Source organism: Furipterus horrens, unplaced genomic scaffold, assembly GCF_987537825.1.
Source record: "Furipterus horrens unplaced genomic scaffold, mFurHor1.1.pri manual_scaffold_10, whole genome shotgun sequence".
In the NCBI taxonomy this organism is placed as follows: domain Eukaryota; kingdom Metazoa; phylum Chordata; class Mammalia; order Chiroptera; family Furipteridae; genus Furipterus; species Furipterus horrens.
Window position 1 is genome coordinate 61,138,262 of NW_028327180.1, and position 144,179 is coordinate 61,282,440.

Below are 144,179 nucleotides of genomic sequence, written 5' to 3' on the forward strand. Positions count from 1 at the left end.
GCCTGCTGCCTGAAGCCCACCCTTTCTGACCTCTGGGATTTAAAGCAGTGGTCCTCACTGGGGACAGCAAGTCCTCCGTGAGGGAAATGTACCCTCTCAGCTATTCAGACCATGGTGCTAGTAGATTTCAGTTTCTGGTTCAGGTGAGGAGGTTTTGCTGTGGGAAAGGTGAGGGGAAGATGGAGGAGCCAATAAAGGGGAGGACGACAAGAAAGGGGGTCTTGGGCTGGAACTAACGTTGCTGGTGGGTACATTCTCCCTGCTCTCCAGGGAGCCTCTGGCAGGTCCCTCCTGGAGACTGATGAGGAGTAAGGGTCAGGCACCCTGGTGCCGAAGCAATGCTGCCACCCTGCACCTGGGGAAGCCTATTTTCTCCTCATCTCCCTTCTCATTGATGCTCTGGCCCCACTCCAACCCCCTCCAGTTCTCTCCTCCTGCACCTCCAACTCTTAAAACACACCCAATGTTCTCTTTATCACCAGTCTCTCTGTACATGAGCATCTCTGTACAGGTCACTTGCTTTTGCTACCTGGGTGAGCTTGGGCTGTGCAGCAGCAGTGTCCCACTCTCAGGGCCCTGAGCTGTGAGCCCCAGGGTGGGGTTTCCCACTCTTGCACCTTTTACCCCTCCAGTACCTGCTCAGTGCGAGGCCTGTCACAGGCTGGCACCAGTTGCTCACTGGCTGGCTTTGACTTGATTTCAATAGGCCCGCTAGAGGGTTTCTGCCCCTAGTCTCTAAAGGAGATGAACCTCCTCAAGAAGGGACCCTCGGTGAGGCTGAAGGAAAAATGGGACCCATTAGATTCCTGCCTCCTCAGGTGGAACTGCCTGGTCAGGCTGTTATAGTCACCAGAGAATTAGAAAATTAAGGGACCCCAGACCCATAAGAATGTACTTCCTTATTGTAAAGTTAACCTTTGTGAGAGACTCTTGTTTTTGCAGAAACCAGCTCTCTGGGGACTAGCTAGCTTACACAGTTTCCTGAGTTCCCTGTATTCCAGGCCAGCTACCCTGAAGCTGCTTTCTTTTGGCCAACTGAGAACCCAATATCTTGTTGCAACTGTTCTCGCAAGATGTCCTAGCTGATTATAGCAACTGCTGCCTCTCCAACTGCCACTGCCTGTTGCAACTGATTACTGCAACTTTAGTCCTACTGCACCCCACCCCCCCAACCACCATCAAGAAGCTGCCTATATAAACCCTGCCCTAACCCCATTCGGGTTCAGTGCCTTGTTAGAGACTCTGGTCTCGGCCTGGTCCCCCGGCAGTAAACCTCTTGCTTACTCTATTCATTGCCTCAGAGTTGTAAATCTTGCCTCTGTAGCCATAACAAGGCACCTCCTGTGGCCACACCAAACACCCCTCCCTGCAGCCAGGCCCCGCTGGGAAGACAGGGCCCACCCATCTGCACTGTCTCCAAAGCCATTGTTTTCTGCTTTCCATTTCTGAAAGATGGAGGTTGAGGATGAGCCACGTACCTGGCAGGTGGCAGCAGAGTCCAAATGGCAGCTGAGTCCTGGCGATCCAAGCTCTGTGGCAAAGGAAACAATTGTCATCAAGAGTCTGGTCCCAGCTGAGGGTGCCAGCTTGTGTGACAGAATTTCCCACCCACCTTCCACCTTAAGACACATGCCGCTTGCTCTTCCCTTTGCTATAAAAACCAATAAAGATAGACAAAAGGAGGAAGTCCCTGTCATATCCTGGCCCTGTGAGGCAAATTATGAATTGAATTTCCAAGGAAAATGTCCCTCCAAGGTCTTAAAAATGGGGGAAAGGTACCTGGGAGTTTTGTAGAGACTGCAAACTGCAGATGCTCATAGAGGCAGGGTGTGGGGAGGGAATGCTCAGCTGGCTGCCTGGGTTTAGGGCTCCAGGGAGACAGGATGGACACCCCTAGCTGGCCCATCGCTCCTCACCATAACTGCAAAAGATACAGACTGGACTGAAATGTCACTAACTAAGGGTTAGGAATGATCTGGTGCCCAACTCTTAACAAGCTCTCCCCTCCTCTGCAGGGTGTGGGCATAGAGAGGCTGGGGTCATTGCCATAAGTAAAACTGCAAGAGCTGCTCACACACAATTTGGCAGTTAAGTGGGGCACTGTATTGGGATTTCTCCAGTTGCATGGAACTCAGAAAAGAAACAGCAGCCATAACCCTACTACTCTACCCTGTTGTGCCATAAGCCAGTGCACAACTTCGGTCTTAGTCAGGCAGAAGTGCAGTGTATCAAGGTGCCAGCCACCAGCAGCACCCAACACTGACATCCTCCTTAGGGGACAGGTCAGAGCAGTGGCAGTGTAGCATCTGCAGGAAACACAGCCCCAGAAACTACAGAAGTGCCTGCTGTTTGGGGAGGGGCCTGGGTAGGTGCTGGGCTCTTGGTGAGAGGTACAATAGGTGGCCCTTCCTGTCCTGGCGCCAGTGCAGACATCTTGGGCTTATGCATGCACAAGGACATCCTAGAACAGCAGAGGAGGCTGTGTGGTGGGTGCTGGTCCCTGAAGCTGGGAGACACAGGAGGACTTGGGCACAGGTCAAACTGAAAATAGACACTAATCAAAGAGCAGGGCCAGGGAAGCATTGAGGGTGCCAGGAGGGAAGAGCCCTTCTCAACAGAGGGAGGCGGTTAGCCTGCATGGGGTAGGGAAAGGCCAGGGGCTCGCTGGGAGAGTTTAGGAGCATCACCTGTGGAAGAGGAGGCTGGACAAGGACGGATAGGACCAAACTGCAAAGGTCTTTTCATGCCATGCAGGGAAGAAAAATATTGCTCTACAAACAACCAAGAGCCCTTGGCAAGTTTGAAAGACCTGAAGTAATTCAGGCTAAAGAAGATAGTGGCAGCTGAATGGAGGGGTTATTTGGAAATGTGAACCCTGGCCTCTCATTGCCCTTCCCCTTGGCTCCTCCAGGACACCTGGGAGAGGTGAGACTGTCGCAGCAGAAACGCAAAGGCAGCAGGCAGAGTCCACTCCTGTGGCCCCAGGCACAATCCTGCTGGGATGTGGGAGACACCACCTGCCAGCGTCTGCATGTCCAGGCACCTCTACTGCAAGGCCTCCAGAAATACATAGAGGCCCATGTCCAATAGGAATTGACTCCTGGGGGCTCTAAGTGGGAAGGGAAGGACCCTTGCCTGCCTTTTGGACAGTGGAAAACCCACCTATGACAGCTTCTTCACTGAGTCACAAAGGCAGATTCCAGTTGGCATCCACCAGTCCCCATCATGAAGCTACCTAAGGGAACTTGGGGGCAGCACAGAGGCATCCCCACCCTCGGCACAAGGCACCACGGGAGATGGAAAAGAAGTGATGCCAAAGCCACAGGCAGAGGACTTTGTCCATCTCTCTGTCAAAAGAGATGGATGGTGAGAGCAGCTTAGGATAAACTTGTGAGCACAGAGAGGGGCTGGGGGGAGTAAACAGCCAGCTCACCTGAGTTAGAAAATAAATGTCTTCCATCCTGTTCAGACCCAGCCAGGAAGTTGTGTTACTGCTCTCCCCACCTCTCAGCTCTCATCCCAGCTTTTACTGCCTTCTCTCCTTTTCTCTCAGCTGCTGATCATCACCAGCCAAACACATACAGCTGGCGCTTCCACCCCATGGTTTTGTGTGTGGCATCCTATCTGCCTCTTCTCTTCGCGAGCCCATGCTCTCTGTCCCCAAGATCCTGCTCAGAATTCCTTCTCTAATGTTGTCCTGGGTGAACTCCACCTCTCTGTGCAGACACCTCTTTCTCTTTTCAAGTTGCCCAATAGAGTTGGAACTTGTATAAAGGTCTCAGGGTCATGTTTGCAAGTGTTCTTATGTGATTTTTTTTTCATCTACAATTCTGGCTCTTGGAGTTCGGGGCCCACTCTCTTTGGCCCTCGGTGCATTCTCCAGGCAGCAGGAGAGAGGCTCTTCCTCACCAAGAATGCCAGACAGTCACATGGGTTGACACATAAAAGAGAAGGCTGTCATTAAGGGGCAGTGGTAGATTTTCACAGTTCAGGGACAGAAAGAACAGATCTGCTGATTTCTCAACATCTCCCCATACCAGCCCAAAGCGTGGACTGTGAGCCTCCCTTGTTACATTTCATCTTTTATTTTTCTCCAAGGAAGTCAGACCAATAGTCTTGTGCCAGTCAGTGGACACAGTGTCCATCATCAGGCTTTAAAAATTTTTTTCATTTCTGTATGTGCATTTTTAATTTCCCCCTTTTTCCCATTATGCATTCCCAACCCCAAGAAACCACTGATCTGATTGCTGTTATGTCACTATACATTAGTCTGCATTTTTCTAGTTATTTATAACTTGAATTATACAATATGCACTCATTTTTAATCTTGCTTTTTTCACTCAATAATTATCTTGATTCATATAAGTTATTGGGTGTGTAAATAGTTCATTCCTTTATATTGCTGAATAATATTCACTTCTTGCCCTGGCTGGTTTAGCTCAGTGGATTGAGCGTCGGCCTGCGAGCTAAGTGTCGCTGGTTCGATCTTCCAGTCAGGGTACATCAGAGAAGGAAAACTCTGACTCCAAAAAACCTCCGCTGCCTTGCGGCATACCTCTTCAGGGGAAAGGCTAAGGGAGTAAACCCCGACAGAAAATCCGGAGCCGGAGTCCCTAAGGCGGTTTGACGTTGTAGTCAACACCGGCAACTCCTGCGGCGCACCTGAACCCAAGCTGTATCGACTCCGTCTTTCCCTTGGACCCTTCAGCTGCGAAGAGAGGGGGGGTCTGCTGCATGGGCAACAGCAGACCCTCCATATTACCCTGCCCAGGCTCTGTAGTTTCAGCGTCATCGCAAGATGTCGATTCAACACGGGAGGAGACAGATACCATGTCACTCCCGAGTCGGACTGCACAGCCATTCTTGGCGGTGCAGATAGACTCTGAAGAAGCTACACCATCGTCTCTCGAGACGGACGGCTGCCGCCGCCGACGACGACGACGAATATTCACTTCTATGATTGTATGATAATATGTTTATATATTTACCCGTTGATGGACACTTGCGTTGTTTCCAAGTTTCATCTATTACAAATAAAACTTTTATGGACTTTTATTTACAAGTCTTTGAATTCACATAAGTCTTCACTTTTCCCTAACTGACATGCTAAATATTTCTCCTAGATCCTTGAAAATATCTCGCTTAGTCGCAATAAATGTTTTTTTGTATGTTTTATTGATTATGCTGTTACAGTTATCTCAATTTCTTTTCCCTTTGCTCCCCTCCACCCAGCAACCCCCTCCTCCAGCGGTCCACCCCCCCCACTTAGTCCATGTCTATAGGTCATGCATAAAGCTCTTCTCAACATCCCCCTGTCCATTCCCCACCCTTCTACTATGCTTCTTAATTTCTGCACCATTTTCATCCCTCTCCCCTCTTCCCCCTTCCAGCTGACTTCCCTCCATATGCTTCCTATACCTATGATTCTGTTCCCACTCTGCTTGTCTGCTTAGTTTGTCTTTGTTTCCATTCCCTAGCTTCTGTTGTTGATAGTTGTGATACTGTTTTCACTGTAATGTTCATAGTTTTGATCTTCTTTTTCTTAAATAAGTCACTTTAACATTTCATATAATAATGACTTGGTGATAATGAACTCCTTCAGCTTTACCTTGTCTGGGAAACACTTTATCTGCCCTTCCATTCTGAATGATAGGTTTTCTGGATAGAGTAATTGTGGTTGTAGGTCCTTGTTTTTCATCACTTTGGATATTTCCTTCCAGTCCCTTCTTGCCTGCAAAGTTTCTTTTGAGAAATTGGCTGACAGTCTTATAGGTACCCCTTTGTAGGTAATTCTTCTCTTCTCTCTTGCTGCTTTTAAGATGCTCTCTTTATTCTTAACCTTTGGCATTTTGATTGTGATGTGTCTTGGTGTGGTTCTCCCTGGGTCTAGTTTGTTTGGGACTCTCTGTGCTTCTGTACTTGTATGTCCATTTCCTTCCCCCAATTAGGGAAGTTTTCCTTCATTATTTTTCCACATAATTTTTCAACTTCTTGCTCTCCCTCTTCACCTTCTGGCAACCCAATGATTCGCATGTTGGCACGTTTAAAGCTATCCCAGGGGTTCTTAAGCCTCTCCTCATTTTTTTCAATTCTTGTTTCCTCCTTCTGTACTAGTTGACTGTTTGTTTCTTCCTTGTGTTCCAATTTGTTGATTTGAACCTTGGTTTCCTTTCCTTCACCACGTGTTTCATGTGGCTTTTCTTTCATTTCAGCCAGGAAACCCTTCATTCTTTGCCCATCCTGTTTAACTTTTTCTGTCAAGTCTGTGAGCATATGTATCACCAATGCCTTAAAGTGTGCCTCTGTTATGTTCTCTATCTTCTTGTCTGTTAGGTGCAGTATCGGCTTGTTGCTTGGTAGTGTCACTGGGACCTTGATCTGTCCCCCTTTCTGGGCCATACTTCTCTGTCTCCTCATCTTGACAGCTTTCAATGTTTGTCTCTGTTATTTGGGTAGGGCTGTTGGACCTCTTACATTATAGGGGACAGAGCCTTAGGTATTCGTTAGTGCTGGGACCTGTTTCACTGCATTTTGGGGGAGAGGTCTGAGAGGGAACAATGATGGTTGCTGCTGCTTTTCCAGGCACTTCTCCCACTTCCTGTACTAGGCAAGCTGTCTCCTTTTAGAAATTGGTAGCTTCTTCCTCTGTTCTAAATGATCGCTTTGCTGGATAGTGTAATCATGGTTGTAGGTCCCTGCTCTTTATCACTTTGCATTCTTCTTGCCAGTCCCTTCTGGTCTGCAAAGTTTCTTTTGAGAAATCAGCTGACAGTCTTATGGAAACTCCTTTGTAGGCAACTCTGCTTTTCTCTTGGTACTTTTAAGATTCTCTCTTTATTTTGAACCTTTGGCATTTTAATTGATGTGTCTTGGTGTGGTCCTCTTTGTGTCCAACTTGTCTGGGACCCTCTGTACTTCCTGAACTTGTATATCTATTTCCTTCACCAAATTAGAAAAGTTTTCCTTCATTATATTTTCTTTTTCTTTTTTAAAAATATGCTTTATTGATTATGATATTACAGCTGTCCCAATTTCTTCTCCCTTTGTTCCCCTCGACCCAGTGACACCCCTCTCTCCAGTTGTCCCCTGCTTAGTCCATGCCAATTGTTGTGCATATAGTTCCTCTCAACATCTTCCTATCTACTCCACTTCCTCCTACTATGCTCCTTAATTCCTGTACCATCTACCTCCCTCTCCCCCACCCCCTCCCCACTGACCTCCCCCCAAAATGTTCCCCATACCTATAATTCTTTTCCCACTCTTGTTGCCTACTTAGTTTGCCTTTGTTTTAATTCCTTAGCTTCTGTTGTTGGTTGTTGTGATATAGTTTTCATTTTAATGTTCATAGTTTGGATCCTCTTTATCCTAAACAAGTCCCTTTAACATTTCATATAACAGTGGTTTGGATCTGATGAACTCCTTCAGTTTTACTTTGTCTTGGAAGCACTTTCTCTGCCCTTCTATTCTGAATGACATCTTCGCTGGATAGAGTATTCGTGGTTGTAGGTTTTTGCTTTTCATTACTTTGAATATTTCTTGCCAGTCCCTTCTTGCCTGCAGAGTTTCTTTTGTGAAATCGGCTGATAGTCTTATTGGGACACCTTTGTATGTAATTCTCTTCTTATCTCTTGCTGCTTTTTAAATTGTCTCTTTATTCTTATTTTTTTACATTTTGATTATAATGTGTCTTGGTGTGGTTCTCTCTGAGTCCAGTTTTTTTTTTTAACTCTCTGTGCTTCCTGGACCTGTAAGTCTATTTCCTTCCTCAAGTTAGGGAAGTTCTGCTTCATTATTTTTTCATAGGTTTTCAATTTACAGTTCTTCTTCTTCACCTCTGGCAACCCTATGATTTGGATGCTGGCCCGCTTATGGCTGTCCCATGCGTTTCTGAGCCTTTCCTCATTTTCCTCTCTTTTCGTTTCCCCTTTCTGCACTGGTTGATTGCTCCTTCTCTATGTTCCAATTTGTTGATTTGATCCCTGGTTTTCTTTCCCTCATCACTAGTTTCATATGTGTTTTCATTCATTTCAGCTAGGCTAGCCTTCATTTTTTCCCTGGCTTCTTTCCCTTAATTATTGTTATAACCAAAGCTCCGAACTGTGCCTCAGAAAGATTTCCTATCTGCTGTGCCGTTAGAGTAGATATTTGCTGGCTGGTCAGCTGTGTCACCAGGATCTCTATCATGATCTGTGCCATTCTGACTTTTGTGTTTACCTTTGCTTCATGGGTGGGGTTCTCACACCTCCTATGCTATAGGGGGCGGAGCCCCGTGCACTCGTCACTACTGAGCGACCCTTCTCACCACACTGTGGTGCTTTGTGTGGGGGCAGGGGTCCAAGATGGATTCTTGTTGCTTACTCTCCACTGAGAGACTGAGAACCTCCTCCTCTGTCCCCATGCCCTCCGGCCTTCCCCATGCAGCCGGGGGTGCTCCCCAGGCACTTCTTGCCTCCCCTTAAATATGGGTGTCTGTGCTTACTGCTGTCCCGCCACCGTCACCACAGCTGCCGCTGCCAGCAGAGCTTGACCTCTCCACCCTGACTTTGCCCCTCCCACCACCCAGATGAGCACTACTTCTTTATAACTTCATACGTTGGACTTCCATGTCACTTTATTTTTTGGAACTTCTGGTTATTTTCGGTTTTGCAGTAGTTGTATTCCTTCTTTGTTGTGGAGGGAGATGGAGCATGTGAGTCTAGGCCTCCTTCTTGGCCGGAAGTCTTTCCTTCATTAGTTTTAAAGTAAGTTTTCAATGTCTTGCTATTTCTCTTCTCCCTCCAGCATCCCTGTGATTCAGATATTGGCACTTTTGGAGATGTCCCAGAGTCTTCTTAGTCTCTTCTTGTTTTTTAGAATTTTTGTTTCTTTATTCTATCCTGGTTGACTGTTTATTTCTTCATGTTTCAATTATTCAGTGATTTGAACCCTGGCTTCTTTCCCTTAATTATTGGTTCTCTGTGAATTTTTCTTTATTTCACTTAGTGTAGACTTCATTTCTTCCCTGATGTGCTTGCTGTACTCAATGAGTTTTCTGAGCATCTGTAACACCAGTGTTTTAAACTCTGCATCTGATAGGTTGGCTATCTCCATTTTGCTTAGTTCCTTTTCTGGAGTTTTGATCTGTTCTTTCATTTTCACCATATTCTTTGTCTCTTCAGTTTGAGAGCCTCCCTATGTTTGTTTCTGTGTATTAGGTAGAGCTGTCGCACCCATTATGTTGTAAGGGGTGGAGCCTGAGGTATTTGTCATTGTGGGTGATGTGTTTTATCACTTTGTGACACTGTATGTGGGAGAGGAGTCAGAGAGGGAATAATGCCTCTTGCTCAGCACTTGTCCCACTTCCAGTCACTTTACCTACTTTCTGCATGCAACTGGTGACCCTTTAGTTGCTGCCCTGATGGTGGTTTTCAGAGTTGGTGGGTTTGTGGACATTCTAGGATGGTTGGGGCCCTCTAAATGAACTCTCCTGAGAGACAGGGAGTTTTTTCTGCCTCCCCAACACCCAACTGGTTTTCACAGCCAAAAGTTATGAGGCTTCATTTTCCTGGTGTTGGAATCCCAGGCTGTGGAGTCTGGCCTGGGGCTAGGATCACTCTGCAGGTGTCCCTCTAGACTTTTATCTGCTACACATGAATGTGGGACCACCTGTTCTGCTGCCTTGCCACCGCCACTCTGCATCCTCTCCATATTTCTCTGGCTTTGCTCATTCTACCTGTCTGGATGAATATGGCTGCTTTAAATCCTTGGTTGTGCTTCCATACAGTTTGATTTTCTGGCAGTTCTGGTTGTTTTTTGTTTTGAGATTAGTTGTGATCCTTCTTATGGTTGTGTGGCCAGAAGTCCCACCGTCAGGATTTTGTCACACAGGTAGTGAAGGTCACACATGCTTCAAGGGAGAGGAAGAAGCTCACCAACTGTTCTCTCAGCCACAAGTGCTCACCCCAACTGAGTCCTGAGGAGTGTAAGGGGAGGAAAGAGTGGCACTAACCTTTTCACTGCACAACCAGCATGGACTCTCCAAGGTCAGCGGGTGTTTCCCACCTTAGAGCAATTCCTTTGCATTAAAGAATTAACCAGCATCCTCTCTTAACCTGCACAAGTGGCTGGAACAGGAAACTCAGGGTCCATGCCTTATGCCATGTAGAATAAGGCGCCACCAGCCGAATGCAGGCTCTGTGGGAACAGGGCTCTCAAGAGCCCTGTCCATTTGGAGGGGCCGTGGGCAGGCTTTGGAGGATGAACCTTGATGATGCTTTTTCAAAGAACCAGCCCAAACTCAGTTTGCTAGAGACTGAGTTACTTATAGAGGTTGTAATGGGGAAGAAAGAATCAGTTCATTTCTTAAAGACAGTGCTTCATACCCAAGGATGTCAAGCCTCCCCCAGCACAAGGAAGGCTGCTCTGTGCCAGCCACACTTACTCCTGGCTCCTTTGACAAACAAATAGCACCTGTATGTTCTGTCAGAGAGAAATCACTTTAAGAAAAATTATTTAAAATGTCTAAGTAAGGTAAAAAGGTGGGCCACACATGCTTTCTACATTGTATGGGGACACTGGCACAGCCAAGGATTATTTATTGATTGCAGTGGACTTTTTTGACCACTCTACCAGTACTTGAAGGTTCCAGGTTTCATGCATTTGCATATCTAACTTGAAAATTTTTGTCCAGTAGAACTGCAAACAATTTCTGTCTAATAGAAAAAAATAGCCCCAACTGTATTGCCCTGTGGGGCATCAACGACCTCTGTAATAAGTCAGCAATCTTATCCCAACATTTCTGTATTAAGCTGCTTCTAAATATTCAATCCCTCAAGTGCTGTCTGAGCCAGTCTTTACCATATTATTGATTCCTTCATAAATTAATGGGTTGAATAAAATCTTTGATGCATTTATTTTATACTTGAGTGACTTATGTTGTAATTAAAAAAATACTTTGACAAATCGTTTTAGCCTAGAAACAGCCTTTCAGGATAGGGACTTGACCCTGACCCTAAGAAGAACTGTCCCCATCATGCTGGCCCTCAGTACCAGCCCTCAACACAGCCTTGAGCCCAGTCCATTCTGGGTGGAGCCGGGATAGAATGGGGTCATCGAGGAAATGTCGCCAGAAAAATTGGGCTTCGAACAAAAGAATTTTTTTTTTAAATGGGCTGCTTCTTTCTCCCAGAGGAATTTCTTCTTTCTCTCGGGGTCTTATGTAGGAGACCCTTCTGTTTTCCTCTTTGTTCTTTCAGAATTAGCTCTCTAAACATCTAAGTGAGTTTCACAGTGTCACTATAAAGACTTTTTAAGAAGACTATACACAGCTTGTGTCAGTCACTTCAATATACTCTGCACTTAAATTACTGGGCCCAGGATTCGGTAAGTGTGCAAATTCCCAGCTAAAGCTGAGCAGGTATGTTCCCTTCATAAGGCCCAAGAAGGAAATTGTAGCCCCTTCCCAAGTTTGAGAAAAACATTGAACTGTTGTAAGTAACTGCCTCCAGAAAAAAACAAAAGGAGAACATAATCCAGATTTGACCTTTTCTGGTGATGACTAAAACGTTTGCCCACCATTGAGTTGGGGATGGGGAGGGGCTCCTGGGAGGTGGGAAAGACTGCAGCGGATGTGAGTGGTCATCCAGGACCCTTTCCTCTGCTCGTGGGCTGAGGAAACATGTGGTCCTGGTCCTCAACCACAGCTGAGGCAGCACACCTTTTCTTGAGCAAACGCCAGGAGGGAAAATGAAGGTGAGAGGAAGAGAATAGAAGGAGAGGTTAGTTCCTCATAGAATGTAGGAGGCAGGAAAACCAAGCCTCTCACTACACAACCCAGAACCCTAATCTGCCATGCCTGAGACCACAGGTCTAATAGGGAGGCAGAGCTTCCAGGTGACTACACACCTAGAGAGGTGCATACCCGATGCCTGGGTGCAATTCTGAACCTGCTCCAGGGAGGGGCAGCAAGGCCTAGTCATGCACACAGTGTCCCTGTTTAGACTTGGCTCTGAAGCCTGGAAAGGTCACTCCACATTGTGCCATTCCTATTGCCTGGTGCCCTGTTTCTGTCTTCTCCATCTTGGTTTCTGATATGCAGAAATCCATTGTTACAAAAAACACTGCAGTGAATGTGTTCTGTGCATTTGTATATTTATTTTCTTGGAACACATGGGGCTTGCTGGATAACAGAGAACATGCATGCAAGGTTCTGATGACTACCCTCCCAAAATATGGTACCTACTTGTACTTCTAGTAGCAGGGTTTAATGGTGCCCATCTCTGTAAAAACTTTTAATAAATACTGATGTGATGTCTTCATTTATTTTAGTGTGCCTTTTCCTATCTCTAGTAAAGTTGAGTATCTTATCATGTTTATAGTCTATTTGTATTTCAGGCTTGTGTGTTGTCTGTTCTACCTCATGCTTATATTCATATTGGATTGTTTACTTTTTCTTATCATGTTGTAGTCATTCTTTAGATATTTTGGATATTGATTAGAATTATTGTCTATCGTCTGTAATAATTGAGGCAGATATTTTACCCATTGTTTGTGTTTTAACTTTATTTATGGTATCTTTCATCTTAGAAAGATGTAATATCTTTATGTATATAAATATACCAATAATTTGTTTTATAGCTTCTGGAATCTATTTTATGTCTAGAATAAAATATTATTTAAATGATAAGCATATTATACAAATACTCCTAGTCTCTCTTTCTAATAAACTATAGACTTTGTTTTATTTATATTAATCAGGAGTGTGTGTGTGATGTGTGTATGTGTGTGTTAGGGGAATATAGAGTTTCCTATGGTGGAGGTGCCTCACACACCCTAGGCTCGGTTGGAAGTTTCTCTGTCCAGCGGAGGCTTCGTGACCATGGTGGAACAAACTTTTACCCAGGACATTTCATTATGTCTGGGGGAAGGAAGGTGGCCGCCTCTCCAGTGGAGAACAGGCATTTAGACCTTCTTCTCTCATGCCTTTTATTGAGGAGGATACACATGAGAGGCAAGGTCAAGATTCATAAATCATCAATAGTTTGGAGGCGTTAGGATTACAGTTGACAGTAACAGATTACATGTACTAGTACAGAGGGTACAGGGACTAGTTTGTGTCAGGGTCTATCAAACATCTTGATGCCACACTGGCAGTAGGTGCAAGGTTTCATACATTTCTTGCTAGAGATTGTTTATGTTACATTAATGATAAAGAAAGCAGAGCAAGTTCTAAAGCATAATGAACATTCTTTAAATCCAATTCCCACAGAAACCCTTTGAGTGGCTTTTGGTTATGTTTCACACACAGCCTTATGTTGAGACTTAAAGACAAGCATGGCCGGGATGCTGGTGGCAGTCATGCTCAGGCCAGGGCTATCAGTCCTTATACCATGAAGAGCGGTTCCCTATGGTTTCCAATGGAAAGCAAGTGTCATATCACTGTTTAGAAAAAAGCACCAGTTTTCCCCAACTGAAGTGGCATCTTTATTACTTACTATATTTCCATACAACATTGGGTCTGCCTCTATTGTGTACTATTGATCTACTTATCTATTCCCACATCAGTAACACACTGTCTTAGTAACATTTTGATATATGAAGGGCACCTCACTTCTGACTGTGCTTCCTTTTCTGAAGTTTCTGAGCTATACAGTCTTGTGCCACATAATAAAGTTTTCATCAATGAGGAATCACAAATACCACAGTAATCCCATACGATTAGAATGGAGGTGACAAATTCCTATTGCCTAGTGACTTAGTGGCCCATTGCAATGTTACAGTAAGTATTACTCCCGTGTTTGTGGTGATGCTGCTGTGAACAAGCCTACTGCTTGCCAGCTATGTACAGGACATAGTACTTGATAATGATAATAAATGACCATGTTATTGCTTTATGTATATACCAGTTTTTATCAATAATTTAGGAGAGGGGAAGATGGTGGTGGAGTAAGGGCAGTGTTCTCAGCTCGCTCCTGTTAAGGAGAGACTCCAGGAACGAATGCGGAGAGGAGTGACTGAGTGAGTGTGGATCTCCGATAGCGTGAACAGGGAGGAGAGTGTGGGAACAGCATGGAGGAGGGTGGAGGGGTTTACCACGCACTGCAGGCTGAGTCATTCCGGGACCGGTGCATCTGCAGTACCAAGCCAGAGAGCTCATTAGCCGAGAGCTGCTTGGAGGCTCCCCTTGCTGGGGCGCACTGATAAGTGAATTCTTGTAGGGAGTTAGGGAGAGGATTCGGCTGAAAAAGCCAGAGGAGTGAGAGAACAGTGAACAACCAGGACTGGGAGAAACTGTGTGATCTGAGTCTAGAGGGAAACCTCCTCAGCTGCAACCTCCGACTGAAAGCTTGGCATTCCTGGCATGCGCAGCACTTGCGGTAGGGCCCTACCGAACAAAGGGACAGTTTTGGGGCAAGGAGATGGGCCACACAGAAAAGCTGCTGCGGAACTCCGGACCGGGGGAGAGCTCCTGAGCAAGAGAGTAGTGCATGCCCCTGGCGCTTTGAGCAATTGTGCTAGAATCCCACAGAACAAAGGGAGGGTTTGGGGCTAGGAGAGAAATAGGGCACACAGGGTGTGTAAGCAGGGAAGAGAGCGGAGGCTGTGGTTCTGGAGTGAAGACAGTTTTAGGGAGTGGAGAAGGGCCTGCGGGGAAAGGCCGCTGTGGAGCTCCAGACTGGTGGAGAGCTCCTGGGTAGGAGAGTGCCATGCTGACTGACCACACTAGAGTCCTGCAGAACAAAGGGATGGTGTTGGGGTGGGGAGAGAGATAGAGCGCGCAGGCCTATAGACAGGGAAGCCAGCGGAAGCTGTAGCTCGAAATAGAGACAGTTTTGGGGCAAGGAGAAGAGCACACGCAGGAAAGCCGCTGCAGAGCTCCAGACTAGGGGAGAGGTCCTGGACAGGAGAGCGCCATTGGGCCCGGCGCTTTGACCGACTGTGCCAGAGTCCTGCAGAACAAAGGGGCGGTCTTGGGACAGGGAGAGAGGTAGCCCGCGCAGGCATATAGACCGGGAAGCGAGCAGAAGCCATAGCCCAGGAATAGAGACACGACTGGGGGCAGGACAGGGATTGCTGGCAGGCACAGGCTGGTCCAATGGTGGAAAGGCGTAGCTGGACAAGCCTGAGGAGGGCTGAGGGTGCCACAGGAGAGGACAACTAAACGCAGCTCACAGCAGAGCGGCAGTAGGATCATGAATAAAAGACTAGCAACCCCAGAATCAAGCAGGACCTTCCCACAGCCAGCCAACCAACCAGAAAAGATTTGAAACCCATGGAATTTTGAATAGGGGTGGACCCAGGAAGGAAGGAAGGAAAAACAAAAAACAAACACCAAAAATACCCAGAGACTGTGCCTAAAAGTTGAATTGAGTTAAAATCCTCTCATTCTTTTATTTCTCACTCTCTAACTCCCCCTCCCATGCTTTCTTATTCTCTCTCCTTTTCTCCCCTCCTCTTCCCTCCCTTCTCTCCCCTTAGCATGTCTCCCCTTCATCCTATTCTTTGTTAATTTTTAAATTTTAAGTTCTCTCCCTTTCCTTCCTATTCCCTTCTTCTACTCCCCTTCCCTCCCCCTTATCTTCGTCCTCCCTCCGTTTCCTTTCTCTGCTCTAAGCACTTTCAATTTTATTAAATTTATTTCTTTATTTTGTCCCCCTTCAGTCTCCATTTGTTTTTCTTTCTCCCCTTTCCCTTATTTCCCTTCTCTCCCTATATGTATTCTCTCATTCTTTCTTTCTTTCTCCCTATTTCACTTTATATTCTAATCTTTTAATATTTAAATTTTAATTATAATCTATTCCTCTCCCCCTTCACCCTCCCCTTCTTACCCCTTCTCTCTTTCCTCCCCATCCCCTCTCTCCTTTCTCTCCATATTGTATTTCTCTCCTTCATCCTATCTTTTGTCAACTCTTCAATTTCAATTTTCCCTCCCTAATATCTCCTCTTCCTCTCGATTTCCTTCCCTCCCCCATGTTCTTTCCCTCCTTCATCCTCTTCTTTCTTCCCTTCTTTCTTTCTAAGTACTTTTAATTTTATTAATATTTTTCTTTATTCTGCCCCCCGCTCCCTCTCCATTCAATTATTCTTGCTTCCCTTTCCCATCTCTTATTCCTCACTCTATATATTCTCTCTTTTTCTCTATCATGCTATTTTATATCATGTTTTAATCTTCTCATTTTTTTTACAGTATATATATTTTTAAATTTTAATCCAGTCCCCCCCTTCTCCCTCCCCTTCTTCTTTCGTTCTCTTTCCTACCCTTCTCTTCTCTACTTTCTCTCTCCCTTCCTGTCTTGCTATTTTCTACTCTGTATTTTTATTCTTGAAAAATTCTTTCTCAATCTGTTTCCTACCTTCTAACCCCCTCAGCCCTCTGCTTCAATTTTTGGCTGTCTGCCTGCCTGGATGTCTATTGTGTCTATCCTCCCTTCCAGACTAAACATATAGCATGTACCTATTATATAATCCTAATACTATACACTTCCACTTTCTCACTACACACTGCAACCCTCTCCTCCTTTTCAAACATACAGTGTAAATGTTAATTACTGTCTTACATAGCCTTGATCCCAATTGTTAATATTATTACTCTATCAACTTCCCTCTCAAAAATTACCCTTCCTTCATTTAAAACAACTCCTATCTCTTTCTCCTATGAAATAAGAGTCCCAGTATCTCCACAAGTATATCATTATGGGCTCATTTGCAACCTATAGTGAGATTGTAGTTGGGGGAGATATTGGAGGGTGTGGGTTTCTTGCCTGGGTTGTGTGATTTTGTTTTAGCAGCACCTCCACAAAAGATCTCAAGACAAGGTGGGCAGAGTGACTCTCAATCAACTAACCAGAGGAAAAGACCCACCAAAGAGTAGCTGAAATACAACCAGACAGATTAAACAAATAACATCAAGAACAACACAGACGGAGATCCAAGATGGTGGAGGAGTAAGTGGAAGCTACACTAACCTCCTCCTAGGATCAGCCAGTGCTGACTCAACCCCAGTACAGCAGACAGACCATTCCCCTCCAAGTGGCATCAGCCTAAGGGGAAATAAAAGCCCTGCCTACAGGAATTAAGCTGACACACCCACGGTCCTTAACCCTGATGGCTACTCACAGATTGAGTAGATTAACAACTAAAGAAGGCAGACAAAGGCAGTAGATCCCTGGAAGTCTCCAACAGGCTGCCTAGAGCCAGTCTGGTACATGATCTGACGCTACCAGAGGCAGATCCAGGAAGTGCAGATCATTCAAAGGAGCACCAACAAACAATAGGAGTCACAAAAATGGGGAGACAGAGAAACAACCCCCCATCAAAAGGAAAGGTAGAATCCCCAGAAAGAGTGCTAAATGAAATAGAGGGGAGCCAACTATCAGATATGGAATTGAAAGCATGGATTATGGAGAAGCTCAATGAGCTCAGCAGAAACTACAAAGAACTCCAGGGAAACTATAAGGAACTCCAGAAAAACTACAATGAACTTACTGAGAATTACACGAGCATGAAAAAGGACAAAGAAGCTATCAATAAGAGCCAGGAGGAAATGAAGAATATGATCTCTGAATTGAAGAACACAGTAGAAGGAATTAAAAGCAGGCTAGGGGAAGCAGAAGATTGGATCAGCGAGCTGGAGGACAACGTAGACAAAAACTCCCAGACCGTACAACAAAATGAAAAAAGACTGAACAAGACTGAAGAGGCTCTAAGACAGCTGCAGGAGAACATGAAACATAATAATATCCATATCATAGGAATTCCAGAAGGAGAAGGAGAAGAGCAAGGGATAGAAAACCTGTTTGAAAATCTAATGACAGAAAACTTCTCTCACATGAGGAGAGAAAGAGTCACGCAAGTCCAGGAAGCACACAGGGTCCCAATGAAGATGAACCCCAACAAGCCCACTTTACAACACATTATAATTGAAATGGCAACATTCAAAGACAAAGAGAGAATCCTAAAAGCAGCAAGAGAGAAACAGCTAATAACATACAAGGGAGTTCCAATAAGGCTATCCTCAGATTTCTCAGCAGAAACGCTACAAGCCAGAAGGGAATGGCAAAAAATATTCCAAGCAATGAAAAACAAAGGCCTACAACCTAGAATACTCTACCCAGCAAGGCTCTCATTCAAAATGGAGGGTGAAATAAGGAGCTTCCAAGACAAAAGAAGGTTAAAAGAATACATCTCCACCAAACCAGCATTGCAAGAGATGCTAAAGGGTCTGGTTTAAGAAGATAAAGAAACAGAGAGAGACAGAGAAGAACACGAGTACAAAGGGAAAAAATGACAATGAATAAGTACTTATCGGTAATAACCTTAAATGTAAATGTATTAAACGCTCCAATTAAAAGACATAGGGTAGCTGAATGGATTAGAAAGAATGACCCACATATATGCTGTCTACAAGAGACCCACCTTAGAACAAAAAATCTACACAGACTGAAAGTAAAGGGATGGAAAAAAGTATTTCAAGCAAATGGACAAGAAAAAAAAAGCTGGGGTAGCAATTCTTATATCAGACAAAACAGATTTCACAGCAAAGTCCATAAAAAGAGACAAAGAAGGGCATTTCATAATACTTAAGGGAAAAATCCATCAAGAAGATATAACCCTTATAAATATATATGCACCCAACTTAGGAGCACCCAAATATATAAGGGAAATTTTGAAAGACTCCAAGAAAAATATAGACAGCAACACACTCATAGTAGGGGATTTTAACACCCCATTTTCAACAATGGACAGATCTTCGAAGCAAAGAAACACCAAAGATATTGAGGCACTGAACAACACTCTAGATCAAATGGACTTAGTCAATATATATAGAAGTTTTCACCCCAAAGAAGCAAAACATACATTCTTCTCAGGTGCACATGGAAAATTTTCAAAGATAGACGACATGATAGGACACAAAACAACCCTAAACCAATTCAAGAAAATTGAAATTATATCAAGCATCTTCTCAGACCACAATGGCTTAAAATTTGAAATCAACCTCAAGGAAAAAACTCAAAAACATTCAAACTCATGGAGAATGAATAACATGCTATAAAATAATGAATGGGTTAACAATGACATCAAGGAAGAAATGAGAAAGTTTCTGGAAACCAATGATAATGAACACACAACAACCCAAAACCTATGGGATACAGTGAAAGCAGTCCTGAGAGGAAAGTTCATAGCAATACAGGCCTACCTAAAAAAGCTAGAAGAATCTCTAATAAAAAATTTAACCCTATGGCTACAAGAACTAGAGGAAGAACAACAAGCAAAGCTCAGATCAAGTAGAAGGAAGGAAATCATCAAGATCAGAGCACAATTAAATGACATAGAGATTAAACTAACAATTCAAAAGATCAACAAAAGTAGGAGTTGGTTCGTTGAAAAAATAAACAAAATTGACAAGCCTTTAACCAGGCTCATCAAGAAAAAAAGAGAGAGAACCCTAATAAATAAAATAAGAAATGAAAGAGGAGAAATCACAACCGATAGCACAGAAATACAAAGGATTGTAAGAAATTATTATGAACAACTGTATGGCAAGAAATTTGACAACCTAGAGGAAATGGACAAATTCCTGGAAACCTATAGTCTTCCCAAACTGAATCAAGAAGAAGCAGAAAGTCTGAATAGACCAATAAGCGCTAGTGAAATTGAAGCAGTAATCAAAGAACTCACAGCATACAAAAGCCCTGGACCGGATGGCTTCACAAGTGAATTCTACAAAACATTTAGGAAAGAACTAACTCCTATCCTCCTCAGACTATTCCAAAAGATTCAAGAAGAGGGAAGACTCCCAAACTTGTTCTATGAAGCCAGTATAACCCTAACTCCAATACCAGGTCAAGACACAACAAAGAAAGAAAACTACAAGCCAATATCACTGATGAACATAGATGCTAAAATCCTCAACAAAATATTGGCAAACCGGATCCAGCAACACATTAGAAAGATCATACACCACGATCAAGTGGGATTCATCCCAGGGATGCAAGGATGGTTTCATAGTCGCAAATCAATAAACATAATACACCACATAAACAAAATGAAAAACAGAAATCACATGATGATATCAATAGATGCTGAAAAAGCATTTGATAAAGTACAACACCCGTTTATAATAAAAACACTCAGCAAAATGGGACTAGAGGAAGCAAACCTCAACATAATAAAAGCCATATATGAGAAACCTGAAGCCAACATCATACTCAATGGACAAAAACTGAAAGTATTCCCCCTGAGATCAGGAACAAGACAAGGATGTCCACTCTCTCCACTCCTATTCAACATAGTGTTGGAAGTTCTAGCCACAGCAATCAGACAAGAAAAAGAAAAACAAGGCATCCAAATTGGAAAAGAAGAAGTAAAATTGTCATTATTAGCAGATGACATGATAGTGTACATAAAAAAACTCTATAGATTCCACAAAAAAACTACTCAACCTAATAAATGAATCTAGCAAAATAGCAGGGTACGAAATCAATATTCAGAAACCAAAGACATTTCTGTACATGAACAATAAAATAGAAACTAGGAAAAAAATCCCATTTACTATAGCAAAAAGAAAAATAAAGTACCTAAGAATAAACTTAACCTTAGAGATGAAAAACCTGTATTTGGAAACTACATAACAGTGTAGAAAGAAATTAAGGAAGATACAAATAAATGGAAACATATACCATGTTCATGGATGGGAAGAATCAACATCATTAAAATGTCCATACCACCCAAAACAATTTATAGATTCAATGTAATCCCTATTAAAATACCAGTGACATATTTCACAGACTTAGAATAAATACTTCAAAAATTTATATGGAACCAAAAAATACCCCAAATAGCCACAGCAATCTTGAGACAGAAGAACACAGTAGGAGGAATCACAATACCTGAGATCAAGCTATACTACAAAGCCACTGTAATCAAAACAGTCTGGTACTGGCATAAGAACAGACATATAGATCAATGGAACAGAATAGAGAGCCCAGAAATAAACCCAGTTCTCTGTGGTCAACTAATATTCGACAAAGGGGGAACCAACATAAAATGGAATGAGAAGAGCCTCTTCAACAAATGGTGCTGGGAGAACTGGACAGGGACGTGCAAAAAAATGAAACTAGACCGCCAACTTACACCACACCAGAATAAACTCAAGATGGATCAAAGACTTAAATGTAAGCCATGACACCATAAAAGTCCTTGAGGAAAACAGAGGCAGGAAAATTTCAGATATCCCACGTAACAATATTTTTACCAATACATTTCCTAAGGCAAGGGAAATAAAGGAAAGAATAAACAAATGGAACTACATCAAACTAAAGAGTTTCTGCTCAGCAAAAGAAAACATCAGCAAGATGAAAAGGAAACCAACCATATGGGAAAACATATTTGCCAATGATACCTCAGACAAGGGATTGATCTCCAAAGTATATAAAGAACTTACCTGTCTCAACACCAAGAAGACAGACAGCCCAGTTAAAAAATAGGCAAAGGACCTGAACAAACACTTCTCCAAGGAGTATATACAGAGGGTCCATAGACATATGAAAGAATGCTCAATATCACTAGCCATCAGAGAGATGCAAATAAAAACCACAATGATATACCATTTTACACCAGTCAGAGTAGCCATCATCAACAAATCAACAAACAATTGCTGATGAGGATGTGGAGAAATGGGAACCCTAGTGCACTGTTGGTGGGAATGCAGACTGGTGCAGCCACTGTAGAAAACAGTATGGAATTTCCTCAGAAAACTAAAAATGGAACTGCCTTTGAACCAGCAAATTCCACTGCTAGGATTAAATCCAAGGAATCCTCAAACCCCAATTCAAAAGAACTTATGCACCCCTATGTTCATAGCAGCACTATTTACAATATCCAAGTGCTGGAAACAGTCTAAGTGCCCATCTTAGATGAGTGGATCAAAAAATTGTGGTACATTTACACAGTGGAGTACTATGTAGCAGAAAGAAATAAGGAACTTCAACCATTTGCAACAACATGGATGGAACTAGAGAGAATTATACTTAGCAAAATAAACCAGGCAATGAAAGAAAAATACCATATGATATCACTTAATACAGGAGACTAATGAACAACACAAACAATTGAACAAAATTGAACCAGAGACATGTAAACAAGGAACAAAGTAACAGTTATCAGGGGGAAGGGAGGAGAGAGAGAAGGGGGTAAGTAGGGGAAGGGTCTATTAAAGGAACTAGTATAAATAATCTATAGATATGGACAACGGAGTGGGGATTGACTGTGGGAGAAGGGGTGGGATGAGTGACGGGGAGCAAAGGGGGAAAAAGTGGGACAACTGTAATAGAAAAACAATAAAAATAACTTTAAAAAAAAGGAGCACAAGAATTAGTCAAGAGTAAAGAGTCAAAATGTGTGTAAAATGAGTAAGTTAGCCAGGGTCCATCTAATCATTGATGTTTGTCAATGGCCAAAGAGTCATTATACAGATAAGTGAATCATGGTTGTTTTGTTAATTATAGCCTTGTGTCCCTATTAGGAAATTTTCATCTCATTTAAAAATTCTTCGGGAATGAAAATAAAAATGAGTGGATTATTTATCAACCTGCCTAAAATTTAAAATCAGAGACTACTCCTTCTTCTTTAATAGAGTCAACTAATCAAAGGGTAATTCTCCAATACACTGTGAACAGAGCTACAGGCACAAGTTCACTTTTGATTTTTACTAATATTTGAACAAAGTCATTCTATTTACCATTGAAAGAAAGACAGTGGGCAACTAAGCCTGATGCATTTCTTGGTCTTTTTAAATTAATGGCAAACCCAGCTTCTTTTCTCAGAAAAAAATCCAGTACCGATCACCATCAATTCTTGAAACATTGCCACACATAAAATCTCAAATACATAGAAAAGGCAAAACTGGAGTAAATACCAGGCTAGCAAAGAATCTTATCACTGGTTTTAAGAGTTTAAAAGTTTATTGAGTACTTTACACATCAAAATAAAATACATAATTAGGAATAAAAATACTGGCATTTGAAATTTAGAGAGAGTGGCAGGAATCGAATGTTTTGGGTCATATATTGGTGGGTGCTTATTGTCCTAGGAGGGCTTCCCACCACCTCCATATCGTCAAACCTTACAAACAAAAAGAGGCACAACATTTCATACCATCATGTCAACATACATGGCTTCATACAAACCACTGCAGTGCCATGTTTAAAAGCTTCCCAAGGCAACATAGTAAAAAGATATCATTTCTAACCCCTGGCCAGAAATGAATGTCCTGTGAGCTGCTCTGTACTGTCTCTGTTCCTGGGAGATAAAGAGCTATGGGTGTCTACTGGGGCAGCACCAGTTCATAATCATGCTCAGGGGTGCAGGAAGGACGCCTGGGGATGCAGGTGGTCCTCAGGAGGGCATATTCAGTTTCTGACCCTTCTTTTGGTGACCTCACTTTCTTTGTGACAGAGGCAATGTTCTCATAACCATGGTCACTGGAGCTCAAGGAGGGCCTATTGGAGGTGCTGTGGCAGATGACAGTGTAGCACACTTCTTCAGAACCACAGCCATGCTGAGTTTCCTGCCAAACACAAAGAAGAAATGAATCAAGGATCCAGAACCATCCATCAAATTGGAACTCAGTGCCCCCTCTTCTTCTCTGATGGCAATCAATCTTGCACATCAGGCCCTGATACCTCAGGGACTTCATCTTAGCAATGCATACTGGTGGGGGGGGGGGCAAAAGTAGGTTTACAGTTGCAAGAATGAGAAACAGGGTTTATTCTTGTATTATTATTAATTATGGTATTATTTTCCATACAAAAAACTAACTACTTTTGCCGCACCCTGTATGCACTAAGTTATACTCACTTTGCTTTTATTTTACTTCATATAATAAAACAGGAAAGAAGGACACTGTTATCCCTCTGAATAAGAAAAGCAGTTGTATATGAAGATACTTTAGGTTTGGACTGGGCTCAGTAAAGAATTAATCAAGTTACATAACTAAATATTTATTAGATAAAATACAATTAATAAGATTTAGAGTTTAAATACTTTTTTTTCATATTCCGCTTGGTTCTTTTAATTGGCAGTTGAGACTACAGCAAGTAGGGACACCCCATAGTGACTGGAACTGTCACTAGATGCCTTTTGAAACCCCAACCTTCTATGACCCGCCAAACATACTTTGTGGCTTCAGCAATTTATAAAGGGGGAGGGAAACAATATTGGAAAGGGCCACTATTTAGTGGTGATAGAATGAAGCTGTAGAGGTCCTAATCAGCTTAAAACCAAAAAAAGAAAATGAACAATCAGCACAGAGCAAGCAAGCATCTGACTGCAGAGAGCGAGGCACCCAGGCGCCAACCCTGGTGAGAGCTCAGACCAAGCACAGCCAGGCTGCTGTAGTGAATTGCATGCAGATACACACATACAAATGGGCACCACCCACCCTCAAAGAGAGAGATTTCTACTGGATTATATACCGCTGATATTAAATTTTGCTATTCCTACAGGTTTGTGTTAGGCTGAACCAGATTCAGCTCCGCCTTTTGGGTGTGGGGTGATGGGGCCCAACAGCTGCTACTCTGCTGGTCTTGCTTCAAGGCTGCATCTTACACCCAGGATCCCAAGTGCATGACAAAAGAGCCAGTCTGGCTTCTGACACATTCTGTTGCATCTGTGGAACTAAGTGACCTTCCTTCCCAATGGCTGTGCCCTGCTGGGCTGACTCCCCAAGGGGAGTACTGTTCTTTATTCTGTTGGGCACTGAACTGTTCCCCCACTGAGTCTTCTGCTGGCTCCACCTAGCACCAAGGCAGGGAGCTTTTCCAGAAGCAAACTACTCTTAAGTTCCTCCCAAGTTCTACAATAGATTCTTTCTTACTGATTCCCAGCTTTTGCTGGAGATTGGAAGGGGAGAGAAAGGAGAAAAGAATTGAGAAAACCCTATACAGGATAAATTCCATGTTCTCAAACATGAGTTTAGGATGTCCAGCACTGAAGGCCTTGATGTTGAGTTCTAAAACCCACAATCCCCAGGACATGACGATTACCTGAGGCTTGGATGACAGTAAGTAACCTAAGACTCCAGCGCTATTTGGGTGGTTTGCCTGTGAACAAGAACAGAGTTCTATGAACCAGTACCTTCCTGTCCAGTCTCCCTGACACCACAACAGAGTCCATCTAAGCCATGAGCAATCTTTCTTTTACTTCTAGCAGCTATTCAAAGCTTCAAAGTTTCTACTAGACTCCCTGGTAATAACATGCAATTCCCTTTTAAAACTTCCCACCACACTATCCCTTAACAATGGGGTTCATGGACCAGTGATAACTCCATGGTAGGCATCGGGTCCTGCTTTAAAGAAGTTCTACTGGCCTTTATGTCCAAGAGGGCCAATGTGTCTGTCACAGTGAGGCTCATCACACTGTGGTCCAGAGGTAGACTTCTCTTCCTAATCCCAAGGAGGCATCCTTCCAACTGAGGAAGATGACCTCAGCAGGCGCCTGGATGAAGCAGACTCCTCTGTGGCTGGTTCCACACCAGGGGCGATGATGCCCGGAAAGTCAGCTTTTATTCCCAGGGTGAAGAAGGGGAGTTGGGGCAGTGATTGTAGTAGAGGGAAATTTCCAACAAAGTTATGGAAAACTCTCACCTCCTGCAGTCATGGAAAAGTCACCACAAAACTGAACTGGACATCAGGAAGTGATCAGATCAGGCCCTGCCCTGACATCTCCACTGTCTGTCTGCCCGCAGAGCTGGCTCTCCCAAGCAGGTGGCCGCACTCCTTAGAGAGGTTCATCAGCTTAGAAAACAAGCTGCTCTCTCAAAGGACACTTCAACTAGAGCCTCGATCGGACACCCTGTCTGCCACTCACATGCTGCTGCACAGGCCCTCCCCCTACCTCCCAACTCCCAAAGGCTCTGAATGGTCATGTGATCACAGGGCTGGGGCTGCGCTATCCCCCCCACCGGGTCCAAGGTATGTCAGACTTCAGAAGGCACCTTGGTGCACCGAGGTTCTGTGCATTCTGGAGCTCTTCTCACACTGGCGCCAACAGCCTGCAAGGGTAGCCTGTGGGTGTGGAGGCCCTGGCTCAGGGACCCAGTCCCTGGCTACTGGTAGGTGTCACAGTGCACCCACTTCACTGCAGCCTCTGCCGAACATGGAAATCCCAGCGGTGTAAGACCCGTGGAAGTGAATGACAGCACCAGCAACCACAAAGACATGCAACAGCTGAGCAGAGTGAAACCAGCTGTCACACTGGCCAGGAGAGAGGCATTCAGGGATGCAGGCAGCATGTGGGCAGTACCTGTGATATAGAGGCTGACTATCTGCATCAGTGCATCTGATGGTGGCAGCCTTCAGGAGCCCCTCTGAGATGACACAGTAAAAGGCAGAGATGACTCACTCAGGCCTGAGCCCCCAAACATGCTGACCTGACTCCTCAGTACTGATGGGTGTCCAATGTGTCCCACTGGGAGACTATAATGGCTGTGATGCCATTAGATAAAGTGAGGCTGTGCACTATAGTAGAAAGAATAATAAAGCCAAGGAACAGAACTTCCCATAAGCAAAAGAGCAATACGTACCAGAGTAATCCAGTTTAGAGGAGAGTCCGGAGACCCCCTTCTCCATGGCAGTAGACTTGTGTGGGAGAGCCATGAAAAAGAAAGGCAGAGATGGCTCCCAGGAAGAAGCCAAAGACCACTGTCTCTTGCAGAGGTGCCACAATGGAGATGTTTGAGCAAAACATACAAAGATCCCAGGCACAGGAAGAATACACACCCTAAGAGATGTGTCTAGATGTTGCCTGTCTGTGTGTATTCTGAAAATGCTCTTAAAACAGGCCAGAAAGAAAGGCACAGGGGCCCCTGCCCAGATTGCTTGTTGGTTAGAGTGTCATCCCGATACACCAAGGTTGGGGGTTTGATCCCTGGTCATGACACATACAAGAATCAACCAATGCACGCATCAGTAAATGGAACAACAAATCAATGTTTCTCTCTCCTTTCCTTTCTCTAGAAATCAATCAATCAATCAATCAATCAATCAATCAAGAAGGCATAGAGGGCTGGTGTCCATGTAAAAGGAAGTCATTATCCTTGAGCCAATCCGGGAGCATGTCATGAGAGATTACTCACCATGAACCTTCCCACACCTTACAAACTCTCCCATTCTTCCTATAGCATGATGGGTTTGTCAGAAAGGGTACATGCCCAGGAACCCTCCACTTCCTGAGAAGTCTCATGACTGCACTCCTGTTCCTCAGGGCTTTTTTCATGAAGAGAAGAAGGAACAGATTCCTCTAAAGCAGGCTCCAGTCCTGGCCAGGTGGCTCAGTTGGTTGGAGCGTCATCATGCACCAAATGGTTGAAGGTTTGATCCCCAGTCAGGGCACATGTCTAGGTTGTAGGTTCCATCTTAGGTCAGGGTGCTTAGGGGAGACAGCCGATTGATGTCTCTCTCTCATCAGTGTTTCCCTCTCTCTAAACTCAATGGAAATATCCTTGAGTGAAGATAAAAATAATAATAAACAAGGCTCCAAATCTCCTTGGTGGTCGTCATTATCACCTCTCCTTGTACCATCAAGTTGGTACCCTTTTCTGAGCTGTATTCCTGACTCTGGAGTCCTGCTGTACTCCAGTCGGTCTTCTGCTGTCTCATTCGTGTGATAAAAAAGACTTTCTTACAAAGTGGCTTATTTTCTCTTCCTTCTTCTAGGAAGGATGGACTTTCAGGATAGTGAGTTGACCCCAGAGCTTGTAGTGCTTTACCACAAGTCTGCACTCCCCAGGAACTGCAACTGAGGGGGAGAAGGGGAGGAACAAGCCTGACCCTGTGTAGCTGCCTCAGAGCTGTCTGAGAACATGAGTGGGCCGCTGCAAGGCTGCTGCCCTGTCTACCTGCCTACATAAATTTCCAATTGCATACACCAGTGATTTCAACCTTAAAAAAAAAAAATCTTTACTGTATTTATTCCATTACCATTTAGTCCCCTTATACCCCACTCCTTCCAACAATCACCACACTGTTGTCCATGTCCATAAGTCCTTTTTCCTTTTTGCTCAATCCCTCCACCCCCTAACAAGCCCCCAGTTGTCATCCTGCTTTCTATATATGAGTCTGTCCCCATTTTCCTTGTTAGTTCAGTTTGCTCATTAGATTCTACATATGAGTGAAATTGTATAGTGTTTGTCTTTCTCTGACTGGCTTATTTCCTTTAGCATAATGTTTCCAGGTCCATATACTATCACACACGGTAAAGTTTTCTTCTTTTTTACAACTGAGTAGTATTCCATTGTGCAAATGTCCCTTAGTCGTTTTATCCATTCATCTACTGATAGATACTTGGGCTGCTTCCATAACTTGGTGATTGTAAGTAATGCTGCAATAAACATAGGGGTGCATATGTTCCTTCAAATTAGTGTTTTTCGTTCCTTTGGATATATTTCCAGAAGTTGGATTGCTGGGTCAAAAGGCAATTCTTTTTTAAAAAATTTTTCGGGTATCACCATACTTCTTTCCAGAGTGGCTGCACCAATCTGTATTCCCACCAACAGTGCAAAAGAATTCCCCTTTCACCAGCATTTGTTTGTTGATTTATTGATGATGGCCATTCTGACAGGTGTGAGGTGATATCTCATTGTGGTTTTAATTTGCATTTCTCTGATGATTAGTGACATTGAGCATCCTTTCATATGTCTATTGGCAATCTACATGTCTTTTTTGGAAAAGTGTCTGTTCAAATCCTTTGCCCATTTTTAAATTGGGTTGTTTGTTTGTTTTTTTAGTGTTGAGTTTTGTAAGTCCTTTATAAATTTGGGATATTAATTCCTTATCACATATATTGACAAACATGTTCTCCCATTCTGTGGGTTGTTTTTTTATTTTTTTGATGGTTTCCCTTGCCGCGCAAAAACTTTTTAGTCTGATGTAGTCCCACTTGTTTTTTATCCAATAAAGTATTGCTACAAGCAATGCCCAAGGTTTTGCTGCCTGTTTCTTCTAGGATTTTTATGGTTTGGGGTCTAATATTTATGTCTTTGATCCATTTTGAGTTTATTCTTGTGTGTGTTGTAAGAAGGTGGTCAGTCTAGTTTTATTTTTCTGCATGTATCTGTCTAACTTTCCCAATACCATTTATTAAATAAACTATTAGCCCATTGTATGTGGTTGCTTCTTTTGTTGAATATTAATTGACTATAAAGGTGTGGGTTTATTTCTGTGCTCTATATTCTGTTCCATTCATCTATGTGTCTGTTTTTATGCCAGTACCAACCCATTTTTTAGCCCTGGCTGGTTTAGCTCAGTGGATTGAGCGTCGGCCTGCGAGCTAAGTGTCGCTGGTTCGATCTTCCAGTCAGGGTACATCAGAGAAGGAAAACTCTGACTCCAAAAAACCTCCGCTGCCTTGCGGCATACCTCTTCAGGGGAAAGGCTAAGGGAGTAAACCCCGACAGAAAATCCGGAGCCGGAGTCCCTAAGGCGGTTTGACGTTGTAGTCAACACCGGCAACTCCTGCGGCGCACCTGAAGCCAAGCTGTATTGACTCCGTCTTTCCCTTGGACCCTTCAGCTGCGAAGAGAGGGGGGGTCTGCTGCATGGGCAACAGCAGACCCTCCATATTACCCTGCCCAGGCTCTGTAGCTTCAGCATCATCACAAGATGTCGATTCAACACTGGAGGAGACAGATACCATGTCACTCCCGAGTTGGACTGCACAGCCATTCTCGGCGGTGCAGATAGACTCTTAAGAAGCTACACCATCGTCTCTCGAGACGGACGGCTGCCAACAATCAACAACAACAACCAACCCATTTTGGTTACTATGGCCTTATAGTATAGTTTGATGTTAGGTAGTGTGATTCCTCCAGTTTTGTTCTTTCTCAGGATCACTGTTGCTATGTGGGGCCAATTTTTGAAATATTTATTTTAGTTCTGTGAAATATGTAATTGGAATCTTAATAGGGATTGCATTGAATATAATCTATAGATTGCTTTGGGTAGTATGGACATTTTAATGGCGTTAATTATTCCTATCCACGAACATCGTATGTGCTTCCACTTATTTGTATCCTCTTCAATTTCTTTCTTCAGAGTATTATAATTTTCCAAGTACAGATCTTTTACTTCCTTTGTTAGGTTTATTCCTAGATATTTTGTCCTTTTGAAGCAATTATGAATGGGATTGTTTTCTTGATTTCCCTTCTGTTAGTTTGTTATTGGCATATAAAATGCAACTAATTTCTGGATATTAATTTTGTATCCTGCTACTTTGATGAATTCATTTATCAGTTCTAGTCGTTTTTTGGAGGAATCTTTTGGGTTCTCTATGTAAAATATCATGTCATCTGAAAATAATGACAGTTTTACTTCTTCCTCTCCAATTAGGATGCCTTCCATTTCTTCTTGTCCAATTGCTGTGGCTGAGACTTCCAGTACTATGTTGAATAAGAGAGGTGGAAGCAGACATCACTGTCTTGTTCCTGATCTTAAGAGGAATGCTTGTGGTTTTTTCTGACTGAGTATGATGCTGGCAGTGGGTTTGTCATATATGACCTTTATTACATTGAGATATGTTCCCTCTATTCCCACTTTGCTGAGAGTTTTTATCATGAATGGGTGCTGGATTTTATCAGTGCTTTTTCTGCATCTATTGATATGATCATGTGGTTTTAATCCTTCATTTTGTTTATGTGGTAAATCACATTTATTGATTTGTGAATGTTGTTTCAACCTTGCATTCCCAGAATAAATCCCACTTGATCATGCTGTGTGACCTTTTTGATGCATTGCTGTTTTCAGTTTGATAATATTTTGTTGAGGACTTTAGCATCTGTGTTCATCAGGGTTATTGGCCTATAATTTTGTTTCTTTGTAGTGTCTTCATCTGGTTTTGGAATTAGGATAATGCTAGCCTTGTAAAATAAGTTTGGGAGCCTTCCTTCCTCTTCAATTTTATGAAACAGTTTGAGAAGGAGAGGTGTTAGTTCTTCTAAGAATGTTTGGTAAAATTTACCTATGAAGCCACCTGGCCCAGGGCTCTGTTGTTGGGAGTTTTTTGACTACTGCTTTAGTTTCACTAGGTGTAACCTGTCTATTCATATTCTCAGATTCTTCCTAATTTATTTTTGGAAGATTGTATGCATCTAGGAATTTGTCCATTTTGTCCAGGTTCTCTAGTTCATTGGATTATAGTTACTCATAATATTTTCTTGTAATCTTTTGTATTTCTTTGGTGTCACTTGTTATTTCTTCTGATTTTATTTATTTGTGTCCTCTCTCTTTTTTTCTTGATGAGTCTGGTTAAAGGTGTGTCAGTCTTGTTTATTTTTTCAAAGAACCAGTGCTTGGATTCACTGACCTTTGGTATCATGTTTTTTAAACTCAATTTCATTTATTTTTGCTCTGATCTTTATTATGTCCTTCCTTCTACTACCTTTGGACTTTATTTGTTGTTTTCTTTTCATGTTCATTTAAGTGTAAAGTTAGATGGTTTATTTGAGATTTTTCTTGTTTCTTGAGATATGCATGTAATGCTATGAATTTCCCAGTGTTCCACAGATTTTGGATTGTTGTGTCTTTATTTTCATTTGTTTCAAGGTATCTTTTGATTTCTCCTTGATCTCATTGTTGAATAACATGTTTTTAAACATGTTATTCTTTGTGTATTTTTCAATTTTTTCCTTGTGATTAAATTCCAGTTTCATGGCATTGTGGTCAGAGAAGATGCTTGATATGATTTCAATATTTTTCTTCTTTTTTTTTTTTAGTGTGAAAACCTGTCTTTTATTTCTGTCCCTTATGGAAAAGTAATGTTTTAAACAAATAAGTCACCTAGTTTACTTTGGACACAAAGACAATAAAAACTGGAATGAGGAAGACAGATGTGCCATGGCCGGCTGGGGCTGAGCCAGCCCCGCCCCAGGAGACCTTTGTAATCAGCCAGCCCCTACTCTACTGTAACCATATGATAGAAAGGCAATGATAAAAGATGCTGCAACATCATAGGAGAGGCAACAGGACTCTGTGGAATGTGCTACTCAGGCATTGGAGAAATATAACATAGAGGAGGATACTGCGGCCCACACTAAGAAGTAGTATGAGAAGCACTCTCCCTCTCCAGAACACACCCCCATCTTTCCCTTTCCCCTCTTCTATTGTCTTCTTTCTCCTTTTTATTGAATTCATTGGGTAGCACTGGACAACAAAATTATACAGGTTTCAAGTCCACAATTCCACAACACATCGTAATTTATTGAGACTTTTTTTGTGTCCTAACATGTGGTCTATCCTAGAAAATATTCCATGTGCTCTTGAAGAGAATGCATATTCTGCTGCTTTGGGTTGACATGCTCTGTAGATATCAATTAAATCCATCTGATCTAGTGTATCATTTAAGGCCACTGTCTAATTGTTGATATTCTGTCTGGAAGATCTATCAATTGAAGTCAATGGGTGTTAAAACCCCCGACTATGACTGTATTTCTGTCTATCTCTTCCTTTACATCCATCAAAATTTGCTTCACATATGTAGGTGCTCCTATGTTGGCTGTGTAAATGTTTACTAGGGTTATAGCTTCTTGTTGGATTGTTCCTTCTTTGTCTTTTATTATAGCCTTCATTTTAAAGTCTATGTTTTGGGGTATAAGTACTCTTACCCCAGCTTCTTTTCCTTTCCATTTGCATGAAATATCTTTTACTATTCCTTTACTTTTAGTCTGTGTGTTCTTTCAATCTGAGCTATGTCTCTTGGAGGCAGCACATATATGGGTCTTGTTTTCCTGTCCATTCATATACTCTATGTTTTTTGGTTAGAGCATTTAAGCCATTTACATTTAAGGTCATTATTGATAGATATGTATTTAGTGCTATTTATTGTTAAACTATTTTCTTCTGTTTTCCTTCTTACTCCCCCTCCTCCTCCTCTTCTTCTCCTTCTCCTTTCTGGCAAGCCCTTTAACATTTCTGTGGTACTGGTTATGTGTCAACAAACTTCTTTAGCTATTTCTTATCTGGGAAGCTTCTCATTTCTCCTTCTATTTTAAATGATAGCCTTGCTGGGTAAAATAGCCTTGGTTGTAGGTCCTGCTTTTCATCACCTTGAATATTTCATGCCACTCCCTTCTGGTCTGAAATGTTTCTGTTGAGAAATCAGTGAACAGTCTAATTGGTGTGCCATTGTATATAACTACCTGCTTTTCTCTTGTGGCTTTTAGGATTCTCTCTTTGTCTTTTATTTTTTTCCTCATTTGTTTTCTTTTTAAAAAATTATATTTTATTGATTATGTTATTAGAGTTGTCACAATTTTTAACCCTTTGCCCTCACCACACAGCACTCCCACTCCCTCAGGCAATCCCCCCACCATTGTTTATTCCCATGGGTCATGCATATAAGGACTTTTGCTACTCCATTTCCTACACTGTACTTTATATCCCCATGGCTATTCTGTGACCACCTATTTGCATTTCTTGATCCCCTCACATGTTCACCCATTCCCCCACAGCCCCTTACCCTCTGGCAATCATCAAAATCTTCTCCATGTCCATGATTCTGTCTCTATTTTTCTTGTTTGTTTAGTTTGTTGTTAGATTCAATTGTTGATAGATATGTATTTATTGCCATTTTATTGTTCATAGTTTTGATCTTCTTAAATAAGTCCCTTTAATATTCATATAATACTGGTTGGGTGATGATGAACTCCTTTAATTTTTTCTTGTCTGTGAAGCTCTTTATCTGCCCTTTCATTCTAAATGATAACTTTGCTGTGTAGAGCAATTTGGCTAAAGGTCCCTGCTTTTCATGACTTTGAGTATTTCTTGCCAATCTCTTCTAGCCTACAAAGTTTCTTTTGAGAAATCAGCTGACAGTCTTATGGAAACTCCCCTGTAGGTAACTAACTTCTTTTCTCTTGCTGCTTTTAAGATTCTCTATCTTTAACCTTTGACATTTTAATTATGATATGACTTGGACTGGGACTCTTTGAATTCATCTTGTTTGAGACTCTCTGTGCTTCCTGGACTTACATGTCTATTTCCTTCACTAAATTAGGATAGTATTCTTTCATTATTTTTGAAATGGATTTCCAATTTCTTGCCCTTTCTCTTTTCCTTATTTCATCTCTATGATGAGAATATTGGAATACTTGAAATTGTCCCAGAGGTTGCTTACACTATTCTTGTTTTGTGTTTGTTTGGTTTTTTTGTTTTTTGCTTCTTTCTGTTCCAAATCATTAATTTTATTTTCAGCTTTATCCACTCTACTGTTGTCTCCCTGTAAATTGTTCTTTATCTATATTAGTGTATCCTTCATGTATGACTGGATCTTTTTTATGCTTTTGAGGTCCTCACTAAGTTCCTTGAGTATCCTTATAACCAGTGTTTTGAACTCTGTATCTGATAGATTGCTTATCTCCTTTTTGTTTAGCTCTTTTCCTAGAGTTTTGATCTGTTCTTTCATTTGGGCCATGCTTCTTTGTCTCCTTGTTTTGGCAGCTTCCCTCTGTTTGTCTCTATGTATTAGGTAGAGCTACTATGCGTCCTTGTCTTGGTAGCATGGCCTAATATAGTAGGTGTCCTGTGGGGTCCAGTGGCACAGCCTCCCCTATCAACCAAGTTGGGTAATTGAGGTATGTTCTTCTTGTGGATGGCTGAGTACTCCCTCCTCCTGTAGTTGAGCCTTGATTGTTGTTGGCAGGTCAATGGGAGGGATTTACCCAGGCCAGTCAGCTGCAAAGACTTGCTGTGACCACTGATCACCAACCTCCACCCTCTGTGGAGGATCACTGTGCAGGGGCAGGGTGGTGGTGCTTCAACGTGGTCTATAGCTGTCCACTGGGTGTGCAGGCTCTGGTGTTTCCTGGGTGCTGCGGGCCAAGGTCGGCCCCCTCCTGTGCTCAGCCTGGGGTCACCGTGCATGAGCTATAAAGTAGTCTGAGATGTCTGCTACTTGTGCTGTGCTTTGATATTATCAGGTGAAGTCAAGCTGTGAATCTAGGCTGGCTGCTGCTTAGCTCTGGGCTTGGACCACTTAGCAAGAGGTATGGGAACCAAGGGCTTACTGATGTTGGATGTTGCTTGTTTGATAGGATTTACAAAGTTGTGAAGCATGAACCAAGACCAGCCATTCATATAGAGAAGTCACACTTAACAGTTTGGCTGGGTCCATAATTTGGGTGGGAGAGTCTCCAGGGCAGGGCAAACAGTGTTAGCCAGACTGATGGAGTCTCAGAAAGGGCACTTGACTGCTGATTCTGTGGATCTGTGGGGGGAGGGTTCAGAAAAGGGACAATGGCCTCTGCCCACCTTTCTCTCAGGGAGCAAGCTATCTCCCAGTTCCCACCTTGATGCCAGACACTTCAGTTCCTTTCTGTATGCCACTGTTGCCTTTCAAGCTGGTATCTGGTGCTGGAGCTCAGAGGGAGTGAGTTTGAGTAAGTCTGTGTGTGGGTTTTTTACAGGGAACTGATGGACTCCAGAAGTTTTTCCCACTGACTCAATCCCTGCTGGTTTTTGCAGCTAGAAGTTATCAGGACTTATCTTCCTGGCACTAGAATCCTGGGCTAGGGTGACTGGTGTTGGGCTGGGATGCCTCACTCCCAAGATATCCCTCTAGAATTTTCATCTACCACCCTTGGATATGGGACCAGCCTGTTCTGCATCTGCACCCATTCTACCAGTCTGGATGGATGTGGTTTGTTTAATCCATAGTTAGACTTCCACTGAACTCAATTTATGTCAGTGCTGAGTGATGATTGTTCTATATTTTAGTTGTAATTTTGATGTGGTTGTGCAAGGAAGTGAGCCATGTTTACCTACTATGCCATCTTGACCAGAAATCTGTCCTTGTCTTTAAGCCTTATCATTTTAATTATGATGCATCTCAGTATAGGCCTCTTTGGGTCCAAATTTTTTGGGACTCTCTGAGATTTCTGGACATGTGCATCTTTGTTCTTCACCAGATTTGGGAAGTTTTCAGTTACCGTTTCTTCAAATAGGTTGTCCATCCCTTCCTCAGTATCTTCTTTTTCTGGTATTCCCATGATGTGGATGTTGTTATGCTTCATGTTGTCCAAAATGTTTCTTACGCTCTCCTCTTTAAAATTCTTTTTCTTTTTGTTGCTCTGCCTGGGTGTTTTTTCTACTTTATCTTCCATATCACTGATTTGATCCACTGCTTCATCTAACCTAAGTGTTTATTCTTTCCATTGTATTATTTATTTCAGATATTCCATTCTTCCTGACTGGTCCTTTTTTATGGTTCCTATATCTTTTTTCATGCTGTTGGAGTATCTTTGTAATCATTACTCTAAACTTTCTATCTGATAATTTCTAGACTCCATTTCATCTAGCTCTTCTTATGGAGAATTCTCCTGTTCTTTAATTTGGGGTCTGTTTCTTTGTCTTCCCATTTTGGCTGCTTCTTTGTATTTGTTTCTTGTGACAGACCCTGGTCTACATGTTTGGAGCTATCAGTGATCCACAGTGTGTGACTCCCTTTGCTAGGCCTGTTTGTGTGCAGGAAGAACATAAAGGCTTCACACCAAGGCCAGCTTATATTATCACAGGGCCCAGGGAAGGATCAGCTGAAGTCTCATAGAGCTCCCAGAGGTCCACCTTAGTTGTTAAGCTAATCATGGATATAACCTCAAGCTGTAATCAGCAGCCCTGCTTAAACACCACAGGTTGGGGCAAAGTAATTCCTGTGGGCAGGGCTATTGCTTCCCCTCAGGTTGATACCATTCAGAGAGGAGTGTTTTGCCTGAGAAAGATGGCTTTTACAGTTTGGGAAATGACTCAGCACAGGACTCCTGGTGGCTGTCCCTTCAGTTCTCTCCACAGAGCCACCAACCCCAGACTATCCTAAAGCATCTCTAGTCCACTCTGTCCTCCCTCTGACAGAGCCCATGGTTAGTGGCTGCCAATTAAATTTTGTGCACTGGCCCTTTACAGGATCTCTGCATCTCCAGCTTTTTCTTTCTGGCTGACAGAAACCCTATTACTTTTAACAGCTGGATGTTATCTGGGCTCCTTTCTGGTTCTGGTGCTGTAGGCTGGGGAGCTCAGCTTGTTGTTTAGACCCCACACATTTCAGGAGGAACTCCTTGGCCACTGAAACATACCTTGGAGCTTCAGCTGCCACTCATGGGAACCCAATCAGTCCTATACACCTTCTCTACACTTTCTACCAGTCACATTGTGATGAAGTGATTTCTTCTGTCTGCCTATGGTTATAACACTTCTCTCCAGCTAGTGTTAAGTGGTTATTCAGAATGATTTCTCTATAATTTAACTGTAATTTCAGATTGGTCCTGGGAGGAGGTTAGTGTACCTTCTGCTTACTCCTCCACCATCTTGGATCCTCAATTTCAACCTTTTAAAATCTCATGGCACAGATAAACTAATTGTTATAATTCTGCACCACAGCAAAAAAAATTTTTTTGACAATCTGACAAAAAAAAATAGGTATTATTGTGATTCATGCACACTGGATGGCTATTGTTGTATTGGCTGTTGTCATTTTTTAATTTGACAATCTAAGGGAAAGAAGTCAGTGCCCTGAAAAATTCTTGCAGCATACTGCTTGAAATCGCTGGCATACATCATAAAGAAAAAACTTATAAATTAAGATACTACTTAATAATTAAATTAATAAAATGCTTGTGATATAGTATTAAAAGGAATAAACTATTTTCATTAGTTTTTCAATATCCACCATTTTGTAAATTTAAATGTTAATTCATTGACATAAGGACTGGAAACAAATGTGGAGGACTAAAAAGAACTGATTTTTTTGGGGGGGGCGTCAAGTTACATGTCTATTTTTTTGAATTAATTTATTTTTGTTAAAATAGTTTTGAAAATTAAAACAGTAAAGTTCAGTAAAATTGGAATAACAAGAAAAATTTTCTAATCATCTAAATAAGTTAAAGTATTTAAAATTTTTTATTTATTTTATTTCTGGAGTACATTTACCAAAAATAAAAAAATTTTTAAAAAGTTTACCAAGATTATTATCTGAAATATGAAAGACATTGATAAATACATTCAGAATTTACAAGTAAAGGAAGACTTACAGTTATGCTTATATGAAGTCATCTGAATTTAGACATTTATCAGACAAATATAGTATTTTTATTACCTGATTAGAAGTGGATGAAACTTCTTTACCTGGAAGATAAAAATAAAAGGAAACCAATGTAAGAGTTTTGAACCATCCCAGTTTGGGGTGGGGGAAGGTGAAAAGGATAGAATGCAGTGAAAAGACTGTAAAGAGGTACACATCTAAACACCTGGCATTGTGCCTCAGAATTGCAGAGCTTTTCCAGGCTATAGGACAAGATCAAGAAAGAACACGTGTCCTGAGGCAGCATCAGCACTATGCTTCTGTGTAAGTGATACACTCATGCTGCCACACAGCAGTGGATTTGGGAACCAGATAACACAATTTTGTCTACAAATGTGTTATGAAAATAAGAGTATGGCAGGTATGAAGGAAGAATGATTGTAGGTATAAATTTAGGGCATAATTTCTATAAAACTATCACAAAAAATTATACCTTTTAAAAGATGAACAAAGATGAACAATCATTATATAAAGGTATTGAATGAACAAGGACAAGTACTTCAGATTAAATATAAATATACATATTGAAGTTGATTACATCTATGAACACTGAAGCAATTTATATGAGTGTTAATCTTATATCCACTTCTAATATTTGTAATAAACAAGCCAAAATTGGGAAGTCACAGAAAACTAAATATAGCAAAATTCTCAGTTTATAAGAGAAACATTGACTCATTCTGAAACCTACAACCTAATAAGCTTGACAGTAATTCTTAGCAAAATCTTAGAACATGTTATACAAATTAAAGAGATTTTGTAAAATGATAGTATGCTAATAATTTCTAATCATTCATCATTCTTCATAAATAAAGTCATGTTTAATGCAGTGATTTCAAATATAAAATACTACATATATCCATAAAATCATACATCTTCATTCGTGTAGTCATATGCAATAAATCTGTTCTGATTTTAATATTGTTTTATAATAATAAACTTGGGAAATTATGTGGCCTTAAAATATAATTCAGCTGTAGCATTAGAGACAGCAGTTTGGAGAACCAAGTGTTGGTATGACAGGCACGAAGAAATCAAAGGCCAGCGGTCCTGCTATTGGTGTTGAAGATGTTAAATATTTACAAATAAGCATAAATAGTGTCAGATTTAAAACATGGAACATGCCATTATGAAGCTAAAGTTCAGTTAAATTACCTTTCTGAGTAGACTTCTCATTTGAAGTTAGGACGCTGATTGGAAAAACAACATATGACCTTCAGAATCAGAATGAGAACAAGTAAGAGAAGTTCTAATGATTGCAATTAAGCTGAATGCCAATGTCCAACAAGCATTTCTTAACAGGGGAGGCGCACCCTCTGGTCTTGGATAATGAGGCTCTTCCTTCCTTGACTGAAAAGGGGAGACTCTGTTTCTTTGTCTTTTCCAGTTTCCAGAGGTTGCCCTCATTCCTTGTGTCATGGCCCACCCACCTTCAATGCCAGTGACATAAGACTGGGCAGTTCAAATTCTCCTGCCACACCACTATGACTGGTCTCTTCTGCTCTGTCTGCTACCTTGTAAAGACCTTTGTGTTTACCCAATGCTTACCTGGATAATCCAAGATATCACCCTATCTCAAGGCCCTCAACTTAATCACCTCTGCAATGTCCCTTTGATCATTTTTTTTTTTAAAGCAGACTCAAACATGCACATATTTTAGGGCCTTTATTCTGCCTACCACACATGTATTCCTTGTTATTAAAAACATAAAGATATCTAAAGTTTTAAGAGTATAAGAATATTAAAGTGACTATATTAATGTAACTTTATTATCCTTTTGACAGTATCCTGTAAAATGGCCAAGAAAACCTTCCTTTCCCCAAGACCAAGAGATAATACATTAGTGAGCACCAAGTTGTTTTCTGAAATACTAATTTAACTTGCTGTTTGTTTTTATAAATCTGGTATGATTTGTAAGACCTTAGAAGACTACAATGTCTTTTCTGAAATTCAACCCAACTGTGACTGAACTGCCACAGATGGTACCAGGAATAGTTAAAAGCAACAAACTCCAAAGTTTGAGAATCCTGTCCTAGCTATATCACTGGGTTTCGTTTAGAGGCAGAAAGAATGCTATCAGTATTAAGATACAGGACGCAAATGGTCGACAGCACACATGACAAAATATGCATTAAAGTTTCCCTGTGCTCACCTGAATGGAAGAGTCCAGCCTAACAGACTGACTCAAAGACCCTTACAAAAAGAATAAGGAATGCAGAGGCTGATCTGTGATCCAATTGCTTCTGGAGCACATGATACAATCATTGCTTTCAATTTTTAATATAATAAATAAGGCATTGTTTTAATAAACAGACATTGATTTTTTAATGTTATTTTCACAACACAATCTAAAGTTGTAGTATTTTTTATTTTAAGACTATTTTCCATATGAAGGAATTAAAATTTAAAGAATATAAATAACATGCCAAAGTTGGTATATAATATATAACAAAGAACTTGGATAAAACCACAAAGCAGAAATAACACAGAAACTGATAATAATGCAATAAATTTAGAAATTAATACTAAAAATGTAAAACAATGCTTGAAATAAAAAATTACTCAGATCCAAAAAGAAATAAAAAGAAAAGTAACAAAATACTGGGCAATAATAGTATTTCCTTTAAGAACACATGAGTTACAGATAAAATACTATTTAGAGGAAATATTACATTCTTGTATCAGTGACTGCCTGGAATGAACACTCCATAAATATAATCTACCATTTATATTTATTATGCTCCATAGGTTTTGAAAATTTTAATGTGATTTTTTTTGAAATTTACCTACTAGGAAAACTTGACTAATTATGTGTTTCAGCTAATCAAAGGACCAAAGACATTGCTTTGAAAGAAACCACTAATCAGAGTGGAGGAAAAATATTTTCCTGTGTCTGTTGCTAATGAGCTGAAAGGGTCCATAAACACACCCTGTGAGTTTCATCACAACTTGAAAACATGCATGAAATAGACCCATTGACCAACTGGGAGCATCATCACATTGATTCTCCTAACCAACTCTTGTGACTTGGTCTAAGTAGAATGTAAAGAAACAAAATAACAGCAATTTGGCTTCCCTTCTGAAATCAGGATGTTATTTATTTGATTATTGAAAAGACATAGGGGTGTTGATCTTAATCATTTCCAATTTAATTTCCCTTTCTGACCTGTGTAAAGAATGACTGGATATTGGACACTTTAACAAATTTAGTTAGATGGCAACTTCAGTTGCATTTACTGTTGCAGATGAGGCCTGTTTACTTGACTGAAGTAATACAACTACAGATGTCTAATATGCATTGATTTCCCATGCAGGGAAACCAGCACAGCTATGGTGGCATCTCAGGGCTTTATCCGTTTCTGTGTCTCTGTGGAAATCTGCTTTGTAGGAATATTGATCATGTCCTATGTCCACAGAATGTGATGATGGTCTACTACATAGAGTACATCAGGCTAATAAGTGCTAGTTATGCACAAAGAATGGTTACCCTAGGCTACTATAAATACATAGCATGTCTAAGAAAAATGAGGGGGACTGCACCTCAGTGAAATTACTTGGGGATTAGTAGCCTGAATTATTTCAGAATAACCCCATCCAAATCAATTTGTTTCTCCTTTACCTGTAAAAGCAGCAAAATATTTTGTTAGCTCTTTAGAATTTGTGTAAGTCACATATAATTTGAAGTTGAGCCCAGGGATAGACTTTCCTGTGATAGAGGATTAATAAAATACAAAATTTTGCTCCATAAAAATGTTAATATAATTAATGAACTTTATTAAAACTGATATTCAGATAATACATGGAAAGCATGCAAAGAAATAATACTAGAAATGAGCAAGAGGGCATCATTTTAAATCCTGCTAATATAAAATAAAAGAACAGTGAATTTTACCAAACAGTCAAACAAGAATTAATACATATCCTTACCAAACAGTTCAAAAAAATAGAAGAGGAGGGAATCCTCCTAAAGTCATTTTACAAGGTCAGCATTTCCCTGATACCAAAACCAGGCAACAATGCTACAAAAAAAAAATTACATTTTCCTGATGAACATAGACACAAAAATCCTCAACAAAATAGCAAACCAAATTGAGCAATACAGCAAAAAGACCCTAGACCGTGATTAAGTGGAATTTATATTTTGGATGTAAGGTTGATTCAATACCCACAAATCAATTAACATGATACACCATATAAACAAAATGAAGGATAAAAATCATGTGATCATATCAATAGGTGCATAATAAGCATTTGAAAAAATCCAGCATCCATTTATGATAAAAATTCTTATGAAAGAATGCTCAACATCACTAGCCATCAGAGAGATGAAAAATTAAAACCATAATTAGATACCACCTCACACGTCAGAATGGCCATCATCAAAAAATCAACAAAAAACAAGTGCCAGTGAGAATGTGGAGAAAAGGGAACCCTACTGCACTGTTGGTGGGAATGCAGACTGGCGCAGCCACTATGGAAAACAATATGGAATTTCCTCCAGAAACTAAAAATGGAACTGTGTTTTGATCAAGCAATTTCATTGCTATGATTATACCCGAAGAATCCTGAAACACCAATCCAAAAGAACCTATGCACTCCTATGTTCATAGCAGTGCTACTTACAATAGCCAAGTGCTAGAAACAGCCTAAATGGCCATCTGTAGATGAGTGGATCAAAAAACTGATACATTTATACAATGGAATACTATGCAGCAGATAAAAAGAAGGGATATTTCCGGGGACTTCTGGCAGAGATGGTGGCGTAGACAGACATGCTGTGTCTCCCTCCACAACTAAGGAGTAATACAACTACCTCAAAACTAGAAACAACCAGAAGTTCCAGAAAATTAAACTGTATGGAAGTCCAGCAAACAAAGATATAAAGAAGAAATACTCATCCAGACAGGTAGGAAAAGTGGAGCTGGGGTGGAGAGGATGCGGTTTGGTGGTGGCTGAGGCAGCAGCAGGCCAGCGGAAAGTGCAGTCACATGTTTTAAAAAATGGGGAGGGACACCTGGGGAGCATTCCCAGCTCCTGGAAAGACCATGCAGCTCATGGTCCCAGCACCAGGGAAAATCAAGTCTCATTGTTTCTAACTGTGCAAACCAGTGGGGGTTTGGGTGGATGCAGAAACTGCCAATTTCTCAGCAGAGTCCACTTGTTTAAAGGACCCCCACTGTCCTAGAATGTCCGCAGACCCATCCACTCTTGGAATGACAGCCAGGGCAACAGCTAGAGAGGCGCCAGTCCCATACTTAAGTGGGAGAAGTGCTTGGAAAAGGGGCAAGTGCTCTGCAAGTGGCATTGTTTTTTCTCAGACCCCTCCCCCACATACAGCGCCAAAACGTGGTGAAATAGGTCACCCTGTACTGATGAATCCCTAAGGCTTCACTCCTTACAACATAACAGGAACGACAGCTCTACCTAAGAGACAGATGCAAACAAACACAGAAGACTTCCAGCCAAGATGGAGGCCTAGACTGACACTCTCTCTATCCCTCCACTATTAAGAAGGACCAGAACTACCGCAAAACCAGAAACAACCAGAAGTTCCAGAAAATAAATGGAAGTCCAATGTATAAAGTTATAAAGAAGTGGTGCTCATCCAATCAGGTAGGAGGGGCAAAGCTGGGGCAGAGAGATCAAGCTGTGCTGGCGGTGGCAGCTGTGGCGATGGCAGCAGGATGGCAGTAAGCACAGACACCCGTATTTAAGAAAAGGTGAGAAGTGCCTGGGGAGCACCCCTGGCTTCAGACTAGGCCCATCAGCTTGCAATTCCAATCCCATGGAAGGCAGACCCCCATTGCCTTGGACTGTGAGGGCCAGAGGTTGTGGGGATGGAGGAGGAGGCTCCTGGTCTCTCAGCAGAGAGTGAACAGCAGGAATCCATCTTGGATCCCCACCTCCATGGAAAATGCCACAGCTGGTGAGAAGGATCACCTGGTAGTGACGAGAGCACGGGGCTCTGTCCCCTATAGCATAGGAGGTGTGACAGCTTCACCCAGGAAGCAAAAGTAAATACAAAACTGTCAGGATGGCACAGATCATGATAGAGATCCCAATCACACAGCTGACCAGACAGCAAATATCTAATCTAACGGCTCGGCAGGTAGAAAATCTTTCTCAGGCACAGTTCATAGATTTGGTTATACAAATGCTTACAGACCTAACAGCAGATCTTAAACAAGATAGGGAAGGAACGAAGGCTAGTCCTGTTGAAATGAACAAAAACACATATGAAACTAGTGGTGAGGGAAAGAAAACCAGGGATCAAATCACCAAACCAAAACATAGGGAAGAAACAAACAGTCAACCGATGCAGAAAGAGGAAACGAAAAGTGAGGAAAATGAGGAGAGGCTCAGAAACATATGGGACAGCTGTAAGTGGGCCAACATCTGAATCATAGGGTTGCCAGAAGATAAAGAAGAACTAAAAATTGAAAAATTATGTGACAAAATAATGAAGCAGAACTTTCCTAACTTGGGGAAGGAAATAGACGTACAGGTCCAGGAAGCACAGAGAGTTCCAAAAAACAAAAACAAAAAAAAAACTTGACCCAGGAAGAACCACAGCGAGACACGTTATAATCAAAGTGTCAAAAGTTAAGGATAAAGAGAGAATCTTAAAAGCATTAAGAGAGAACAGAATTATGTACAAAGGGGTCCCAATAAGATTATCAGCTGATTTCTCAAAAGAAACTCTGCAGGCAAGAAGGGACTGGCAAGAAATATTCAAAGTAATGAAAAGCAAAAACCTACAACCATGATTACTCTATCCAGCAAAGCTGTCATTCAGAATAGAAAGGCAGAGAAAGTGCTTCCAGGACAAAGTAAAACTGAAGGAGTTCATCAGAGCCAAGCCAGTGTTATATGAAATGTTAAAGGGACTTTTTTAGGAGAAAGAGAATCAAAACTATGAACATTGAAGTGAAAATTGTGTTCCAACAACCAACAACAGAAGCTAGGGAACTGAAACAACGGCAAACTAAGTAGGCAATGAGAGTGGGAAAAGAGTTATAGGTATGGGGAACAATATGGGGGGAGGTCAGCGGAGAGGGAAAAGGGGGGAAGGGAGGAGATGTTACAGGAATTAAGAAGCATAGTAGGAGGTAGTGGAGTAGACAGGAAGATGTTGAGAAGAACTATATGCACTACCAATGGGCATGGACTAAGGGGGGGGGACAACTGAAGGGAGGGGGGTCACTGGGTGGAGGTGGATCACTGGGTGGAGGGGAACAAAGGGAAAATAAATTGGGACAACTGTAACAGCATAATCAATAAAGCATATTAAAAAAATTTTTTTAAAGGACCAGATTTCACTCATATGTGGGAAACAAAACAAAAAACAATAAATGACCAACAAAACAAACAAACTCATAGACACAGACAACAGATTGGTTGTTACCAGAGGAGAAGGAGGGCAGGGATAGGATGAGGAGGGAAAAAAGGGTAAAATATATGGTGATGGAGCGATACTGGATTTTGGGTGGTGAGCACACAATGCAAGACACAGATAATATAGCATAGAATTTTAAACTTGAAATTTATATAATGTTATTAACCAATGCCACCTCAATGAATTTAAGAAATTGCCTCATGTGACATTTTTATATGCAATGTACTATGATGCTTTCTGAGTATGTTACTTCATTTATGGTCTTGATGATATTAGCAAAATGCATTTATTTCATAGCCCATAAAGTACACTCAGGGAGCTGCGAGCTGATTAGAAATGCCGAGTTCCAAATGCATTGCCAGGCAAGTCTTTGAAGAAGTTTGTAATGTGAGGAGACAGTTGAGGGAACAGCGACACAATAAAAGTGAGTTTCCTGTAGATATGCCTGTCTCAAAGGATCAAACATTGTTATTTGCAGCTGTCCATTTTAAAGTAATTCCATGATTACTACACCTAGATACTAAATCAAACAGAGCCAATGCATGAGCAAAAAATATACACTTAACACCAGCTTATATTTAATACAGCCCTGTTTCAAACTAACAATACAGAAATAAAAATCAGTAGGATTTTGACTAATCACTTTCCACAGAAGTTTACAAAGTGTTGCTTGAAAGAAATGGTATATACATAGATACTGTTGTAATACAAAGAATAAAGAGATCCATTTTGTGAGACAAAAAATAAAGGACTAAGACTTCAAGCAATGTTTCCTTCAACCCTGATGGAGTGTCAGAACCACAGCAAATTTGGATGTTTAAATTTACAGCTTTCCTGGTATAACAAATAGTGGGAAGCCATGACTTACTTTTCTGATCTGGACTTCGATTTTCTCTCTCAACTGTAGTCATTTCCTGCCTGCAAGGAAAAGAGATAACATGAGTCATTCCAGTTTCCTGAAGCTGAAATTGCACTTGAAAGAAATGTTTCACTGCTCCTAACCTAAAGTCATTTCTACATTGACAATTGAAAAGTTAAATAAAATTAAAAGTCTGCTTACCCTAGCAACAAAAAGAAATGATAAAATCTTTCGAGAAATTAAAGCAGCATTAAAAGCATCAAAAATTTAAACCAATTCTTCTAAAAACAAAGAAGTTGCATGTAAAGTATGCTTGAAATGAAAATTAAATGGTAGAAGCGAGGAGGCAGACTAATTAGAGAAAGGATGATAATTATGAAAAAATGGCCTAACATCAGGCGAATGAAACAAAGGATCCAGTGATAATAACAAAAATTCCTGAAATAAAGTCTTGTACCTGAAAACTGATTTTAGAGAACAAAACATCACATGAGATATGGAGTAGCCTCTGGACTTCAAGAATAAATAACAAATCCCAGAACATCCGGTGGCAAAACATATATGTGACCCAAGCTATCAATAAGGTGAGCCTATGTTGGCCAAGCCTCCACACTTGCCGGAAAAAGGATGCTCCAGGACTATTACCTTCCAAGGAAAGAAAAAGTATTGTCAAATATCTTAATAATAATAAGATATGCAACTTACAGGTCTTTAGGGGGAAAAAAGATGAATGTAGAACCACACTGGAACTTTCTAAAATGCAAAGTCATGTTACACAGATGTTGGTGAATGATGGATCCAGCTGGCTCTAGGGCTGTCTGTGCTTCTGAGTGGCTGCCCCTGAAATCCCAGCCTGACTGCTAATTGTCCCCTCTCATGACAGTGCATCCGACAATGCTGGGCCTATGCTGAGCTGTGACTCCCTGACATGACAGTGAAAACCTCCCTGGATGGTCTTCTTGTTTTAATTGATCCATGTTGTGAACTAAATGGTGTCCTCCCCCACCCCCAAATTATGTGCTGAAGTCCTAACCTCCAGGATCTCAAAATGAGACCATATTTGGAGATAGGGTCTTTACAGAAGTAATTAACTTAAAATGGGTCATTGGGGTGGGCCCTAACCCAGTTACATTAGTGTCTTTATGAACAGAGGAAGATGGATAGATGGGCACAGAAGGGAACACAGGGAGAAGACAGGACTCTCTGAGTCAAGGAGAAAGGCTGCAGAAGAAACCCACAGCGCAGACACTTGGGTCTTGGACTTCGGGCCTCAAAGGCTGTGAGAACATACATTATGGTTGTTTAAGTCTCCTCATCTGTGGTATAATACTTTGTTATGGCAGCCCAAGCAAAGTTAACAGCCTGAGAATGGAAGTTGGACTGGGTAATACTGAGCATTAATCCCAATAGGCACCTGCACCCACTGTGATTCCTGAGGGAGTTTGCAGCCCCTTCCCCACTTTCCTGCCCCTCCATGCAGGGACCTCCTCACAGCCCAGGAGATGCAAACAGTGCAAACCTCCCTCTCTCACTTCAGAACTAGATCCATACAAAGCTGAAACCCAGACACCTGTGATAGTCATGAGTTGTTACACCAACACACTTAGTATCGTATAAAGCCAAGAAAAAGAAAACGTCAATATTAATGCAAACAAAAATAGTAATAGGTTAATTTCTCTCAGCCAATAACAAAGAGAAAGAAAAATAAGAATGTAGAAAAACTGCATATATAATTATTTTTTTAATATGTAAATTTCAAAATTATGAACCTCAAACAGAAAAGTTATATAGTAATTTTCAAAACCTATCGGACATAATAAACATAATGCTAGCTTATATTTATTGAGGGCTCATTCAAGCCAGGCATTATGTTAATGAATGTATTCACTTTTTAAAAATATTCACTGGAGAATATGTTTATTGATTTAAGACAGAGAGGAATGGAAAGATGGAAGAAGAGAGAGAGAGAGAAAAGAGAGAACCATCAATTGGTTGCCTCCCATACATGCCTCAACTGGATATCGAACCCACAATATCTTTTGGTGTACGGGAAGATGCTGAAACCAACTAAATCATATGACCAGGGCTAGACATTGATCTTTTTCAAGTGTTATTCTCACAACCAAAATATTAAATTGTAGGAGTTTCATTTATAGTTTTTTTTTTAATAATAAGCATCCCTTTGCTTGCTGATGTCACTACAAAAGCTGATCACATTAGCAGTGAAGAGTGTTTTGCGGAGCTAAAGTCAGAGGCACTCCCCAAACAGAAAGTAACACAGTGTGCAGCATCAGTACTGAAATGTTAAATTCTACATCGTCTCTACCACTTTTGATCTTCTTTCTAAATTGATTATTCTATTACAGTCATGCCAATTTTTCCCCTTTAGCCCCTCTTCATCCAGCACTCCTGACTCCCTCTAGTGATCCCCCCTCTTTTCCTCATGTCCATGGGTCATGCATGTAAGTTCTTTGGCTACTCCATTTCCTATACCTGCTTCTAACATCCCCATGGCTATTCTGTAATTACCAATTTACACTTCTTAATCTCCTAACCTTTCCACCGATTCCCCCAGACTCCCTCCCCACTGGCCACCATCCCAATGTTCTCCATATCTATGACTCTGATTCTGTTCTGCTTCTTTACTTAGTTTGTTGTTTAGATTCAGTTGTTGATAGATATGTATTTATTGCCATTTTAATGTTCATAGTTTTGATCTTCTTTTTCTTAAGTAAGTCCCTTTAACATTTCATATAATAATGGTTTGGTCATGATGAACTCCTTTAGCTTCACTTTCTCTGGGAGGCACTGTATCTGCCCTTAGATTCTAAGTAATAGCTTTGCTGGATAGAGTAATCTTGGTTGTCAGTCCCTGCCAATCCATTCTAGCCTGCAAAGTTTCTTTTGAGAAATCAGCTGACAACCTTATGGGAACTCCTTTGTACGTAATTATCTGCTTTTCTCTTGCCACTTTTAAGATTCTCTCTTTAGCTTTAACCTTTGGCATTTTAATTATCGCCTGTCTTGGTGTGGTCTTCTTTACATCCATCTTGTTTGGGACCCTCTGTGCTTCCTAGACTTGTATGTCTATTACTCTCACCAAATTAGGTAAGTTTTCTTTCATTATTTTTTCAAATAAGTTTCCAATATCTTGCTCTTTCTCTTCTCCTTCTGGCAACCCTATGATGTCACTGTTGGAACACTTGAAATTGTCCCAAAGGCTCCTTACACTATCCTAGATTTTTTTGGATTATTTTTCTTCTTGCTGTACTGATTGAATGTCTTTTTCTTCCTTTTATTCTAAATCATTGTTTGATTCTTGGCTTCATCCACTCCACTGTTGATTCCCTGGAAATTTTTTTAAATTTCAGTTAGTATATCATTCATTTGTGCCTGGGTCTTTTTTATGCTGTTGAAGTATGCACTGAGTTCCTTGAACATCCTTATAACCACTGTTTTGATCTCTGCATCTGATAGATTGCTCATCTCCATTTTGTTTAGTTCTTTTTCTGGAGTTTTGTTCTGTTATTTCATTTGGGCCATATTTCTTTGTCTCCTCATTTTGACAGCCTCCCTGTGTTTGTTCCCATGTATTAGGTAGAGCTTCTATGACTCCCTGTCTTGGTAGCATGGCCTAATATAGTAGGTGTCCTGTAGGGTCCAGTGGCACAGCCTCCTTCATCTCCCAAGCTGTACACTCAAGGCACACCCTTCATGTGAGTTGAGTACTACCTTCTTTAGTGGTTGAGTTTTGATTGCTGTTTGCAGGTTAAGGTAGGGATTTACCCAGGCCAGATAGCTGTTAAGACTGTGTGTGACCCCTGGCTTGTGGAGGTGGTTGGGTGGTGTTCCAATCTGGTCTGTAACTGTTCATTGGGTTGCTGGCTGTGGGGTTTCCCAGGTGATACAGGCCAAGGTTGCCGCCACCTGTGTTCTGTTTGAGGTTTCTTGGTGTAAGCTATAAAGTGATCTGCAGATGGCTGCTACTATTGCCAGGCTTGGGGCCACTCAACGAGAGGTATGTGGCTGGGATCTGCTGTTGCTTTTTTGAGAGTATTTAGGAAGGTCTGAAGCCTGCACCTAGCCCAGCCCTTCCTATGGAAAAGCCACTGTTACCAGGGTGGTAGGGTTACTTGTGTGGGCCTGTAAGTTGAGTGGGGCAGACCCTTAGATAATCATCAGGGCAGAGCTTACTGTGTGAGCCAGGTTGATGGAGATTCAGATATGCTGCCACCACACTGTGGTTTTGTGTGGGGAGGGCTCACAAAAGGTACAATAGCCAGTGTCTGCACATCTATCTGGAAGAAGCTGTCCCCCAGCTCTCGCCCTGATGCCAGACACCACTTCCTTCCTGTATGCCACTGGTGCCCTTTAAGCTGCTGCTCTGGTGCTGGAGCTCAGGGGGAATGAGCCTGAGTGCATGTGTGGTGTGAGGCTCTTTAAGAGGAGAGGCCGGAGAATCCCAGAGTTTCCTCTACCAACTCAACCTACTCTAGTTTTTACAGCCAGAAGTTGTGGGGACTTATTTTCCTGGCTCTGGAACTCTGGGTGGGTGGTCTGGTATTAGGGGTGGGACCCCTCACCCCTGAGGTATCCCTCCATTTTATATCCCTCACATGTGGGTTTGAGACCAGCTGGTTCCATGTCTATGGGTCTCCGCCCCTCTGTCCCTCCTACCCGTCTGTTTGAATGTGGTTTCTTTAAATCCTTAGTTGCCGGACTTTTGCATGGCTTGATTTCCTGATGGTTCTGAGTGATGGCTGTTCTGTATTTTAGTTGTAATTTTGCTGTGGTTGTGCAAGGAGGCAAGCTGTGTTTACCTATGCCTCCATCTTGACCAGAAGTCCTACTTTTGATTTTCTGAACAATTTTATTGAGCAGAGTAAGATTAAAGATTATGTTTATTTTATCTTCAGGAATGCAAAGGCCTAATTATTTAAACAATTTTTATTATAAAGCTAAACTCTGACGGTATCTACAGAGTTGGCTTTTTTTCCTCCCTCTTTAAATCAGTAGTCTAACAAGGATTAGAAAAGACAAAGCTCTGTTCAGCATTTCTGCTGAAGGAGAAAGGATGAAACATAAATAAGGCTTTATTTGTCAAAATACAAAACAATACCTCCTGTTATCTGTGAATGACCAATTTCCCAGTACTTCACTCCAATACCAGGCAGTATTCTTCTACTCAGTGAGCTGTTGGTTTCCTGACTGAAGCCACTGCTGTAACTGTGTCACATCTGATTTAGACTTACAGACACTGTCTCCATCTCAGAAAACTCCATTTCTGGGGAAACATCACTAATCCCAATAACAGTGGTGTCTCCAGCAGCTTTTGTTCCTTTTGACAGGATGAGATCCGGTGACTGCTGATCCTCATACAAGTCACCAGCTACCTTTTGTTTTTCACTTGCTTCCATTCTAAGTTTTGGGAACATTTCATTTAATTGTGTTTTTAACTCTCCAACTTCTATGACAGATAGATCATCCTGTTTCTGCCTTCTCTAGCTCCATTTCCAGATTCTCTTGCTCTCTTCCCAGATTTTCGACATCTTTAAAAATTTTTTTAATTATATTTCTTTACATTACTATTTAACCTCCTTATATCTCCCTCTCCCCACAATCACCACATTGTTGGCCATGTCCATGAGTTCTTTTTTCTTTTTGCTCCATCCCTCTACCTCCTAACCTCCCACCTCCAATAGCTGTCAGCCTGCTCTCCATCTATGAGTTCATCTCTATTTTGCTTGTTATTTCAGTTTGTTCATTAGATTTCACATATAAGTGAAATCATATTGTATTTGTCTTTCTCTGACTGGCTTAGTTCACTTAACAATACTCTCCAGGTTCATCCATGTTGTTGCAAAGGGTAAGTTTTTTTTTCTTTTTTACAGCTGAATAGTATTCCATTGTGTAAACATCCCATAGTCGTTTTATCCACTCATCTACTGGTGGACACCTTTATTTTCTTTTCTTAATCACTTTAGCTCTTGTTCTAAAAATGTGAATGAAACTGCATCTGCTTACTAGTCTTTTATGATACATTGACATTAATTTTCCACTTATTTTTTTCTAGTTTCACACTTCTCTGTAACTGCTGTAAAGTTCTTTCTGTTTCTGCAAGGAAGGTTTAATATTTTTCACAGTGTAGCTGTCACAATGTGTGCATTTCATCAGTTTCTCTCAAGTTGTGTTCTGGAATCCTAACCTCCTCTGAATCAGAAGTTCAGTCACACATTCTTTTGCCTTCTTTTCAAATCCACGCAACCATTCACTATAATTCATATTAGAAGAGAACCTCTGTGGCTTCCAACTCTACAGCTTCCACTTGTTGTCATTCCTTGGAAGCCTGTTCACTCTGCCCTGCAGCTTTTTCTCGGTTGATGCCAATGCTTTCATCACTTCCCAGTTTTTCTTCCAAAAGTCAGTGGTTTTTCTTCCTCTGGCGTTCCATAGTGTCCTTAGAAGAATCTAGCTCATTCTAGAGACCAGCTCTTTCTCTCTCTATTTCTGAAATTCCTTCAAACAGTTCTTCATGCAGAGAAAAGGAAGATTGTCTGGTGGCAGTTCTGTCACTTAAGCTACTCCATTCAGGGTTGAAACCATTTGTTTTCCTCTTGTACCTACTGTAGCCACTTTGTTTTGCTACAAAGATCTTTCTCCCTTACTTTTAGTATACTCTTCACTCTTCATTTCATTTTCATTTTCTTTCAACAGGATCTCACGTTCTTCAAATTGTGATGCAGAACAAGCCTCTTTCAAGTAATCTTGTGCTACCTCCTGAACAGGAGCATTTAAGGATTCATTTTCTCCTTGAAGATCCTGTAATAATTTCCTTTAATTGGCTAGATCTTTCTCCTTCTCTTCTAAAACAGCCTTCATGGTATTCATCTGTTTCATGATGGATGGTTTACGAGCATACCTGCCCACACTGTGCTGAGGGTTCAGCAGCTTTTGACCAAAAACAGCATGACCCCTCATACCCCACCCTCCCTATTCACCTGATCTCACTCTGAGCAATGAAAAATGTCCTCAAAGGGAAACGTTTTGCTGACATGGAAGGGGTGAAACAAAAAATGGCAGAAACACTAAAAGGCATCAAAATTGACAAATTCAGAAACTGTTTTTTTTTTTTTTTTTGGTTTTTCAATTACAGTTGTCCCATTTTTCTCCCATTTCTCTCCCCCACCCAGCCCAGCCCCCCTCCCGCAACCATATCCCTCCCCCGCTGTCCGTATCCATGAGTCATTTATACACGTTCCTTGACTAAACCCCTCCCTTACTTATCCCCCTTCTCTCCCTCCCCAGAAACTGTTTTTGAGCAATGGAAAAAATGTCCTGATAGGTGTATTGCATCAAATGGAGAGTACTTTGAAGGTGACTGACATTTTAACATGTAAGAATAAATACAGTTTTTTAATTTAAAAAATTCTGGGTTTTTTTTGGGGGGGGGTCCTCCCCTTGTAATGTTTCTTTCACAAAAAGCCAGAAGAGGAAAAATAATGTAATAACTATTGAAGGAATAAGGACAATAAAATATGTGGACTCATAAAACTCCATGGTGCATTTTTTGGTTAATGTGATCCTATAAAACCCTGTGCAGTGCAGGTGGGACACTGGGCAGAAGCAGGGATCCAGAACCACCCCCCAGCACCCCCACCCCTGCCTATCACTGCTCCAAGGCCTTTGCTCAGGCACCATTGTGTGGTACAACTTCCCCCAATGCCCCCCACCCCACACAGGAAACAGACAGCCTCAGGTCATGGCCTAAAGTTGTAGGATTTAAAAATTTTAAGACTATTAGCCATATGAAGAACCCAGATTTAAAGGATATAAGTAACTTGTCTCAAAGTTGATATATAGCATATGACAAAGAACTTTGATCAAATCCACAAAGCATAAATAACACAGATATTGATAATAAGGCAATAAAATTAGAATATTAAAGATGTGAAACAATGCTTAAAATTAAAACATCTCAGATCCAAGAAGAAATAAAAAACAAAGTAATGGGTAGTAATAGCATTTCATCTAATAAAATGTCGGGTACAGATAAAGGAAAGGTTATGTTTTCACATGCCCCAATTATTAAAAATGAGAAAAATAAAAAACATAAAGATGAAATCTTAAATTTAAAACAATTAGAATAGCAACAATGTCAAAAACTAAGGTAAGCAAGAATAAGAATCCAATAAAGATAAAGCAAAAATACTATGACATCTTGAAAAAGAAAAAGCAAACAGAAATCAGATGAGTGGTGGAGAGGGGCTGTGGGCAAGGGGAGAGGCAGGGAAAACATTCTGTATCTTCACTGAGGGGATGGTTACCTGGCTGCATATGTTTTTCTAAACTTATCAAATGATTTACCTAAAAAGGGTAAATTTTATGGTATTATACCTCTATAAACTTAAATTTTAAAATGTTAAATTACTTGAAAGAGCCCATACTATCATTTTTCTAAGTATGTTTCAAGTCATGAATGAAAATAAATGGTATTCTAGTAAAAATAAGATAACCAAAATTGACTCAGGAAGATGTAGATAATATAACTTTATTCAAAGAGCATCATCCTGTCAAATTACCCCCCCCCCAAAAAAAACCGAATGGTTTCCAGCCCTTATAAGTTATAGAGATATTTGATTGAAATTGGTTGGGATCCTCAGTGGCTGAGACCTTCTTCAATCCAATGGGTTAAAATTTGGGGAGTCCCTCTCATAATATTTGTTTGCATGGGAACACCTTAGACATATGTAATGTTTCTTCATTTTGTTACTGTTTGTTTGCAATAAAGACTTGCTTGTATTTGAAAATATTGACACTTCAGCTCCGTAATTGGGAAGAATGAGAGAATAAGGACTCTGCAGCCCTAACTTCAGATGCAAGGAAGTGAATCCTTGTTTCAATGAGTGGACCCCAAAGAGAACTGATCTGCAGCAGCCAGAGAATAGCAACATGGTTCAGAAATGTCCCAGACACTTGCTGTCCACTCCAGCTACACTGTAAGGGGACTGCAGAGAGTCGCAGCACGGGCACAGCACCCACCATTTCTACCTTTTCCTTTGTGCAGAGCAAGTGTAGCTGGAACACTGAGGAAATGGCTGATTCCCACCAATATCCTTTCATGTCACCAACAAATACCTGGCCTTCCCCTCCAGTGCCCAGCCTTTCAGACTTGGCAGAAGCAGAAGGGGCCATCTCAGAGAGATAAATCCAGACCTTGAGATGAGATGATTAGGAAAGAGGCTAAACATTAAGATATGAAAACTCATGATCAACCATGAAGCAGGGTGTGTCTCTTCATCTAAGCTGGGCAAGATATTAGTGTTTTAATATCCATTGTTTTTCCATGTTTTTGTTTTGTTTTGTTTTTGTTTTGTCTTTTTCCCACTCAGTGTCATGAAGGATTGGTGCATGGACAGGCACTAGCAAGTGAAGGAGTGGTAAGTGCCTTGCAGAGCATGTGGTCCACAGTCAAAGGGAAAGTGAACTGACAAATAGAGAGTGACAAGCTGAGATGAAGGCATGACAAGTGTTAGCAGAGGCCAGTGCAGGAAGTCTCCAGGGTGTTAAAGGAAGTCCCCATAGGGTACAGTCTGGTAGGCCTTCCAGAGGTGAGCGTGAGAGCTGGCATCTCCAGGAAGAGAAGCTACCAGGCACAAGCACAGAAAATGTAATCTGTGTGCATGAGAAGACAGCGTGTTCCACAGTCTTGAGGTGGGGCTGGGTTAGTGGCCTGGAGAACAGGAAATGAGAGCAGAATGCCTGGAAGGTGAAGTGTGGGAATGGAGAGTGGGGAATGAGGCTGGGAAGGACACAGGGCTTGGTCCTTATAAGATTGTAGTCTCTGGTACAGGATTTTATTCTGATGTAACACAGACCCATCGAAGAAGAGTCTTCGGGAAAGGCATATATTTTCCAAATGTTATTCTGGATAAGCATAAAGAATAGTTTGCAAGTGTGGCCATTGCAGATAGCCAACCAAAACCAACTTTCTTTATTTCAACTGTACATTTGTGCAAACCCTGGCTGGTTTGGCTCAGTGGATTGAGCGTCGGCCTGCGAGCTCAGTGTCGCTGGTTCGATCTTCCAGTCAGGGCACATCAGAGAAGGAAAACTCTGACTCCAAAAAACCTCCGCTGCCTTGCGGCATACCTCTTCAGGGGAAAGGCTAAGGGAGTAAACCCCGACAGAAAATCCGGAGCCGGAGTCCCTAAGGCGGTTTGACGTTGTAGTCAACACCGGCAACTCCTGCGGCGCACCTGAAGCCAAGCTGTATTGACTCCGTCTTTCCCTTGGACCCTTCAGCTGCGAAGAGAGGGGGGGGTCTGCTGCATGGGCAACAGCAGACCCTCCATATCACCCTGCCCAGGCTCTGTAGCTTCAGCTTCACTGGAGAGGACACTCCAGCATCATCGCAAGATGTCGATTCAACACGGGAGGAGACAGATACCGTGTCACTCCCGAGTCGGACTGCACAGCCATTCTCGGCGGTGCAGATAGACTCTTGAGAAGCTACACCATCGTCTCTCGAGACGGACGGCTGCCGCCACCGACGACATTTGTGCATTTGCTTTATAAAACCATTGAGAAACAAAGCATGTGCACCAATAGCTCATCTCTCATTTACCTCTGCCAAGTCTTAGAGGAAATTGCCAAAGAACTCCATCACTGTGGCTCTAAGAGGTCTAAGATGTTCACTCTTGTGGGACAGAAATTTTGGAAGTAAATTTCAGAGACAACACTCTGATGTGCTGTGTTCTTACTGTTTCCTTTCTCTGTGTTGGTTTACCTTCCTGAGCTTCTCTGATGATCTCTCAGGAAAGTGAATGGAAACACATAAGAAAAAAGAGATCGTTACCTCTCTCCAGATGTTTTCACCATCTTTCCTAGTTTTCCCTATCATTGATAAAGAGCCTGCCATTTTTCCCCTTAAACTTATCTTCTCCTTCAGATTTGACACACAATCACAGATATAAAATGCAATTCAGAAATATCATATGTTCTCACTCACATATGGAATCTAATGAACAAATAAACCGATGAACAAAATAAAACCAGAGGCATGGACACATGGAACAGACTGACAGCTGTCAGAGGGGAGGTGGGTTGGGGGGACTGGAAGAAATTAGCCAAAGAACATATATGCATGGCCCATGGACACAGATGACAAGGTGGTAGAGGCCAGGGGGGCAGGATAAGGGTTGGGTGAAGGAGGGTAAGCTGTGGTGGGGGTGGAGCAAATGGGGGACATCTATAATAGTGTCAACAATAAAAACAAATAAATTACTTAAATTTTAAAAAGAAAGATATTAACCACACAGTCCAGACTTACACTGGAATGAAATGTCTATAGTCTGACTTTTGGTACTTTCAATCTTGTATTTAATAATCAGAAAAGTTCCAGACTTGAAGTTTATCAGGATCAGGCATGCAAATATCCTGAGTTTCCAGAAGAAGTGGGAGAGCCTAAGGAAGCAGAAAGAGCCTAACAACCTAACAGCAGGAAGGTGTGACTTCTGCAGCAAACTCCAGTGGAATCAGCAGCTCCCTTGCATCCCTCCTGTGGAGTACTAGAACTATTAACCTTGGCCCTCAGGACCATTCATGTAAATGCCGGGTGCTGGGATCTTCACCTACGTTCAAAGAAGTTTATGTTGTGCATATTACTCTTGGTTTTGTCCCATCGGTTTTTTTGTTTGTTTGTTTTTTGGGTTTTTTTTTTTTTTTTTTTTTGGTCATCATCCTTGGGAGACTCAAGCACACACTAAACGATAAACAATGAGTGCTTGCATATATATTCACACAGTAGTTAGCTCTCCACTGCACCAGCTGGCCAATTACAACTTTCTTTGACTGCTCTTTTCCTTCTGTTCTTCGACCCCCTCCTGCTTCTATGTTAGGCTGCATGCAAAACATCGTAGGCTATGAGCCCCACTCCCACTTACTGCCAATATTCAGAGAAGGCATTTCCTCAGTGTTGATGTTAAAAAGTACAGAAACATTGTTAGATATTGACATAGGGGGCCACTAAACAAATAATAGGACTTATTGAATACAACATAAGTAACATTTTCAGAGTAAGGGGCTTTTTTCTTATATAGGATGAGATCAGATATAGAGATTTCTGGATAATATTCACAAGTACTCAACTTTGAATATAATAATTACTTAATAGTATAGATTGTACATCTGGAAAAATTAATTTCACTGTCCCTATCTTCTTGTATTTTTCTGTTCCCCTGGAGTTTAGTTTCCTCATGATTTCATCTTCTTAAACTGGCCAATAAAGAAAGGATCTGATAAAATAATTGTCCTTGAGGTTACTGATTCACTGACTTACCATTCTAAAGAATTTTTGTATTTTAAAGTTAAAAAAAGGAGTATAAAGCCCATAATATTAGTAGGAACCTAATTGAAATTTCATGTCATTACACTGATCATAAATGGATACTAAATTCTGCCATAGATGAAATAAAAAGATTTTTTCTTTTTCTTTTTTTTAATAAAGGGAATTCAGATAATGTCAGGCCATAGGTGCTGTACAAAGATTTGTTGACTTAATTAATATATCAACTAATACTCTATCATTAAAAAATTAGATATTAAATTAAGCATAAAAATGTATCTTGGCCACACAGAAGACTGTGTGCAGACACCCCTGGCCAGCTCCAGTGGGCGCCAGGCCAGAGTGCAGACCACTTGTGCGGACTCTGCTCATGCCCGCCTAGGCGGGTGCTGGAACAGCAGGCGGCTGCAGCGCAGGAACAGCAGGTGGCAGCAACTCACAGACGCTCACTTCCACTGTGCACAAGTGTCCAGGGCCCTGCCCCAAGGGGAAAGAGAAAGACTCCCGGGGCGCGGCTCGGCAGGCCTAAGGCTAGCGTGCAGGCCACCTTGCGCTTGCACATGTGCACGCATACAAGCACCTCAGCCGGTTCCAACAGGCACCAAACGAATGCACCAGCCGCCGCTGTTGCAAGGATCAGGAACCTTTGGCCTGCCTCAAGAGACCAGCTGTGGATCCAGAAAAAGAAGACGACACGCAAAGGCTGAACTGAGTAAAAACTTTCCTTTTATATATATTTTTAAATTTTTATTTCTATTTTAGTTTTTTTATTTGTATCTTATTTGATTTTAATTTTTTAAATTTCTTATTTCTAATTTTAATTTTAACTTTTACTTCTTTAAAAATTTTTTTTCTTAAAAAGTCTTCTAAATTTGTTTCATACCATCTCTCCTTCTCATCCTCCCTTTTTAATTTTTATTTGTTTGTCTGTCTAGTTTAGCCTCCCTTTCACACTAAATAAATAGAATATACCTACAATATAACACTAATATGAAATAATTCCACTTTCTTACTATACTCTGCATTCTTCCCTCTTTTTCTTTTATTATTAACACACAATGTAAATATTACCTACTGTCTTGCATAGTCTTGACACTACTTGCTACTATTATTAATCTATAATCCCCTCTCAAAAATCATATTTTTTCTCTTTAAAAACAATTCTTATCTATTCTTCCTATAGTATAAAAGCCCTAACCTCTCTACATTTATATTAATACTGGCTCATTTGCTGACGATAGCGGGATAGAGGATGGGGGATATTTTTGAGGGTGTGGGTTTCCTGCCTGGGCTGTGTGTTTATGTTTTTAACAGCATCTCCACAAAAGAACTCAAGACAAAGTGGACAGAGCGACACTCAATCAACTAGCCAGAGGAAAGATCCTACCAAAGAGCATCTGAAATATAACCAGACAGCATAAACAACGACATAAAGGGTATGCCAAGAACATCAGGCTCAGGAGATCAAAGAGACTGCACCACTGAAACCCCCATATCCCCTATAAAAAATCTCATACCACAAAGGTGGGAAGTCAAAGCAGACAAATCCAAAAAACAAAAACAAACAAGAAGAATCCAACACGATAAGATGCAGAAACAACCTCTCAATGAAAAGAGGAATCCCCAGAAAGAGAGATAGGTGGAATAAACATAGCCCAAATGTCAGACATGGAATTCAAAACAATGGTGGTGAAGAAGCTCAATATACTTGACAACCTCAAAAACAACTACGACAACCTCCAAGGAAGTTACCAACAGCTCCAAGAAAATTACAAGGAACTTGCAGAGAACTACACTAGCATAAAAAAGAACATAGAAACTATTAACAAGAACCAGGAAGAAATGAAGAACACAATCTCTGAACTGAAAAACAGTACAATCAATCAAAAGCAGGCAAAAAGAAGCAGAGGATAGGATAAGTGAGTTAGAGGACAATGTAGAAAAAAATTCCCAGACAATACAACAATATGAAAAAAGATTGAAAAAATATGAACAAGATGTAAGGGAATTACAGGATAGCATGAGAATAAATAATATCAGGATCATCAGAATAAGAGAGGGAGAAGAAGAGGAGCATGGAATAGAAAAGCTGATAGGAGAAATATTGACAGAAAATTTTCCCAACCTGATGAGAGAAAAACTTATGCAAGCTCAAGAAGCACAGAGAGTCCCAATGAAAAAGAACCCCCAAAAACCCACTCCAAGGCACATCATAATTAAAATGGCAACATTCAAATACAAAGAGAGCAAGAGAAAAACAGCAAATAAAATACAAGAGAGCTCCAATAAGACTGTCGACTGATTTCTCAACAGAAACACTACAAGTCAGAAGGGAATGGTCAAAAATATTTCAAGCAATGAAAAACAAAGGCCTACTACCAAGAATACTCTACCCAACAAGGCTCTCACTCAAACTGAAAGGTAAAATAAGAAGATTCCCAGACAAAGGAAGACTAAAAGAATACATCTCCACCAAGCTAGCATTGCAAGAGATGCTAAAGGGAATGTCTTAAGAAAAAGAAGAAAAAAAGAGGAGAGGAACAGAGGTACAAAGGGAAACGAATAAATACATGTCGATAATAACCTTAAATGTAAATGGATTAACTGCTCCAATGAAAAGACATAGGTAACAAAATGGATAAGAAAACAGGACCCACATATTTGCTGTCTACAAGAAACACACCTCAAAACAAAAGGTTTACATAGACTAAAAGTAAAGGGATATAAAAAAGTATTACAAGCAAACAGATATGAAGAAAAAGCTAGGGTAGCAGTCCTCATATCAGACAAGATGGATTTCAAAGCAACGGCAATAAAAAGAAACAAAGAAGGACATTTCATAATACTTAAAGAAACAATCCATCAAGAAGATATAACACTGATAAACATATATGCACCCAACATAGGAGCACCCAAATACATGAAGAAAATACTAGAAGAACACAAGAAGGATATTAACAGCAACACACTCATAGTAGGGGATTTTAACACCCCATTATCAACAATAGACAGATCTTCAAAGCAAAGAAACAACAAGGATATACAGGCATTGAACAACACACTAAACCACATGAACCTAACTGATATATATAGAACTTTCCACCCCAAAGAAGCAAAATATACATTCTTTTCAAATGCACATGGGACATTTTCAAAGATAGACCACATGATAGGACACAAAACAAGTCTCAACAAATTCAAGAAAACTGAAATCATATCAAGCACCTTTTCAGATCACAATGCCTTGAAACTAAAAATCAACCTCAGAGAAAAAAATCAAAGACACCCAAACTCATGGAGAATGAATAACATGCTATTAAATAATGAATGGGTTAACAATGACATCAAAGAAGAAATCAAGAAATTTCTGGAAACTAATGATAATGAACACACAACAGCCCAAAACCTATGAAACACTGCAAAGGCAGTCTTAAGAGGAAAGTTCATAGCAATACAGGCGTATCTGAAAAGGATAGAAGGAACTCAAATAAAAAATCTAACCCTACACTACAAGAACTAGAACAACAACAACAACAACAAAAAAAGCGTAGGGCAATAAGAAGGAAGGAAATCACCAAGATCAGAGCAGAATTAAATGACATAGAGACCAAACAAACAATTTAAAAGATCAATGAAACCAGAAGCTGGTTCTTTGAAAAAAATAAACAAAATCGACAAGCCTTTAGCCAGGCTCATCGAGAAAAAAAGAGAGAAGACCCAAATAAACAAAATCAGAACCGAAAGAGGAGAAACCACGACTGATAACACAGAAATACAAAGGATTGTAAGAAATTACTACAAACAACTGTATGGCAAGAAATTTGACAACCTAAAAGAAATGGACAAATTTCTAGAAACATATAACCTTCCAAAACTGAATCAAGAAGAAGTGGAAAGTCTCGACAGACCAATAACAAAGAAGGAAATTGAAACAGTAATCAAAAATCTCCCTGCACACAAAAGCCTTGGACCAGATGGCTTCACAGGCGAATTTTACAAAACATTTAGGAAAGAACTAACTCCTACCCTCCTCAAACTAGTCCAAAAAATCCAAGAAGAGGGAAAAATCCCAAACTCTTTATATGAAGCCAGTATTACCCTAATCCCAAAACCAGGTCCAGATACAACAAAGAAAGAAAATTATTGGCCAATATCACTAATGAACAGAGATGCTAAAATCCTCAACAAAATATTGGCAAACAGGATCCAGCAATACATCAAAAAGATCATACACCACGATCAAGTGGGATTCATCCCAGGAATGCAAAAATGGTTTAATATTTGCAAATCAATAAATATAATACATCACCTAAAGAAAATGAAAGACAAAAATCACATGATCATATCAATAGATGCAGAAAAAGCATTTGATAAAGTATAACACCCATTTATGATGAAAACACTCTGCAAAATGGGGATAGTGGGCCTGAAGCCAACATCATACTCAAAGGACAAAAACTGAAAGAATTTCCTTGAAATCAGGAACTAGACAAGGCTACCCACTCTCTCCACTCCTATTCAACATAGTGTTGGAAGTCCTAGCCACAGCAATCAGACAAGAAAAAGAAATAAAAGGCATCCAAATAGCGAGAGAATTAAAACTATCATTATATGCAGATGACATGATAGTATACATAGAAAACCCTATAAAATCCACTAAAAGACTACTTGATATAATAAGTGAATTTAGCAAAATAGCAGGGTACAAAATAAATATACAGAAATCTAAGACATTTCTGTACACCAACAATAAAATATCAGAGACAGAAACAAAAAAGAAAATCCCATTTACTATAGCAACAAGAAAAATAAAGTGCCTAGGAATAAACTTAATCAAAGAGATAAAAGAGCTGTACTCTGAAAATTATGTAACATTGAAGAAATAAATTAAGGAAGAAACAAATAAATGGAAGCAAATACCATGCTCTTGGATGGGAAGAATCAACATCATCAAAATGGCCATAGTATCCAAAGTAATTTACAGATTCAATGCAATCCCTATTAAAATACCAATGACATATTTCACAGACCTAAAACAAATCCTCCAAAAATTCATATGGAACCAAAAAAGACCCCGAATAGTAAAACCAATCTTGAGACAGAAGAACACAGCAGGAGGAATCACAATACCAGACATCAAACAGTACTACAAAGCCACTGTGATCAAAACAGTCTGGTACTGGCATAAAAATAGACATATAGATCAATGGAACAGAATAGAGAGTCCAGAAATAAATTCAGGACTATACAGTCAACTAATATTTGATAAAGGAGGGAAGAACATAAAATGGAGTGAGAAGAACCTCTTTAACAAATGGTGCTGGGAGAACTGGACAGGGACGTGCAAAAAAATGAAACTAGACCACCAACTTACACTACACACGAGAATAAACTCAAGATGGATGAAAGACTTAAATGTAAGGCATGACACCATAAAAGTCCTAGAGGAAACATAGGCAGGAAAATTTCAGATATCCCATGTAACAATATCTTCACAGATACATTTCCTAAGGCAAGAGAAATAAAGGAAAGAATAAACAAATGGGACTACATCAAATTAAAGAGTTTCTGCTCAAGAAAAGAAAACATCAGCAAGATGAAAAGGAAACCAACTATATGGAAAAACATATTTGCCAATGATATCTCAGACAGGGGACTGACCTCCAAAATATATAAACAGCTTATACGACTCAACATCAAGAAAACAGACAGGGGTAGTGGAGTGAGGTGCCGAGTGGGAGCGGGGCGGAGGTGAGAAAAAAAAAAAAAAGAGAACAGACAACCCAATTAAAAAATGAGCAAAGGAACTGAACAAACACTTCCCCAAAGAGGCCATACAGAAGGTCCATAAACAAATGAAAAAATGCGCAACATCACTAGTCATCAGAGAAATGCAAATAAAAACCACAATGAGATACCACTTTACACCAGTCAGAATGGCCATCATCAACAAATCAACAAACAACAAGTGCTGCGAGGATGTGGAGAAATGGTAACCCTAGTGCAATGTTGTTGGGAATGCAGACTGGTGCAGCCACTATGGAAAACAGTATGGAATTACCTCAAAAAACTAAAAATGGAACTGCCTTTTGAACCATCGATTCCACTGCTAGGATTATTCCTGAAAAATCATAAAATCCTAATTCAAAAGAACTTATGCACTCCTATGTTCATAGCAGCACTGTTTACAATAGCTAAGTACTGGAAACAGCCTAAATGCCCATCTGTAGATGAGTGGATCAAAATACTGTGGAACATTCACACAATGGAATACTATGCAGCAGAGAGAAAGAAGGAACTCCTGCCATTTGCAACAACATGGATGGAACTAGAGAGAATTATGCTTAGTGAAATAAGCCAGGCAAAGAAAGCAAAATACCATATGATATCACCTAATACAGGAAACTAAAGAACAACATAAACGTACTAAATAGGACAAGGAACAGAATAGCAGCCAATAGGGGGGAGGGGGGAGGGAGAGAAGGGGATAAGTAAGGGAAAGGTTTAGTCAAGGAACGTGTATAAATGACTCATGGACATGGACAACGGGGAGGGATATGATTGCGGGAGAAGGGGTGGGCTGAGTGGGGGGAGCAATGGGGGAAAAATGGGACAACTGTAATTGAAAAACCAAAAAATAAAATAAGAAATAAAATAAAATAAAATCCAAAAAGTTTGCACATCCAAAAAAGTAAAAATAAAAATCAACCATGAAATAATAACTAAAAATGTACATATGTCTAGACATTGGGTAATATAATAAGTAATGCTCTTTTTTAAAGAATAAGTTATAAAGTAACTGTCTTAAAACACATAATAAAATAAAAAAGCTATACAAGACTCTTTGAAGGATATAAAGAAAAAAATTGAAGAAAATGAGTTGCCAAAATACATTTATGACAAAACAGTAATGATTGAAAACGACAAAAGCTGAACTTCCGGCCAAGATGGAGGCTTAGACGGACACACGCAGTCTCCTTCTACAACTAGAGAGGAATATAACTACTTCAAAACAAAAGATAACTAGAAATTCCAAAAAATAAAGCTACACGGAAGCCCAACATATGAAGTAATAAACCAGTGGTGCCCTTTGGCCAGGTAAGAAGAGCGAAAGGGGGCGGTGCTCTTTGCGGTAGCACCAGGGACAGCAGCAGGGAGAGCAATCTCAGCTGCAGTCTAACCCCGGCAGCTTGCAACCCCAACGCTGGGAAAAGCAGCTACCGCATCACCTCGAACAGTGAGGCCCAGAGGGCGGGAGGATGGATCCCGGTCTCCTAGCGGAATAACTGCAGAAATTATCTTGGACCCCCGCCCCCACACAAAGTGCCACAGCGCTGCGAAATAGGTTGCGGATTACCACTGGTCGCTGGGCAGTGATGACAAAGTGCCATAGCGCGGCGAGAAAGGTTGCGGATCGCCGCGGGTCGCTGGGTTGTGACGAGTACATAAGCACTGCCCCCTATAGCCGGCCCAAGAAAGCAAAACGCATCTGTCAAAATGAGGCAGACAACTATAGAAATCCTGGTGGCGCAGCTCACCAGGCAACAGATGAAGAACCTGACAGATGAACAAATAAGAAACCTGTCAGAGGCTCAGTTCAGGGCCATTGTTATCAGGTGGCTTACAGAATTAACAAAAGATCTGGAAAAAGATGAGAAAGAATTGAAAAACACTCATACTGAAAGGAACAAAACCACATATGAGACAGATGGTGAGGAAACAAAATCCAGAGTTCAAATCAACAAACCAGAACATAGAGAAGGAACAAACAGTCAACCAGTGCAGAGAGAGGAAACGGGAAGCAAGGAAACCTCTGGGACAGCTATAAGAGATCCAACATACGGATGATCGAATTGCCAGAGGGGGAAGAAGAAGAACTAGAAATTGAAAAATTAAGTGAAAATATAATAAAGCAGAACTTCCCAAACTTGGGGAAGGAAATAGACTTACAGGTCCAGGAAGCACAGAGAGTTCCAAAACAACTGGACCCAGGGAGAACCACACCAAGACACATTATAATCAAAATGTCAAAAGTTAAGGATAAAGAGAGAATCTTAAAAGCAGCAAGAGAGAAGAAGAGAATTATGTACAAAGGGGTTTCAATAAGACTATCATCTGATTTCTCAAAAGAAACTCTGCAGCCAAGAAGGGACTGGCAAGAAATATTCAAAGTAATGAAAAGCAAAAACCTACAACCACGAATACTTTATCCCGTGAAGCTCTCATTGAGAATAGAAGGGCAGAGAAAGTGTTTCCAGGACAAAATAAAACTGAAAGAGTTCATTAGATCCAAACCACTGTTATATGAGATGTTAAAAGGACTGGTTTAGAAAAAGGAGGATCAAAGCTATGAACACTAAAATGAAAACTGCATCACAAGAAACAACAACAGAAGCTAGGGAATTGAAACAAAGGCAAACTAAGTAGGCAACGAGAGTGGAAAAAGAACTATAGGTATGAGGAGCATATTGGGGGGAGGTCAGCAGGGAAGGGGAAGGGGGAGAGGGAGGGAGATGGTATAGGAATTAAGAAACATCGTAGGAGGGAATGGAATAGACAGAGAGAGGTTGAGAAGAACTATATGCACAACGAATGGACATGGACTAAAAGGGGGGGACAAGGGGAGGGAGGGGGCCACCAGGTGGAGGGGAGCAGAGGGAAGGGAAATTGGAACAAATGTAACACTGCAATCAATAAAACATTAAAAAAAAGAAAATGACAAAAGCTGGAAAAAGAAAGAGAAAACAAGAAAGATTATGAGCAGATATAAATGTAATAGAGAACCAAGTATTAGAAAATAATAATATCAGTAAAATGGGCAAAAGTCTGGCAAGATCAATTTAAGTAAAAAGGGACTAAATATAACACATAAACACATTTCAGAGCTAAAACAAATATTATGAATAATTATATGTAATAAATATAGTGATTTAAAATGGATACATACAAAAAAATAAAATTCATAATTTGGTACTTGAATACTTTATGTACCTCAAAAATTCTAGCTCACATAGTTCCATATAAAACTTTACCACACTTTATGTGACAAATGTAACTTGTCTTTACAAGATGTTCCAGAAGTGGAAAAGAATAAAATCAAGATATTCTTCACTCCAAGATTAAGTAAGAGAAAAAACAATTCAGTCATGAAAATGCAATAGTTGTCAATAAAATATGAGTTAGCTGAACCTAAAATTTGCAATAAAGATAACACACACTAGAATTAAATGAGTTTTATCCCAGAAATTTCAGAATAGATCCCTGACACAAAATCTATTAATATAATCGACCATATTAGAAATCTAAGAGAAAAATTACAAGGTTATCTCAATAGTTTCCAAAAATTGCATTTGATAACACCTACCCCATTAACAATGAAAAAAAAAACACACAACTGATTTTAAGATAAGTCAATATACCAAAAACATACAGCAAATTTAATGAAAACCATTTAAAAAAAATCTAAGATCAGTTATAAGACAAGAACACCCAAGGATACAGATATTTCAAACATAATAATGACATAAAATGAGATAAAAGTATGAGTTGTAAGAAATTATAAAAGAGAGAAAATATTTAATATGTAACTTTATATTTTATAGCTGTAATATATATAGTTATATATTAAATTTTAGAAAGCCCAGTCAGCTTAACAAACCATTAAAAGAAATGAAAAAGTCAGCAAGGCTGATAGGTAAAACATAATCTTACAGAATTTAGTAGCATTTTGCCCTGGGTAATGGCTCAGTTGGTTGGAGCATCATCCCACACACCAAAGGGTTGCAGGTTCGATCCCCAGTGAGAGCACAGGTTTCAGGTTGGATCCCTGGTTGGAGCATGTATGAAAGGCAACCAACAACTCTCTCTCTCTCTCACTTTTCCTTTCTCTCTAAAATCAATAAACATATTCTCGAGTGAGGATTTAAAAAAAAGAATTCAGTAGCATTTCAACAAGAGCAGGCTAGAAAATAATGTACTTCATAACTTTACTGTTGTGAATGTTATCTAACATAGAATGCAAAAAAAAAACAAAACCAAACCAAACATTACAATTCTACTAAAATCTATTAAAATATCTGAATAAGTACATTAAAAACAACTCTTTTAACTGGAATAGTATATTTGCATAAGTGTAGCATTTTGCTCCTAAATTAATCTATATAGTCAGTGTATCTCGATCAAAATTCAAGCTGGCTCTTCTGATAAGATCAAAAAATTTAGTTATAAATAAAAAATATGAGGATAAAGCTCTTGAAGACAGCTATCAGCTGTGAAACAAAGGACAAACATGACACATGCTGACACTGTTAACAGTGTCCATGTCCCATGTCCATGTCATTCCACGTGCCCCAGACTCACTCACTGCCAGAACTCAGGCTGTCCATTAGATGCTGTCAGAGCATTGAGAGGCCCATGTGGCTCTTGCTGTACAAGCAGATTCAGCAACAAGAAGGCTTTCTTACATCAGTGTCCTAGTGTCCACTCTCCACCCTCCCAGACAGCAGTGGTAGGGATTCCTGAATGTGGAGTCACTCCAGAAGCCCCCTGAGCAGCAGCCGGGTCAGTTCTGCAGACTGAGGGTAACTTTAAAAGAGGCCCAGCCTCAAGCCCAAAACTTCACCCACTCCACTGATTTTCCAAACACCCAATTATTTTTATGGAAACCCATCTGACTGGAGAAAAAAAAATCTGCCATTGTTTATATTCCCTATGCCAAACCTCCATGATGTCCTCACACTGGACACCAAGTCATATTACAAAGTCACAATAATCAAAACAGTATGCCACTAGCAAAAGAATAAAAGAAAGAGGCCAATAAAAGAAATTGAGTACAAAGAAACAGATTCATCTATAGGTAGAACTTGGTAATAAAGAAAAAAACCTCAACTCAGTGGGGAAAGAATGGATCTTCTAATAGATGAAATTGAAAAATCTGGCTATTTGGCGAGGGAAAAAATTAAAACCCTTATATTATGCCATATACTGATAAAGATTAAAGACTTAAGTAAGAAAGTCAATTGAAGGGAATTCGGAATAATAACTTTGTCTTATAAGAACAGGGAAATTTTCTTCATTAGGACCCAGAAGAATAGGCCAGCAATTCCATTTCTAGGAAATGACCTAAGAGGAAAGAAAACACACATCCACAAAAACATTTATACAGGACTATTTATAGCAGCTGTATTCATGAGAGCCCCAAACTGGAAGCAACTCAAAATCTGTCAGTAAAAGAATGTGCAACCTTGCTCCTTGTGTAATTCTCACACAGACCCTGGGGGCCAGCATTAGGAAGGAATGAACTGTGTGGGGCGCACCAGATGGGAGCTGAATCTTCCCGCATTAATGGTGAGTGAAAGAATAGACACAAAAAAGCACCTGGGGCCCCTTTACAAAAAGACAAAGATAGGAATAGAAATCAGAACAAAGTTTGCAGGTGGTTGAGAAGAGGCATGAGGGAACTTTCTGAGATGATGAAAATGTTAATCATCTCAATTGATTGGGGTGCTGGTTATGTGGGTGCACATTTGTAACACTCAGCAAGTGTTACACTTAAAGTTTGTTCATTTCACTGTGTGCAAATTTTACTTTATTGTAGAAATCATTTAAAGGAAATTTAAGTATTTTTAAATATTTATCTGTTTGTTTGTTTTTAGAGAGAGGGGAAAGGGGAAAGAGAGGGAGAGAAACATCACCATGTGGTTGCCTCTCACTCATGCCCCCAACTTGGGGACCTGATGTGCAACCTAGTCATGTGCCCTGACTGGGAATCGAACCAGCGAGAAACTTAAGTATTTTTTAAAATCCACCTTTCACCGCCCGGACATGAGAATTATCCCCACTGGTGGTACTGGTTATAAAGTTTTAGCACTCTTGGATGTGCCCAATAAAAGTTCAGAAGAAACTGATCTATATATTCATGAGACATACATCAAAAAGTGGGGTATATGTATTGGCAAAGCCATCTTAAAAGCCTGTGGAGGCCATCTGGAGAAATCAGTTATGTCTGTTCCCACTGCACTGGGGGAGGGCTTGTGGCCAGCGTCAGAATGAACCACTAAGCTCTTGTCAGACAATTGCCAGATCTAGAGAAGGCACAGCATAAAGAAGCAAAGTGGGTTGTAGGTCACAGCTCTTCCAGAGCTGAATGGTGAGCCTGAAATGCTGGATGCTTCAGGGGATCATTACAGACTACATGTGGTGAAGGCCATCCCGAACATTTAAAAGTATTTTATGAAGCATCAGAAACTTATTTTCCCTATAATAGGATGCAAGATCAGGGGAGATGGGATGCTTCATGCCTCAAGTATTGTTTTTACTTTTGAGGCTATTTTTGTATAGTTGTCATACACAAAATGCATATATATTTGTGAATTAAAATTTATGACTGAGTCTACATTGTTAGGAGTCACCATTTTCACAAAACATCTTCACTGTTTATACTTTCATGTAGAATTGGGCTAAAGAAATGATTGATTTTGTATAGATGTTTAATGTTATTTTTTACTTATATCTCATTGAAAATAAAGTAACTTGGGTTTTTACTCCTAATTTAGATGGAAAACATGAGAAGCCACACTTTCATTAATATGCAACAAATACTCTACGTATCTCTTCCTGAATATTTCTTATGGATTAAAATAGAAAAGCTTTAAAAAAATAAATACCCCAAAGCACTAGTCATGAAGCAAAAACTCAACAAATTTGAATACATCAACATTTAGGCTTTCTGGTCAATAAAAAAAAAAAAAGCAAGTGGATGTCTGGGAAGAATAGCTATTTGCCATGGCTGACTAAGATTGTTTGCTTGACCAATCTTTAGTCAGGCTTCTAAACCTTCTCCTAGGATATATGCACTTTGCTCTAAAAATCCAGTTGTATTAAGAAGCCTGCTAAGAAAGTGTGGTAATTTGATTTATAATAAGAAATATATGTTTGGATATTTGGTTTCGATCCCCATTTCTGCTACAGAGCTCCTAAAACTTTTGCAACCCCCCAGTGATAAGAGCCCTAGGGGTATTTATTGTGCTGATATTTGGTCTTTGACCCCAGTTTCTAAGGGCTCCTGAAACCTTTGTAATTTCTGAGTGATGAGAATACTGGGAACAACTCTTTCTAATTAGGTGACTCTGGGTGGGCTCCTAGAAGAAAGACAAAGCCGCAACAATAGTATGAGATTCAGGGAGCTTCCAGATTGGTGAATACATCCAAGTACCAGGAGGTTGACATACTCCAACACTGTGGGGACAGAAGCTCCTGCATTCAGGACACTCCCAGGTCTTGCCCTATTGAACTCTCCATCTGGTTGTACATCTGTATCCTTTATCATATTTTTTAATAACCAATAAACATAAATGTTCCCCTGAATCTGTGAGCTTCTCTAGCAAATTAATTAAACCCAAGGAGGAGGCTGTGGGAACTTCAGATCTACAGCCAATTCGTGAGAATCACAGGTGACAACCTGAACTTGTAATTGGCATCTGAAATGGGGTGGGAAAAGTCTTAAGGGGCTGAGAGCTTAACCTGTGAGGTCTGATGCAACTCTAAGTAGATAGAATTCAGTTAAGTTAAAGGACACCCAGCTGCTCTTCCAGAGAATTGCTTGGTGTGGGAAAACACCTGGTGTCAGAAGTGTTGTGAGTGTGGAAGTAGTGTGAGAACAAAGGAAAAACACGGGAGGAAGACAGGGTTTTTCTATAGAGACAGTTTAACCAGAGCCCCCACCCTTGATACCTGATCAACTTTGGTATCTGATCAGATTCCTCATCCTCCGACACCCTCAGGTGATGTCTAATTACCCTGGCCTGTCTTCAGCATGAATCCTATTAGGTAGATTTAGCCCAAGTCTCCCATACCTGCAATATTCCCCACTATGGGTTTTCATCCACTGAAACCCCACCCCCCACTCCTTGGCTACAAATTCCTCGTTGCCCATGCTGTATTTGAAGTTGAACCCTATCTTTCTCCCCCATTGTAAAAATCTCATTTTGATGTCCCTACACCTATTGTGGTGGTCCTGAATAAAGTCTGCATCGCCTACAATATTCAAAGGGTGCTTTGCTTGATAATCAACAAGAATATAAGAAACCAAATAGAAAAAAAATGAGCAAAGAATTCAAATAGTAAACATTTAAAAGAAGCTTAAGAGTGCAATAAGCACATGGACAACAAAATCAGCAGCAATCATAGAAATAATGATTAAAATAACAAAGAGACACTAATTTACATTTTGAAGAGTGGCAAAATTAGGACAGAGGGACAGAGGTGAGGATTCAGAGTCCTCCAGAAAGGGTGAGTGGAAGATGCACCTTTCGGAAAGAAATACGATCCATCCCAGGGCCTGCTTCCTGGGGGTGTAAGGCATGTGCTCAGGTGTCCACTGTGGGATTTTGGTGGTGGTGGTGAGATCTCAATGGATAAAGTAAGTGCAGATAATAAACAAACATGCAAAAGTAGCAGATGCACTTACTCTAACAATTATAGACCTCAAAGATATTGATAAGTAAGGAAAGTAAAAATTAAACTAAGTTAGCATCGTATTATAATTTGTGTCTATTAAAATTTCAAATACACAGGACCATGTACTCTAAAGAATATGTGGACATATGTTAAAATTGGCACTTATTGAAAGGGAACAACACTGAGAATTAGGGAGGAAAGAGGGAAAATAAAATAAATACAAATGTTCTTGCACAAGTTAAGGGTAACGATCAGTTAAGAATGGGAAAGTATGATTAATTCAACAGCCTGAAATTTAAAAATGGGCAAAAGCGAATTAGGAGAGGTGACATCAGAGGAATGGCAGTGTGAGAGATCCCCTTGATTGCTCCCTTTAAAGTTTCAACAATTTGAACAGGTATAACTTAACAAAGGATTTCCCACTCAATACAAAGCTTGTCAGAGAGGTCCACACATTGGAACATCTAAAGGTGGGTAAGTGGGAGCAAAAGGGCAAGGTGAAAATGGAGAAGGGCTGAGACAAGCCATGGATGCAGCCATGCATCTGGGAGATCATGGCAGGGCTCAGTCTGAAGAGGCAAGGAATATGGTTGTGGCTGGCACTCCCTTTAGCTGGCAGAAGCAAAGGAATTCTGTGGGCATTCCTGCAGCAGAAAACAATATGAACTGCAGCTAAGCCCAGAGGCCTAGGAAAGACATAGCAGGGGTGTGAGGCCATGGTTGTCAGATAGTCACTATTCCAGGCAGAGAAACAAAGGCACAGAACCCTGCTGCCATGCAGCCTCCCAGAGCTTGATATTGGATTGCAGAGAACATTATCTGAATACCAGAAAAGTACTTTTTTCCTCAAGCAAAGGGTGTGCTCTGTGACCTGTCCCAGGGCAGGAGCACAGGGAGTTTCCAATGGAGGTTGTCATTACCAGGAGGGCAAAACAACATATAAGCTGGCCTGGTTCTGTCAGCGCACCCCACCCTACCTCCAGGCATCACTGTTACACTGATGCCAGTGTCTGGCTGCTGGAGACAACACTGGAATTCCATAGACCTAAAAATCTTGTGATTCAGCACCACTTACTGGAAAATCAGAGAAAGGCCTCTACATATTAACATGCTGGAGAAGTGCCACTCATACATAGATGCCCAGACATAGAAGGAATCCATCAAATCTCATGAATAACCAAGACAGCATGGCAGCTCAGAAAGAAAATGAAAAATTTCCAGAAAACAAACTTAAAGACATAAAAATATGTGACATAAATAACAGAGAATTCAAGACTGTAGTTCTGAGAATACTCTACAATATAAAGAAAATACAGACAGGCAATTTAATGTGTTCAGAAACAAATCAATGAACAAAATAAGTACTTTACCAAAGAGAGTGAAACTTTATAAAAGAACCAAATAGGAATTCTGAAGATGAAGAACTCAGTAAAAGAGATCAAGAATGAACTAGTGAACACAGGAAATACAGCTGACCAGATGGAAGAAATTATTAGTGATACCAAAGATAGAAATCTAGAAATTACTCAGAGAAAAGAAGAGACAGACTTGAGCATAAAAGGAAATGAAAGAGCTCTGTGAGAACTATGCGACTCCACCAGAAAGAGCAATATAAGAACAATAGGCATAACAAGAAAAAGGAGGAGGAGGAGGAGGGGAAGAAAAAGAAGAAGAGAGAAGGGAACTGAGAGCCTGTTCAAACAAATAGTTGAGTTTATAAGAACTTCCCAAGTCTATAGAAAGAGCCGCTAGATCCTTGAATACAAGAAGTAAATAGAACACCTATTAGCTCTATCCAAAGAGGCTTTCTCCAAGGCACATTGTATTAAAACTGTCAAAAATTAATGACAAAAAACAAATTCTCAAGACAGTCAGGGAAAAGAAGAAAGTAACTTATAAAGGAAATACCATTAGGTTATCATCAGACTTCTCAGCAGAAACTCTACAAGCCATAAGAGTGGAACCAAATATTCAAACTACTGAAAGAGAAAAATTACCAACCAAGAATAATATATCCAGCCAAGTTATCCTTTATATATGAAGGAGAAATAAAGCCTTTCCATATATACAGAAGCTGAGGGAATTTATCACCAGAAGACCCCCATTGCAGGAAATACTCAAGAGGGTTATTCTACCTGAAACAAAGAACAAAACCTCACAAAGCTATGATAAAGACCACCAACAAAATTACAGCATAAACAGGTATAATTTGTGACAACAAAAATATAGAAAGAAGCCCCTGGCTGCTGTGGCTCAGTGGATTGAGGATCGGCCTGCGAGCCAAGTGTCGCTGGTTCGATTCCCAGTCAGGGCACATGACTAGGTTGCATGTCAGGTCTCCAGTTGGGTGCATGAATGAGAGGCAACCACACAGTGATGTTTCTCTCCCTCTCTTTCTCCTTTCCCCTCTCTCTACGAATAAATAAATAAACAAACAAACAAACAAATAAATAAATAAAATTTAAAAAATATATAGAAGGAGAGGGGATAAAGGTCTGAATTTGAAAAGGAGGATGAAGATCAAATGCATTCAAAAGTAAAAGGACTACTGTATATATAAAACTTTTTTCATAAACCAAATGGTAACCACACACACACTCACATAGAAAATTGAGACACATAGCTTAAAAATGGAGGAAACAGAGAAAAGAAGTATGGAATACCACCAAACATAAATGACAGACAGTCCAGACAAGATGGAAGCCTAGACTGACAAGCTCCATCTCCCTCCACAACTGAGAAGGAATACAACTACCACAAAACCAGAAATAACCAGAAGTTCCAGAAAATAAATGGAAGTCCAATGTATGAAGTTATAAAGAAGTGGTGCTCATCCAGATGGTAGGAGGGGTGAAACTGGGGCAGAGAGGTCCTGTGTTGTTGGCAGCAGCTGCAGCGACAGCAGTGGGACGATGGTAAACACAGACACCCATATTTAAGGGGAGGCAAGAAGAGCCTGGGGAGCACCCCCAGCTGTAGACCAGATCCATTAGCTCGCGCCAGGAAAGGGAGACCCCCATTGCCTTAGACTGTGAGGCCTGGAGGGGTGGGGATGGAGGAGGAGGCTCCCCGGTCTCTCAGCAGAGAGTGAACAGCAGGAATCCATCTTGGACCCCCACCCCCACACAAAACACCAGTGTGGTGAGAAGGGTTGCCCAGTAGTGATGAGTGCACAGGGCTCTGCCCCCTATATCATAGGAGGTGTGACAGGCCTGCCTAGGAAGCAAAAGTAAACACAAAACTATCAGGATGGCACAGATTATGATAGAGATCCTGGTGATACAGCTGACCATCCAGCAAATATCTAATCTAAGGAAGCAGCAGATAGAAAATCTTCCTGAGGCACAGTTCGGAGCTTTGGTTATAAGAATGCTTACAGACCTAACAGCAGATCTTAAACAAGACAGGGAAGGAATGAAAGCTAGTCCTGCTGAAATGAATGAAAACACATACAAAACTAGTGGTGATGGAAAGAAAACCAGGGATCAAATCAACAAATTAGAACATAGGGAAGGAACAAACAGTCAACCAGTGCAGAAAGAGGAAACAAAAAGTGAGGAAAATGAGGAGAGGCTCAGAAACCTATGGTACAGCTATAAGTGGGCCAACATCCGAATCACAGGGTTGCGAGAAGGTGAAGAAGAAGAACTAAAATTGGAAAAATTATGTGACAAAATAATGAAGCAGAACTTTCCTAACTTGGGGAAGGAAATAGACTTACAGGTCCAGGAAGCACAGAGTTCCAAAACAACTGGACCCAGGGAGAACCACTCCAAGACACATTATAATCAAAATGTCAAAAGTTAAGGATAAAGAGAGAATCTTAAAAGCAGCAAGAGAGAAGAAGAGAATTATGTACAAAGGGGTTTCAATAAGACTATCATCTGATTTCTCAAAAGAAACTCTGCAGGCAAGAAGGGACTGGCAAGAAATATTCAAAGTAATGAAAAGCAAAAACCTACAACCACAATTACTCTATCCAGCAAAGCTGTCATTCAGAATAGAAGAGCAGAGAAAGTGTTTCCAGGACAAAGTAAAACTGAAGGAGTTTATCAGTTCAAAACCACTGTTATATGAAATGTTAAAGGGACTTTTTAGGAGAAAGAGGATCAAAACTATGAACGTTAAAGTGAAAACTGTATCACAACAACCAACAACAGAAGCTAGTGAATGGAATCAAAGGCAAACTAAGTAGGCAATGAGAGTGGGAAAAGAATTATAGGTATGGGGAACATTTTGGGGAAAGGTCAGCAGGGAGGGGGAAGGGGGAAAGGGAGGGAGATGGTACAGGAATTAAGAAGCATAGTAGGAGGGAGTGGAGTAGACAGGAAGATGTTGAGAAGAACTATATGCACAACCAATGGGCATGGACTAAGTTGGGGCAGACAACTGGGGGGGATCACTTGGTGAAAGGAACAAAGGGAAAAGAAATTGGGACAACTGTAACAGCATAATCAATAAAGCATATTTTTTAAAAAAGAAAGAAATATTCCTAATTAAAAAACAAAACAAAACAAAAACAAAAAGACAGGCAGAAATACAAAGGAAAAGAACCAATGGAGGCATAATGATACCAGAAAACAAAAGATAAAATGGCTATAAGAAATCTTCATACATCAATAATCACCCTAAATGTAAATGGACTGAATTCACCAATAAAGAGGCACAAAATAGCACATGGATCAAAGAACAAAATTCAACCAGATCCTGACTTCAGGAGAAACATCTAAACTGTAAAGACATAGTCAGACTCAAAGAGAAAGGGTGGAAAATGATTTTCCAAGCCAATAACATCCACAGAAAATCAGGTGTAGCCATACTTATATCAGACAAAACAGATTTCAAGATAACAAAAGTAACAAGGGACAAAGATGGACATTTTACAATGGTAAAGGAGACGGTACATCAGAAAGGCATAACAATTTTTAATATATGTGCACCCAATCAGTGAGCACCAAAATATATAAAGCAACTACTAACAAAACTAAAGTGAGAAACAGGCCAAAAAACAATCTTAGTTGGGGACCTTAATGCTCAATTGACAACTCTATATAGATTATCCAAACAGAGACTCAATAAAGAAATATTAGCCTTAATGATACATTAAACTAAATGGATATAATTGTCATTTATAGAGCTTTTCATTCCAGAACATTGGATTACACTTTCTTCTCCGGTACACTGGAACATTCTCAAAGATAAACGCTTTATGTTGGATCACAAAACTAGTCTCAACAAATTCAAGAAGATTGAAATATATATATGAAGCATATTCTCTGACTACAGTGCTTCAATATTAGAAATCAACTGCAATAGGAAGTTAAAAAATTCCACAAATATTTGGAGATTAAGCAACATAAAAAGTAACTGGGTCAAAAAGGAAATAAAAGTTAAGATCAAAAGATATGTAGAGATAAAGGGAAATGACAATACAACATACCAAAACTCCCGAGATGCAATAAAAACTATTAATGAGAGGGAAGTTTATATCTTTACAGGCCTATCTCAAGAAACAAGAGAAATCCCAAGTAAACAACCTAACATTACATCTTAAGGATCTAGAAAAAGCACAAAAGCAATCCAAAGTCAGCAAAGGAAAGAAAATAATAAAAATTAGAATAGAATTGAATGAAATAGAGAAAAAAGATTATACAAAAATTAATAAAACAAAGAGCTGGTTCTTTAAAAAGATTAATGAAATTGACAAATACCTAGCTAGACTCACTAAGGAAAAGAGAGAAAAGACCCATATAAACAAAACCAGAAATAAAAGAGAAGTTACCACAGACATCACAGATATACAAAGGATTGTACTAGAATACTATGAAATACTATACACCACCAAATTCAGTAACATAGGATAAATGGATAAGTTCCTAGAAATATATAACCTTCCTCAATTGAATCATAAAGTGAAAAATATAAAAAGACCAATCAACAGTGGAGAAATTGAAACAACCATAAAAAACCTTCCCCCAAAATAAAAGTCCAGGGTCAGATGGCTTCACCAGTAAATTCTACCAAACATTAAAAGATTTGATCCTATCATTCTCAAACTCTTCCAAAAAAATTAAAGAAGAGGCAGTACTTCCTAATATATTTTTATGAGGCCAACATAACCCTGATACCAAAACCTGGAAAGAATAACACTACACACCAATATCTCTGATGAATACAGATGCAAAAATCATAAACAGAATACTAGCAAATCAAGTACAAGACTACATTAAGAAATTAATATATTATGATCAAGTAAGGTTCATTCCTGGGGCACAAAGATGGTTCAACATATGAAAATCAATCAATTTGATACACCACATTAACAAAACAAAGCATTAAAATTATAGGGTGTTATCAATAGATGCAGAAAAAGCATTTGATAAGATACAACATCCATTTACGATTAAAACACTCAATAAAATGGGTATAGAGGGAAAGTATCTCAACACAATAAAGATCATATATGAGAAACCCTCAGCCAATATCAGACTCAATGGTGAAAAACAGAAATATTTTTCTCTAAAATCATGAACAAGACAAAGATGCCCACTCTCATCACTCTTATTTAACACAGTTCTGGAAGTCCTAGCCAGAGCAATAAGTCAAGAGAAAGAAATAAAATGCATCCAAATTGGGAAGGCAGAAGTAAAAGTGTCACTTTTTGCAGATGACATGATTCTGTAGATAGAAAACTCTAAAGACTCCACCAAAAAAAAACTACTAGAAACAATGCTCAAATACAGTAAAGTTGCAGGATATAAAATCAGTGTACAAAAATCCACTGCCTTTCTATGTACAATACTAAAATTTCTGGGTATTTGTCCAAGGAAATCAGTATCAGGATCTCAAAGAGAGGCTCGCACCCCCATGTTCACTGCAGCATTATTCACAGTAATCAGTATGTGGAAACAATCCTATATTCATTGGTGATGAATAAAGAAAATGTGGTATAGGTACAACAGATTATCATGAAGCCTTAAAAAGGAAGGAATTCCTGACATATGGGACAGCATAGATGAACCTTGAAGTCACTATGCTAAGTGAAGCAATCTTGTCACAGATGGATGATTACAGTTGATTTCACTTATAGGCAGAGTTGAAAGTAAGTAAAATCACAGAAGCAGAGAGTAGAGTGGAGGCTGCCAGGGGCTGGAGAAAGAGGAAACTGGAAAGTTGCTGCTTGATAGATCTAAAATTTCAGTTATGCTACCTATATGCACAGGCTTTGGAGACCTGCTACACAGCTTAAAGGCACCTGTAGTTAACAGTATGGTATCATGCACTTTAAAATATAGTAAGAGGACAGATCTCATGTTCAGTATTCTTAACATAAAACAAAAATGAAACCAGGAAAAGAACACGAGAAACCTTTGGGATGTGATGGACATATTTGTGTCTTTGTTGCACTGATGGTATTACAGCAACTGGCATATGTCCAAACTCAAAATAATGTATACATTAAATCTTATTGCAATTTTGGCATATCAAATAAACCTCAAAAATTAGAAAAAAAATAGGACAATCAGATGTGGATGTGAAGTGGTCCTGTAGTGACCCAGTCCATGTCATTCACCTCCTGTCCCTGCCCCAGCCCCACCCTCCCCATCCCACAACACACCTGCTCAGTTGCTCCTCAGGCCCTTTACCTAAGGTCTCTGTCTGGAAGCTGATCCCATAGGCGCTTGCCTAACCTGCTCATCCCCAGGGCTCCGCTCAGAGGTCAGGTCTCCATGACGCCACTCTCTCCCTCTGCTCTAGTTCGTGTGCAGCACTTATTTCTGTCCAACCTGCATGATTTACATGTCTGTCCCCTCGCCCCTGCTGGAACACACTCACGAGTGGATTTCCTCTGTCTCCTTCCCAGTGGTGTTTGAAGTGCTTTGAATGAAATTCCTCATGAACTAAAAGTTCTGGAGGAGTTCATGGAACTAGATCAACTTCAGAGCCCCTAACTGGTTAAATAGTTGCCATCACTGATTAATCATCTGTGTTCCTGCATTTTCCCCTCTTATCCTCACTACTAAACCTAGGATGTGGCAACATTCACATTCCTGCAGTGAACATTAAGACATTCTGTCAAGAAGACCAAGGAACTTGTCCAGGGTTACAGGAAAAACAGGACAAGGATCCAGTACAAGCGTTGTCCAGCTTCATGATGCATTAGAAACTACACATTTCCCTTCCCCTAATTGCATGATCTCCAAGCAATGCCTCTAACCTGCCTTCCCATGTTTACTAATGCACAATGTGCTCTAGATAGAAATTATCCATATTTTACTTACTGGGACTAAACTAGCTCTTATCACTAATTAATAAATGTATCCAACTAGAAGACCCATTTTTATACTTAATGTTACATTTTTCCAACCTCACAATAAATGACGATAATAATAGCAACTATTTCATGCAATAGTTATGGAAAAGTAAGAAAATGAGTCTGTGATCGTCTTCCTGGCCCTGTGCTGTGCAGAAAGTGCACCTGAGAGACTCATCCATCATCATCACCAATGCGAGCTCATTACCTGACTCAGCCCTGCCCGTGCCTGGCATGCTGCTGGATCTGGCTACTTGAAGTGTGTAGGACTAAGAAAAGCCCAGGCCTGTGAAGGCCTGATTCACAAAAGCCCCCATGGGACCCCCTGAGGAAACACCCTCTTCCTTCTTCTCACATCTGCCTGGATTTTAAAGTAAAACTAAAACTAAGCAAGCAGGCTTCTCCCAGAGGTAAGGTTAGGACCCTAAGCAGTGAACAGCAGCGGAAGAGCAGAAGGACATCGAGTTCTGCCACCTCGCTTTGTATAACTGGCTTCATTTGCACATGGTTGGATTCAATCAGCATCTTCCTGCCACCTTAAAGTTTATACAATAAGAGAACTTAGTGGCTGGTCCCAGAGACCTCCTAGCCTATCAGAACCTGGTGATAGATATAAGTGGAAAAACATTAAAACCAGCACAGAGAAGGAGCCCACTCAGAACAGCAAGCTCCCTTCTGTCTTGGTGCCCTGAAATGACCATGGGACCCTCTGTTTCCCTGGACTGAGGATCCCACCTGCTTCCTCTAGGAGCTAGGAACTAACCATGTAGGGCTTGTTCTCTGAAGAGTGTGGGCCAGGGTTTCAGGGCTTTCCAGTTTGAAGGTATTGTCCTTGTGAGCAAAGACTCATGATCTACAAGACATGCAATTGTGATCATGACATTAGACAGAACATATTCAGTGTCATCAATGTTCATAAACAGTTTATGAATAATTTCAAGCAGAGATCAAGGAGATGTAGCATTTGGCAAGGTTGTTACAGCATGACTGTTTTGACAAGTAAAGACAGCTGAAAATTGGCTTTGGAGAAAGAGTTCTGGCAGCATGGGCACACAGCCTGACAGGGCACAAGGTCCAGCAACAATTAGGGTAGGAAACGTAGAAGGGCACATTGAAGAAAACAAACTAGGCATATGTCCTTCAAATGCCTGCTTGTGCTCTGGGGAGGTGCAGCTGTTGAGAAGGTATATTCAAAGCAATAACTACCTGTGAGATTCCAGAAGGTAGGAAATAATTAGAGGTGGTTGCTGAGGACAACAGTGGAGGTGATACCCAGAGTCAGAAGAGATCAATAAGTAGGGGAAGGATGATTAAAACAGAATATACAGGAGCTTAAATTTCACAACAAGTGGTCTCTGTACTGGACATGTCAGCCAGTGGGACACAGGAATGCTCCCTGGAATACAGGAGTGGGTTGCGGCTGGCTCCACCTGGCTGTGTTAGAGACACACCTGGTGGCCCACAGGCACAGGGACAGGTGCTTAACACTATTCATCCTCAGAGAAATGCAATCAAAACCACAGTGAGAGCCCTGGCTGCTGTGGCTCAGTGGATTGAGCATTGACCTGCGAGCCAAGTGTTGCTGGTTTGATTCCCAGTCAGGGCACATGACTAGGTTGCACGCCAGATCCCCGGTTGGGGGCGCAAGTGAGAGGCAACCACACAGTGATGTTTCTCTCCCTCTCTTTCTCCTTTCCCCTCTCTCTAAAAAATAAACAAATAAAACAAACAAACAAACAAATAAATAAATAAATAAAAAACCACACTGAGCTATCATCTCACACCTGTTAGAATGGCTACCAACAAGAATACTGGCAAAAGAAAAACAAGAAATATCAAGTGTTGGCAAAGATGTAGAAAAAAGGGAATGCTTGTGTAATGTTGGCAGGAATATAAACTGATGCAGCTACTGTGGAAAACAGTTTTTAAAAATTAAACTATAACTATCATATGATTCAGCAGTTCCACTTCTGGGTGTATATCAAAAAGTAAAAACAGGAGCTCAAAGAGATATCTGCACTCCCATGTTCATTACAGCATTAGTCACAAGAGCCTTAGCATGGAAACAAGCCACATGTCTGTCAACAGATGGATAAGGAAGGTGTGACGACATATCTCTATCTCTGCCTCACTTATCTCCATCTATGCAATGGAATATTATTCAGCCACAAGAAGGAAGGAAATGCTGCCATGTTTGATAACATGGACAGACCTTGAGGAAATTATGCAAGTGAGAAAAGTCAGACAGAGTGAGATGAGTACTGTATGATCTCAGTTATATGTGGAATCTGAAGAAGAGACACTTGTACAAACAAGGAGAGAATGGTGGCTGCCAGGGATTGGGCATGGGGAAGATGGGGAGATGTTGTTAAAGGTACAAAGTTCCAACTAAACGATAATAAGTCCAGCCCTGGCAGGGTGGCTCAGCTGGTTGGAACATGGTCCCATACTCCAGAAGGTTGCAGGTTCAATCCTTGGTCAGGGCACATACCTAGGTTATGGGTTTGATTACTGGTCAGGGTGTATATGGGAGGCAATTGATTGATGTTTCTCTCTCTCTGAAATCAATAAGTATATCCCCAGGTCAGGATTAAAAAAATAAATCTGGGAGATCTAATGTACAACATGGTGATTACAGGCAACATAAACTTAGAAGTTGCTGAGAGATTAGATCCTAACTCATTCCACCACAAAACAAATAATAATTATGTGATGTGATAGAGGTGTTTGCTAATGCTATGGTGGTAATCATATTAAATATATAAATACACCAAATTAACACACTGTACACACCTTAAACTTATACAGTGTTATATGTTAATTATATGTAAATTTAAAAATAGTCCTCTTAGATAACAATATAACAAGACGGGAAGGATTAGTGAGAGTGAATAGGGAATGGGGTGCTCTGGGGACAATTCTCTAAGAAAGATGTAAAAAACCAATGCTTGTTATCCATATCTGGTCTACAACTTCAAAAGCATTTGAAAAAGATAGAGGTAAAAGTAACCAATAAAAGTCATTGCTTAAATCCAAAGCATTTGAGCGCATTGTTTTGCATCCATATTTTCAAGAACTTATTTATTCTAATGCTGGCCCCTAATGGGAAGATAATCTCTACACCCAAATGAGGAAAGACAGGTGCAAAAAGATTCAAGTGGACATAGTCTCTATTCTCCAAATCTGGCAACCTACCGTGGTTCCAGAGGAAGGAGAGAGGAAGGACAGGGAGTATTCTTAGAGAATACTGTTGAGGTTCAGCCTTCTTAAGCACAAATGCCCCTCCTTTCGAAGTCTGTAAGCCCAGCCTCCTCCTCCCTGTTCTCTTTCTTCCAGAAAGGACAGTGTTCAGAGTCAGGACTCACCTGAGTTCTCTCAGGAGACAATTTCCCATCCTGTCAGTGTGACTCGGTTTCTCAGCTCGTATCACTCCACTTTGGGCAGTATTGATCAAAGCAATGAAAAGCACAATGTGGAGCCGGATGTGGTGTCTGACCACTGGCTTGTGCTCCCACCAACCACCAGCTACCAGAGGACGGATGTGTTAGAGAAGGAGGGAACCACTGGGGAGGGGATGGAACGGGAGCATGGTTTGCACACAGTGTAGGAAAACATTGGACTGAAGCATGAGAGAATAAATCTAACACTCTGGGGTCACTTGGCTTTCAGGGAAATTCCAGGATTGCAGGATCAGACAGGGGAGGGAATTTCCTATTCCTCAGAAATCTGACGTCAAGATTCCCAATATTTTGTCCTTTTCCAAACACACAAGAAGAATGCCTCTTCTAAGAAAAAGAAAAGAAAAAATAAAGAAAATCTCTATTTGTTCCTCCAGTCATAAAAATCAAGTCACATGTAACGTCTTTCCTCAGAGGTCTGACTTCAAAAGACAAGACTAAGAAGAAAGAAAGGAGTGGCAATGGAAGGGTTTGATGTTGTTCGAGGTGGGCTACGGAGCAATTGCTCTTCCAGTTGTTCCAAGGCTAATGCCAAAGGGGAAGGAGACAGGGCCTGACAGACCCATCTGCACCATCTGGTCCCCCACTTCCTCCCCTGCACCACCCGGCAGAGCCACAGAGCACAGGCTGGCTGCAGTGATAAAGCAGGCGATTTGCTGGCTGCTGACTGAGCCACCATTGATGGGGGAGTGAAATAGCTTATTCATGATATCTGTCACATCATGGAGTGCAGACAGGTGCCTGGCTTCCTTCAGTTTTCATTCAACACAAAACTGACTTGCTGAATTCAGTAGCTATATGTTCAACTATTCCAATTTTAAAAATATTTTCCAAATAAGGATACCAAGGCCAATGAAATTTAAGTTACTGTTACCTGCTGTCAGAGCTCAGAGGTCTCAAGTGCTTTACGATTATTTCTAAATTTTATGTTTTAATCATAAGCTTGAGAAAAATTGTATTTGGAACAAGAGTGTCACATCCCATTCCAAGTGTTTGCTTTGCCTAATTCACTTTTCAGAACCCATGTCCCAGAGCCCTGCTTCCCAGACTTTCACATCCACACTAATCACTTGAGCATCCTGTTAAACGCAGATTCTGATTCTATCAAACTAGGTCCATGTTTGCCTTTATCACAAGCTCGCAGCTGATGCCACTCCTGCTGGTCCTTTGAGCAGCAAGATGCCAGAGCAGGGATTCTCTAAGCCTGGTCCCAGACCAGCAGCAGGAGACACCTGACAAATTGTTAGAAATGCAGATTCCAGCTCCCAGCTCACACCTCCCAAATCAGAAACTCTGTAGGCGTTCTTCTTGTTGCCTGATAACCTTTGAGAACCACCGCAATAAACCATTTATTAATCACAAATAAATTCATCAATCCCCAAATGCTCTATTAAGGAAGTCCCTATAGGTCCCAGACACTAAATGATAGAAATGTGGCAACACCAAAAGGTCTCCAGTTTCTACTACAGAAGGCTAATCAATGAACCATCTGGACCTCACACACTTCCTCTGCAGAAGGAATACAACAGAAGCAAAAGAGAGCTTTTAGTGAACTAAAATGCTCTGCAATGGCCGTGGCTGGGACCAGTGATGGAACACAGCAGGGTTGCACACTATCCGACCTCCTTTGGAATCTCGGTGCTATATGGAAGGATGGAGACAGTGTTTTCAAAGGTAATGTTCCACGCGCCACCTTGATGCAGGCCATTTCTACCTTCAGCAGGGCTCCTGTTAACATTCTCTACTTGCTTGCTTTTAGGTTTGTTCTTTCTACTGGATCTCCTGTCAACCAGCTAGTTTAGGTTTCACATATCTGAACTTTATCTAAAAGGACACACAATGCTTTCTATTTGCTCTGACAGTCAAAGGACAACCATTTCCCTCTGCACTTTCGAAGTCAAACACTTAATCACATATGTTTTCCTTATTATTAAATTGTTATGTGCTTGGTATTGAAAATCTAAAAAGTACAGATAAGAAAATATAAAAAACATTAAAGTAACCCAGAATCCTACTACCCAGAAACAACTTCTGTATACATTTTAATGTCTATTTATAGTCTTTGCTCTGTGAACACATACATACCCATCAGTTTAAAGAATTCCAAAAAGGAGAGTACTCATTGCACATATGTTTTCCTACACCAGGAAATAGATTTTCAGAGACCATTTCCCCCCGGCTTTATAGAGGTATAATTGGTATACAAAACAGAATTTATTAATGTATCCTATTTGCTGAGTGAACATTCCTTTTTTTTTTTTTTTTTTTTTTGAGTGGTAAAAAGCCATTGTCCATTAAATTTATTAGAAAGGAATCTGCTTGCTGTGTATAAAATTTTATCACCCAGTAGTGAAGATTCAGGCCCTCAGTCACAGTCACATAACTTTTCTTTCTCCCTATCCCCACATCCATCTAATCTGACAGCTGTAGCTATTAAGATGTAGAGCACCAATTTTCAACTGATATGCGTTAAGAATTTTTAAGTATATTTTACTGATTATGTTATTACAGTTGTCCCAATTTTTTTTCCCTTTGCTCCTCTCTGCCTATTACCCTGCTTCCCTTCAGCAATCTCACCTCCCCTTAGTTCATGTTCATGGGTTGTGCATATAAGTTCTTTGGCTTCACCTTTTCCTATATTATTGTTAGCTTCCCCCTGTCTATTTTGTACCAACCAATTATGCTTCTTCATCCCTGCACCATTTCCCCATTTCTCCCCAATATCCCTCCCAGCTGATAACACTCCAAATAATCCCCATACCTATTCTTCTGTTCTTATTCTGGTTTGCTTAATTGGATTTTGCTTTTGTTTTTTAGATTCAGTTGTTGGTAGTTGTGAGTTTGTTGTCATTTTAACATTCATACTTTTGATCTTTTTCTTAAATAAGTCCCTTTAACATTTCATATAATAATGGCTGGGTGATGATGAGCTCCTTTAGCTTTACCTTGTCTGGGAAGCACTTTATCTGCCCTTCCATTCTAAATGATAGCTTTGCTGGATAGAGTAATCTTGGTTGTAGGTCCTTGCTTTTCATCACATTGACTACTTCTTGCCAGCCACATCTTGCCTGCAAAGTTTCTTTTGAGAAATCAGCTGACAGTCTTATAGGGACCCCTCTATAGGTAACTCTCTGCTTTTTTCTTGCTGCTTTTAAGATTCTCTCTTTATCTTTAACCTTTGGCATTTTAATGATGATGTGTCTTGGTGTTGTCCTTTTTGGGTCTAGCTTGTTTGGGACTCTCTGTGCTTCCTGGACTTGTATGTCTATTTCCTTCACCAAATTTGGGAAGTTTTCCTTCATTATTTTTTCACAAAAGCTTTCTATTTCTTGCTCTTCTTCTTCTCCTTCTGGCACCATTATGATTCAGATGTTGTCACATTTAAAGTTGTCCCAGAGGTTGCTAAAGCCTCTCCTCATTTTTTCAATTCTTCTTTCCTCATTCTCTACTAGTTGACTGTTTTTTTCTTCCTTATGTTCCAAATCATTGATTTGAATCCTGGTTTCCTTCCCTTCACAATTGTTTTTTTTTTTTTTTTTTTTGTGGACTTTCCTTTGTTTCACTTAGTATGCCCTTCACTTCTTCTTTTCTTCATTTGCCATACTTTAGTGTATCTGTCAAGCCTGTGAGCATTTTTATCACCAGTGTTTTGACCTCTGCATCTGTTAGGTTGGCTATCTCCTCATCACTTAGTTCTATCACTGAAACCTTGATCTATCCCCTCTTTTGGGCCATACTTCTCTGTCTCCTCATCTTGACAGGCTCCTGTGTTTGCCTCTGTGTCTTAGGTAGAGCTTTCACACCTGTTACATTGCAAGGGGCAGAGCCTTAGGTATTCATCAGTACAGGGTGACCCGTTTTACCATGTTGTGGCACTGTAATTGGGGAAGGGGTCTGAGAGGGAACAATGCCGCTTGCTCAGTACCCATCCCTTTTCCAGGCACTTCTCCTGCTCCCTGTATGGAACTTGTGCCTCTCTAGCTGTTGCCCTAGCTATGGGTGGGTCTGCAGCATTCTAGGACCATGGGAGCCTTTTATTTAAGTGGATTTTTCTGAGAGACAGGCAGTTTCTGCTTCCACCCCAACCCCCATTGGTTTTCACAGTCAGAAGCAAAGAGGATTTATTTTCCCCAGTGCTGGAACTGTGAGTTGTGTGGTCTGGTCTGGTGCTGGGTGCACTTCCCAGGTGTCCCTTTCTACTTTTTAAAACATGTGACTGTGATTTCTGCCAGCCTGCCACTGCTGCCACTGCTGCCACCACCACACCACTTCTTCTCCACCCTGGCTCCATTTCTCTTACCTGTCTGGATGAGTATTTCTTCTTTATATCTTTGTTTGTTGGGTTTCCATACAGCTCAATTTTCCATGCAACTCCTGGTTGTCTCTAGTTTTGAGATAGTTGTATTCCTTCTTAGTTGTGAAGGGAGAAGCAGTGTGTCTATCTTGGCCGGACATCAGTGAACATTCTTGATACCATCATCACAATTAATGTGAAAAGTACATCCACCCCTTCACAAGTTTCCTGGTGTCCTTTTGAGGGGTGGTGTGAAGAACACTTAACGTGAGATTTACCATCTTAACAAAATTTTAAGTGAGCAGTATGGCAAGTCACATATCTGACAAGCAGTTAATTTCCAAAATATGTAAGACATTCCTATGACTTAATAACAAAACAAAAAACAAAAATAAAAAAAGAACCCAATTTTAAAATGGGCAAAAAACTTGAGTAGACATTTCTCCAAAGGGTCATCAGGTTCACAGAATGTTGCTCACCATCACCAGTCATAAGAGAGGTGCAAATCAAAACCACAATGATATAGCTCCTCTGTCAAACTAAAAATCTTTAACTTTCATGACTGAGGTCATTCTTAAATAGGTTTTACTGAGCCAAAAGATTGATTGGGCACATGAAGTCTAAACCGCTAGCATGGCTAGGTAGAAAAAAACAACTTGTCCCTCATCTCAGAGTTTTGTATGCATCTTTATGTATTAAGGAGGGGGGAGAGGGAAGAAGGAGGTCACTGAAAGAATTTATAGTAGCTACAGGCAAAGGGCTGGGGCAGTGAGGTGGGGCCTGTTTTGGGCCAGCAGAGTCCTCACAAAAATGTCCCTCCTGTAGGTGAGCTGGAGCAGCTATCCTGAAGGCTCTTGTGTGAACAAGGGGGCTTCTGGCTGAGATGGTGCCTGGCTAAGATAATCAGTTACTAATGGATACAAAGGGTTTCCCTGTATCATTGCATAATGATTATCTCCAACCTCTTTTTTGGTTACTTCCAGTTTTTCTGTTATAACAAATCTGCAATTAACATTCTTATAAATAAATCTTGACATGGTATTGTTGATAATGTTTGAGATTTCTAATACTAGCTGCACATATTCCACCATAAAAATTATAGCCATTTATAATGTTACTGTGTCAGGGTGAGAAATTTGATCTCACTTTCTTCTGTAGGGCTTGGAGCTAGACCAAGCACATGAGGTGTAGCACGGTTTCTGTTAATAGCTAGTTCCTGGTCATCTGCAGGTAATATTAGAACCAAAACCAGTTCCTTACCCAGTCACAGGGTAGAGAAACAGAGTCTCAAGTCTGACTTAGGTATTTTTTAAGGAAGAAATGAACAATAAGATATTAAGTACTGGGAAAGTTAACATTCTGATAAATCAGGTATTTGGTTTCAAGTGTTTTCAATGTCATTGCTGAATAAATTTAAATTTTGTTATATTTGTGGTATGAAAAAAGCATTTAATTCAAATTCAGGAAAAGGTAAAGTGACGATTATATAGGAACACATAATATGCCTATGTGGCATAACAGAAACATTTGAGGATTGGCAAATGCAGGTGAAGCTCATTATCTGCTTAAAAACAGACCCTCCAAAAATCTTCCATTGTCATAAATCCCTACCCTGGGAACTTCATCAACAGGGAAGATTGACTCATTACAGGTGAGAAGTTTGCACCACACCTGAATAGACATCAGCAGGCTATCCTATCTCCCATCTATCCTTCTAAGAGCCCAGTTATCTTTTCTAGAAATTATTTGTTCCATTGTAAGTGGCCTTTGCTCTCTCTTTCTCCTATTAAGAGGCTATATAAATTCTCACATCTCACTGCTCCTTGGTTGCTCCTTCCTTCTTGTGATGCCCCTGTGCATGTAAAATTAATGGTTAATAAATGTGTATGCCTTTTTTCCTGTTAATCTGTCTCTTGTCAGTTTAATTCACAGGCCTGCAGTCACTAAAAAACTTAAGAAGGTAGTTTTTTTCCCCCTACAATTGTTTGGTTGATGATGATGATGATGATGCCAATGACAATGATGATTTTATGCTAAGAAATTTTGTAACCAGCTCAACCAATTCTCATCTGGAACTTGTGGGGAATGTGGCTTTGTAGCTGCAGTGCACTTGCTAGTGTAGAAGTAAAACTTCCCTCTTTAACACCACCTGCCTAAACATATCGCATCAGAGTGTCATGCCTCCTCCAATGCTGCTGTCAAGAAATGACCAGAAACTTTGAAGGTGTACAGGTGTTTATTTGATGCATTTACATATTGCAATATGATTGACTTGGTAGCATTAGCTAAGACCTTCATCACATAATTACCATTTGCTTTTTTGTGGTGAGAACATTTAAGATCTACTCTCTTAGCAACTTTCAAGTACCAAAAACAGTACTGTTAACTATGATCACAATGCTGTGCATTAGATACCCAGGATGATTTTACATTCGAGTTGTGAGTTTGTACCCTTTGACCAACATTTCCCCAGTTTTTAGGGGCACTGAATGTAGCCATGAGACCAGATAAAACCAGGCTGGTGCTCCCTCTGGCTCTGTTGTTGAATAGACCCCAAGATTAAAGAGGGTCAAAGACAGACTTTTCATTGCAGGATATGAACTTCTTAACTATTCTATTTTACCACTGTAATCAGTGTCTGTCTTGAGAGACAAAGTTGTTCTTCAGAACTATTTTCTTTGTATCTAATATTTTAAACTTAATTGGTGTTTACAGTAAATATTTTAATTGCATTAAATTAGGTTTGACTCAGTTTTTCAGGTGTGTGATTATAAGAAAAAACATCAGTATAACCTATTACTATAAAACCAAGAAGTACCCACATCTCATTAGAAATCACAAAATTTAGTAAGTGGATGTGGCACTGTATGTAAAAACCCACAGTAGCCCTCACCTCTCATTAAGTGAAGGACAGTCACCAATTTGTTTCACCTTTGAGAGTGGAGAGTTCTAATCTACAATCTAGAGGTTGTAACTGCTTCGATTCACACAATCCCATCCCGTAAATTCATATGTTCTTTAAGAGAACAGTGCACAAAATACCCTTTTATTTCTTATGCTTATTCTGCAGTTCTACAAAATTATTAATGCAGAGGATCCAAGATGGATGCAGAGAAGCTGGAAGTTCCGTCCACTTGCTCCCAGACCTGGACTGGTCTTGCAGCTAAGCCACAGAGCAACCAACTTGAAAATCCAGTGGAGAGTGAGAGTATGTGAATGAGCACATACGTGGGGGAGTGTGCGTGAGTAGGCAAGAGCCTGCTCATCTGCAGGGCACTTGGGAGTGGGTGGCTTAGGCTCTCCTAACAGAGCAACTGCTATTGCTGCAGCCCAACCTACCACTTCTGGCTGCACAGGTTTAGGGCAGCTGTGGAGTGGCTCAGGAGCCGCAAGTCCTGGGAGTGGAGAGAGACAACCAGGGAGGTGCTGGCTGCAGAAACCATGTGGTGGGAGAAGGCCCACCCAAGGCTGAAAACAAATGGAGGGAGCGGTGAGTGCACCCCATCTCCACTCTTGTTATAGTATTGCTGCAGGACTCTTCCCAATGCCATCCAGGAGATATCCAGAAAAAACCTCTGTCTAAACTGTTAGAGGCCCTGACAGGTGGTGGCCAGTCCTGGCAGAGAGAGACTTAGTATATTTTGTGGGTAGGAGAGCACATGGAGAACAGGCCCCTCCAGGGCTTGGTGCTGCAGAGTGGAGACCACACAGAAACTCTTAAAAGAAGAGCTGAGGCAAGACTCGAGACACAGCAGGGACCTGGTCTTTGCATATACATGTGCACAGTGGCCCCACAAACAAAGAACTCAGAGGGATAGAGTCATGCTGAAGAGACTGTGGAATCTGAGCTAGCATGGCTGGTGAGCAGGGGATCGTCCAGAGTAAAGAGTTCAGACCTGAGTCTCCAGTAAGAGAGCAGCAGGCTGGGAACTGGACAGCCAGGAGCTGAATACCTAAGATTGGCTGCAGCCAAGCAGGTCCACTCACAGACGGTGAGCCCAACCCCTATCTGCGGGATAACAGGCTCTGCAGATCAGTGAGGCCAGGCTCAGGAGCAGGGGAAAGAAGAAAAAGCTCTGAAAGTGTCCTTTACCAGACACTATGAGCTACACTATTCCTTGGGATCAGGGCAGAGAGATTAGAGACAGGCACAACAAGGGGTGTTTAGGGCCCTGTTCAGCCTTGGCACCTAGACAGAGCTGCCATCTGCACCAACCAGGAAAGAGCTGCCTCTTTTACACAGATTGGCCCCTCATAGGAAACAGATATCTAATAATTCACAAGAAGCCATACATAATTAGAAAGAATCTGGGATGGACCAAAATGTGTAGCAAGGGGGGCAGGGAAACACTCCCATCATCTTCCCTGAAGACTGAACAGTGCCCCCTGGGTGTGACACAAGGTTCCCACTCTCCTGATCACAACAGAGGCCCCCTCTGGAGGCAGGTGGAGAAGGTACTGACAGTCCTCTCAGGTCACTAAAGAACCACTCCTGGGCGCAGGGATGATGGAAAGCTGGCAGGGCAGAACAGTGGAGACCAGCTAAATCTGAAGCAGATAGCCACAGACTGTGCTTTGCTTATAGTCTCCAATAGGCTGCCTAGAGCCAGATGAGGACACCATCTGACATTACCAGGAGTGGATCCAGAAAGATAACACAGTGGTAAACACTAGATTCTACTGAGACTAATTCCACTGTGGTCTTGTTCATGATTTGTATTATTTCCTCTCCTGCATAGCTTTTTAACATTCATTTCTTTTCCTTCAAGTTTGTGCCTATTATGTCACTAGTTTTTATAATTTGGTTTATTTCAAATCTCATGTTTTGCTCCTTTCTTCTCTTACCCCATTTTACCTTCTTCCTTCCCCTTCTTACTTTTGTTTTAACTTTTATTTTTTCTCTTGCTATAACTTGTTTCTATTCTGCACTCTTACTATTCCCCCATCTAGTCTCTCAAAACCATTCTTCTTGTCATTAGTCATCTCATTCTTTTTTCCATTCTCTCTTCACCTTTATCAGCCTTTGCTCTTCATTGTTGGTATGGTGGTTCTTGTTGCATTTTTTCAATTTTATTTCTACAGGTTCACTATTTTTGCATTTCAAATCTCAAATTTTAATGTTCCCCTCTTTTACTCCATTTTTCCTTCCTCATGCCCTGTCATTTTTTATTTTAAATTTAAAAATTTCCAACCTTAGCCTGGTTTTCATTTCTCACTCTTAGTATTCCTTCTCCCTCCATCCTCTCAAAATCAGTTTTCTTTCTTCTAGACATCTCTTAAGCTTTTCCTTCTTTCTCTTTTCCCTTTTCTTCCCATTCTACCTATATTAATCTTTGCTCATTTTTTGTTGGTACTGCTATCGTGGATCTTTGTCTCCAATTTGGTACCTATTTTTTAAACTATATTTTTTCAAATTTTTGTTTAAACCTAATATTATACTCTTTCCATTTTTTATTCCATTCTGCCTTCTTCCTCCATTTTTTATTTATAATATAATTTTTTTTCTTTCTTTACCTGGTTTCTATTCTCTATTCTTATTATTTCTCTTCCCTTGAACCTCTCAAAATCATTTTTCTTTTTTTATAATAGTCTCAATCTCTTTACACATTTACTAATATTAGCTCATTTGTTGTGGATAATGTGGTTATGAGTCGGGGTTGTCTTTGCAGGTGTGGGTTTCTTTCCTGGGTTGTTTGGTTTTGTTCTGACAGCACATGTACAACAGCATACAAGACATAGTAGGCAATGTGACTCTCAATCAGCCATCTGGAGGGAAGGACCCACCAAAGAATGACACAGCAATAACCAAAACCTAATTACAAGCAGAGATCTCACATAAATGGCATAAAGGGCATCCCAAGAGCATCCATCTCAGGAGATCAAGGAAACTGCACTGAGTCACACAGGTCTCCTACCACAGAAATTCACACTATAATTACGGGAAGTCAAAGAAGATCAAGCTAATATGAAGAAACAAACAGAAAGAGTCACTTAAAATGCGGAGACAAAGAAACAACCCCCAATTGAAAGGAAAGGAGGAATCACCAGAAAGAGTGCTAAATGAAATTGAGGCAAGCAAACTTTCAGACATTGAGTTCAAAATAATGGATATAAGGATGCTCAAGAAGCTCAGTGAGAACTACAAAGAACTCCAGGGAAGCTACAAGGAACTTACTTCACCGGCATGCAAAAGGACATAGAAACTATCAATAAGAGACAGGAGAAAATGAAGAATACAATATCTTAAAAGAAGAATGCATTAGAAGGAATTAAAAGCAGGTCAGATGAAGCAGAGGGTCTAATTAGTGAGCTGTAGGAAAAGGTAGAAAAGAAACTTCCAGACAGAGCAACAAAACAAAAAGACTAAAAAAGAATGAAGAGTGTTTAAGGGAGCTGCAGGACAACATGAAACATAATAATATCCGTATCATAGGGATATCAGAAAGAGAAGAAGAGAAGCAAGGGATAGAAAACCTGTTTGAAAAAGTAATGGTAGAAAACTTCCCTACCTTGGTGAGCAAAAATGTCACAGAAGTTCAGGAAGCACAGAGGGTTCTAATCAAGATGAACCCAAAGAGGCCCATTCTAAGACATGTCATAATTAAAATGCAAAATTTAAAGGCAAAGAGATCATCTTAAAGGCAACAAGGGAGAAACAGCTAGTAACATACAAGGGAGTTCTGATAAAGCTATCAACTGATTTCTCACAGAAACACTACAAGCTAGAGGGAATGGCAAAAAATATTCCAAGTAATGAAAAACAAAGGCCTGAAATGAAGACTACTCTACACAGCAAGGCTCTCATTTAAAGTGGAAGGTGAAATAAGGAGTTTCCCTGACCAAAAAAAAAAAAAAAGACTAAAAGAATACATCACCAAACCAGCACTGCAAGATATACTAAAGGGGCTGCTTTAAGAAGATGAAGAAAGAGAAAGAGAGAGAGAGAGAGAGAGAGAGAGAGAGAGAGAGAGAGAGAGAGAGAACACAAGTACAAAGGGAAAAATCACAATGAACAAGAACCTATCCTTAATAAACTTAAATGTAGATGGATTAAATGCACCAATCAAAAGACATACAGTAGCTGAATGGATAAGAAATCATGAACTGAATATATGCTGTCTACAAGAGACCCACCTCAGAAGATCTACACAAACTGAAAGTGAAGGGATAGAAAAAATATTCCAAGCAAATGAACATGAAAATTGAGCTGGGGCAGCAATTGTATATTAGACAAAATAGATTTCAAAACACAGGCCATAAAAAGAGATGAAGAAGGACACTACATAATACTTAAGAAAATGATCCATCAAGAAGATATAACCTATGTAAACATACATGCACTCAACAAAGGAGCAACCAAATATATAAGGAAAATCTTGAAGGACTTCAAGAAAAATATTGACAGTAAAACACTAATCATAGGGAATTTTAGCACCCAACTGTCAACAATGGATATATCTTCCAAACAAAGAATCAACAAGGATATTGTAGCATTGAACAAAACTCAAGATCAAATGGACTTAACAGATATATACAGAACCTTTCACCCCAAAGAAGCAAAATATACTCTTTTCAAATGCACATGAAACATTTTCAAAGACAGACACATGGTAGGACACAAAACAAGCCTCTAGAAAGTCAAGAAAATTGAAATTATATCAAGCATCTTCTCAGATCACAATGGCTTGAAACTAGAAACCAACTTCAAGGAAAAAACTCAAAAAATTCAAATACACGGAGACTGAATAACATGTTATTAAATAATGAATGGGTTAACAGTGATATCAAGGAATAAATCAAAAGGTTTCTGGAAACAAATGAAAATGAACACAAAACAGCCCCAAAACCTATGGGACACAGTGAAGGTAGTCCTGAGAGGGAAGTTCATAGCAGTACAGGCCCACTTTAAAAAGATAGAAAAATCTCAAACAAACAATCTAACCCTACATCTACAATAACCAGAGGAACAACGACAAAGCCCAAATCCAGTAGGAGGAAGGAAATAACCAAGATCAGAGCAGAATTAAATGACATAGAGACAAAAAAAAAATTCAAAGAATCAATAAATCCAGGAGCTGGTTCTCTGATAAACAAAATTGACAAGTCTTTAATCAGACTCATCAAAAAGAGAAAGAGAGAGAGAGACAGGACCCAAATAAATAAAATCACAAATGAAAGAGAAGTTACAACTGCCACCATGGAAATACAAAGGATTTTCAGAAATTACTATGAAGAACTATATGCCAAAAAATTGGACAACCTGAATGAAATGGACAAATTTCTAGAAACATAACTCTTCCAAAACTGAATCAAGAAGAAGCAGAACACCTGAAGACCAATAACAACTAGTGAAATTGAAGCAGTAATCAAAAAACTTCCAGCATACAAAAGCCCTGGACCAGATGGCTTCAGAGGCGAATTTTACCAAACATTTAAAGTAGAACTAATTCATATTCTTCTCAAACTATTCCAAAAAATCCAAGAAGAGGGAAGATTCCCAAACTCTTTCTATGAGGCCAGTACTATACTAATTCCAAAACCAGGTCAAGACACAACAAAGAAAGAAAACTATAAACCAACATCTCTAATGAAGATAGATGTTAAAATCCTCAATGGTTCTGCCCAGCTAAAGAAACCACCATCAAAATAAAAAGGGAACCAATTGTATGAGAGAACATATTTGCCAATGATACATTGGACAAGGGTTTGATCTCTAAAATATATAAAGAACCCATAGGATTCAACACCAGGAAGACAAAAAATCCAATAAAAAAATAGGCAAAGGTCATGAGCAGACAATTCTCCAAGAAGGACATACAGATGGCTGATAGATATATAAAAAGATGCTCAACATCATTAGCCATCAGAGAGACGCAAATTAAAACCACAATGAGATACCACCTCATACCAGTCAGAATGGCCATCATTAACAAATCAACAAACAACAAGTGCTGACGAGGATGTGGAGAAAAGGGAACCCTAGTGCACTGTTGGTAAGAATGCAGACTGGTGCAGCCACTGTGGAAAACAGTACCGAATTTCCTCTAAAAACTGAAAGGGGATCTGCCTTTTGACCCAGAAATTTCACTGCTGGGATTATACCCAAAGAATCCTGAAACACCAGTTCAGACTACCCATGCACTCTTATGTTCTTAGCAGCATCATTTACAATAGCCAAGTGCTGGAAATAGCCTAAGTGCCCATCAGTAGATGAGTGGATAAAAAAACTGTGGTACATTTTCACAATGGAATAGTATGCAGCATAAACAAAGAAGAAACTCCTACCTTTTGCGACAGCATGGATGAAACTGGAGAGTATTATGCTTGGTGAAACAAGCCATGTGGTGAAAGACAATACCATATGATAACATCTAATATAGGGGCCTAATGAAAAGAAACAAACAAATGAAAAAAATACAACCAGAGGCATGTAAACTAGGAACAGGCTGACAGTAACCAGAGAGAAGGAGAGAGGGGGAAAAGTGGGGAAAGAAGGAGGAGAGTCTAGTTAAGTAACAGGTATAAATGATCCATGGACATGGACAACAGGGTGGGGATTGACTGTGGGAGAGGGTGGGGGTGGGCACGGTAGGGGAGAAGAATGGGGGGGAAATAAGACAACTGTAATAGAAAAACAATTAAAAATATATATATATATATCTATATAAAGAACTAATACAAATCAATGACAACAAAAAATAATAACCCAATTTAAAAATGGGCAGGATACCTGAACAAAACCTTTTTCTAAGACATACAAATGGCCAACAGTTATATTTAAAAATGCTCAATTTCACAAACTATAAGGGAAATGCAAATCAAAACCACAATGAAATATCACCTCACATCTGTTAAAATCGCTATTATCAATAAGACAAGTAATATGTGTTGGCGAGGATGTGAAGTAAAAGAAACCCTCATTCACTGCTGCTGGGAATGTAAACTGCTACAGCTGCTATGGAAAACAGTATGGAGGTTCCTCAAAAAATTAAGAATAGTTTCCATATGATCCAACAATCCCTCTCTTCTGGGTATATACCACAAAATTTTTAAAACATTCATTTGTAATGTGTATGTACCCCTATGTTCATTGCAGTTTTAGTCACAGTAACCAAGACATGGAAGTAACTTACGTGTCCTTTGATGAATTATTGGGTAAAGATGTACATATATATAATGGAATACTACTCAGTCATGAGAAAGGAAAAATGCTTCCACTTGCAACAATATGGATGGATCTTGACAGTGTCATGCTAAGCAACATAAATCAGAAGGAGAACAAAAATTTTTTTATTTCACTCATGTGGGATGTAAAACAGAAAGTAACAAACAAACTCATAGACACAGACAAGAGCATGAAAGTTACCAGATGAAAAAAGGGGGTTGGGGGAAGGATGAAGCTGGTAAAGGGGGTAAAATACATGGTGATGAAGGGAGACTGGACTTTGAGTGGTGAGCACACAATGCAATATACAGATGATGTATTATAGATATATACACTTCAAACTTAGTGTTATTGACTAATGTCACTGCAATAAATTTAATTTAAAAAAATGAGCAAAACATAATCATTCTAGTCATGCTTACAGGATATCATATTATATATATAAATTAACTAACTAAAATCACGTAATTTGGAGACATTTGTCCATTTTTATCAATTAAAATGGTAATTTTATGTGTTTTAATATAAATAGACATTTAAGCTCTTTATATGTTTTGGAGATCAGTCCCCTGTCTGAGATATCATTGGCAAATATGTTTTCCCATATGGTTGGTTTCCTTTTCATCTTGCTGATGTTTTCTTTTGCTGAGCAGAAACTCTTTAGTTTGATGTAGTCCCATTTGTTTATTTTTTCCTTTATTTCTCTTGCCTTAGGAGATGTATCCGTGAAGATATTGATATGTGGGATATCTGAAATTTTCCTGCTGATGTTTTCCTCTAGGACTTTTATGGTGTCACACCTTACATTTAAGTCTTTGATCCATCTTGAGTTTATTCTCGTGTATGGTATAAGTTGGTGGTCTAGTTTCATTTTTTTGCAAGTCCCTATCTAGTTCTCCCAGCACCATTTGTTAAAGAGGCTCTTCTCACTCCATTTTATGTTCCTTCCTCCTTTATCAAATAGTAGTTGACCATATGTTCCTGGATTTATTTCTGGGCTCTCTATTCTGTTCCACTGATCTATATGTCTGTTCTTATGCCAGTATCAGACTGTTTTGATCACAGTGGCTTTGTAGTATTGTTTGATGTCTGGTATTGTGATCCCTTCTGCTGTGTTTTTCTGTCTCAAGATTGCTTTTGCTATTCGGGGTCCTTTTTGGTTCCATATAAATTTTTGGAGTATTTGTTCTAGGTCTGTGAAATATGTCATTGGTATTTTAATAGGGATTGCATTGAATCTGTAAATTGCTTTGGGTAGTATGGCCATTTTGATGATGTTGCTTCTTCCCATCCAAGAACATGGTATTTGTTTCCATTTATTTGTATCTTCCTTAATTTCTTTCTTCAATGTTACATAATTTTCAGAGTACAGGTCTTTTATCTCTTTGGTTAAGTTTATTCCTAGGTATTTTATTTTTCTTGTTGCTATAGTTAATGGGATTTTCTTTTTTGTCTCTGTCTCTGATATTTTATTGTTGGTGTACAGAAATGCCTTAGATTTCTGTATATTTATTTTGTACCCTGCGATTTTGCCAAATTCACTTATTATATCAAATATTCTTTTAGTGGAGTTTATAGGGTTTTCTATGTATACTATCATCTCATCTGGATATTATGATAGTTTTACTTCTTATTTCCCTATTTGGATGCCTTTTTTTTTCTTTTTCTTGTCTGATTGCTGTGGCTAGGACTTCCAACACTATGTTGTATAGGAGTGGAGAGAGTGGGCAGCCTTGTCTAGTTCCTGATTTCAGAGGAAATGCTTTCAGTTTTTGTCCATTGAGTATGATGTTGGCTTCAGGCTTCTCATATATAGCCTTAATTATGTTAAGGTATGCTCCCTCTATTCCGATTTTGCTGAGTGTTTTCATCATAAATGGGTGTTATACTTTATCAAATGCTTTTTCTGCATCTATTGATATGATCATGTGATTTTTGTCTTTCATTTTCTTTAGGTGATGTATTATATTTATTGATTTGCGAATATTAAACCATCCTTGCATTCCTGGGATGAATCCCACTTGATCGTGGTGTATGATCTTTTTGATGTATTGCTGGATCCTGTTTGCCAACATTTTGTTGAGGATTTTAGCATCTGTGTTCATCAGTGATATTGGCCTATAGTTTTCTTTTTTTGTTGTGTCTTGACCTGGTTTTGGGATTAGGGTAATACTGGCTTCATCGAAAGAGTTTGGGATTTTTCCCTCTTCTTGAGTTATTTGGACTAGTTTCAGGAGGGTAGGAGTTAGTTCTTTCCTAAATATTTTGTAAAATTCGCCTGTGAAGCCATCCGGTCCAGGGCTTTTGTGTGCAGGGAGGTTTTTGATTACTGTTTCAATTTCCTTCTTTGTTATTGGTCTGTCGAGACTTTCCACTTCTTCTTAATTCAGTTTTGGAAGGTTATATGTTTCTAGAAATTTGTCCATTTCTTTTAGGTTGTCAAATTTCTTGCCATAGAGTTCTTTGTGGTAATTTCTTACAATCCTTTGTATTTCTGTGGTATCAATTGTGGTTTCTCCTCTTTCGGTTCTGATTTAGTTTATTTGGGTCTTCTCTCTTTTTCTTGATGAGCCTGGCTAGAGGCTTGTCGATTTTGTTTATTTTTTTGAAAAATCAGCTCTTAGGTTCGTTGACCTTTTGGATTGTTTGTTTAGTCTCTATGTCATTTACTTCTGCTCTGATTTGATGATTTCCTTCCTTCTTCTTGCCCTACGCTTTTTTTTGTTGTTGTTGTTCTAGTTCTTGTAGCTTTAGAATTTGATTTTTTATTTGAGATTCTTCTATCCTTTTCTGATATGCCTGTATTGCTATGAACTTCGCTCTTAGGACTGCTTTTGCTGTGTCCCATAGTTTTTGGGCTGTTGTGTGTTCGTTATCATTCATTAGTTTCCAGAAATTTCTTGATTTCTTCTTTGATGTCATTGTTAACCCATTCATTATTTAATAGCATGTTATTCATTCTCTATAAGTTTGGGTGTCTTTGATTTTTTTCTCTGAGGTTGATTTTTAGTTTCAAGGCATTGTGATCTGAAAAGGTGTTTGATATAATTTCAATTTTCTTGAATTTGTTGAGGCTTGTTTTGTGTCCTATCATGTGGTCTATCTTTGAAAATGTCCCATGTGCATTTGAAAAGAATTTATATTTTGCGTCTTTGGGGTGGAAAGTTCTATATATATCATTTAAGTCCATGTGGTTTAGTGTATTGTTCAATGCCTGTATATCCTTGGTGTTTCTTTGCTTCGAAGATCTGTCTATTGTTGATAATGGAGTGTTAAAGTCCCCTACTATGAGTGTATTGCTGTTAATATCCTTCTTGTGTTCTTCTAGTATTTTCTTTATGTATTTGGGTGCTCCTATGTTGGGTGCATATATGTTTATCAGTGTTATATATTCTTGATGGATTGTTTCTATAAGTATTATGAAATGTTCTTTGTTTCTTTTTATTGCCCTTGCTTTGAAATCTGTTTTGTCTCATATGAGGACTGCTACCCTGGCTTTTTTTTCTGGTCCATTTGCTTGGAATATTTTTTTATATCCCTTTACTTTCAGTCTATGTAAATCTTTTGTTTTGAGGTGTGTTTCTTGTAGACAGCAAATATGTGGGTCCTGTTTTCTTATCCATTCCGTTACCCTATGTCTTTTAATTGGAGCATTTAGTCCATTTACATTTAAGGTTATTATCGACATGTATTTATTCATTTCCCTTTGTACTTCTGTTCCTCTCCTCTTTTTTTCTTCTTTTTTCTTAGAACATTCCCTTTAGCATCTCTTGCAATGCTGGTTTGCTGGAGATGTATTCTTTTAGTCTTCCTTTGTCTGAGAAACTCCTTATTTCACCTTCCATTTTGAATGAAAGTCTGGCTGGGTAGAGTATCCTTGGTAGTAGGCCTTTGTTTTTTATTGCTTGAAATATTTTTGGCCATTCCCTTGTGGCTTGTAGTGTTTCTGTTGAGAAACCAGTCGATAGACTTATCGGAGCTCCCTTGTATGTTAGTTGCTGTTTTTCTCTTGCTGCTTTCAGGATTCTCTCTTTGTATTTGAATGTTGCCATTTTAATTATGATGTGCCTTGGAGTGGGTTTTTTTGGGTTCCTCTTCATTGGAACTCTCTGTGCTTCCTGAACTTGCATAACTTTTTCTCTCATCAGGTTGGGAAAATTTTCTGTCACTCTTTCTCCTATCAGTTTTTCTATTCCTTGTTCCTCTTCTCCCTCTTTAATTCCAATGATTCTGATGTTGTTTTTTCTTATGCTATCTTGTAATTCCCTTACTTCTTCTTTGTATTTTTTCAATCTTTTTTCTTTTTGCTGTAATGTCTTGGAACTTTTTTCTACATTATCTTCTAGCTCACTAATCCAATCCACTGCTTCATTTAGTCTGCTTTTGACTGATTCTACTGTTTTTCAGTTCAGAGATTGAATTCTGCATCTCTTCCTGGTTCTTGTTTATAGTTTCTATATCTTTTTTTTATGCTGGTGTAGTTCTCTGCAAGTTCCTTGTAATTTTCTTGGAGCTCTTGGTAACTTCCTTGGAGGTTGTCATAGTTGTTTTTGAGGTTGTCGAGTATATTGAGCTTCTTCACCACCATTGTTTTGAATTCCGTGTCTGACATTTGGGCGATGTCTATTCCATCTACGTCTCTTTCTGGGGATTCCTCTTTTCTGTTCATTGAGAGGTTGTTTCTGCATCTTACCATGTTGGATTCTTCTTGTTTGTTTTTGTTTTTTGGATTTGTCTGCTTTGATTTCCCACCTTTGTGGTATGAAATTCTTTATAGGAGATCTGGGGGTTTCAGTGGTGCAGTCTCTCTGATGTTCTTGGGGTACCTTTTATGTCATTTGTTTATGCTGTCTGGTTATATTTCAGATGCTCTTTGGTAGGATCTTTCTTCTGGCTAGTTGATTGAGAGTCACTCTATCCAATTTGTCTTGAGTTCTTTTGTGGAGATGCTGTTAAAAACATAAGCACACAGCCCAGGCAGGAGACCCACACCTTCAAAAATATCCCCCACCCTCTATCCTGCTATCGTCAGCCAATGAGCCAGTATTAATATAAATGTAGAGAGATTAGAGCTTTTATACTATAGGAAGAATAGATAAGAGTTGTTTTTAGGGAGGAAAAATATGATTTTTGCGAGAGGGGATGATACATTAATAATAGTTGAGACTATGCAAGACAGTAGGTAATATTTACATTGTATGTTAATAATGATAGAAGAAAAAGAGGGAAGAATGTAGAATATAGTAAGAAAGTGGGATTGTATAGTATTGGATTTATATAGTAGTTATATTCTATTTACTTAGAGTGAAAGGAAGGCTAAACTAGAAACACAAACAAACAAAAATTAAAGAGGAAGGATGAGGAGAGATTGTATGAAGCAAATTAGAGATATCATTTTTTTGTTTTAAGGAAAGAAAAAAGTAAGAATTATAATTAAAATTAAATTTAGAATTAAAAATAAGAAATTAAAAGTAATTAAAGTAAAATAAAATACAAATAAAAAAACTAAGATATAAATAGAAATTCAAAAAAAGTATATAAAAGGAATGTTTTTACTCAGTTCAGCCTTTGTGTGTTGTCTTCTTTTTCTGCATCCACAGCTCATCTAATGAGGCGGGCCAGAGGTTCCTGTTCCTTGCCGCAGTGGTGTGCGCCCACGGTGGCCAGCGTGGCACATTCCTTTGGCGCCTGTTGGAGCTGGCCGAGGTGCTTTTGCGCACATGCCCCTGCGTGCTCAAGGTGGCCCGAGAGCTAGCCTCAGGCCTGCTGAGTCGCGCTCCGGGAGTTGGTCTCTCATGTCTTAGGGTGGGGCCCCAGACACTTGTGCACAGTGGAAGTGAGCATCTGTGAGTTGCTGCCACCTGCTGTTCCCACGCCGCAGCCGCCGGCCATTCCCGCACCGGCCTGGGCGGCACAAGCAGAGTTGAGCAAGTGGTCTGCACTTCGGCCTGGCGCCCACTGGAGCTGGCCAGCGTTGTTTGCGCACGGTGTTCTGCGTGTTCAATGAGCTCTCCCTGCTCCCATTGGAGCACTGATCTTATGTCGGTTGGGGTGTGTCCGAGGGGCACGTGGACGTGCGGCCGGATGACTTTTATTTCTTTTTCTTGTCTGATCACTGTGGCTAGAACTTCCAATACTATGTTGAATAAGAGTGGTGAAATCAGATATCCTTGTCTTGTTCCTGATCTTAAGGGGAAAGCTTTTTGTTTTTGCCCATTGAGAATGATGTTGACTAAATTTCTCATATATGGCTTTTATTATGTTGAGGTACTCTCCCTCTATTCCCACTTTGCTGAATGTTTTTATCATAATGGGTGCTGGATTTTACCAAATGCTTTTTCAGCATCTATTGATATGATCATGTGATTTTTGTCCTTCATTTTGTTTAGGTGGTGTATTACACTTATTGACTTGCAATATGGTACCATCCTTGTATCCCTGGTATGAATTACACTTGATCATGGTATATGATCTTTTTAGTGTATTTCTGAATCTTGATTGCCGATATTTTGTTGGGCATTTTAGCATCTACATTCATCAGAGATATTTACCTGTCATTTCTTTCTTTGTTGTGTCTTTACCTGGTTTTGGAATTAGGGTAATACGGGCCTCATAGAAAGAGTTTGGGGGTCTTCCCTCTTCTTGGATTTTTGGCAATAGTTTGAGAAAGATAGAAGTTAGTCTTTCCCTACATGTTTGGTAAAATTCACCTATGAAGCCATCCAGTCCAGGGCTTTTAACTCTGCTGGGAGTTTTTTTATTACTGCTTCAATTTCATTAGTTGTTATTAGTTGTTTTAGGCATTCTGCTTCTTCTTGATTCAGTTTTGGAATATTGTGTGTTTCTAGAAATTTGTCCATTTCACTCAGGTTGTCCAATTTCCTGGTATATAGTTGTTCATAGTAATATCTTACAATTTTTTGTATTTCTGTGGTGAAAGTTGTAACTTCTCTTTCATTTCTGATTTTATTTATCTGGGTCCTCTCTCTTTTTTTCTTGATGAGTCTGGTTAAAGGTTTGTCAACTTAGTTTATCTTTTCAAAGAATGAACTCCCGGATATATTCACCTTTTGAATTGTTTTTTTAGTCTCTATGTCATTTAATTCTGCCCTGATTTTTATTATTTCCTTCCTTTTCCTGACTCTGGGCATTGTTTGCTATTATTCTTCTAGTTATTTTAGATGTAGGGTTAGGTTATTTTTTTGAGATTTTTTTTCTATCTTCTTTAGGTAGGCCTGTATTACTATGAACTTCTCTTTCAGTACTGCCTCTGCTGTGTCCCATAGGTTAGGGTTGTTGTGAGTTCGTTTTCATTTGTTTCCAGATACTTTTTTATTTCTTTCTTGATCTCATTGCTGACCCATTTCAATTTACTGTTTTCAGTTTCTTTGGATAAATACCCAGAAGTGGAATTGCTAGGTCCTTCTTTGGCTCCTGGTATATAACCTTTTTTTTAAAGTCTATTTTGTCTGGTGTAAGTATTGTTACCCCAAGTTTTTCTTTTTTTGTTTCCTCTTTCATAAAATGTCCTTTTCCATCCCTTTCAGTCTGTGTGTCTTTATCTGAAGTGAGTCTTTTGTAGACAGCGTATGTAAGTATCTTGTTTTGTTATCCATTCAGCCTCCATGTATCTTTTGACTGGAGCATTTAATCCATTTAAATTTAAAGTAATTGTTGTTAGATATGTATTTATCACCATTTTATTATTTATGTTTTTTATCTTTTTTCTTCTTTTTAAAGAAGACCCTTTAACATTTCTTGTAGTATTGGTTTGGTGGTGGTAAACTCATTTAGTTTTCTTATCTGGAAAGTTCTTTATCTGTCTTTCAATTCTAAATGATAGCTTTGCTGGGTAATCTCAGTTGTAGTTCCTTGCTTTTCGTCACTTTGAATATTTCTACCTAATCCCTCTGGCCTGCCACATTTCTGTTGAGAAATGAGCAGTCTTACAGGAGCTCCCTCATAACTAACTGCTTTTCTTCTCCTTCTTTTAAGATTCTCCCTTTGTCTTTAACCTTTGGCATCTTAATTATGATGTGTCTTGGTGTGAGCCTCTTTGATCCATCTTGTTTGGAACTCTCAGTGCTTTCTGAACTTGTATGTTTATTTTCTTCACCAGGCTAGGGAAGTTTTCTTCATTATTTTTTTCAAACATGTTTTTAAAAATTTCTTATTCTATCTCTTCTCCTTCTGACATCCCCATGATGTGAATGCTGGTACACTCGAAGTTGTCAAAGAGGCTCTTTATACTATCCTCACTTTTCAAATCCTTTTTTTCTTTTTGCTGTTCTGATTGGGTGCTTTCTGCTTCCTTTTCTTACAAATCTCTGATTTGATCCTCTGCTTCATGTACTCCACTGTTGATTCCCTGTAAGATATTCTTACTTTCAGTTATTGTATTTTTATCTCTGGTTGGTTCTTTATTATGTTTCTATCTCTGTTTTTGTTTTTTATCACTTTGTTGAAGTTCTCACAAGTTCATGTACTCTTCCCCTAAGTTCACTGAGTATTCTTATAAGAAGTGTTTTAAACTCTGCATCTAGTAGATTTCTTGTCTCCATTTTGGTTACTTCTTTTTCTGAAATATTCTTCTCTTCTTTTATCAGGGACACATTTTTTTGTGTCCTCATTTAGGCAGATTCCCTATTTCTTTTTTATTTTACTTTTTTATTACCATTTATCCCCCTCTACGCTCATCTAACTCCATCCACCACCTCTTTCCTGATATCACCACACTGTCGTCCATGTTCATGAGTCCTATTTTTTTTATTTGCTTGATCCTTCCAGCCCCAAACACCCCTCCCACAGTTGTCAGCCTGTTCTCTAGCTATGATTCTGTCTCTATTTTGTTTGTTAGTTCATTTTGTTCATTAGATTCCACATTGAGTGAAATCATATTATATTTGTCATTCTCTGACTGGCTTTCTTCAATTAGCATAAAGTTCTCCAGGTCCATCCATGCTTTTGCAAAAGGTAAACTTTTCTGATTTCTTTTACAGCTAAGTAGTATTCCGTTGTGTAAATGTACCATAGTTTTTTATCCACTCATCTACTGATGGACATTTTGGCTGCTTCCAAATCTTAGCTATTGCAAACAATGCTGCAATGAACATAGGGATGCTTATATTCTTTTGAGTTAGTGTTTTGAGTTTCTTCAGATAAATTCTCAGAAGCGGAATCAAAGGGCAGTTCCATTTTTAATTTTTGAAGTAACTCCATTCTACTTTCCACAGTGGTTGCACCAATCTGTACTCCCACCAACAGTGCAAAAATGTTCCCCTTTCTCCACATCCTTGCCATCGCTTGTTGTTTGTTGATTTATTGATGATAGTCATTCTTACAAGTGTGAGGTGGTATCTTATAGTGGTTTTAATTTGTATTTATATGATAATTAGTGATGTTAAGCATCTTTTTACATGCCTATTGGCCACCTATATGTCCTTTTTGGAGAAGTGCCTCTTCAGGTTCTTTGCCCATTTTTTAAGTGGATTGTTTGTATTTTTGATGTTGAGATTCATAAGTTCTTTATAAATTTTGGATACTAACCCCTTATCAGATGTGTCAGCTAATACGTTTTCCCAGTCAATGGGTTTTGTTTTTATTTTGTTCATGCATGGTATGCTTTGGTTTGAAAAATCTTTTTTTTAAATAATTTATTTCTTTGTTTGTTTGCTTTTTTGTTTATTTATTTTTAGAGAGAGGGGAAAGGAGAAAGAGGAGGGAAACATCACTGTGTGATTGCCTCTCACTTGCGCCCCCAACTGGGGACCTGATATGCAACCTAGTCATGTGCCCTGATTGGGAATCGAATGCAAAATCTTTTTAGTTTGATATAATCCCATTTGTTTTTCTCATTTACTTTGCCTGAGGATATATAATATTGCTAAGAGCAAATTCTGAATTTTACTGCCTATGTTTTCTTCTAGGAATTTTATGATTTTGAGTCTAACATTTAAGTCTTTTATTCATTTTGAATTTATTCTTGTGTGTGGCATAAGAAGGTGGTCTGGTTTTTTGTTTTCTTGTGCATGTATCTGTTCAATCTTTCCAACACCATTTATCGAATAAACTATCTTTAGCCCATTGTATGTGCTTGCTTCCTGTCAAATATTAATTGACCAGAAAGGTGTGTGTCTACCTGTGCTCTCTATTCTGTTCCATTGATCTATGTATCTGTATTTATGCCAGTACTGTGCTGTCTTGATATCGATGGACTTATAGTATAGTTTGATATTAGGTAGCATGATTCCTCCAACTTTATTCTTCTTTATCAAGATTGTTGTTGGTATTCGGGTTGTTTGTGGTTCCATATAAGTTTTTGAAATCTTTGTTCTTGTTTTGTGAAATACATCATGGGTATCTTGATAAAAATTATGCTGAAACTATAAATTGCTTTGGGTAGTATGGACATTTTAATTATGTTAATTCTTCCTATCCATGAACATGATATATGCTTCCACTTACTTGTATCTTCTTCAGTTTCTTCAGTGTCTTATTGTTTTCCAGGAACAGGTCTTTTACCTTCTTGCTTAAATTTATTCCCAGATATTTTATTCTCTTTGGAGAAATAATGAATGAAATTATTTTTAAAGTTTCCTTCCTGATAATTCATTATTGGCATATAAAATACAATTGATTTCTAGATATTAATTTTATATCCTGCTACTTTACTGAACTCATTTATCAGTTCTAGTAGTTTCTTGGGTTCTCTAAGTAGAGTAATATGTCATCTGCAAATAATGAGGTTTACTTCTTTCTTCTAATTTGGATGCCTTTTATTTCTTTTTTTTTTATTTCTTTTATTTTTATTTTGGTTTTTCAATTACAGTTGTCCCCTTTTCCCCTAATTTCGCTCCCCCACCCAACCCACCCCCTCTCCCGCAATCATATCCCTCCCCGTTGTCCATGTCCATGAGTCTTTTATACGGGTTCTTTGACTAATCCCTTCCCTTACTTATCCCCCTTCTGTCCCTCTCCCCTCGCCCCTATTGACTGCTATTCTGCTCTTTGTTCTATTTAGTTCCTTTGTTTGTGTTGTTCTTTAGTTTCCTGTATTAGGTGATATCATATGGTATTTTTCTTTCTTTGCCTGGCTTATTTCACTAAGCATAATTCTCTCTAGTTCCATCCATGTTGTTGCAAATGGCAGGAGTTCCTTCTTTCTTTCTGCTGCACAGTATTCCATTGTGTAAATGTACCACAGTTTTTTGATCCACTCATCTACAGATGGGCACTTAGGCTGTTTCCAGCCCTTGGCTATTGTAAACAGTGCTGCAATAAACATAGGAGTGCATAAGTTCTTTTGAATTGGTGTTTCAAGATTCTTCGGGTATAATCCTAGTAGTGGAGTCAATGGTTCAAAAGGCAGTTCCATTTTTAATCTTTTGAGGTAATTCCATACTATTCTCCATAGTGGCTGCACCAGTCTGCATTCCCACAAACAGTGCAGTAGGGTTCCCATTTCTCCACATCCTCGCCAGCACTTGTTGCTTGTTGATTTGTTGATGATGGCCATTCTGACTGGTGTAAAATGGTATTTCATTGTGGTTTTTATTTGCATCTCCCTGATGGCTAATGATGTTGAGCATTTTTTCATATGTCTATGGACCTTCTGTATGTCCTCTTCGGAGAAGTGTTTGTTCAGGTCCCTTGCCCATTTTTTAATTGGGTTGTTTGTTTTCTTGATGTTTAGTTGTGTCAGCTCTTTATATATTTTGGAAATCAGTCCCCTGTCTGTGATGTCATTGGCAAATATGTTTTCCCATATGGTTGGTTTCCTTTTCATCTTGCTGATGTTTTCTTTTGCTGAGCAGAAACTCTTCAGTTTGATGTAATCCCATTTATTTATTTTTTCCTTTATTTCTCTTGCTTTAGGAGATGTATCCGTGAAGAGATTGTTACGTGAGATATCTGATATTTTCTTGCCTATGTTTTCCTCTAGGACTTTTATGGTGTCACGGCTTACATTTAAGTCTTTGATCCATCTTGAGTTTATTCTTGTGTGTGGTGTAAGTTGGTGGTCTAGTTTCATTTTTTTTGCAGGTCCCTATCCTGTTCTCCCAGCACCATTTGTTAAAGAGGCTCTTCTCACTCCATTTTATGTTCCTTCCTCCTTTATCAAAGATTAGTTGACCATAGAGGCCTGGGTTTATTTCTGGACTCTCTATTCTGTTCCATTGATCTATATGTCTGTTCTTATGCCAGTACCATACTGTTTTGATTACAGTGGCTTTGTAGTATTGTTTGATATCTGGTGTTGTGATTCCTCCTGCTCTGTTCTTCTGTCTCAAGATTGCTTTTGCTATTCGGGGTCTTTTTTGGTTCCATATGAATTTATGGAGTATTTGTTCTAGGTCTGTGAAATATGTCATTGGTATTTTAATAGGGATTGCATTGAATCTGTAGATTGCTTTGGGTAGTATGGCCATTTTGATGATGTTGATTCTTCCCATCCAAGAACATGGTATTTGCTTCCATTTATTTGTTTCTTCCTTAATTTCTTTCTTCAATGTTATGTAATTTTCAGAGTACAGGTCTTTTATCTCTTTGGTTAAGTTTACTCCTAGGTGCGGCGCACCTGAACCCAAGCTGTATCGACTCCGTCTTTCCCTTGGACCCTTCAGCTGCGAAGAGAGGGGGGGTCTGCTGCATGGGCAACAGCAGACCCTCCATATCACCCTGCCCAGGCTCTGTAGCTTCAGCGTCATCGCATGATGTCGATTCAACACGGGAGGAGACAGATACCATGTCACTCCCGAGTCGGACTGCACAGCCATTCTCGGCGGTGCAGATAGACTCTTAAGAAGCTACACCATCGTCTCTTGAGACGGACGGCTGCCGACGACTCCTAGGTACTTTATTTTTCTTGTTGCTATAGTAAATGGTATTTTCTTTTTTGTCTCTGTCTCTGCTATTTTATTGTTGGTGTACAGAAATGCCTTAGATTTCTGTATATTTATTTTGTACCCTGCGATTTTGCCAAATTCACTTATTATATCGAGTAGTCTTTTAGTGGAGTTTATAGGATTTTCTAGGTATACTGTCATGTCATCTTCCCCTGGCTGGTTTGGCTCAGTGGATCGAGCGTCGGCCTGCGACCTAAGTGTCGTTGGTTCGATCTTCCAGTCAGGGCACATCAGAGAAGGAAAACTCTGACTCCAAAAAACCTCCACTGCCTTGCGGCATACCTCTTCAGGGGAAAGGCTAAGGGAGTAAACCCCGACAGAAAATCCAGAACCGGAGTCCCTAAGGCGGTTCGACGTTGTAGTCAACACCGGCAACTCCTGCGGCGCACCTGAAGCCAAGCTGTATTGACTCTGTCTTTCCCTTGGACCCTTCAGCTGCGAAGAGAGGGGGGGTCTGCTGCATGGGCAACAGCAGACCCTCCATATCACCCTGCCCAGGCTCTGTAGCTTCAGCTTCACTGGAGAGGACACTCCAGCGTCATCACAAGATGTCGATTCAACACGGGAGGAGACAGATACCGTGTCACTCCCGAGTCGGACTGCAGAACCATTCTCGGCGGTGCAGATAGACTCTTAAGAAGCTACACCATCGTCTCTCGAGACGGACGGCTGCCGACGACGACTATCATGTCATCTGCATATAATGAAAGTTTTACTTCCTCTTTCCCAATTTGGATGCCTTTTATTTCTTTTTCTTGTCTGATTGCTGTGGCTAGGACTTCCAACACTATGTTGAAAAGGAGTGGAGAGAGTGGACAACCTTGTCTAGTTCCTGAGTTCAGGGGGAATGCTTTCAATTTTTGTCCATTGAGTATGATGTTGGCCTCAGGCTTCTCATATATAGCCTTAATTATGTTAAGATATGCTCCCTTTATTCCCATTTTGTTGAGTGTTTTCATCATAAATGGGTGTTGTACTTTATCAAATGCTTTTTCTGCATCTATTGAAATGATCATGTGATTTTTGTCTTTCATTCTGTTTAGGTGATGTATTATATTTATTGATTTGCGAATATTAAACCATCCTTGCATCCCTGGAATGAAGCCCACTTGATCATGATGTATGATCTTTTTGCTGTATTGCTGGATCCTGTTTGCCAATATTTTATTGAGGATTTTAGCATCGATGTTCATCAGTGATATTGGCCTGTAGTTTTCTTTCTTTGTTGTGTCTTGACCTGGTTTTGGGATTAGGATAATACTGGCTTCGTAGAAAGAGTTTGGGATTTTCCCCTCTTCTTGGATTTTTTCTAACAGTTTGAGGAGGATAGGAGTTAGTTCTTCCCTGAATGTTTTGTAGAATTCGCCTGTGAAGCCATCCGGTCCAGGGCTTTTGTGTGCCAGGAGATTTTGGATTACTGTTTCAATTTCCTTTTTTGTTATTGGTTTGTTGAGACTTTCCACTTCTTCTTGATTCAGTTTTGGAAGGTTGTATGTTTCTAGAAATTTGTCCATTTCTTCTAGATTGTCAAATTTCTTGTCATACAGTTGTCTGAAGTAATTTCTAACTATCATTTGTATTTCTGAGGTATCAGTCGTGATTTCTCCTCTTTCATTTCTGATTTTGTTTATTTGTGTCTTCTCTCTTTTTTTCTTGATTAGACTGGCTAGAGGCTTGTCGATTTTGTTGATTTTTTCGAAGAACCAGCTCCTAGTTTTGTTGATCTTTTAGATTGTTTGTTTAGTCTCTATGTCATTTAGTTCTGCTCTGATCTTGATGATTTCATTCCTTCTTCTTGCCCTAGGCTTTGTTTGTTGTTGTTCTAGTTCTTGTAGCATTGTGGTTAGGTTTTTTATTTGAGATTCTTCTAGCCTTTTCAGATATGCCTGTATTGCTATAAACTTCCCTCTCAGGACGGCTTTTGCTGTGTCCCACAGGTTTGGGGTTGTTGTGTGCTCATTATCATTAGTTTCTAGAAATTTCTTGATTTCTTCTTTGATGTCATTGTTAACCCATTCATTATTTAATAGCATGTTATTCAATCTCCATGAGTTTGGGTGTCTTTGATTTTTTTTTCTGAGGTTGATTTCTAGTTTCAAGGCATTGTGATCTGAAAAGATGCTTGATATGCTTTCAATTTTCTTGAATTTGTTGAGGCTTGTTTTGTGTCCTATCATGTGGCCTATCTTTGAAAATGTCCCATGTGCACTTGAAAAGAATGTATATTTTGCTTCTTTGGGGTGAAAAGTTCTATATATATCAGTTAGATCCATGTGGTTTAGTGTGTTGTTCAATGCCTGTATATCCTTGGTGTTTCTTTGCTTTGATGATCTGTCTATTGTTGATAATGGAGTGTTGAAGTCCCCTACTATGACTGTGTTGTTGTTGATATCCTTTTTGTGGTCTTCTAGTATTTGCTTTATATATTTGGGTGCTCCTATGTTGGGTGCATATATGTTTATCAAAGTCATATCTTCTTGATGGATTGTTCCTTTAAGTATTATGAAATGTCCTTCTTTGTCTCTTTTTATTTTCCTTGCTTTGAAATCCATTTTGTCTGATATGAGAACTGCTACCCCGGCTTTTTTTTCCGGTCCGTTTGCTTGGAATATTTTTTTATATCCCTTTACTTTCAGTCTGTGTAAATCTTTTGTTTTCAGGTGTGTTTCTTGTAGACAGCAAATATGTGGATCCTGTTTTCTTATCCATGCCGTTACCCTATGTCTTTTAATTGGAGCATTTAATCCATTTATATTTAAGGTTATTATTGACGTGTATTTATTCATTTCCCTTTGTACCTCTGTTCCTCTCCTCTCTTGTTTTTTCCTTCTTTTTTCTTAGAACACTCCCTTTAGCATCTCTTGCAATGCTGGTTTGGTGGAGATGTATTCTTTCAGTCTTCCTTTGTCTGAGAAACTCCTTATTTCACCTTCTAGTTTGAATGAGAGTCTTGCTGGGTAGAGTATTCTTGGTTGTAGGCCTTTGCTTTTCATTGCTTGAAATATTTTTGACCATTCCCTTCTGGCTTGTAATGTTTCTGTTGAGAAATCAGTTGATAGCCTTATCGGAGCTCCCTTGTATGTTAGTTGCTGCTTTTCTCTTGCTGCTTTTAGGATTCTCTCTTTGTCTTGGAATGTTGCCATTTTAACTATGATGTGCCTTGGAGTGGGTTTTGGGGGGTTCCTCTTGATTGGAACTCTCAGTGCTTCTTGGACTTGCATAGCTTTTTCTCTCATCAGGTTCGGAAAATTTTCTGTCACTATTTCTCCTATCAGATTTTCAATTCCATGTTCCTTTTCTTCTTCCTTTCGTATTCCGATGATCCTTAGATTATTTTTTCTAATGCTATCCTGTAATTCCCTTACATCTTGTTCATATTTTTTCAATCGTTTTTCATTTTGCTGTATTGTCTGGGAGTTTTTCTCTACATTATCTTCTAACTCACTAATCCGATCCTCTGCTTCGTTTAGTCTGCTTTTGACTGATTCTACTGTGTTTTTCAGTTCAGAGATTGTATTCTTAAGTTCTTCCTGGTTCTTGTTAACAATTTCTATGTCTTTTTTTATGCTGGTGTAGTTCTCTGCAAGTTCCCTGTAATTTTCTTGGAGCTGTTGGTAACTTCCTTGAAGGTTGTCATAGTTGATTTTAAGGATGTCGAGTATATTGAGCTTCTTTACCACCATTGTTTTGAATTCCATGTCTGACATTTGGGCTATGTCTATTTCATCTATCTCTCTTTCTGAGGATTCCTCTTTTCTTTTCATTGAGGGATTATTTTTGCATCTTACAATGTTGGATTCTTTTTGTTTTTATTTATTTATTTATTTATTTGGTTTTTTTGGGGGGGGGTAGTCTGCTTTGACTTGCCTCCTTTGTGGTGTAATATTCTTTATCGAAGGTCTGGGAGTTTCAGTGGTTCAGTCTCTTTGGTATCCTGAGCCTGATGTTTTGAGTTACCCTTTATGTCATTTGTTTATGCTGTTCGGTTATATTTCAGATGTTCTTTGATAGGATCTTCCTTCTGGCTAGTTGGTTGAGAATCACTCTATCCGCTTTGTCTTGAGTTCTTTTGTGGATATGCTGTTAAAGACATAAACACACAGCCCAGGCAGGAGACCCACACCCTCAAAAAGTATCCCCCACTCCATCTTGCTATCGTTAGCCAACTAGCCCGTATTAATATAAATGTAAAGAGATTTGAGCTTTTATACTATAAGAAGAATAGATAAGAGTTGTTTTGGGGGGGGAAATATAATTTTTGATAGAGGGGGTGATAGATTAATAATATTTGAGACTGTGCAAGCCAGTTAGTAATATTTACATTGTATGTTAATAAAAATAGAAGAAAAGGATAGAAAAATACATAATATAGTAAGAAAGTGGGATTGTATTGTATTTGGGTTTATATAGTAATTATATTATATTATTTAGAGTGATAGGGGGGCTAAGCTAGACACACAAATGAATAAACAACGATTAAAGAGAAAGGATGAGAAGGAGAGGTTATATGCAACACGTTAGAGATAAAGTTTGTTATTATTGGAAGAGGTGAAGGAAAAACATCCCCCCCAAAAAATCCCCAAGAAAATAGAAGAAAGAAAAGAAGAAAGAGAGAAAGAGAAGAAAATAAAAAATTTACCACAAAGCCCCCCCAAAAAACCCCAAAAGGTAAGAAAGAAAGGAACAAAGAAAGATAGAAAAGAAAGAATACAGAAGAAAGAAAGAAAGAAAAAAGAAAGAAAAAAAATTGAACAACAACAACAAAAATATATATATATACCCCCCAAAACCCCCCCAAAAAAACCCCAGGAAAATAATAAAGAAAGAAGGAAAGAAAAGAAATAATTAAGAAGAAAGAAAGAACAAGGGAGAAAAAATTTGGGAGAAAAAATTTGGGAAAAAAAAAAAAAAAAGCGATGTTTTTACTCCGTTTTAGCCTTGGTGTGTTGCCTTCTTTTTCTGGGTCCGCAGCTGGTCTAGTGTGGCAGGTCAGAGGTTCTTGTTTTTTTGCAGGACTGGTGTGCGTCCCCGGTTGCCGCTATGGTGCGCGCCCGCGGTTGCCAGCACGGCGCGCTCCCTTGCTGCCCGCTGGAGCCAGTTGAGGTGCCCTTGCGCTCGAGCCCTTGCGCGCGAGCCCCTGCGCGCTCAGGCGGCCCAAGAGTTTGCCCCGTGGTTGGAGCCCACTGCTGCCGGGCCGCGGTGGTTCCCCGTTCGCGCCGAGGTGTCCCTGCGCGCGTCCCTGCCCGCGCGGGTGGCCCGAGCGCTTTCCCCAGGATTGGCTCCTGCTGTCGCTGGGCTGCAGCGGTTCCGCGTTCGCGCGCCAAGGAGTCCCTGCACGCGTCCCTGCACTCGCGGGCTGCCCGAGAGCTTTCCCTGGGATTGGCGCCCACTGACCCCGGGCTGAGGTGCTTTTGCGCTCGAGCGCCGCCCCGTGCCCTCAGTCCCGCTGAGCCGAGCTCCGGGAGTTGGTCTCTGGCCTCTTAGGGCAGGGCCGGGGACACTTGTGCTCAGTGGAAGCGAGGGTCCGTGGGTCGCCGCCTCCCGCTGTTCCCGTGCTGCAACCGCCCACCTTCCCTCACCCGTCTGGGCGGGCACAAACAGAGCCTGCGCTAGTGGTCTGCTTTCCGGCATGGGGCCCTGCGCCCACGGGAGCTGTCTAGTGGTGTCTGTGCACGGTTCTCTGCCTGTTCAGTGGGCCCTCCCTGTGCCCGTAGGGGTACTGATCTTATGTCCATTGGGGAGTGTCCGAGGGACACCTGGACTCACGGCACCGCGCACCTGGGCCAGTGAGTGAGAGCACTTCCCTATGTGCGCCCCCGCGACCCAAGGGTAGGGTTGGGGAGTGGATGAGCGCGCCTCTGCGCCTGGGCTCCTCCAGAATGGCCTACCACCCCCAAACTTTCCTCCCCTCTCCACCGTCCACTAGAGAAAAATATAAAGGAGAATTATGTTCTCACTTGCCCGGCAGCACGCTGTCTCCTGTCCTTCAGCGCCAATGCCACTTGGTCGAGTCCCGTCTCTGCCAGCGGGCAGAGATCTGCTCTCTGCCTGACTCCTCTCCGGGGCAGCCTGTGGTCGCCAAAAATCCTTTGTGTGCTTCCCGCCGCAGCTCGGGCAGCCGCCCCAGTCAGGAATCCCGTTTCGTCCCCTTTTTCTCCGCTATCCTCACTAAACAGGTTGTTCCCAGATGGATTTTCTCTAATCCAGCAGTGCCTTGGCTCAACTCCCACCAATGTCCAGCTGCTCACTGAGATGTTCTGTCTGCAATTAGCCCAAACTGCAGACGGGTCTCCGGAGCCTAAAACCGCAATCTCTCCTCATTCCTCCGCCATCTTACCTTCTCTGGATGCCTTTTATTTCTTCTTCTTGTCTGACTGCTGTGACTTGGACTTCCAGTACTATGTTGACTAAGAGGTGAAAGCAGAAATTCCTGTCTTGTTTTCCATCTTAAGGAGAAGTCTTAGAGTTTTTGCCCACTGAGTATGATGCTGGCAGTGAGTGTGTCATATATGGACTTTATTACATTTAGGTATGTTCCCTCTATTCCCACTTTGCTGAGAGTTTTTATCATAAATGGGTGCTGGATTTTACAAATTCTCTTTCTGTATCTATTGATATGATTGCGTAGCTTTTATTCTGTTTTATGTGTGGTATATCCCATTTATTGATTTGTGAATATTGTACCAATCTTGCACCCATGAAACAAAGGGCACTTGATCATGGTGTTAGATCTTTTTGATGTATTGCTGTATTTGGTTTGCTAATATTTCGTGTGGAATTTAGCATCTATGTATATCAGGGATATTGGCCTATAATATTCTTTCTTTGCAGTGTCTTTTGAAATTAGGATAAGACTGGCCTCATAAAATGAGCTAGGTAGTCTTCCCTCCTCTTGATTTTTTGGAATAGTTTGAGGAGAGGTTTAACTCTTTTGGAATGTTTGATAAAATTCGCTTGTGAGGCCTATGAACCAGAGCTTTTGTTTTCTGGGAGTTTTTAAATTACTGTTTCAATCTCACTGGGTGTAATATGTCTGTTCAGATTCTTTGATTCTTCTTGATTTAATTTTGGAAGATTGTATGTTTCTGTGAATTTATTCATTTTGTCCAGGTTGTCCAATTTGTTGGCATGTTGTTGTTCATAATATTTCCTTACAATACTTTGCATTTATTTGGTGTCAATTGTTATTTTTCCTCTTTTGTTTTGGATTTTATTTATTTGGGTCCTCTTTTTTTTTTTCTTGATGAGTCTAGTTAAATGTTTGTCATTCTTGTTTATCTTTTCAAAAAAACCAGCGCTTGGATTCATTGATCTTTGGTGTTGCTTTTTTACACCCGATTTCATTCATTTCTGCTCTGATGTTTATTATTTCCTTTCTTCCGTTCACTTTGGGCTTTGTTTGTTGTTCTTTTTCAAGTTCCTTTAGTGTAAAATTAGATTATTTATTTGAGCTTTTATTCTTGCTTCCTGCAATAGGCCTGAAATACTATTAATTTCCCCTTAGGACTGCTTTCACTGTGTCCCATAGACTTTAGGTTGTATTCTCATTTCATTTATTTCAAGGCATCTTTTGATTTCTTCCATGATCTCATTGTTGACCCATTCACTGTTTAACATGTTATTTAGTCACCATTTCTTTGTGTACTTCTTCAGTTTTCTTCTTGTGATTGATTTCTAGTTTCATAGCATTATGGTCAGAGAAGATGCTTGATATGTTTTAAATCTTCTTAAATTCATTGAGACTGTTTTGGGTCCTAACATGTGATCTATACTAGAAAGCTTTCCATGTGCACTTGAAAAGAATGTATATTCTTCCACGTTGGGGCAAAATGCTCTGACAGTGTCAATTAAATCCATTTGATCTAGTGGGTAATTTAAGGTTTCTGTCTCCTTCTTGAATTTCTGTCTGGAAGATCTATCCATTGAAGTCAATGGGGTGTTAAAATCTCCGACTATGACTGTATTTCTGTCTATCTCTCCATTTATGTCCATCAAGATTTGCTTTACATATTTAGGTGCCTATGTTTGGTCATAAATGTTTATTAGGGTTATATTCTCTTGTTTGATTGTTCCCTTTATCATTATGTAGTATCCTTCTTTGTCTCTTACTATAGCCTTGGTTTTAAAGTCTGTTTTGTCAGATATAACTATTGTTACCCCAGCTTCTTTTCTGTTCAATTTTCGTGAAATATCTTTTTCCATCCCTTTACTTTCAGTCTGTGTTGATCTTTTGTTCTGAGCTGGGTCTCTTATAGATAACATTTATGCAGGTCATGTTTTCTTATCTATTCAGATACCCTATGTCTTTCGATTGGAGCATATAAGCCATTTAAATTTAAAGTGATTATTGATAGATACATATTTATTTCCATTTTATTTTTATACTCATCTGTCTTTCTCCTTCTTCCTCTTCTTCTGTTTCTACTTCTTCTTCTTCTTCTTCTTCTTCTTCTTCTTCTTCTTCTTCTTCTTCTTCTTCTTTTTCTTCTTCTTCTTCTTCTTCTTCTTCTTCTTCTTCTTCTTCTTCTTCTTCTTCTTCTTCTTCTTCTTCTTCTCCTCCTCCTTCTCCTTCTTCTTCCTCTTCTTCTCCTCCTCCTTTCTCTCCTCCTCCTCCTCTTCCTCCTTCTTCCTCTTCTCCTTCTCCTCCTCCGCCTCCTCTTCCTCCTCCTCCTTCTTCTTCTCATAGCAAACCCTTGAACATTTGTTGCAATACTGGTTTGATGCTAACCAATTCATTCACTTTTTCTTGTCTGGGACACTCTTTATTTCTCCCTCAATGTTAAATGATAGCCTTTCTGGGTAATGTAGCCTTAGTTGTAGGTCATTGCTTTTCATCACCTTGAATATTTTCAGCAAGTCCATATGGCCTGAAATGTTTCTCTTGAGAAATCAGATGACAGTCTTATGGGAACTCCCTGTAGGTAACTAATTTCTTTTCTTTTGCACTTTTAGGATTCTCTCCTTGTCTTTACGCTTTGCCATTTTAATTATAATGTGTTTTGGTGTAGGCCTCTTTGGGTCCATCATGTTTGAAACTCTCTTCACTTTCTAAACTTGTGTATCTTTTTCCTTCACCAGGTTTTCTGTCATTATTTCTTCAAATAGGTTCTTGATCCCTTGGTCTGTCTCTTCTCCTTCTGGTATCTCCATCATGGAAATATTTCAATGCTTCATGTTGTCCCAAAGTTCTCTTAAATATCCTCATTAATTTTTTTTCTTTTTGTTGCTCTGATTGGGTGGTTTTTTCTACCTTGTTTTCTAAATCACTGATTTGATCCTTTGCTTCATCTGAACAGCTGTTTATTCCTACCAGTGTATTTTTTCAGATGTTGCATTATTTATTTCTGATGGGTCTTTTTTTATGGTTTCTATGACTTCTTTCATGCTGCTGAACATCCTTATAATCATTACCCTAAACTCTATATCTAGTAAACTGCTTCACTCCATTACATTTAGCTCCTTTTCTGGAGAATTCTCTTGTTTTTTCATTTGTGGCCTGTTTCATGTCTTCCAACTTTGGCAGCCTCTTTGTGTGTGTTTCTATGTATTAGGCGATATGCAAAGACTCTGGTGTTGACCTTTTTCAGACGCTGCCTGTGTGTGGACCTAGGTAGCCTGTTTGGAGCTACCAGTGAATCACATCTTGTCCCTCGCTCTTCGGGCCTTGGCGGGTGCAGAAAGGACCAAGTTGCACACCAAAGCCGACTTTTATCAGCACCATGCCAGGGGAGGGTCAGATAAAGTCTCAAAGCTACCAGATGTCCCCTACATCTACAGGCTGTCTGTTAGGTTTATTCACTCAAAGTGCCTCCAGCTTTATTCCTCTAGAGCAGGACTTAAGCACCACAGCATGTAGTCAGAGAGATTCCTGTGGTTGGGGCTATTGCTTCCCCCCAGGTTGATGCTGCATGGATGGGAGTGCTTTATGTAGTAGGTATCCTACAGTGTCCAGTGGCATGTGTGGACCAAGTGTGAGAACCAAATGGTTGGAGACAACCAAATTATAATTTAAAGAGCCTTTATTAGCTGACCAGTGACTGTCCACCTGTCCACAAGCTGGACTTAGGTGAGCAGCCCTGACCCTGGGGTCTGGGGGGCTTATAAAGCATTTCAGGTGCATTCCTGTTTCTGCAGGTGCAGGAACTTGGACAGAAATACAGCTTGTGTAAACAAAAATTTTCTACTATTCCCCAGGTCATTGCTCAAAGGAACAGGTCACTGCTCAAAGGAATAACAGGTAGGCTAAGTTCCCTGTTCTGCTTGATTAGAGCATGCAACCACGGGGGTCCGGTTCCCAGGACCCAAGTTCAGCTAATTACCCTGCTGGCTGGACACCTGAAAAATACCCTCTAGCATGGCACAGCCTTCCCAATCAACCAAGTTGGACGCTCCAGATTCACTCCCCATGTGAGCCACGTACTCTCTTGTTATAGTTGAGCCTTAATTGCTTTGGAATGTCATAGTAAGAATTTACCCTCAGGCCAATTCGCTGTAAGGACTGGCTGTGACCTACATGGAGTGTCAGTTGTGCAAGGGCCCACCCAACAGAGCAGGACTTACTTCAGAGGGGCTCTGGTGCCTACTGAGTCCACCAGTTGGGTGTGTCTCTTGTGGAGGTGGTTGTGCTGTGTTTCAACGTGGTCTGGAGCTGTACACTAGCAGTCCTGGCTCTAGGGCCTCCCAGGAGGTGCAGGCCAAGTAAGTTTTCAACTGTGCCCTGCTTGGGGCCACCCAGCATGAGCTACAAAGTGATCTGCACATGGCTGTTACTTGTGCTGGGCTTGAAGATATCCAGTAGAAGCCACGCTGTTAACGAAGGCTGACTGCCACTAGTGCTGGGCCTGAGGCCACTTAGTGAGAGATACAAAGCTCACTGAAGCCAGATGCTAGTTATTTGAAAATTTTTTGGAAAATTCAAAGCATCGTCAAGACAGGCTGTTTGTATGGAAAAGCCACTGGGAATTGCTTGGGAGGGGGTCTCTAGGAATCACCAGGGAGAGGTGAACAGTGTTAGCTTGGCTGATAGACTCAGCTATGGCACCCACCTGCTAGCTTTGTGGGTGGGGGGAAGGCCCAGAGAAGAAACAACTGCTTCTGCCAGCACTTTGGGAGAAAGTTGTTCCTACAGTTCTTACCCCAATGCCAGACTATTCAGTTCCTCCCCATAATGTTCCTGATGCTGCAGCACCAAAATTCAAAATCCAAATAAGTTTGTGGCAGGCTCTTGCAGAGGAATTGCCTGGGGATCCAGAAGCCCTCTGATCTTACTCAGCCTCAATCTGAGTTGATTTTTAGAGCCAGACGTTACAGAGACTTCTCTTCCTAGCACTGGAACCCTGGGCAGGGGGCCCAGTGTGGGGCAGAATCCCTTGCTCCTCAATTGAGATATTCCTCCCCATTTTTATCCAACACTTGTGGGTGTGGGACCAGCCCACTCTGCACCTCTGCCCATACTAGTCTCAATGAAGGTGCTTTTTATATCCTTAGATGTAGGACTTCTGTTCAGCTAGATTTCAGGTGGTTCTGAATGATGATTGTTCTGTAGTTTGTTGTAATTTTGATGTGTATGTGGGAAGATTTGAGTACCACATTTACCTACACAACCATCTTTTATTTATTTTTTATTGTTTTTCTATTACTGTTGTCCCATTTTTTCCTGCATTGCTCCCCCCGAACCCAGCCCGCCCCTTCTCCCTCAGTCATTCCTCACCCCGTTGTCCTTGTCCATGGATTATTTATACTAGTTCCTTTACTAGACCCTTCTCCTATTTATCCCCCTTCATTCCCTCCCTCCATCCCTCCTGATAACTGTTATTCTGTTCCTTGTTCAATTTTGTTCACTTGTTTGTGTTGTTCATTAGTCTCCTGTATTAGGTGATATAATATGGTAATTTTCTTTCATTGCCTGGCTTATTTCGCTATGCATAATTCTCTCTAGTTCTATCCATGTTGCCACAAGTGACAGGAGTTCCTTCTTTCTTTCTGCTACATAGTATTCCATAGTGTAAATGTACCACAGTTTTTTAATCCACTCATCTACAGATGGGCACTTAGGCTGTTTCCAGCACTTGGTTATTGTAAACAGTGCTACTATGAACATAGGGGTGCATAAGTTCTTTTGAATTTTGGTTTCAGGATTCTTTGGGTATAATCCTAGCAGTGGAATCTCTGGTTCAAAAGACAGTTCCATTTTTAGTTTTTTGAGGAAATTCCATATTGTTTTCCATTGTGGCTGCACTAGTCTGCATTCCCACCAACAGTGTAGTAGGGTTCCCATCTCTCCACATCCTCATCAGCACTTGTTGTTTGTTGATTTGTTGATGATGGCCATTCTGACTGGGGTAAAGTGGTACCTCATTGTGGTTTTTATTTGCATCTCTCTGACGGATAGTGATGTTGAGCATTCTTTCATGTGTCTATGGACTCTCTGTGCATCCTCCTTGAAGTGTTTGTTCAGGTCCTTTGCCCACTTTTTAATTGGGCTGTCTGTCTTCTTATTGCTGAGATGTGTAAGTTCTTTATTTTGGAGATCAATCCCTTGTCTGAGGTATCATTGGCAAACATGGTTGGTTTTCCATATGGTTGTTTTCCTTCTCATCTTGCTTATGTTTTATTTTGCTGAGCAGAAACTCTTTAGTTTGATGTAGTCCCATTTGTTTATTTTTCCCTTTATTTCCCTTGCCTTAGGAGATGTATTGGTAAAAAAATATTGCTACGTGGGATATCTGAAATTTTCCTCCCTATGTTTTCCTCTAGGACTTCTATGGTGTCATGGCTTACATTTAAGTCTTTGATTCATCTTGAGTTTATTCTAGTGTGTGGTGTAAGTTGGTGGTCTAGTTTTGTTTTGTTTTGTTTTTGCACGTCTCTGTCCAGTACTCCCAGCACCATTTGTTGAAGAGGCTCTTCTCACTCCATTTTATGTTCCTTCCCCCTTTGTCAAATATTAGTTGACCATATAGACCTGGGTTTATTTCTGGGCTCTCTATTCTCTTCCATTGATCTATATGTCTGTACTTATGCCAGTACCAGATTGTCTTCCCATCCTTGAATATGGTATTTGCTTCCATTTATTTGTATCTTCCTTAATTTCTTTCTTCAGTGTTATGTAGTTTTTTGAGTACAGGTCTTTTATCCCTTTGGTTAAGCTTATTTCTAGGTACTTTATTTTTTTGTTGTTGTTGTTATAGTAAATGAATTTTTTTTCTATCTCTGATATTTTATTGGTGTACAAAAATACCTTCGACTTCTTAATATTGACTTTGTACCCTGATATTTTGCCAAATTCACCTATTATGTTGAGAATTTTATTAGTGTAGTCTATTGGGTTTTCTATGTACACTATCAGGCCATCTGCAAATAATGACGTGGTTTTACTCAGTGGGAGGATTGGCTGGAAAAGAAAAAATTTAGCATTGCTGAATGGAAAACATACATCTAAAAAGGTGATGTGTCTGTACCAACTCAGGTCAGTGGTGACAGACTTTATGCGGTGTGACGAGGTTGAGAGCATCGGAAGAGCTGTGCTGGAGATTTTGGTCAGCACTGGGCAGGTGGTGTCGCTCAGCTGTCTGACCCATGAACCAGCTTCTCTCCCCTCACAAATCACTACTGCCCTGCACACAGTGGGCAGACCTGCCTTGGGGGCACCTATCTCAGCGCGACCTTTAGGCATGAGCATCTGTCCTAGTTTGTAGTCTTGAGACAAAGCACATATGTCTGCTCACCACTAAAACATTAAGTGTGCTATCTGGGACCTCTTCTGGCCACTGTATGGGGACTGAATTTAGAGTGTGTGCACTGTCCTTTCCCTCAGGTCTTCCTTTGTGACTGAAAGTCTGTATAGATTCTGTAGCATTGCTGGACTCTCACGGGTATTTTGCACCAGCATAGAATTTTGTTTGGGCTGATATTTATTGTCTGTGGGAACAAGGCATGCACATGGATGGAGAAAATGAGAGCACATTTTCTGACCTATGGGAGCCTGAGATCCAGGGAGTGGGGAGACATGTGTGCAACCAGCCCTAAGGTGGGATGTGACAGCCACAGAAAGAACGGCTGTGAGGTTGTGGAGGGTGAGGCTCTGTCCTGCTGGGTAAAGGTAGGAACAAGCTTATGAAAGAGGTGACATTGGAGCTGCCTTGTGACAGATGAATCGTACTTTTCCCTTTGCATGGGAGTGGGAGGTGCATTGTGGGATGGGGATGGGAGAACAAAGGTAGGAGTCAGGTTAATCCAGGGATTCTGATGAAGCAAAGGTAAGAGAGATCACGGGAGTTAATTTAGGAAACAGAGACGAGCTCTCCAAGGTGCTGCATGTGAAAGTGACAAGATAGACCATGTGCTTCAGCACCATGTGCTTGCACTTTTGTAAGAGATGAATTCTAGCAAGGCAGATGGTCAGTGTACAAACCAAGCAGCCTTTCATTGTCTTTTACGTATGCCTTTCTTCAGGTGAACTCATGACAGTTACTGAGCTTCCTTGGGGAAGAATCCATTGAACTTGAAATAATTATTGCATGTTTCCACGGAGCATTAATGAACTATTTACCATTTTACAATGCAGCAGACATGTAGCAAGATGCCATGTGCTGTTCCACTTTCAAGTGTGCTAGGGGCAGACTTTGGTAAAGACATCGCAGAAGACAATTCTTCAGCTGCATGTTGGTGGGCAAAGAGTGGGCGCCCTGGTAGAGGAAGAGCATGTGAGGCATCTACCTGGTGTCACCCAGAGGCATCCAAAAGCATGCTGTGGGTAAGCACCTCCACGCTGTACAGAGGTCTGAAGCACTGGGTTGAGGCAGAAGGGAGAAACAACTGAGTTGGAGAGGCAGTTCCATCCTGCAGGGTCTTGCAGGCCACTGAGGGAGCTAGAAACTTTCTCTTGAAGGCAAGGGAAATACACCAGGTTACTTTAAATAGGCACAAGAGAAATAATCAAATTTGTGATTCACCTCAGAGATAAGTGAAAGGAGGAAATGGCTGGAGTTCCCGTGGTCACCATAAGGCCTAAGTAAGGCTGCAGTAATAGGGGTAAAAAGCCCAGAGAGGGAAAGGCACACAAGTGTTCAATGGTGTGACCACATGCCCAGTGAAATTTGAGCCTCATTTTATTATCTACTGATGGTTTCTGGCCTGTAGACAGGTGGAAGGTAGAGGAGTCAGCTTGAGAAGGGAATGCTCCATTATCTTATATATTTTTAATGCCTATAACCTAGGAATAGACAGCCTAGGTGTCTTGTGTTTTACATACATGAAAGCAGTTTTATCTTTATTTTAATACAGTAAGTAAATTCTTTCCTGCCAGTATCTGGTAGGTGCATTTTGCTCTTTCTTAGTTGGGTGAGTGCTCTAGACTTTAACTTACAAAGGAGGGAATGATGGTTTCATTGGCCCTGAAGCCCTGACCATGAGGAGCAGCAACACTGATTTATGTGACCTTTACCCCGTGGCTGTCTATTCAAGATTTGGACACCTAACAAGAAAAGAGAACAAGAAGGATGCTGGGATGTTCATGTGAGAGGTGGTTTTTGTTATTGGTTGTCTGGCTCATTCTTGCAAGATAACGGGGAGAGTGTGGATGGCTTTCTGAGGTCCGCTGGGTGAAGTCATTTTCCCTGACACATTTGAAATGCCAATATGTCTATATACACAACTGACAGTGGCCTGAGGGAGCTCCCCTGTTGTGGGCTTGGTGGCTTGCTGTCTGAGGACCAGTCTCTGCTTCTAATAGAAGAACCTTTGAAATGGGACAGAGGCCCCCAAAACAAGGCTGGACAGCTTGTGGTGATATTTGCCAGCATCCATGAGGTGATACACCTCACTGGTGGGGAAGGAGACATTTTCTCACAGTTCCAGCAAACAAAGGTGGTAGGAGTCAATTTTAGTTTTGAAATTGGAACTTGTTTTGAAAAAGCATGTTCTTGGGGGGGCAGGATTCACTGCTTGTAGAAGTCTTCATTACCAATTATTTGTCAATCTTCAGAAATATTACTAAATTCTTTTTTCTTTCAACTAATATTTTATTATGAATACAAACACCAAGATGCCTTCTTTGCAATGCCATTTATGTCTTACCAACCTCATTTTTCTTTCAGTTATTATCAGATGCAACACAGTCTCTCAAAAGCCAGATATTTTTCTCCTGTGGTGTGAGATGTCAGTTATGAAAATAATTTTTTTCTATGACTATTCCTTTCTTTCCCTTCACTCTCTATCCCCAATCTTTATCTCTGTCTCTTCCCCATCAGTCATGAGCCTGTATTGGTGGGACTAACATTTGGATATTAAAGAAATGTCTTGTATCCCAGACATTTAGGCAGTGATTGCTTCCAACAAAACATTGCCTGATCAGTATAAATATATCCAGGAACTCCAAGAGAGCAAGTAAGCATTGTTCTTATCTCAAATGTGATGATATCTTTAATGTTTCAGTGTGAGTCCATCACTCTAGTTTCATACAAGATGTCAATTTTGAAACAGCCAATAAATATAGGAAATACAAATTAAGTGACTTGCTAAAACCAGTGTGAGTTTTCTCCTGAACAGCACTGTAGCGTCATTTGGGCTTTCTAACTTGCTGTGTAGACTTGTGTGTAAACAAGCACGAGCCCACAAGGCAGTCCTTTGGATGGCCTTCCCTCCAGCATGGTGAATATTGTCACCCCCTCTGTTACTCTGTCAGAGCAAAGTGAGCACCCCAGCCCTTTCTGTGGCACTTTCCATCTGGTTATTGTTGAGGGTTTGAGTTCTCTTTTGTTTAGTGTGCTGTTTAGGGAAGTGGACTCTTGACTAGAAATTAAAAGAAGCAGTGAAAGAAGAAAATGATCGCAAGTCAGTTTTCCCTGGTGATTTTTATTAGAAGGAAGGTGTCAAAAAGCGCCATGGCACATCTACCCAGGAGAACAGTTCTCACAGAAAGGTACTTAGCTAGGGCCTTTGTTTCCTTAACAGATTTTTCTTCTCAGAGTTTGGAAACAATGACATTGTTCTGGAATGTTGTAGTCCACTTCAGCTGATGGCACTTGGTTTGTGTAAACATTGGCTCCACTGGTCTCTTCTCATCTAACAAAATAACCCATGCACTGAATTCTCAGGAAAAACCAGACTGGGAAAATTAGTAACAAACAAACAAGCAGACAAACTGCCTTATTTTCTTTCTCAGTTGCTGTCCCTAGAAGAAGTAACTAAAGAGATATGCCCAGATTATGTGTACTACTGTTATGCTTTTCCCATATGTATTAGTTTGCATACAGTTACTGTTTATGCATCAATGAAATACTTTGGCATAATACAACAAGAGTATATAATTCTGTCTTTAAAACACAACTAGCTCAAAAATCCTGTAGGACAGTTAATTATTGGGAAAAGGTCACATGTATTTGTTTTTCACAGCTCTCTGGATTTTTTTAAAAGTATATTTTATTGATTATGTTGTTACAATAGTTTCAATTTTTTCCCCTTTGCTCCCCTTCTCTGGATCTTTTGATTGTCACCACCTGATGATCTTTTATACTAATCCTAACGGTGTATCTAATGTGACCAGTCACAATGATGTCTCACCCTTACATTCTGTACCTCATGTTGTAGCAGGGTCTGCTTGGCTCCAATTGCTAGATTCCCTGCCCTCTTTCCCTGGTGGAATTTTGTACCAAGAGAGTGATATGAAGATTGTGTTTTGAAAGGAAGTTTAAATTATCTTGCATCCAGCTTTATTCTGATGTTCTCTTCACCACTTAGCACAGTGATCATTAACCTGTAGTATCTTGGTGTGCTGATAAGATGCACCCAATTACAATAGGATCTAGGAGTGAATCTTTTTTAAAAAGTGTTTTGAACACTATATATTTATACATCAAAATAATATTTTAATTGTATAAACTACAGAAAGTGTTATTAGGAAGGGTGTGCAATAAACAAATAACAGTTCTTTCTGGGAGGTGGACAGGATGGGGTGGAATTTGAAGGAATGTTGGGAGTGAAGAGGGACAGGGACATTTTATATTTATCTTCATTTTTATTCACTTACAATTAATGAAAAAGATAATGTTTGAGAGAGAGTCTAGCCCAAAAGATCCTAGCTACAGAGCTTGCTGCTTAAGTCCCCAGCACCAAACTGTTTGCATGGCTCCTCATTGATATCTGGGAACTTGATTCAAAAGGCCTTCAATGAGTGCCATCTTTATTGAAGACAAAACCTACTGAGCATTAGTGGATTTGCAGAGGTGAGTAAGACTCAGTCACTGTTTTGGAGGTCACAGTTTGTTGGAAAGACAGTTATCTGTCAGAAAAGTACAAATTCTTAACAGAATAAACTGTTCAAGAACTAATATCCTGCCTGGCACTTCCGCTAAGGTGTCTGTATTTGACTCCAGACATTTGTTATTTCAAACTTATAGTTTCAACTTTTCCCAAGTGATCCTAAAGATAAAAGACCAAACAGATGTCTGATATGGACAATAACAATAATCTCAGATTGTTGTGAGGGGTCAATAAAGTTTCCAAGGTAAAGACAGAGTGTGAGGCCAAGTTACTCAGCTGTGAGTAAGACAGCCAGTCCAACACCTGTGCCTCACCAGTCCAGACCGTGAAGGTCCATGGTCATGCAGCTCGGAGGCATCAATGTTTATTGTCCATTGTTCAAAATCTAAAACAATTAATGAAACATTGTTATAGGGAATTCTCACTGAGGTTCTTATCATGAATAATATGGAAAAATTACTTCATAGTCTGAGTTTTAGTTTTGTTTGGGGATAGCAAGATTCTGTTGTGTACCTTTTTGTTGTTGTTAAATGATTCCCCTCTACCTTCCTTTTAATTTATTTTTTTACAGGGAACATTTTCAGTCTTTCAATGACCACTAAGAAAAAGGTCTTGGTACTTGAACTGGTTACATATCTGAGCCTGCATTGGAATACCTGTCTAAAGTCAACAGTACAGTAGAAAAAGAGTAGGTAAAGAAGTCCTAATTTTTGAAGAAGGAGGAGGAGAACTGACTTCATAATATGTTTACTCTGTGAATTTTAAATGACTCTTTTTCCTAATGATCAAAAATTATTTTTGGAGACATTAATGTCTTTTGCTCTCTGATTAGTATAAGGAAATCTTTATTTCCTCATTCTTCTTTAGTCTTAAAATAGGTTCTGTCTTAAAGAATCAAATTGAACAGGTAGGCAAGAATTCTAATATTAATCCTGCTGCCATGGACACTGGTAAGCAAGGAGACGAGTTGGGTCCCTTGGTGGCAAAACAATCTTATCATGAGGTTACCATTAATCAAGAAATGATGGCCATGTACTTTTTGGTGTTGTTTCTATTTCCTTATTTTCTTTTCCTCTCCTCTCCTCTTGTAAACTTTTTACTTGAATTGTGCATCAGGAAGAGTGCACAAATCTTCAGTGTACAGTTCAATGTATTGTCACAAAGTGAACATACTATGTAACTGTCATTCTTATCCAGAAACAAAATGTGTTCCTGGAGTCCTTCCTTGTGCTCCCTCCTGCTTATTAGCCCATCCCCAAAGGTAAGTACTTTTTGCTAGTTTTCAACTTCATACAATGAGTATGATTAGAATTATTTGTTGTGTTCTCATTTGTGGCTGCCTTCTTTCATTTAACATTGTGACTTTGAGAGCTGTTTATGTTGTTGTCTATAATTGGGTAGTTTATTTGTTCTTACTGCTGTGTAATATGTTGTTGTTGTTGGCAGCCGTCCGTCTCGAGAGACGATGGTGTAGCTTCTTAAGAGTCTATCTGCACCGCCGAGAATGGCTGTGCAGTCCGACTCGGGAGTGACACAGTATCTGTCTCCTCCCGTGTTGAATCGACATCTTGCGATGACGCTGGAGTGTCCTCTCCAGTGAAGCTGAAGCTACAGAGCCTGGGCAGGGTGATATGGAGGGTCTGCTGTTGCCCATGCAGCAGACCCCCCCCTCTCTTCGCAGCTGAAGGGTCCAAGGGAAAGACAGAGTCAATACAGCTTGGCTTCAGGTGCGCCGCAGGAGTTGTCGGTGTTGACTACAACGTCAAACCGCCTTAGGGACTCCGGCTCCGGATTTTCTGTCGGGGTTTACTCCCTTAGCCTTTCCCCTGAAGAGGTATGCCGCAAGGCAGTGGAGGTTTTTTGGAGTCAGAGTTTTCCTTCTCTGGCTGTGTAATATACCATGTGTGAATATACCATTATTGTGTATTTAACTATTGATAGATGTTTAGATTTGTCTGGAATTTGGATAGTATAAATCATACTGATATGAACATTTTGTTATTTGTCTTTGATTATTATATATACACACTTCTGTTGGTTATCTACCTAAAAGTAGAATTGCTGGGTCATGAGGTATTCATGCTTCATATATTTTGATAGCTATTTTATCTTTTGTATTTATAAAGTTTAAATGAAAATATGGAAGTTCTTTACCTTTATAACCATTTTAACTCTTACAATAGAAACAGATCTTGAAATATAATGTTTATTACTAACTTCTAGATACAGAGCTACATGAGGTTCACTCTATAATTGAACTTGATTTCAAAATAACAAAGTGATGAGAATACTAATTAATTCATAGACTGTAATGGAAGAAAGTTACCTGCTCTTTCATAGTTAGATCAACTCATGGTTACCTAAGATTTTAAATGATACCTTTGCAAAAAGATCAGATTCAAATGACATCTTTGAAGGAAGTATGGGATGTCCTACTTAAAAAAAAAAAAAAAAAGACCTGGAAAACAGATGAAATGAATGGTAACTCTAAGTAGAAACTCTTGTGTTATCTCTAGGTCTATTTGACAAAAGCTGATTTTAGGCACTTGCACATTAATTTTTATTCAGCAAAAAAATTCTAATGATCAAAAGACTTTGTCAATAATATGATTATGAAAATAAATCCTCTGCAGAATTGAGTGTTCTAGACTTCTGGATAAAACAAAGAATGTGTTTAGCCATACATAGGTACCTAAGTTTAACATTGTTTTTTAATTAAAAAATAGCATTATAAAATACATTTGGAACTAAAGCTGAAGCAAAATATGAGAAGATAATAAAGACAATCATTTACTAGTAAGTGGCCTTTTATAAGATTTAGCATTAGCAAAATCTGTTCTATATTTAATTTTTCTTGGTTGAGTTTCTTTGCTGAATAGTGATAATGCTATTAAACATTGTTATTCTGTAGTGTTTCTTAAATAGTTTTTAAGTTGGAGAAAGAGTATTTTGATGCACAGTGATAAGGACTATCAAAATAAAATGAGTAAGGGAAATGTTTCATAGAACATTATATAACAGTATGTCAAATCCTCACAATTTGAATTTTTCAATTTTAGTTTTTAATGATATAAGTTTGATAAGTTACTTTGAACATTTCAGTTGCATTTTGTGTATGTTTTTACAGGTAGCATTTCTTTGGATTAAATGGATTGGAGTCAACTCAGATCATTTAAGAGTTATGTCCCCTTGGCTAGTTACAATGTCACAGACACAATGAATTATTATTACCAGGAGAGAGACCTGAGTCAGGGCCGCCCCCTATCCCCTGCCTCGGTTCCTGCAAGTAGGCACCTGGCTAGTCTGAGTGCCACACATAAAGAAAGTCATTAGTAAGTTTGTTCTGTACACTTGAGCCGAGGCTACATGTGGGCAGGTACCCAGCTAATATGAGTGCTCTGACTATTGGGGTTCAGGGGTTAAATACTTCAGTCAGCTTCTAGGTATCCCCCCTTTTCCCCTTCTAAATCTTGGGAATAATGAATAGTTACACAGCCTTTGTTTCTCAGCTAGTAAAGACTCTTTTGTCTTAGTTAATGGAATTTCTACAGAGGCTCCTTTTCCCAGCATAGAACCTCAAGGACTCACCTCCTCCTGGGCTGTCTTTGCTTGTGATGTTCGGAGACCCGGCAATCTTACTGGACCAGGCTCAGGACTGCTGAGTCGGCAGTGGGACATGTCTCCCTCCTCCTCTTCCCTGTCTTAGTTTACAAACTATCCTACCTAACATTATGAACTATTCCTTTTGTTTAAAAAAAGTATTATCAATCAAAGTCCCACTGTTCTAGTTCTCAGCATATTAGGTTAGTGCAGTTACTGCCAAATTAAAAAAATATTATTAGATCTTGATAACATTTTCAGGAGGCAATTTTTCAGTGTTGGGAAGATGACAAAAAATCTCCACTTAATCTTTAAGACAATGTCAGTGTACATGTTCTATTCATATTTTTCCAATAAAGAATTTTGCAAGTATTTTGTTCATTAGCTTATAAATGGCTGCCATATTTAGTAATAATAATTTTAGCTTAAAAAGCAAGAAGAGGTCAAGAGTTTCATATTGATACTGACAAAATATGTCCACAATTTTATTCTACATGATAATAAATAGCAATACTTACTCTGTTGACCTGAGGAAGAGGAAGAGCCTGGGAGGTTTTGTTTTATGTGAAACAGAAAATATCTGAGGTATACGGGATGAATTGGACATAATAGATATAGTGTGATAGTGTTTATAAGTTTGCATTTATATTTTTATTGGTACTGTGTAGATTGCTTTACTAAATAGGCAATTAGCTAGTAGAGCTTAAATATTTTGAAACAATTAATAGTATACTGGGTGGAGCAAAAGTAGGTTTAAAATTGTGAGTATACACAAAACAGTTTACTCTTGTATTATTATTTATTAATTATTGTATTGGTTTACCATTCAATGGTAAACCTACTTTTGCCCCACCCTGTATTTTAATGTTTCTTGGATAGAATATGAACATCTTATTTATATAATTTATGGAAATTCATTTTTTTGTGTGACTGTGGAGTCTCATCATCAAATTAAAACATCAAAACCAGATTTTTAGAAAACCCACTCAAAGTTGAGTTTTGAGTACAGCTCCATTTCTGCTCATTATATAGACTTTCAGCCATTGTGATAGGCTTTACACCAGTCAGTCCCATTAAAACCTGTCTCCTCCCCGGCCCTTCCTAGACTCTGCTCTTTAGTCACCTGGACTACATTTCGCTGCTGCCTGATAGCCATTTGGGAGATGCTGAGGTACAAAGAACCACAACCTTATCTATTATTAGGGAACCTGAGTCAGGAAGCCATAGAAATATAAGGATACATGGAATAAATTCCATTAAGTGTTATAAATAAATAGCTAGATGCCTGAAGGGGAAGGAAATCTGGCTTTTGGGGGAACCTGGGAAAGCTTCTTGTAGAAGACTGTTCAGACATTTCTTTAAGGAGGGTATGGCCTGGGTAGGGGTGAGAGAATGAAGGGCACATTACACGTGGGAGGCAAAGTGAGAATTGGGGTTCCCAGTTGCCAATGTAAAGGCAGGAGTGGAGAGTTACAATAGCTTCTTTGGTTCCTGTATATGATTAATAGAGGAGATGGAGGGAGAAAGTAGAAAGGTTAGGTAAAGGTCATATTGTGGAGAGTTTTAAATGTGATGACAGGATGCATTTATTCAAGAGTCCTCAAGGAGTGATTGAGCATCTCTGAGACAATAAATTAATCAGAGCGATGTCTCAGCCTTAGTGCAGTTCAAGGTACACTGGAAGGTGGGGATGGACAACAGTTTCTGATTAGGTCCTTCCTCTCTTCAAAATTGTTGCCTTGTGTATTGTACCCTCTTGTGGCCACGGCATGCATCACAAGCATAGCTAACAGGATCACTGCAGGCTACATCACTCTGGCGTTAAAGGCTCCTGGAAAACTATAGTCTGCCCAAACTGAATCAAGAAGAAGCAGAAAGTCTGAATAGACCAATAACAGCTAGCGAAATTGAAGCAGTAATCAAAAAACTCCCAGCACACAAAAGCCCAGGACCAGATGGCTTCACAAGTGAATTCTACAAAACATTTAGGAAAGAACTAACTCCTATCCTCCTCAGACTATTCCAAAAGATACAAGAAGAGGGAAGACTCCCAAACTCGTTCTATGAAGGCAGTATAACCCTAATTCCAAAACCAGGTCAAGACACAACAAAGAAAGAAAACTACAGACCAATATCGCTGATGAACATAGATGCTAAAATCCTCAACAAAATATTGGCAAACCGGATCCAGCAACACATTAGAAAGATCATACACCACGATCAAGTAGGATTCATCCCAGGGATGCAAGGATGGTTTAATATTCGCAAATCAATAAACGTGATACACCACATAAACAAAATGAAAGACAAAAACCACATGATCATATCAATAGTTGCGGAAAAAGCATTTGATAAAGTACAACACCCATTTATGATAAAAACTCTCAGCAAAATGGGAATAGAGGGAGCATACCTCAACATAATAAAGGCCACATATGAGAAACCTGAAGCCAACATCATACTCAATGGGCAAAAACTGAGAGCATTCCCCCTGAGATCAGACACAAGACAAGGATGTCCGCTCTCTCCACTCCTATTCAACATAGTCTTGGAAGTTCTAGCCACAGCAATCAGACAAGAAAGAGAAATAAAAGGCATCCAAATTGGAAAAGAGGAAGTAAAACTGTCATTATTTGCAGATGACATGATAGTGTACATAGAAAATCCTTTAGACTCCACAAAAAAACTACTCAATCTAATAAGTGAATTCGGCAAAATAGCAGGATACAGAGTCAATATTAAGAAATCGAAGGCATTTTTATACACCAACAATAAAAACTCAGAGATAGAAACTGAAAGAAAAATCCCATTTACCATAGCAACAAGAAAAATAAAATACCTAGGAATAAACTTAACCAAAGAGGTAAAAGACCTGTACACAGAAAACTACATAACACTGAAGAAAGAAATTAAAGAAGATACAAATAAATGGAAGCAAATACCATTTCTTGGATGGGAAGAAGCAACATCATCAAAATGGCCATAATACCCAAAGCAATTTACAGATTCAATGCAATCCCTATTAAAATACCAATGACATATTTCACAGACCTAGAACAAATACTCCAAAAATTTATATGGAACCAAAAAAGAGCCCGAATAGCCACAGCAATTTTGAGGCAGAACACAGTAGGAGGAATCACAATACCCGATAGCAAACTATACTACAAGGCCATGGTAATCAAAACAGTCTGGTACTGGCATAAAAACAGACATATAGATCAATGGAACAGAATAGAGAGCCCAGAAATAAGCCCAGGTTCATATGGTCAACTAATATTTGACAAAGGGGGAAAGAACATCAAATGGAGTGAAAAGAGCCTCTTCAACAAATGGTGTTGGGAGAACTGGACAGGGACATGCAAAAAAATGAAACTAGACCACCAGCTCACACCATACACCAGAATAAACTCAAAATGGATCAAAGAGTTAAATGTAAGCCGTGACACCATAAAAGTCCTAGAGGAAAAAATAGGCAGGAAAATTTCAGATATCCCACGTAGCAACATTTTCACTGATATATCTCCTAAGGCAAGGGAAATAAAGGAAAGAATAAACAAATGGGACTACATCAAACTAAAAAGTTTCTGCTCAGCTAAAGAAAACATCAGCAAGATGCAAAGGAAACCAACCATATGGGAAAATATATTCGCCAATGACATCTCAGACAAGGGATTGATCTCCAAAATATATAAAGAACTCATACGACTCAACACCAAGAAGACAGACAACCCAATTAAAAAATGGGCAAAGGACCTGAACAAACACATCTCCAAGGAGTATATACAGAGGGTCCATAGGCATATGAAAGAATGCTCAACATCACTAGCCATCAGAGAGATGCAAATTAAAACCACAATGAGATACCACCTCACACCAGTCAAAATGGCAATCATCAACAAATCAACAAACAACTTGTGCTGGAGAGGATGCGGAGAAACGGGAACCCTGGTGCATTGCTGGTGGGAATGCAGATTGGTGCAGCCACTGTGGAAAACAGTTTGGAATTTCCTTAAAAAACTAAAAATGGAACTGCCTTTTGAACCAGCAATTCCATTGCTAGGATTATATCCAAAAAATCCCAAAACACCAATTCAAAAGAACCTATGCACTCCAATGTTCATAGCAGCACCATTTACAATAGCCAAGTGCTGGAAACAACCTAAATGCCCATCTGTAGATGAGTGGATCAAAAAACTGTGGTACATTTACACAATGGAATTCTATGTAGCAGAAAGAAAGAAGGAACTTCTACCATTTGCAACAAGATGGATGGAACTAGAGAAAATTATGCTTAGTGAAATAAGCCAGGCAACAAAAGAAAAATACCTTATGCTGTCACCTATTACAGGAAACTAATGAACAACACAAACAAATGAGCAAAATTGAACCAGAGGTATGTAAACAAGAAGTAGACTAACAGTAACAAGGGGAGCGGGGGGGAGGAAAAGAAAGGTGTAAGGGGATGGGTCAAGTTAAAAAATATATATATATATGAATGACCCACAGACAGGTGCAACTGAGTGGGGACTAAATGTGGGGGAAGGGAGGGACAGGGTGCAGGGAAACAAGAGGGCTAAAAAAGTGAGACAACTGTAATGGAAAAACAAACAAAAATTTTTTAGTGGGGGAAAAATGAAAATATGAAGAATGGAAATGCCAGTTCAGTGAATATTAGGACAAAGATTTTCCTTCACGTTGTATATTTTTCTCCCTATTTGATCCCTCCAGAGTTTGGCATTCTAAACAAGTAAGTAATGACATAAGTTCCTTTGCATAGAACTAATAAGACCAGTTGTCAACAGAGGTTCTTTTTTTTTTTTTTTTTTTTTTGACCAAGTCTTTGACTGGAATGTCAAGCCTAAAGGAAACATACTTGGGCTCAGATTGTTACCAGAAAGCCCTGAGGAACTGGGAATGACTTTCAAAGGTAATAAAAGTCCGTGAGATAAAAGGCCTGGTACCATGGTTGGTTGTGCGGTCCACAGCAATCTTTCCAGGGAAGGAACGAAGGTTGTTTTCCTGAAAGATGGCTAGAAGGGACCTTAAGGCACAAGGAAAGACCAGAAAGACTTGGAAAAAACAGGTGTGTACAGGCAAGGATGAATGCCAGATATGTGGCACAGCTTCTGTGCCCTGAAGAACAGACTGAAGGTCACCCCAAATATTCCTTGGGTAAGTTTCAGCAAAGCAGAACTAAAGATCATAAGTGATCATTTGCTGCTTTTGTTATGTTTATGCAAACGAACAGGATAAATTAAAAATGGACTTAATGTAGTCCCTTTAAAGACAAGGAGGGTAACCTTAGGGAGAAAAATTATTATTCAAGGAAAATCACAATGATCAGTAGTAGAGTATAAAATAGGGCAACTAACCGTCTTAAAAGTTTCTTCTCCAGATTTAGAGACTTGTTTGCGGGTTATGTTACATAAATTAACACGTGTTTTTTGTTTTCAAAGGACATAAGCCTATGATCGCATTACCTGAGTGATTATCTGTACGCATAAGCCTCACTTAATCCTCTCTGCAGCGCTGCCTCCTGAGACTCAACGGTTTGGCTGAACTAAATGGCTGGGTTGGGGAAGAATGGGGTGGTCTGTGGGCTTCACTTTAAAACGGGTTTCTCTTTTCTATCCTAATGGCTTGGACAGAAAAGGCCCAGAGGTCTGAGAGGGGGAAAAACCTAAACTATTTACCTCAGCCCAAACTAAGTATAATGGGCAAAAGGGTTTTGGACAGGCGAGATGTGCCTAGCACACCTTCTTACAAAGAAGCCTTTTTTTTTTTTTTCCCCTAATATGGAACATTGAAAAATTAATCCCTGCCTTTTGTCATCTAGTAGTTATAGATTGAATGATGTCTTTTAACCCTTTTCACCAAATCTGTTGCCCCCAGAACACAACAAGGACACCAGCCTGTTAAACCAAGCACGCCGTTGACCGGAGACAGCCAACTGACCTGGAGTCTGCACGATCCTTCCCCATGTGGGAAGGCCATCCTCCCCTCCACACCCCCACTCTTATTAGGGTTTTCTGGACCCAAGGGTAGGTAGGACGATGGCCATGTCCAGCTTGAAGCAGCTAGAGGAGCTTGAGACCTTCGCCCATTGTCCTTTACAAGATTACAAAGGGTCCTAATATTTGAGAGGGGGGGGATAGTTAATTTTTATGAACCAGGGGTATGGACTTCGGGGGGGATTGCTGGGGGAGGGGGGTGCTGGGTGGAGGGGAACAAGGGGGAGAAAATTGGAACTGTTGTAACAATATAATCAATAAAAAACATTATAAAAAAAAAAAGAAAACAGGTAGTTTTCAGTCACATTCCACAAAGTAGCTCCATGGTATTATTTCCATCTTATACCCACCTTTCCCTTCTCTTCCCACCTGTTGTATGTGGAAGATGCTGGCGTCACAGTCATTGGTGACTGGGACTGGACTCTGGTCTTGATCATATGCCAGCAATGGAAACAGCAGACAACACCAATGAAGTGGAAGCCACAGCAAGCCCCAGGGACACCCAGAGGTTCACTTAGGAAAACATGCAAGTGTTCAGGTTTCTGTGTTTGGAAATAATCTTTCTACATTTTGATTGAAAGTGTTGCTATATTCTAACTCATACTTTGACCAGAAATTTCAAGTAAAATTCTATTACTGCAGAAATATCTGCATGGTAAAACAATGTCCAAATGTAAGCAATCAAATTTTAGAGAAAATAGATGCTATTTGGTTTAATAACAGCTTTTAGACTGCCTTGAAGATTCTATAGTAAGGTTTGACTTTTAAAAGTGGGGAAAATTCTTTACAATATCATCTGTCTGTTGGTACATGAAATATCTTTTGTACCCGAGAAGGAACTATTGGCTATGAAAATGTGATGAATCAGATTAAATATTTTAGGCCTTATGTATGTAATATATATAATCAAATACAGATTCAAATGAATTATAATGTTATGTTAATTATGTATATATTGGTGAATGTATTTTAAATTGCATATTATAATGTATCTAATAAAATTATAATCAAACATACAATTTGAATACACAAATCAGGAGGAACTGACCAGCAGAATTGAATTAATATTTAGATTTTTAACTGAACAAAATGTTAATCACAATCTCTAGAGGGTTTATAAATTTTATTATACATTAAATATAACAGTGGCTTAATCAAATGGTGTTTAGTTTTAAGGATGTATTTTGGAAAGCCTTAGCAAATTTAAGAAAAATCTATATCAAGTCTACTTCATGCATGTCATTATACTCATTTAATTACTTAGGTACATATTCTCCATAACATAGTCAATTCTCTCTCATTTATTGGTTTTTTATTTCACAGATTGAATCTTATATTTCCTACTGTGGTGGCTTCCAGCTCCTAAATCTTCAGACAGTCCTTGCAGGTACAAGTTTAGCTGGAGTTCAGTAGGAGTTTAGATGGGCATAATGCACCTGACCACCTACCTGTTCAGTGGAAAGGTGAAGGATTCTCATCAAAGCTTTAGATGCAAACCTGTGTAATTGTCCGAGAAAGTCCATTCATTCCCCAAGACTGAGGCCCTTTGATACTGGCTACACTGACTGTGCTCCATCCTCTCATTCTCTGGCATTTCCCAGTGTGTATTTCTGTTCCATTCAGTCTCCTCACTGTTCCTAGCAATGCCTGTGCTCATTCTTTCCTCTTCTTGCAAGTTGCTACTGCATTTGGAAAATTCACTTCTCGACTTCTCTATACATGATTTATTTCAACATGATAATTACTGAGTCCCTACTATGTGCTGGCCTTAGGGCAAGGCTCCAAAGGTTGTCACAATGAATAAAGTTCCTGACCTCAGAGAACTCACAGCTGGAATGGGGGTGGCTCTCAGAATGGAGGGGTGGTGTATCAGGGAAAAGAAATGGGAAGAAATTTCATATTCATGAATTGGAACATTTAATATAAGTTAAAATGGCCATATTGCCTAAAGCAACATGCAGATTAATGTAATCTCCATCAAAATCCCAATGGCATTTTTCAAAGAAATAGAACAAAACCTCAGATTTGTATAGAAGCACAAAAAAGAACTCAGCCAAATCAATCCTGAGGAAAAAATAAGAACAAAGCCAAAGGTCATACACACCCTGATTGAAATGACGCTATAGAATTACAATGGTCAAAACAGTATGGGAGATGATCCAAGATGGTAGAAGAGTAAGTGGAAGCAACACTAACCTTATCCCAGGACCAAACTGGGATTACAACCAAATTATAGAAAGATCATCCTGAATAACCAAATGAACACTAGTTGGAGAGAGGCCTTATAACCAAGGACTTAGCAGAAGAAACTACATCACTACGTCAAGACTGGTAGGAAGGTCAGAGGGGCAAGAGATCTGGCTGGGCTCCCATAAGTTACTGAGGGATATTTTAGCATCTGAGTGTTCCCCCAGAGAAGTGTGGGGTCTAAAACCCAAGCTTGGCTCCTTAGCCTAGAACACCAGAACCAGAAAAGGAATCCAAATAACATCTGACTGAAAAGCAGTGGGGTTTCTGTGTGCCAAGGAGAGACAGCTAGAGACACAAGAGACTTATAGGGCCAACACAAAATTTTGTTTGCAGCTACTTACCCTGGGCTCCAGCAGAGGGAGGGCAGAGCAGACTAGATTCACATGAGAAGAGTCTGGGGTTGGTTACTCTGTGGAGAGAGCTAAATGTTCAGCCAGCAGGATCCCTGTGCTGTATCATTCTGCAGACTGTAGAAGCCATCATTCTTGGGCAGATCACTCTCCTCCATGGGGAGACATCAGCCTGTGAGGGAAGCAAACCACCCACTGGAATCCCTTTCACCCCACCCTGTGGAGTTTACAAGCTGCTGCTGAGGTGTATAGCTGGAGGCATTTTCACTGCTTAAGCCTAAAAGAAAGCCTGCAGGCAGAGGCAGATCTGGGAGCTTTGAGGCTTTAGCTGACCCTCCCCCTGGCCTGGTGCTGGTAAAAGCCAGACTTAGTGTGCAGCTTGGTTCTTTCTACACACACCCAGGCTCCTCACAGGGAGCCACAAGCTGTGGTTCACTTGTAGCTATGTCACAGGAAGTATCTGACACAGGCCTGCACCAGAGACTTTGCAGAACCACCTAATACATAGAAACAAAGACAAAGAGGCAGCCAAAATGTGAAGACAAAGAAACAGGCCCAAACAAAAGAGCAAGAGAATTCTCCAGAAGAAGAACGAAATGAAATGGACACAATTTATCAGATATAGGGTTTAATTATTATAAGGATGCTCAACATCATAAAAAATTGAAATCATAAAAAAGGACCAGTCAGAAGTAAATAATTCAATATCTATAATAAATAATACACTGGAAGGAATAAACAGGTTAGATGAAGCAGAGGATCAAATCAGCAATTTGGAAGACAAGGTATAAAATATCGCCCAAGCAGAGCAACGAAAAGAAAAAAATAAATTTTTTTTTAATGAGAATTTAAGAAACCACTGGGACAACAAGAAGTGTAACAACATCTTCATCGTGGGGATACCAAAGCAATCAAGAACCTGTTTGAACAAATAATGATGAAAACTTTCCTAATGTGGTTAAGAAAAAGGACCCAAGTCCAGGAAGTGCAGAGAGTCCCAAAGAAGATGGGCCCAAAGAGGCCTGTACCAAGATACATCATGATTAAAATGGCAAAGCATAAAGAGAAGGAGAGAATCTTAAAAGCTGTAAGAGAAAAAGCAGTTAACTAAAAGGGAGTTCCCATTAGACTGTCATCTGATTTCTCAACAAAAATATTTTAGGTGAGAAAAGATTGGCATGAAATACTCAAAGTGATTAAGAGCAAGGATCCACAACCAAGGCTACTTTACCCAGCAAGGCTATCATTTAAAAACGAAGGAGAAATAAAGAGCTTTTCAAACAAGAAAAAGCTAAAGGAGTTTGTTAGCGCTAAACTAGCATTGCAACAAATGTTAAATGGCTTGCTTCAAAAAGAAGAACAAGAAAAAAGAACAGAGGGAAATAGTTAAAAATAAAATGGCAATACATACATATC

At 40.0% G+C, this 144,179-nt stretch overlaps 2 protein-coding genes and 2 pseudogenes across 4 annotated transcripts in view; all 4 read right to left on the minus strand.

Moving 5' to 3' along the window:
- The window catches only part of BTNL9 (butyrophilin like 9), a 15,644-nt gene extending 14,024 nt beyond the window's left edge, over window positions 1–1,620 (minus strand). Inside the window, exon 1 of the mRNA XM_090287894.1 lies at window positions 1,479–1,620. The gene's annotated coding sequence lies outside the window, so the exon portion shown is untranslated. The remainder of the gene's footprint in view (window positions 1–1,478) is intronic.
- Window positions 1,621–22,977: 21,357 nt separating this feature from the next.
- GCSAML (germinal center associated signaling and motility like) lies at window positions 22,978–84,886 on the minus strand. 3 transcript variants are annotated; one of them, XM_090289134.1, is made up of 5 exons: window positions 84,832–84,886; window positions 46,362–46,411; window positions 38,113–38,141; window positions 25,023–25,079; window positions 22,978–23,545 (listed from the first exon to the last, which is right to left on the minus strand). In XM_090289134.1, the coding sequence occupies exons 1-5, from the start codon at window positions 84,858–84,860 to the stop codon at window positions 23,303–23,305; spliced, it is 408 nt and encodes a 135-aa protein (XP_090145260.1). In that variant the 5' UTR covers window positions 84,861–84,886; the 3' UTR covers window positions 22,978–23,302. The 3 variants fall into 3 exon arrangements, with proteins under 3 accessions (XP_090145260.1, XP_090145261.1, XP_090145262.1); XM_090289135.1 differs by lacking the exon at window positions 84,832–84,886 and adding an exon at window positions 81,675–81,730; XM_090289136.1 differs by lacking the exon at window positions 25,023–25,079.
- On the minus strand, window positions 26,097–36,013 carry LOC150000436 (adiponectin receptor protein 2-like; annotated as a pseudogene).
- On the minus strand, window positions 51,534–53,249 carry LOC150000437 (kinectin pseudogene; annotated as a pseudogene).
- Window positions 84,887–144,179: the final 59,293 nt, after the last annotated feature.

Excerpts from the sequence above, each read along its gene's own strand:
- GCSAML (XM_090289134.1), bottom strand. The coding sequence starts at position 84,860 with ATGGGAAATTGTCTCCTGAGAGAACTCAG. Across the intron at positions 25,080-38,112 it reads TTTCATCCACTTCTAATCAG|GCAAACCACCCAAATAGCGC; the intron begins GTAATAAAAATA and ends TCTTGTTCACAG. Across the intron at positions 23,546-25,022 it reads TACTGTCATCCAAGCCTCAG|GAAACTCAGCATGGCTGTGG; the intron begins GTAATCGTCATG and ends TGTGTTTGGCAG.